Here is a 135,227-nt window from a genome sequence, read left to right on the forward strand (position 1 = left end):
ACATCTGTGGACACCCCCTGGGAGGGGTAGAGGGGCGGAGCCAAGGGAGTGACAGGCAGGGTGGGGGGACGGGAGTGTGTCACTAGGGTCAGAGGGGGGAAGGGGCAGGAAGGGGTTTTTGGAATGATGAGGATAATCATGGGAAGGGGGTGACCAGACAGGGCACAGTGCCATGTGGCATCCGCCATTTTCTTGGCTCTCTGGGGACTGGGAGCCATTTTGGGGGTTACTGCTGTCAGAGAAACTGACCTGTGCTTGGGGTTTCTGAGCTGGGAAGGCAGGGGGTGGGGGGGGGGATTCCACGTGGTCTGGCCAGGACGTTGTGGGCAGGGGGTCTCGGACATTTTAAGGGGCTCCGGGAGTCGACTTTCCTGGGCATGATCAGAATTTGCTCTTTTTAAAATGCCGAGTTTTGGTGTGGGTTTGGGACTGGGGTGGGGAGGAACAGGAGGAACAGAGATACATCCAATGCTATTTGGCTTTTCCTTCACTTCTCTTTGTTTAAGTAAAGCTGTCCAAACTTGCAAACGCAAAAGCACAAATTTTCCTGATGGAGTGTCTCCTGATCTCCCCAATTTTATTAATTCGTGTCCAACAGTGTCCCAAAACTAGGTGTTGTGGATTAGCTCCGGAGAAATTTTTGAGAAGTGTAGAAAAAGCCACTGTATGAATTCCTTTCATTTTCTTTTAGAAAACGATACATTTTCATTTACTAAAATCCCTAATATTTGATATAGACTCCCTTTTGTGCTGTGCTTCATTTATGTGAAAAAGGCATATTGTGTGACTCTACGCAGATATTTACTATATGTAAAATGCTAGGTAGAAAAGTTGTATTAACATTTGAATAATATAGTGAATGTAGTTTTGTAATTAACATTAAGCTCTAGTAATTAAAACTGAAGCTATGTGTGTGTGTCGTGGTTGCGGGGGGAGGTCAATTTTTCCAGGGGGATGTGGGCAGGCCAGTCAGTGATCAGCTTTTCTGCTGGCACTTGGATTGGTCACTCGGAAGTTTGGACACGTCTCTGAGGACACAAAGAGTTAAAAGCAGGACTCCAGGGGAGTTCGGCCTCTTTTTGGATCCAGGCTTCAGCGGGGCAACACCTCCCCTGCCTGGCTTTCAAAGCTGGGTGGGGGAGGGGAACCACGTGGTCGAGCTAGAAGAGAAGCATGCAGCCGAGCTGAAGTGAGCTGGAGCCCCAGGGGAAAGAGAGTGAACAAGCTTTGAGCTGAGCTGGCCCCATCCAGGATGGAGGGGTGGAAAACTGTGGAAGTGCTTTCCATGTGTGCTCACCCTCCCCCCCCCCCCCCCCGGAGAAGATGCCCAGCCACGTGGGAGTTCCCTAGCCTGGGAGTGCCTGAGCCTGCAGCCCTGCCAAGAGCTAGAAACTCTTAACCCTTTTCTTGGCAGAAAGAAACTTTTCTTAGACATTGATTCTCATGACTAGTAGTTTCAGAAGAGAAAGAGAAACAGCCTGAGACCGAGATGATAAAGGAAGATGAAAAAACCCAGATGGGCAGAGATTGAAGAGGAGTGGCTTTTGAGCTGGACTTTTCTTGCATAATGTTAGCCATAGACTGAACTTAAGTCTCTTTTGAACATAAACTGCATTTGGGTGGGTGCAGCTGCCTTTGCTTTTGCTACAGTGACTAGCACTTGAAGAGTGGAGCGAGCAGAGAAGAGAGGGAGAGGGTGTGGTGGCTCCCTCTGCCCTCAAGAGAGACCTGCTCTTGCAACCCTCGACCCCAAGGGGAAAAATGGGGAGAGCTCGGCATGCAAGCATCCTTAAAAGAGCCCTATATGCAGCTTCAGCCTATGGACAGCAGTGAGAGTGCTAGACATAGGAAAAAGAGAGTGTCACCCTGGCAGACTTCTCTGGGTGGTGCCACAGGTGACGTGGAAACACATAAGGGGTAGACCCTTGTTTTCTGAAGAACAGTCTGTGGTGCAGGAGAGACTTCTCTCTCCCTTGCTGAATTGAAGATTGGGGTTTTTTTGAGTAGTGATTGTTTGATTTAAAACCCAAAGGTGTGGTCTATGGAGAGTAATGTGTGGGGGGTGGAAACTGGGAGAAGAGAAGAAATGTTCTGAGAAGTTTTTATTTCTGTCTCTGTGTGTGTTTAAGAGTTTTCTGTCTCTGTTCTTATGTAATGTAATAAAGTTTTGGTTTTTTTGTTTCAAGATTTAAGCCTGCTCTGCTCTGTTCCTGATCACATCCCACAGTAGTTGTTAAGAAAAAAACATATATTCATAGGTGCATTAACATCTGGCCAGTGTTAACCCATGACAGTGTGTGATATTCTTTTTAACTCAAGAAAGAGAGCAAATAATCAAGGACTCTGCACAGAGATAACAGTTGCAGAGACTTTAAATTTTCTAGTGAAGAAGAATTTATGGCTTTCTTATCAACAAAAAGGGAAACTTTCGAGGACCCACAGACTTACTGGCATCTAGAGACTTTCGTGACATGAACCAGCTGAAATTAACTGTTTTAAATAAAAAATGCATAGTCATGAGAAAGATCCTCAAAAGAGAGGGATTTTTCCCTAGTTTTTTGCCTTCTCCTGACTAGCCTTTGTCTGGGACGGGGAGGGCTGCAGCCTGGGCTGCTTCTCTTTGTTTATTGTCTCATAAATTGTCCTACTCTAAATTGTTTAACTTTTGTTATTGTTGGTGTATTACTAATTTTTTTATATAACCATTTTTATTTTTATGAAATTTCCAAAAATCACAAAACGAGTGATTGGCATTTATTACAGTTTAGCCCCCATATTAGATGTAAAAAACACGGCACAATCTCACTCCAACCAAAGGCAAACTAACTCTGCAACTGAATTTTAAAAACCGTGGGTGGAAAACTACACAGCCGACTATCAGCTTTGCACAATGCACTGCCGCCTTTAAAACTTGCACTGCTGCTGAGCCGCCACGGCAGGGGGGAAGGGGGAACTCACCCCACTGTGCATTGGTTTAAACAAAGTACACCACGTCACGCGCTGTGGTCGCGTGGCGTGAAAACCGCGCTGGGCAGCCTCCACTCCACGCTCAGCTGCACTGCCTGAAAGCCACTAGCAGTGCCCCACTGTTGCTCTGCGGACCTGCTGCGTGCTGCTGAAAGCCGCGCTGGGGCGGGAGGGGCAAACAAAGCCTGCCGCACCTCCACCACCACTGCACCGCTCCCCCGCGCCCCTCCTTCCCCTTCTGTGCCTCTACCACGCACGGCGCTGCCGCTGCTGGCCGTGCGTATTTTAAAACGGACAGACCCACACTACACAGCTATGCCAGTCGCTCCTTCGCTACCGATCCCATGGGGCCGCGCAGCCTCTCCGTGCTCTAAGAAGAGTGAATTTGAGTATTCCCACCCCTCCTAATGGAGCGTGAATGCTCACCCTTGTCAGTGTGTTCAGGTGTCTTGGTTAGTGGAGTTTCTCTTCGCTGGGGCAGGACCTCTTCCGGGAGACGAAGAAGCTACCCTACCCTTCCTCCTGTAGAACACAGTTGCCCAAGGGGGTCTGCTGTCTCAGAAGGTGCAGGACTTCTGCGAAACTTGTGATTAGAAATCCAAAAGTGGTTGCAACAGGTATCCAATCGTTTCTGCTGAGCGAGCAGATGTAGCAGTGCTCTCCTCAGTGGAAGCCAAGCTGTCGCAGTGTCTCTACAGTCGTTGCAGTCCAATGGGGTCTGGTGCCTTCAGGGTTGTGTTTGCCCCACACCTGGGTGCCAGAAAAGCTGAGTTGCTGGTGCGCAATATGGAACGCGATTCCTACAGGCTGCTGAGTCTCCAGCTGATACCACAGAGAGACAGCTGCTACACTTGCTTTGCAGAGATACCTCTCTTGACTCAGTGGCTGAGAGCAGCTACACCTGGCCCACGTGTTGGTTCAAGTCCCGACTTGTCCAGACTGAGAACGGTGGCTGTAGAGGCAGACCCTCAGGGAGCCGGGAAAAGGAGACCGCTTTCTCCTGATGCTTACTTGCCAAGAAACTGGACAAGAGGAAGGAGAAGAAGCCAGACTCGGGGGGGGGGGGGGGTTTAGTCCAGAGTTTATTTGAGCCCCAGCATGGGCTTTGAATCAGTCAAACAGCCCCCACAGACCTCGACCACGAGGTCTGCGGTCCCTTTTATTCAGGGGAAGAATGGGAGCAAGGGGTAAGGAACTCACCAATTTAGGCAGAGGGACGTTCAGGTGGGCCAGTGTTCTTCTGGGGGGAGGGAGTTTCCTTCGTTTTTCTCCTGTCTCTGGATGCCTTTCTCTGGAATTCCCCTGAGGGGGTAAAACCCCTTTCATTGATGGACATGTCTCTGGTGAGGAGATGTAGAAGGTTCTGGGGGTCTGGGGAAAAGGAAGGACTGACCCAAACCTGGGAGGGGGGGGAGGCAGGGAAAAACCATTAACAGGATTGAACTCTCACATCATAAAACACACCGCAACACCAAACCATGCTTGACCACTGGCTGACACAGTTCAGAAAGAACTGGCCACTGGAAGGGGATGTACTTGTTGGGAGTTCTGCTGCCTCTTATTTCTGGATAAAAGGCAACTGTCCAGTTGTAGTGATTTCACATTCACAAATTTGTTTCCCAAAATTTGTGTAGTGGTTTAAGTGCCTACTAGAATAATTTACTCTTTTTCTGCTGTGAGAGGATTAGGAGAAAAGCAAAGCAGGCTCAAAAGGTATAAAGGCAGGTTTATTCAAAAAACTATAAGAAAGAAGAAATTAATAAGCATCAGAATAAAACCTTCAAAACATTTTTCCTCTCCTCTAACAGCTTATTTTCTTTCTCACAGATGATGTATAAGGACAAAACTTGTAACTCTAGGTCAGTACTACTCATAAAATAGTCTTTCATCAGTCCATTTAGAGAGAGGTGTCTTTTAGAAATCCCATGGAGACATCTCCACAAGAAACAGTTCTCTGTTGGTTCCTGTGTCACAAATCTGTAGCTGCCCAGAAACTCTGCAAATGGTGAAATCCTGCCCATATAATGCAGCCTTTCCCGTGGCTGCATATGGGCCATGCAGTTCATTGGGGTATCATTTTAAAGATGAACAGTTTCAAAAGCAAAGGGTTTTCTTCACTATCTCTAAATTCATCTCCATCTCAGGAAACAGAGGTCTTCTTTTCCCTGAGGGCAGAGGGCTTCATATAACTTTCTCTCTATCTTCGTCTGTTCAAAATTCTCCATTAGATCACAGCTATTTCAATATTTACTTAGTCCATCACAGATACCTTTGCTCAAATCTACAATCTGAATACTCTCATCATCTCCCCAATGCATATTTTTCCACAGTTTAAAGAGATATTTTAGCATATTACAGTCTTACCATGACTCACAAAATACTCTCAGCCCCAAAACCAAGGCATCTTCTCCATCGCCTCATCCAAGATGCCACTCTTCCTTAACTGACCCCTGAAATAAATCCTCCTTTTAACCCCTCTGAGGTTCCAATGCTAGCTCAGGCCTTAGAAGGCTTTGGAGGAATATTTCATGGACAGGATAAAGGACCCAAAAGAGACTCTGACCCCCAGCTGCAGTTAAGACATTTATTCCAGGTTGTGTCCAGAGGGAAAGAGGGCGTGCACAGAGGGACAGGGTCTTTTCTTAGCTCTTGCCAGGGAGGAGAAGTTTGGGACACAGCCAATAGGGTCAGAAAGGGAAGGAAGGGTCAAACTACATGGTTGCAGGCTCTAGGGGTCCCCGAGGGGGGAGAAACCATTCCCACAGGGGAATGTAACATCTCCTCCTTTTTTTGTTTAACAAGGTTACAAGAAAAAACATCAAGTTCATTTTGACACGGAGTGTGGGTTTTCCCACCACTTATGATTGGTATGGAAATCAGACCGCTTTAGGTTTGCCAACTCTATGTGGTTGACTTCTGAGGTAGAAGGTATGAGGCTGTTGATAGCCTTGAAAATCAAACAGCGTAGCATCCCGAATGCTATTGTTACAAGGAAAAGAATCACAAAAAGTAACAAAATTGTTTTAACTATACAAGTCCACCACCCTGTGAATCCCCAGCCCTTGAACAGTTCTTTGACCCAATCCTCAGATTCTTGCTTCACTTGTCTGTTCAAGTTGTTTATGCTTCGGAGGGCAGCATGGATGTTGGGAGCTTTTGAGGTCAGGTTCATGCAGCAGAGTCCTTCAAATTCCTGGCATTCATGTCCATGCAGTAATAAAAGAAAATCTATTGCAGAATGGTTTTGAAGTGTTGCCTGTCTGGCAATTTCCCCATCTTCTAGGAGAGAGCTGATGGCAATGGACATCAAGTTTGCCTGTTTGACCACCCAGCACTCTAGATGGCCCAATTCACCTAGAGGTTTGGCTGCTGCGACCCACGGAAAGAACAGGGACACAGCAACCCTTTTTGACTTGGCCCAATGAAAAATTTCTGAATTACAATTTGGGTCCAAATTGTCAGCACTCCTCTTTTGAATTTTGTTTGCCGATTTGTTTTTGTGAGTTTATTCACCAATTAAAGTTTGGTTGGGTGTCAATACGGACAATCGCCCTATGGTACATGGTCCTCCTAAAAGCCGGGATGGAATTCCTGCCCATGCCTGATCCCCACAAACCAAGAACAATCCCTTAGGGAGGCTTCTGGGGCTAGAGTGAGATGGGTTGTCTGCTGCAATGTGGCTTATATTAGGGCACCACCTTTTTGCAGTAAACTCTCCACAATATTGTCTTATGAGGTGGTACTCGTTAGTGCTAGAAGGTTTTGGGAGGATGGGAAAATGTATGCAGTATGTCGCAAGGGAAGAACCCAATAACTAACTCTTGGAGTTCCTGAGCTATCTTGGGCAAACTTTGCAATCAGTCCTCTAAGGGGTTCAAGATCACCACAGCTTGCTTCTGATGATCCTTGTGTGGTCGGGGGGTGTGCGACTCTGGAATTTCGTTGGACCTATATTTGTTCAAACCTGCTGGAAATTCTCCAGCCTGCAAAGGAATTCCTACCAGACAGGTGGACATAGGGTTCTTTGTTGCTGCAGTGGACAAACATATGTTTTCCTGCTGCAGTGTCTGTGCCAGGGTCACCCAGACGTTCTGACGTGGCTGAGGGATGATCCATGCAGCTGCCAGACTGGTCAGCATTAACAAGATGACAGCTTGGATGGGGTTCATCATAGGGTTGAGTGGGAGGTAGGTTTTCTTTAAAAGGGAAAAACAAACATTTTTAAAACGTGTTAAAAGTTTCTGTTTCTGCTGGAAGGAATCCACACCTAGGAAAATTCTTTTTCTTCCATCAGGCGGCATCTTCTCTTTGAAGCATCAGTCACTTGCTTCTCATCCCCTTCTGCTGGAGCTGGATTTTTGGGGACAAAAGGTTCCACCCACTTCTGGGGAATCGACCGAGGGCCTGAGGGAGTAGCCACACATGCATAGCCACGACCCCAGGTCATGAGCTCATAGGGACCTTTGGTTTCCCAAGTTTCTGGATCCCTAAATGTTCTGGGGTGACAGGACCTTTTCATGCTTTGTATCCCAATCATGTGTTTCTGTTCCCGTGCTCTCGGTTTGTTTTGTCTATTAGCCGTGCCCCTCCCCCCAGCTGCTGGCTTTCGCTTGCTGCTGGCTTTGCTCTCTTGCTTTTTTTTTTTCTTTTTTTTTTTTTTTTTTTTGCTTGCTTTTTGCCATTTTTCCGCTTTTGTTTTTCCCCTTCTTTCCTTCCTCCCCTTTCCTCAAGACATCGGAACCGGCTCGGGACCTTGATCTGGGAACGTCAAGGAACTCCCCCCGGAGTCTGCATCTGTGAGAGAAGCTTGGCACCATCCCCAGCAGAGACTGTCCAAGTTGTTCATCCTCTCTCGGACTGGTGAAAACATTTGTTGTCATCTCGGGCTGTTCTCTTTCTTCTGTTGGGGAGTGGTTTTTTTGTTGTTTTCTTAATAAACAAGTTTTTTCCACTTTTCCTCCGAGGAAATTCTTCCCAAACCTGGTGGTGGGGGGGGGAGGAGTTGTGGGGGTTTGCTTTTTATAGGACTCCTTTTGGAGATTTTTCCCCTAATTTGTCCTAAATCAGGACAGTAATCAAGACCGGTGGATGCTGAGACAATTTGAACTGATTGCCACTGCTAAATGATGTACCACTGGTGGACTCATGTTTTCAAATGAACAGTTCAGAAAACTGATGGTAAACATGGCTTTGCAGAGCTTCTGCTGCGGGGACATCCACACAGTTGAACTGCTCTGTCTAGCCAAAACCTGCTTGAGGGTCTGGTGTGCACGCTCAACCACAGCTTGACCTGTGGGGGAATGGGGGATGCCAGCTTTACGTTCCACTCCCCACTGCTGGACAAATTCTAAGAACTCCTTGGACACATACGCTGGGCCGTTATCAGTTTTGATTATTTTTGGGATCCCCAACACTGAAAAAGCTTGCACCAGGTGCAACTTGGCATGTAAAGACTTCTCCTGCATGGGCAGAGGCATACACTGCACCCGAATATGTGTCAATGCTCACATGAACATATTTGAGGTGACCAAAACTAGGAATGTGTGTGATGTCTGTCTGCCATACCTCACAGCTGCCAAGGCCCTGATGGTGGAGGGTTAAAAAATAATTTCTGTATAAGTTAACCACGGGGGTTAAGTTGAGGGAGGGGGGAAGGTAGAAGACATACAACTAGAATTTGATGCAGCTTGGCTTGGAACAAGCGTCAGCTTCTGCAACCATTGTAATAACTGAGTCAAGTGTGACTCCAGCCCACCAGATAATTGAGAAGCATTGTTTTAAACAAATCAAGTGTAGCTCAGGGTAAAGCGTAGGTATGATTTAAGATAGTAACTAAGAAATAGGATAACCAGTATCTAGGGGTGGAGGTTAGTTAACATATGTATAATTTGAAACTATAAAAATCACAAATTGACTCTGTATTCTTGGGCACAAGATTTGGGCATTGCATGCCCCTGTGCTCCCGCACGCTCAAATAAAGAACCGCATATGATCGCCTTCGTTTGGTTATATGTTTTCCTACGCTAACAGCCCCAGGGGTTAACCCCCATGCTCATCAAAGCATGGCCTGGAGCTGGCAGTTGGGACAGGTACCCATGGTGGCTCGAACCTGACTCCGTGTTAGCTGGAATTGTCGGATCAGACCTGGCACATTTTGATGGTAATGTAGGTGACTCAGCTTTGCCTGCTGGAAGATGTCAGGGAGATGTGCTTTTTCAACTGGTGCAGCAAGGGAGTCTGCCTGACGATTCCCTTCTGCAATTTCACCTGACAAATCAGTGTGTGACCTCACATGCATCATGTAGAACTGATGCTCTCGATGAGAAACTAAATAAATCAGCCTTGAAAGCAATCTGAAGAGATGTTCATTCTCTATTTCTTTGAGCACAGCCTGCTCCACTCTGGACACTACTCCCGCCACATAGGCAGAGTCTGTTACCAAATTAATTGGTTCTGAGAACCTCTCAAAAGCTCTTACCACTGCGGCCAGTTCAGCCATTTGGGGGGTTCCCTCCACAAACTCAACATCAGCTTCCAAATGCTGAGTATATGGGTTCCTCCAAGTCATCACCGACTTGTTGGAAGCCCCGGATGCGTCCGTGAAAACTGTGAGAGCTTTGAGTGGTCTCCGACTCCTCACGAGGAATGAGGTGGAATTCCTCATTGAACAACTTGTGGGACTGGGCATGGACTGATTTTTGTCCCCTGTAGCTGTCCAGAGATAATTGGAGACTGGCATTGCTCTGGAGTAAATGCTCAAACATCTCTTTGGTCAGTCTCTCAGGAGAGTTCTTTCCCTCCTCAGAAAGTCTGACTGGGAGACGAATACATGCAAAGTCATAACCAGCCAATTCATAAAATCTTACCCTGGCCTTCTGAATCAGCTGAGCCATCAACTCCTGTGGCTCTGTGATGGTCTTGGATCTTTGGTGAGAGAGGAAGACCCACTCTATGATCAAGAGTGAATCTCTCTGCTCCTTGATCCATTCGAAAATCAAACCATGCAAATGTGGAAGCTTTCCTAGAACAATGAAATGGAAAGGCACATTTGGCTCACATCCATGAGCCTGCCTCTCTGACAAGGCCGCCTTTACTTTTTCGATTGCCATCTTTGCCTCTGGGGTCAGTTCCCTGGGAGAAGCCAGCTCCCTCTCCCCCTTCAATAAATTGAAGAGGGGGTCCAGATCCTCATTTGTGAGGCCTAACCAGGGTCTTACCCAATTCAAAGACCCACACAAGGAGTGGATATCTGCTAGGGTTTTGGGATTGCAATCATTTTCTAAGTTCTGCAAAACAACAGTCCTTGCAGTGATTTGCAAACCCAGGTACTTCCAAGGTGGCATCCTTCAAACTTTGTCTTCCTGCAATTGAAATCCAGCAGAGGTTAAAACTTTAACCACTAGGTCAAGCGTGTGTTGGAGTATAGAGTCATTGGGGGCACACACAAGCACATCATCCATGTAGTGAAGGATGATGGCTTCCTTTCTCTTGGCGCGTATTGGAGACAACAATGAGGCTACGTATTGTTGGCATATGAAAGGACTCGATTTGAGACCCTGAGGCAAAACTCTCCAGTGATAACGCTTCATTGGGGCTTCTTGATTAACAGTGGGAACCGAGAATGCAAACTGTGGAGCATCTTCAGGGTGCAATGGAATTTGGAAGAAACGGTCCTTGATGTCTAGAGCAGCCAATTGCCAATCTTGAGGGAGCATTGTTGGAGTGGGCATTCCTGGTTGGAGTGGTCCCATGTCCTCTACAATTTTGTTTATTTCCCGGAGATCATGGAGCAACCTCCACTTGTCCTTCCTTGGTTTCTTTATTACAAAGACTGGGGAATTCCAAGGGCTTGTTGTCTCTACTATGTGTCCTTGAGCCAATTGCTCTTCCAAGAGCTCCTCAAGCACCTTGAGCTTCTCTTTACCCTAAGGCCACTGTGCTACCCACCTTGGGGTATTCTCCAACCACTTTAACTTTTGGGTAGGGCGCTCCACAGTGGCTATTTTCAAAAATCCTGGGGTGTCTTAGGAAGGACCAATTGGACTCCCCACTGGGACATGGTGTCTCTCCCCCACAGGGGGGCCTTATATTCTGCAACGAATGGACGGACATTTCCCACTTTTCCGTCAGGTCCCTCAATTTGCACGATGTTTTTTGAAATCTTTGCCAATGTGAGTCCTCCTATGCCCTGAGGTTTGCCAGCCACAGGTTGCAATTCCCAATGTGATGGCCACATGGTCTTAGGTATAATCGTGACGTGTGCGCCCATGTCCAGAATGCCTTCCACATGGAGGCGCTCTGACCCGCAGGCTAGGTTGCATGCCATAGAGGGTTTATCCTCTCCCACCACCTCTGCCCAGTAGACTTCTGGTGATTTTCCTTCTGCTGTGATCTCTGCTGGAACAGGAATGGCCTGGGCAAGAACTTGCCCCTCTACGAGATAAAAGGGTGGGTACATGCAGCGTGCCAACAACATGAGGCCTGTTATCTTTTCCTTAATGGTCATGGGAGCTACCTCAGTCTCCAAGGGTGTGTGCTGTGTCCCTAATAACAAAATACTCACTGTCTAGTCCCATGTGGCAAACTATCAGGTCCTGTGAGATGTTTGAGAGGTTCACTGTAATGACTTTCCAATCAGTAGATCTGAAATGAAAACCTTTGGTAGTCACGAGCCTAAATCGGCCTCATGGCTGCCAAACCTTGTTAGGTGAACATTTGACATTTTTATTTTTCTGCACCCCCACACCGTGTGACCCGTCCTCCCCCTTTTTTGTTAAGAGAGAGGCATTCACCAGTGTGGGTCCCCCTATATTTATATCTTTGCGTGTAGTTGTATTAACAGCGGGTACGCGCTGTAAATTCAGTTTTTTTGTTTGTTGAACTTCTGTTTCTGGTTTTGGGGGCAAGTTCTGTTGAAGTGTCCTGGTTTCTTGCAACAGAGGCAGATGATGTGCTGCAGCTGGTCTGGTGACATTGGTTGCCTCCTTGGATTTGGTACCGCAGCTACCCTAGGCTGGGGGTGTGCCAGTCCTGGATTCCTTTCAGGTGCATTGAAAAGTTCTGCTTTTTTTGTACAGGCTTCTATCATCTGTGAAAGACTAGGGGATGGTTTGAGGGGAAGGCTGAGAATAATTCTATGACAGGTCTCATTAGCATTCCTCTGAGCCATCTCCTTGATCAATTCTGCCTGCACCACGGGATCTTGTACTTGTCTTTCCACTTGTGTTCTCAGACGGTCCACAAACTGCAAGAAATTCTCTGAAGGAAACTGTTTAATGTTAACATAACTGTCCTTAACTTCAGTTGTTGGTAGCTGATAAAACATTTTCTCTGCAACAATACAGATCTTATCTAAAATTGGCTTGGATAACACTTGGGTTTGTTTTTCTGGACAATGCCAGACACCTTCACCACACAGGAGATCATGTGTGATATGTCCATCATTGTTTTTTGCTTCACCAGGAGTTTGTTGAATCTCATGTAATACTGTTTTCAAAGCTCTTTTCCACATGCATTCCCACAGATCATACTCTGAGGGAGATAACAGACATCTAAATAAGTCTTTGATGTCACTGGGTACCATCTCATTTGAATTAGAGGTTGCCCTCATCATTCCTTTGAAAATCTCACTGGATCTCCCAAATTCTCGCTGTATTTTACAGATCTTTTTATCTTGATAGGATAACGGCTGATAAGCCTTTGTGCAGTTTCTCCTACCAAGATAAACGACAGGTGCTACAGAGGGAATGCTTTCATCAACATTTTTCTGAGTTCCTAAAAATTCTGCTGCTCTCCCAGTGCCCAAGGAAGCAGGGGGTATACCCTCCCCCACCCCTTGGGGTCTGGAAAGAGGCAGCTCTCTCCCTCTCTCCCAGGGTCCTGGGAGAGGCTGCTCATGTCCCCTTGCCATAAGGAAATTTCCCCCCGCCCCCCCCCCCCCCCCACTGGGGCTTTGGGCTGAGGGTTGCCCACCCTCATCGCCACTGGGGCTAGAGGCTGCAAGGGCCCCGCCCCCTTCCCCACCCCCGCAGCAGCTCGGAGGGAGGCACTGGGAGGAAGGATGGGGCGGGACTGCCGAAGGCACAAAGGGATTGGGCAAGGGATATGGAGTAGGGGCAGGGATTAGGGAGAAGGAAGGATTATGGGAAGAAGGAGCAAGCACACGGCATTCACCATTGCCCTCCAGCACGTGTTTTGCAGTTCCCAGGGAGCCTGCCACGTTGCCAGGGCCCTGGGAAGAGAGCATTTCACCTTTGGAGCAGTCAGAACTGTGTTCTTGAGAAAAACCAGGTGTGGTAAAAGGGTACAGGGGGGATGTTCCGATATCAGAAGCAGGATACTGTGGGGGAGCAGGAGAATCAGAAAAAGGATTATTTGGAGAAGTTATCTGCGGCTGTCTGCTTTTTTCCACTTCTAACAGCTGCTTGCAAGCTTGTAAAAATATTGGAACAGAGAAGCTTTTTTATCACCATTTTCGACTTTTGAAGTCAGTAACTGTCCAATTTTATCCCAAAATGAAACAGAATCCATATTTTGAAAAGCAGACTCTGGAAGCTCAGCTGACAGCCAGTAGACAAAATGTGTTAGTAACCTTTTAGGGATTCTAACATTAATTAAAATATTTTTAAGCTGTTTTAATACACTCTTTTGGTGAACAGATAGCCATACACCCATTTTTCTGATGTTTTAAAAGCTTTTTGTCCAATATCTACCTCCAGACACAAAAGAAACACTGCATGACTGTTCCTGATCCCCGCTGTAACACAGAAAGCAGGGATGGGTGGGGGGAGCCACGGTGCCGGGCAGCGCAGTTCTTGCTGTTTTTCCCGGCTCCGGGAGCACTGGGGGGGGGTCCCCCGCCACCTTTCCCTGGCTTCTGGGACCCGTCCCCTGCCATGTTCACCCCAGAACGCGGACTCTGTCAGCCGGGGCGGCTCCGTCAGCACGGAGCTCCAGCCAGCAGAAGGAAAGAAAAAAAACCAAACCATGTTTAACACAAACCCGTGTCCACTGGGTCCTAGCGCACCCGCAGCTGCAGTTTCTATGATTCCAATGGTAAAACTCCCCTCCCAGCTAGGGGTTATTTCCCAGGGTAACCGCAACACGAGGGGGCTTACCACTGTCCTTTAGGACCATGGGTGTCATGCCAGCAGCGTCAGGAGTCCTTGCCCTTGGTTGACTTGCATCAGGCGCCAAACAAGCTACCAGCACTTTCCCAACACTTATAGCCACACAAAGGCAGCTGGTAAGCAACAGGGTAGTTGGACTTCCCAAAGGGCTTTTCAGACCCCCAAATAGGGGCTCCAGCTTCTGCGTGGGCTTTTAATATTTCATAAAAACCTACAATTGGGCACCAACTGAAATTTTTCCCCCTGCAGCCCCCCGGAGTTCCTAGGCTAGCTCAGATCCTAAGAGGGCTTTGGAGGAATATTTCAGGGACAAGGCAAAAGATTCCAAAAGAGGCTCTAACCCCCAGATGGAGTCCAAGATGTTTATTCTTGAAGGTTTCCAGGGGGGAAAGAGGACGAATGAGGAAGGACAGGGCCTCATCTAGACTCCTGCTAAGGAAGAGGTAGTTTGACCTCAGCCAATAGGGTCAAGAAAAGGAGGAAGGGTTAAACTACATGGTTACAGACTCCAGGGGTCTCAGGGGGTGGGGGGGGGAAACCATTCCCCAGAGAAATACAACAGGGCAGGGAGATGCTGCCAGCCTGGATGTGCCTTATGACCCCTAGTTCCCAGGTGGCAGCACTTCCCAGCAGTGCCTTCCATGCCCAGAGCACCCAGGGTTGTTGTCTGCTCCTATGCCAGATCCCATCAGGATCCAGACAAGGATGGAGCAAGTTGAGGGTCAGAGTGCCAGTGTTCTGCCCTGGCTGTGCCAGTTGGTGCCCAAATCTTGGACACGTGGTAGCACCTTGAGCCTCATTGTAACACAGGAGAGAGCCACAGTGCTGAAAAGACTTGGTTCCTGCTGGGTTCATTTCCACAGGTCAGGGACAAGGTTTGTGCCTGTATTTACAGCATGCTATTTTAATGTACTGGAAACATGTCTGTTCATCTTGTTTTCTTCCTATATTTTTTTTCAGAAATAAAGACGTTTCTCACCACCTCTTGTTGGTGTCTAGTTGTCTTGGTTTAAGAAGACAGGTATCTGTCAGGGAAAAACTGGAGTTTCCCTTGCAATGGAGAATGTAAAACCCCCTCCCTCCAAATTATTACAATTTTGCGATTAGGAGCTTTCTGGCAAAAATATGGGAATAGGAGTAACAGTTGTTTACTAGGAATATTAAAAAATACAAATGCAGTAGTACAAAAAACAAACAAGCAAACAAACAAACTCCTAGAAATCCCTGACAGAGTCAGAGATACGACCTGACACCCTGTTGTCAGGGTGTTGGAAGCAGTCCAAATAAGTCTTCCTGGAGTAACATGTTGTTCTGTGAAGTAGAGATGATCCTGTAGAAAAAAGGGTCCAGTGCTTGCGAGATGAGCCTAGTCTTCCTCCAAGTATTCAGTAGAAAACCAGCTATCTTGGTGTTTGGGATTGCAGGTTTTATCCTGGTGGAAAGGCTTTGGCTCCTCCCACTGGGTGGAGCATCTCACAATGGAACGAAGTAACGTTATCAGACATGTGAGAAGCCTTAAATGGCCCATTCACAGGTGATGTCCCTCGGAGGAGGATGGGTGGAGGAAGAGAGAAGAAGGCATTGCCTTATCTGGTGTTATCAGTTGTCCCATTGTTGGAGATTCCATTTGCCTCTTTTTCACTTACAGAATTTTTTCCCATAAGTTGCTAAGAAACTTTAAGGACAGTACTTAACCAGCACAAAGGGAGTACTCAAAGGAGATGGCAGCACAAGGCTACACCTATTGTTTTGAATGTCCAGGAGTTTCCCTCAGAGGGGAGAGATAACGTGAGCTTTGGGAAAGGTAAAAGACAGATGAAGGGGGCAGTTGCTCTCTCTTTCTCTCGGCATCGAGGACAGTCAAGCTGCCACTTGCTGCGGGAAGAGTTCACGACCATCACTCCGGCTCGTCCTGGGAAATCTACTGTCATCTGCTTGTGCACCCAGGAATCCTGAGCTCACTTTCTCCGGCCCTCACCCTACCGCCACTGCTTCTTTGGAGCTTTGAGGCTCTCCTGCTACTCTGTAGCCCTGCACTGCCCAGCTCTGCCAGGACATCCCTGCCACTCCAGCTACCAGCGCAGTGCATCTGATCTCATCCACCAGCCTGGGACTTTCCACCCTTCCAGCTTGTCCTCTTGGAGTCCTGCAGAGGCACCGAGATCAAACTGCCTCCGGCTTTTGTGAAAGAAAGCCCTCAAGTTTCCTGGTTCTGTTTATTATTAATGCTGTAGTTGTTGTTTGTTGTTTTGTCATATATACTAGTAAAGAACTGTGTTTCCTATCCCCATACCTCTGCCTGAAAGCCCTTTTAATTTTCTAAATTAGAAGAATTTGGAGGAAGGGGATTCGAATTCTCCATCTCTAGGGAGGTCCTGCCCCCTTCCTAGCAGATACCTGTCTTTCAAACCAAGACACCCATTAACAGAAGGCATCCGCCCTCTTTCCCCCCTAGAGTTACAAGAGATAAAGAACAGTATTTCCCAACCGGTTTCAACAGATGAAAATAAAATACACATTTTTGGTTACATTTTTCAACCCACGACACTAGTTAAAACGTGAGCACTGGTGCAAGCGTGGGGGTCTGGCCTGTGAAATTTGAGTCCTAGGGTGGTATGTGAAAGGGCTCAGGGCTCAAAGCCTCTATGGCATTGTCTACTTGCAAGCCCAAAGCCCTCTACATATTTATTGTGCACTCTCGATGGAGTGAACCTCTGGCCCATGAGTAAGCTACCGCTGGCCCTTTGATGTCTCTGTGTTTTTTTCCACTGTGTCAGTGTCCCATTGCTTCCCACAGGGCTGGGAGCCTCTGGCTCTCTCATCCCTGGGGTGTGGCCGAATGTGTGGGCAGAGCCGCGTCGTCTCATTTGCCTTGGGGCTGCACCCAGGTGGCCTCCCCCGGTGTCTTCCTGGCGAGAAACCACCTCCCCATGGGTGGAGCCCCACGCCTCGTCTGGCTGTGTGTGCTCAGGGTTCCCCTGGTGCCTGTGCTGTGGGGGCAGTGACGAGGCGCCCTGCGGGGAACCATCTCTGCTACAAAGGACAAGGGCAGCTGCTGGAGCCTTGCGGCGGGAGGACACCACAGCTGCGCCCCTGGGACTCCTCCTTGGGGATCCCGGGGGGGGGTCCACCACAGTTCGGGTGCACTCTGTGTTCTTCGGGAGAGGCTGCCTATCCAGTCAGGGCCGTGGGGCACCGGCCCGCGGGGGTGGAGCCGCAGCTCTCCCGGAGGTGATCGGGCGGGGAAAGGGGCTGGAGGGAGCGGGCACTGCCTCCAGCACAGGCCGCCTCGTCAGGGCCGCAGGTGCGGCTGGCACGGGTCCTTTGAGGTACCAGCACTGCCCTCCCCTCCCAGCTCCCCCCTCCCACTGCTGGGAGGGGCCGGCCGGAGCTGCTGCAGGTACCGGCAGGATTGTGGGATCGGGCTGCGCTCCGCTGGTGGGGGGAGGACGGGGATCCCACAGCTGGTGAGGAGTCGGGGGGAGCCAGGGGTCCCTCTGTGGTCCAAGGGTCAAGCCGCAGTGTCCCAGGGCAGGGGCAGTTTCCAGCCCCGGTGGCTGCACTGAGAGCGCGGTGCAGGAAGCACCTGCAGGTGCAAAGGGGGTCCCTGCTCAGGGCTTGCACTGAGGGCTGAGCCTGCCCTCCTCTTGCGACCATGCTCAGGTCCTCCTGGAGGGGGTACTCCCACCTCTTCCTCGGGGCTGTGAGCTCTGGGAAGCTTTGGTGACACTGCATTCAGACTTGCAGGGGGTCTCCTCATTGCATGAGCCCCTCTGGTGCAGCAGAAAGGGACTCTTCATGAACTCAGCTGCAACCTCATGCTTTGCCATTCCTAGAGGCATTCCTCTTCCCTGTCCCCTTAAATAGCCACCTGGCTCTGCAGGACAGCCCCACCTCCCCTACCTGAGCTCCTCAATGATGCCAAGGGACAGCTGGTGCTCCTGGATGCGTCCCATCTCATGTGGGGGCTGCCCCACCAGCTCCACGGTGGTGACGTGGCGCAGGTCCAACCCGCAGGCAGCTTGCTGTGGAGGAGGGGGACAGTGAGGGGGTGCTGGATGTGGAGGTGGGGAGGGGGGCAGCAGGAAGGTCTCCTCACCTGCAGCATGGAGATCTGCATCTTGTAGTAGTGATTAGAGGGGTTGGGGGCTGAGATGACAAAGAGGTGGCATTTCTCATGGAACTGATCCAGCGGGCTGGCGGCTGAGTTCACATCTGTGCTGATCTGCATGGCTGGGGCAAGACACAAGTGTGTGGGGAGGTGCCATTGTGTCCCCCATCACCCCACTGACCCATCAGGCAGCATCCCCTAAAGCTCTGGGCATCGCCACAGGCAAATCCTGCCCTGCCCACATCACATATGTGCACACAGGGGCTGGGAGCCTGTCCACTGCTGGGTGGACTGGCAAACCCACAGGGAGGTGCCCTGGCGCTCATAGCCCCATCGCACAGGTACTCGCAGGTGGCACCGTAGTTGTTGCCGTTGGAGGTGCAGGAGATGTACCCGTTCTGCGGAGGCTTCAGGAAAGGGCAACGCTTCACTGCAGAGAGGGAAGCTGGGTGAGGGCTGGGTGTGATGGAGCACAGTCTCGGCAGTGGGTGTGGAGGTTGAAGCTGGGGGGAGCAGCGAGCAGCCCCCCAGGGTCACTCTCACCTTGGACGCAGATGCTGAACTTGCAGCTGGTTCGGTTGTAGGCCTGGTCGTGGGTGGTGTAGCAGATCACATGCTCTCCAGGGAATTTGGAGCCAGGCTCCGGGCCCTGCAGCATCACCCTGACCCAACAGACGGGTTTTTCCATTAGCACCCTGGGCAGGGGCACCTGGCGCGGCCTCCAGTCCTAGCTGGCAGTGCCTGCAGCACCTCTGCCCTCACCTCTTGATGACACCATCAGCAGAGTCCCTCACGCAGGGAGGGTCCCAGTAGACGGTGGCAGTCAGCTTGCCTGGCTCTGCTAGGCACACTCAGGAGTCTGGACAGCAGATCTTGGGAGGCTCCAGATCTGCCCAGAGGGAGGAGAGGGATTCATGGAACCTCTGGATGTCTTGGCTGAGCTATGAGAGCAAGGCACCAGCCCCAGTGTTGAACCACCCCAGGGACCTCGGAGCCACCCGGATCTGCTGTACAGCCAGCGCTGAGTGCCCCAGTCCTGGGCTGGTGCCTCTGTTTCAGGGCTAATGGCACTGCGGGGTGCAGCAGGGACAGGGGTCCCAAGGGAGGGTGGTGTAGGAAATGCCCAGGTTGGATGTGGGGTGACACCTGCAGACACCCCAGGCATGGGTGATGAGCCCCTGTGTGCCCCAGCAGCGTGGGGTGAGAATTTACCTACACAGATTGGTTCACTCCCGCTCCAGTGCCCATCCGCCATGCAGATGTGACTCTGGTCACCCTCCAGCTGGTAGCCAGGCAGGCAGGTGTAGTCACAGCGGGAATCCATCTGCACCCCTGCTGAGCATACATAGGAGCCCCGCAGTACTGCTGGCAGCACATGGCACTGGATTTCTGGGATGGAGAGAGCACACGGGAGTGAAGTGGCTGCCAGCCATTATGAGTGGCCAGAGCACCCAGGACTGGCCACTGTGGGTGCCCTGTGGGGATGCTGTCAAGGCAAGGGCCGGGGCCACTCACGCCGGCAGTACGCTATCCTGGTCAAGTGGTGGTTGGGCAGGCACTGGACAGCACTGGGACCCACCAGCCAGTACCCATGGGTGCAGCTCGGCTTACATCATGTCCCCAGGCTGCTGTGGTAGGACCTGCCCCAGGGTAAGTAGCAAGTGTCCTCTCCACAGTGGATGTTGAGCGTGGCACACCACTGGGGCACTGCAGGAGAGCAGGGAGGTGATGGAGGAATCTGCCATGCCTAGGTTTCCCCGTGAGGACCCAAAGGATGGATTGGGTGCTGTTACCTGGACAGTAATCCAGGGCAGGCTCGGGGGGGGGGGTTCTTCTGCATACACCTCTTTGGTGTGACTCTCCAGGCAGTAGCCAGACCCTGGGGAAGAAGGAAGAGATGAGCAGGCTGTGAAATGAACAGGGCTAATGCCTTTATTAATATTCAGCTTTTTATTAGAGAGATCAGCTGGGTGGGGGAGACTGATGGAGTTTTCCCACGCTGCTGTAGTGTGGAAAATAGGGTTATTTAATTCATGTTCTATAAATAATTATAGACTGGAAACTGTAATATATTGTATAAAGGTATGTGTGTCTGCTCAACCCGCACGTTTCACGGACTTCTGTAAAGCACCTCTCCTGATCTCCCTGGTCCAAAAATAGAAGGTGAGAACACGAGGCACTGATGAGACAATGAGTACCGATCAACCTACCCTTGCATACGTGCAGCGAAAATTACCTCAACAGCCAGGACTTACACCGGTCGAATGCTACGTGCAGAAGGGTCATCACACACTTCTACGGCTCAAAGCAGGGACTTACACTGATCGGGTGCTACGTGCAGAGGAATCATCACACACTTCTATGACGGTTAAATTACTCAAAGCAAGGACTAACTCTGGACATTAGCATTTGAATGGACCAGGGGGCTCTTTCAGGATTTAGTATAAACAAACTTAATGGCCGGTGCTTAGTGGAAACAATGGGAGAAGTGCTGCCGAGGGTGAAAGTAAGGGTATTTAAGTTAAGCCTCTAGGCGGGCGAAGGTGTGAACCCAGCTAGAGACTCAGACTGCCAGGGTCCATGTCTCTGGGTCACCCTTGGCTTATTTTTTCCCGGGAGAAATTCTGTCAAGTAAGTGTCGCTGTTTGTGGGGTTTTGTTTTTTTTATTGCTTAAAATTCTGTAATTTGATTCCAAATTTTGTGATTTGAATTTTTAATAAACCAAATTATTGAATTTGGTAATAAATTGTCCTGGCATTTATAACAATTTTGACGCCCAACAGAGGGGCCAGTTTTTGAATATTCTACGGACCCCTGCTTCTGACTGGGAGGTGCCCCACTGTAAAAAGCAGCCTGGCAGAGTGGGTAAGTCCGGAAGAACGAACTGGCTTTACGAACCCAGAAACCACAACAGCGAAGGTATTAGGCGTTAGGACAAGCTAGCTTGGGGAAGGCTTGGGAACTCAACAGGGGTTTTCCCCTGGAACCGCGGTATTTTTTTTCACTCGTAAAAGTCTAAGTGCAGGAAGAATCCACGCAGGAAAAGGACCGTAAGTACAGCGTGGTTGAGTGGGGTGACCAAGTGCTTGAGGTGTATGTGCGTGTGAGTGCGTGTGAACAAGACGTGATTTATCACGAAGCGAGAGCCACGAGGGACACGGCCGACTGTCCTAGTTTAGGACAAATTTAGGGGAAAATTCCTACAACTCCCTCCCCCACCACCGGGTTCGAGAGGAATTTCCTCAGAGGAAAAGTGGAAAAAACTTGTTTATTGAGAAACAATGAAAAAACACTCCCCAACACAAGAAAAACAGTCCGAGATGACAACAAATGTTTTCACCAGTCCAAGAGAGGGTGAGCAGTCTCTGCTGGGGAGGGTGCCAAAGCTTCTTTTAGGTGCAGACTCCGGGGGGTTTTCCCTTGATGTTCCCGAATCAGGGCCCGAAGCAGGTCCGATGTCTTACGGGAAGGGAGGGAGGAAAGAAGGGGAAACACAAAAAGCAGAAAAATGGCAAAAAAAAAAGCAAGCAAAAAGCAGAAAGCAAGAGAGCAAAGTCAGCAAAGCAGCCTAAAGCTAGCAGTAAGCAAGCCAAAAGCAAGCAGCAGGGGGAGGGGCTCAGCTATAGACAAAACAAACTGGGAACATGGGAACAGGAAAAAAAAAAACCCCCACGATTTGGGATACAAAGCATGAAAATGTCCTGTCACCCCAGGACAGAGGAATACCCATATAAAATTCTGAGTGAGGGCAAGTCTTCCCTTTCTTCCTGATCACTCAAACAGGTAACATGGAGCCGAGCTGTTCCCTTAGAACGGCCTAGGCCAGCTCGGCCTGGCCCTGCTGCTCCCTTCCTCTTGGGGGAGAGTTGGCTCTGGCCTGGCCGGGCCTCTGGGCCCTGGCCAGCTGCCGGGGAGGCGGCTGGAGGCCTGGAGCCAGATGAGCCAGGAGGGAGCAGCAGGAGCTGGGCCTCTGATAACACCTTTGGGCCCAGCTGGGCCGAGCCCACCCTGATTGCCACCGTGGGATGGGCAAGGACTTCCCCCCCCCCTTCCCCCTCCTCCGGTGACTCCCGGACTGAGAGGGAAAGGGGGGAAAGAAGAAAAGCCCAGCCTCTTCAGAGCAGCTGATCACATTGACCATGGCAGACCTGGGCAGATTTAACCCTTTCTTGGCAAGACGAAGCTTTCAGAACTCCAACTCTTTCCCTGAGAGAGAGAAAGGAAGGCCAGACTGATTTAACATGTAGAGAGACAGCATGATATGACATCAGCGAAAGAACTGATAAAGATTATTGGAAGAAGGGATTGAGGAAGTGGACATTTCTTACTGGACTTCTCTAGATGTAAACCATGGAAACTGGACTAACATATCCCTTCAAATCATGGGAAGATATGCATTTAGGGAGATGTTGCGCAAATGTGTGTGTAGATTTTGAACAAAGGTGTGTGTGATAGACTAAGTGATATTGATCTTATGAGATGCTGGAACAGAGATAGAGATAAGTCCATTGTGCTGGTGAAGAAGAGGGAAGATATCTCTGTTCCCTGAGAAGAAGAATCCTTTGTTCCTTTGAGTTGCGCATCTTTAAAAAGTGACACCCTAATATGCAAAAGTCTAGACCCATGAGCAGCCTGGGAAACTGCTAATGGGAGGGGTCACAGATGCAGGGTTTTTACTGGGCGGCTGTTTTTTTGAGGCAGTTAAAACCCACAAGAAAACAGTGAGGAAATTCTATGGGACATCAAGAGAGACTCCTCTCCCAAAGTAGTGGAAGATTATGTTTAAAAGGTAAAACTGACTGAAGATCATAGTTTTGTCTCTCTGTGTTGGTTATGAGAAAGTAAACAGCTTGTGGGGAAGGGAGAAGGGTTTTGAAAGGTTCAAATTTTCTTATTTTTTAATTTCCATTTTTTTTCTTTTTTTTTTAATTTCAATTTTTTTTCTTTTTTTTTAATTTCAATTTTTTTTTCTTTTTTTAGTGTGTGTTAATAAAACTATCTTTGTAACTTTTAAGTTGGGCCTGTTTTGCCTTTTTCCTCCCAAAAGTCTATTTCACATAAAAAAAGAGCAAGCACAAAAACCATCACAATAAGCAATCCCAGCCCTGGGCAGACTCTGTGCTTGGGGCTGTTGTCAAGGGTTAAACTGGGCAGACCTCAAGCCCAGTCCCCAGTGATATGGTGTGCACTGGCACCAGCTGAAGACTAAACAGTGGCAGAAGCCATGGCTGTGGCAGGAAACGTGTGCTGGAATGGAGTGGGCTGGCACCAACCCCCAACTTTGTGCTGCTGGGAAGTCCTTCCACCCTCTCCCATGGCACCCTCACTGCCACGGGGCATCCCAAGGGAAGGAAGAATGCTGCCCTTTCCTGCCCTTTCCTGCCCATCTCCTCACCAAGGCAAGGGATGATGAGCATGCTGTCTGGCTGGGGGCTGGTGGGGTGCAGCCCCTTGCCCGTGCTCCAGAGAAGTCTTCCAGGAGTAACAGGACTTATTTGGACTGCTTCCAGCACCCTGACAACAGGGTGTCAGGTCATATCTCTGACTCTGTCAGGGTTTTTCTAGGACTTTTGTTTGTTTGCTTTTTTGGTTTTTTTGTACTACTGCATTTGTAATTTTTTTTAAATATTCCTAGTAAACAACTGTCACTCCTATTCCCATATTTTTGCCTGAAAGCTCCTAATTGCAAAATTGTAATAATTTGGAAGGAAGGGGGTTTTACATTCTCCATTCCAAGAGAAACTCCAGTTTTCCCCAGTCAGATATCTGTCTTTCCAAACCTAGACACCTTCCCACCACGAGCCCTCAACAGGAGCAGAGCTGCACAGGCTGCCATCCCCAGGATGTGCCTGCACTCCCTGGCACTCACCTTCCTGCCACATGGATGACACCAGCCTGGCAATGACAACCAGCAGGACGGGGGCTGCCTCCTGTGCCATCCTGGGGAGCTGGGGGGCTGCAGTGGGCAGCCCACCTGCCATGCTGGGTCCAGGAGCAGCCATGAGCCCTGGCGAGGATGGAGAGGAGCTGGAGGTGGGATGATGGCCCTCTCTGTCGCCTTGTTGCTGCACAGATGTCTGTCCCTCCTTCCTGGCTGCTCTGCTTGTGCTGAGCAAACTTACTTTCCCCCTTGGCTGCCCATCCCAAACATTCAAAAACTGTGAGTCAGGCCCAACATGATGAGATTGTAAAAACAAAAAAATCCCAGGATAGCCCATTTTCCAGTGTAAAAAAAGGGACTCTGGGGTTGGAGACGGAGCAAAAACGCAGGTTAAATGTGGTTAAAACATACGTTCACCCCTTTATTCCCGAAATGGCTGGTTTTATACAGTTCAGAATAGTTTACAGTTGCAGGTGCATTTCTATTGGCATTCAGCGTGAACAAGTATGTAAACTATCTCAGTTTAAGGCAGCTACCGTATCTTCACCCTAATTGTTCTATACAGTCTATGCACACACCTTAACCTAATTTCTAACTGCGCCACAAAACTTATCTACTTCTACACAGGCCAAAATCTGAGGCCTAGCAGGCCCAAATCTGAGGCCCAGTTTGGGATAGCTCAAATCTCATTCCACAGCACATTATGCCCACGATCTCTAAGAAATTCGGTTACACCAGTGCACCTCCTGCTTCTCTGGGGCTTTAAAAGGTTGTAAGAGGTTTTCTTCTTCAAGCAGAAGAGCCAGGAGCCTGTTTAGACACAGGAGAGAGCCAAACAGAGCCTGTGCCAGACCTGAGGGGCTATGGGAACAGGGGGCCAGCAAGGATGAGTACAAAACCGCAGGAGCCAAATCCCCTTTCCCACCTCTTGCCAGGAGGGAGGGAGAGACTCTGCTGCAGACAGAAGGCTCTGAAGCCACTCCTGAGGCAAGCGCTTCCAGCTGGGGTCTGTTCCCTGCTGAAGTTCGGCCCCTGTGAGGCAGAGGTACCACAGTGCCTTTGTTAGGACCCGCTGCCCCACAGCCCATGGTGTTGGGGTCAGGCGGGAGGCAGAACAGGAGCTGGAGCCACCTGGGATTTGGGCTCTGGAGCACGGGGCTGCATGGGCAAGGAGAAGCGAGGGGTGAGCCTGGTACGGACAGGTAGGGGCATTTGTGTGGGGTGTGTGGAGGGGAGGACGTGCTGCTGTCTCAATAGGCTAATTACGTGGAGGCCAGGCTGGTGAGCATGCTAATTAATAACATGCTGTCCTGGGCAGGAGAGGGCGGTCAGGAGGCCCCGTGTGGGGCTGCTGCTGCCAATTGTGGGGAGCCCACAGCCCCCCACATCCTGGGGACATCCCCGGGAAGGTTCACCCCATGGAGGGCAGGAAGCCCGGCACTTGTTGGCATGGTGGTAGTGCCATGTGCTGGGGCGCAGGGTGGCTTCTGGACACCTGGACAGGGGGTGGGGCACACCAGGGCTGGAGCAGGAGAGCATGGACTGGTTGGCACTGGGAAGGAGGTGGCATGGGACAGGTATGGGGTGGCACCGGGGAGGCAGAGAATGATGCCATGGGTTGGGCAAGGGGTGGCACAGGGTGGCATGGGGCAGGCGGGAGGTAGCAGCAGGTGGAACCAAGCAGGTAGGAGATGGCATGGGACAAGCAGGGGGTGACACTGGCAGGCGATGGCACAGGAGGGGCAGTGGGTGCCACTGGAGAGATGGTGACACAGGCTAAGCAAGGAGTGGCACTGGACAGGGGGTAGTAGGGATAGATGTACAGGGTGGCACGGGCTAGGCAGCAGATGACACTGGACAGGTCGGGACAGGGGACAGGCAGGAGGCAACACCGGACAAGGGAGTGGCCCCAGACAGGGAGTGTCACAGGACAGGGGTTGGCACCGGACAGGGGGTGACAGCAGACAGAGGGTTCCACAGGACAGGGGTGTCCCGTGCACCCTCTGCGGGAGGAGAGAGGAAGAGCACCGTGCCTGCTGGCACACTCAGCCATTTCCATGAGCCCTTGGGGATCTCCGGCGGGGGCTGGGACTGGCCCCACTGGGGGCGTGTCCAGGCATGTCCCCGAGGCCTCGCCCGGCCTGGCCCCATCCTGGTCCCATCCCAGTCCTGCAGTTGCCCCATGTCGGCCATGGCGTCCCCATTGCGGGGGCTGCAGACGAAGCCGGTGACCACCTGCCTCAAGACCGTCCTACTCACCTATTCCTTCGTCTTCTGGGTGAGCGCCCGCCCTTTCCCCCACGACAAGTCGCAGCTGCACTGCCCTATTGCAATAGTCGTGAGCCACTGCGGCTTTCCCCTCTCCCCACCAGGTGTCGGCCATTGTGCTGCTGGCCGTGGGCATCTGGGGTAGGGTGAGCTTGGCCATCTACTTCTCCCTGTTGGACGAGAAAGCCACAAATGTCTCCTGGTGGGTGCGGGCACCATTGTTGTCCTCCTGGGCACCTTTGGCTGCTTCACCACTTGCCGTGGCAGCACCTGGATGCTCAAGCTGGCAGGTGGCCTGGGACAGGGTGGGATGGAGCCCCATACTCTCCTGATCCATCCCTAAACATCCCATCTTATTTCTGTCTGATCCCATCCCTACCCTATCCCGTCCCATCCCATCCTACCCCATCCTCTCCTCCTACACTATCCCCTCCTGTCCCAGCCCATCCTGTCCTACCCCATCCCATCTACCCCCTCCCATCCCATCCTTTCTGCCTGCAGTATGCCATGCTCCTGTCCCTCATCTTCCTCATCCTCCTGGTGGCCGCCATCGTGGGGTTCGTCTTCAGGCATGAGGTGAGTGTGGGTGGCCACTGCCATCTCCCAGTGCTGCAGAGTGAGTTTGATGCTGCTTTTACCCCAGTGCAGTTGCAGATGTCACTGGAGGGACAGAAGTACTGCTTGGGAGCGGTGCTTAGTTTAGCAAAAATAGGGTTAAACCAGCACAAAGAGCAGCTGGGTCCCTGTAAGGACCCAGACAGACAAGCCTGGGTGCAGGGTCAGTCCAGCATGGTATGTTGTCCCTCCATCAGAACAGGCAGAGTAGCCCTGGACTGTAATTTCTGGCTTTGGTCTATCTTCTGCAATAATTTCAGTAATTAAAGCTCCTCAGAGGGTTCCTGTGCCTGCTTGGGAGGGAGCTGGCACAGCACACATCCTTGTTATTACAGAGAGCATCCCTGCTGCCACAGTGCATCAAGCCGGCCCTTTAACAGAGCCTCTAATTGCCTGGTGGCTGGGAAATATCTGCTGGCTGTTTCTGGGAACAGTTAAAGATCGGGGACTAAAGAATGGGGTCTGACCCAATGTGGGTATATCACACATTCTTCACTTTATTCCTTGAGATGGCGGGTTAAATACAGACAGAATGGTTTACAAGAACAGGTGCATTCTGATAGGCAGTGAGAATAGAGAAGTATGCAAACAATCTAGAGTTAAGGCAGCTACGGGTTTCAGTGTAATTACTTCTATTCTGTAAATGTCCATACCTTAACACATTCCTAGTACCAGATAAGTTTATCTGGTACTACGTATGTTGGACGTTTGAGGCCTACTAGGCTCAGGCCTAAGGCCTAGTTCGGCCCAGTTTGGAATAGCTCAAATCCCATCCCCCAGCATATCATGCCCACGACTTCTGAGAAACTCGGTTACAGTTCCCTCTTTTTCTTTTTGAGCTATCCAAACTGATGCTAAGGCACGGCTGGCTAATTTTTGCATGCATGGTATCAAGCAAGGCAATATAATTAAGATAACTATGATAACAATAAGTACTATTATGCTAAAGCGAATCAAATCTTTAATCCACCCAGTGAAACCCCATGATCCAAGCCATTTGTCAAACAGTGTGTCTACAACTACAAGATTTTTCATGTTGTCTCTCAACTGCGATAACTGCTGATAAATCGATCGCGAATGATCTGACAAATTCATGCAGCACATGCCTTCAAATTCTTCACATCCATGCCCTTGAGATAAAAGAAGGAAGTCAATCGCGGCTCTGTTTTGGAGCACCGCATGACGAATGTCATTAACATCTTTGGCAAGGTCACTCAGCAAATTGGATGTTATATTAATTTGTTTTCCCATCCAGAAGGCTAAATGTTTTAATTGTGTGAGAGCTTGCGATGAAGCAACTCCTGGGGCAAAAACGGATGCTGAGATTACAGCTGCAGTCTGCCATAGGGTAACTTGATCTTTACAATCAGGACTTAGTTGAGACATACTTCATTTGACTCGTCGGGTTGGTTGAGACAATCCTAAAACCTGATGAATGCTAGGAGCAAATAATGTCAATTTACTGAAATAACATGGTCCTCCTATACCCTTTTGGGGCATTGCAGACCAGGCTCTATCTCCACAAATGAGAAAGATCCCTGGTGGCAGTTTCTTAGCAACACCTGTTAATGGTGTCACAGACTTCGTCCAATTGCTGCAATATTCAGTGTAATTGTAGTACAATGGGGAATGGGGAGATAACCAAGTGCTGTCATCTTTTAGCTGTTGTTTGTTTATGATTAACAAACTGGAATTCATCATAAAATGTCCAAAAATTAAACAGTAAGTTCCTGGCACAGAGCCCAGAAGATCAAGTTCCTGAGGCTCTGCACTAGTAACTTTACGATTTTGTGCAATGACAGCAGCTTGTGCTCCTAAAACACTTTTTGGATTAATTTGAATTCAGGACCAGGTTCTGAACTCTGTCATGGAGCTCACTGGGACCCCAATCAAGCAAGTTAGAAAAGGATTAGATGGTGTGGCTAAAGACAAACAAAAGGAATCTTGCTTGTTTTGGTTGGCCCAAGTAACCCACATATTCTGCCTTGGGTCAACGTCAAGCATTCCTGATCCCGTTTCCATTAAAATACCAATCAAAACAGACATTCTGACACCTAACATTCTGCTCATTGTTTTAGTTGCCTCTTATAAAACTAGGTAAATAACACTCGTCTATTGCTTAAAATTAAATCTTAACAATAGCCTATCACAACTCTAATCATAAAACTGTAATAGTACAACTATTTATTTTTGCTATAGCGATTAATTTTCAACAGTCTCTGAGTCTTCTTGAGGTGCTTCAGGCAATTCACTGCTGTCACCGTGGTTACCACTGTTACTTGGTATCTCTGATTGCGGACACGCACGGGTAAATTGGCTCGGCACCCAAACAGGTCCTGCTTCTCCTGCGGAAACACACATATAGCCGCGACCATTAAATAACACAGGACTTGGTCCCTGCCATTCACCCGTTTGCATATTTTTATGACATACATAAAGCCCTGGAATTGCTTGGGGTCTTGCTTCTTTCACTGCATGGTCGTGGATAACAACTGCAGGCTCTTCTCTTCCTTCTGCCAAACACAAATAGTTTAGTATAAACAACACTTTTGATAGTCGGCTAGTTATGTCTGTTTCGTCATTCTGCTTCTGCCTTGCTGAATATTCTTTCAGCGTCCGATTAGCCCTTTCTACAATGGCTTGACCAGTAGGAGAGTGAGAAATTCCGGTGGTATGCTTGACTCCCCACTTCTGCAGAAATCTAGCAACTCGCTGACCAGCATAGGCTGGACCATTGTCGGTCTTAATTTCTGCAGGCACTCCCATTACTGCAAAACAAACAGTTAAGTGTCTTTCAACATGCAAAGCTCTTTCTCCCGGTTGCGCTGTGGCCCAGATAAATTTAGAATAGGTATCAACGGTGACATGGACATATTTCAGCCTTCCAAATTCTGGAACGTGAGTTACATCCATTTGCCACAATTCTAAAGCTTTCATTCCCCTTGGGTTCGCACCTAGACCAAAGCCAGGCCCATGATGACTACATTGAGGGCAGGCATGCACGATCCCCTGTGCATCATTCATAGATATTTGAAACTGACGACGCAAGGCCCTAGCATTCTCATGAAAATTGTCATGGCTCTCACGAGCTCGCACAAAACTATTTTCAGGAGGGACATGAGCAATGCAACTGACTGCAGCATCTGCTTGTGCGTTGCCTTCTCCCAAGCCACTTTTGCACTGATGACTACGAATGTGCATAACACAAAAGGCATGCTGACGCTGTCTCAGTATACTTCTCAGCTGCAGAAACAATTCTCCAAGGTGCTGGTTTTGAGTGGTTCTGATGAGCGCATCCTCGATTCTTTGTACAACTCCAACCACATATAACGAGTCTGAAACAACATTGAGAGGTTCTTTGTTCCAGGTTTGTAAAGCCCAACACACTGCTCTCAGTTCAAGGGTTTGCAGGCTGTCTCCTGCTTCGCTCTGAAGTAAATGTTGCATCCACTCTCCTTGTTGTTGCCATACACACACAGCTCTTTTTACTTTTCGGCCAGCATCTGTAAAAACTGTTCTGCCTTTTACTGGTGTCAAGGAACACAAAGGTCTTTCCAGCCATTGGTAACGTGTAATTAGAGTCCACATTGGGCCTTTTGGCTGCTGGTTGTGAACCACACCTGTAAAACCTAGCAACGCTTCTTGCAAAGCAACAGAATGTCTCAGCTTCCACTCTAAATCTTCACTTCTAACAGGAACACTGATATCTGCTGGTTCTTTCCCGTCCATTTCTATAGTTCTGTCTCTGCCCTTTTTTATCAGTGCAGCAAGAGCGTCTGTTCTGGTCAGGACACGACTCTTTGGCTGCATGGGTAGAAACACCCATTCTATTACACTTGCTGTTGACTTAAACTTGGACAGGCGTTCCCTCTTTTTCTTTTGCCATTGAAAAACAATGGCAAATGGACAAGCATCAGCGTTGGAAAGGAAAAGTGACAGTGGAAGGTGCTCTATTCGACGATGTCCTGGGGTGACAGGACATTTTCATGCTTTGTATCCCAAATCGTGGTTGGTTTTCTTTTTTTTTGTTTTTGTTTTTTTTATTTTTTTTTTTTTTCCCCTGTTCCCGTGTGCCCAGTTTGTTTTGTCTGTGGCTGAGCCCCTCCCCCGGCTGCTTGCTTCTGACTTGCTGCTAGCTTTAGGCTACTTTTGCTGGCTTTGCTCTTTGCTTTCTGCTTTTTGCTTGTTTTTTTTGCCATCTTTTTCTGCTTTTGTGTTTCCCCTTCTTTCCTTCCTCCCTTCCCTGAAGACATCGGACCTGCTTCGGGCCCTGATTCGGGAACGTCAAGGGAACACCCCCCGGAGTCTGCACGTGAAAGAAGCTTTGGCACCCTCCTCAACAGAGACTGCTCACCCTCTCTTGGACTGGTGAAAACATTTCTTGTCATCTCGGACTGTTTTCCTTGTGTTGGGGAGTGTTTGTTTTCATTGTTTCTCAATAAACAAGTTTTTTCCACCTTCTCCTCTGAGGAAATTCCTCCCAAACCCGGTGGTGGGGGAGGGAGTTGTGGAATTTTGTCCTAAACTAGGACAAACAAATTTGGTGGCCCGTACGGGGAATCGAGTGATCATATAAGGTGGAAAAAACTTCATTCTAATAATATTTTGGTTTCTGTTGTTTTGTGGGCATATTGGTATGTCTCTTTTTGAAGGTATAATGTCATTTGGAGTGAAAGCCTGCCTTTATTTCTGGTCATTAGGGTTCTTTGAAGTTTTAATACCTTTTTGGTCATTAGGTTTATTCTCTTATCCAGCAATAGCCCCGATATTGTCCTTGATGCATAGCTTTTGTAACCGTGGGGCACTAACCAGAATATTTATCGGGCTGGGCTTGGTTGTGTTGATTTGTAAGAGGTTCATAAAAATGTTGCTATCGTTTCCAGGAATGGATGGTTCATGGTTATGGTTGTGTGCTCAGTTTGTTAGGGGAGAAGCAGGGGAGGAGACTTTTCAGCCTTTGCTCTCCTTCTTCTCCTCCGAATTGTTTACATCTCTATTAGAAAATGTTTGGTTATCCCTGACTGCCAAGGACACCATCTTTCTGGCATTCAATTTAGTAAGCTTTCTTTATACTGTCTGCAGTTTATATAAGATGAAGGCTGAGATTTCTAGAGGGGCTGGTGAGACTCCTGATTTAGGAGTGAAACCAAGGGTGAAGAATTCTGAGTGGCGTGGGAAATGGGAGGATATGGGCCAAATTTTAAAGGAGTTTTCTGATCCTGTAGTCTGGGACTTCCCATCTGAACAAATTCAGAACCCAGCTGAGGTGGTAAAGTATCTGAAAGAGAGGTGCCATGGTAACACTAAGGAGGAAAGGATCATTGCAGTGAGCTGGGCCCTGGCACATGCTTATCGCACCCTGCTAGATACTGTAGGGCAGCAGATAGAGGAAAGGGAACAGGGAGATAAATTAGTTAGTGTCCCAGTCACTCAGGCTGCAGCAAACATCCCAGGCTCCAGGCCAGTAGTTAAACCAGACAGTAAGCCCCAACCAATGGCTGTTGCTGCAAATACAAAAGGTGGAAAGTGTAAAGGCAAGACTGACCGAAGGGTGGAGGATGATGATGATCCAAGAGAAGGACCATCACCAAAATCAGAGACCACAGCAAGTGGCATAGATTCCGGAGCCAATATTGATTCCTTCTCCCTGAAGGACCTTCGAGGCCTAAGGAAGGATTATAGGCGACAGCCCGATGAGTCTATAATTAGTTGGCTAGTCCGCCTTTGGGGTGCGGCAGGGGAGGCTACCATTCTGGATGGCACTGAAGCGAGGCATTTAGGATCCCTGTCACATGATCCTGTCATCGACCAAGGCATGATGAGGAGGGCTAGCCCTCACAGCCTCTGGGAACGGGTCCTGGACAGCGTAGCACAAAGATACCTGTGTGCAGATGACCTTTATATTCAGCAGACACGGTGGAAGACCATAGAACAGGGGATCCAACGCCTGAGGGAGATGGCAGTGGTAGAGATCATTTTTTCAGATGATATAACAACTAGGAATCCGGACTTAGTACCGTGCACACCTGTAATGTGGAGGAAACTTGTGCGCCTTGGGCCACCTGAATACGCTTCTGCTCTAGCAATAATGAAGCGGGATGAGGTATATGAGACTGTGCTCGATATGGCAAAGAAGCTTCGGGCATATGCAGATGCTGTACATGGCCCAACTCATGCCAGAATTGCAGCTGTGGAAACACGACTGCAGAAATTAGAAGATAAAATAGAGGAAAGTCGTAAGAAACTCAGGGAAGAGATTAAGGAGGACCTCCTCCAAATCTCAGCTGTACAAATTAGAGGCCCTAGTATCCAACGTAGACGTTCCTCTGTTGGGGAGAGAAGGTACACCCCACGAGCTGAGTTGTGGTTCTTCCTACGTGAGTCTGGAGAAAACATGAGGAGATGGGATGGGAAGCCTACTGCTGCTCTGGCACAACGGGTGCGTGAATTGAAGGAAGGTAGGAAAAGGGAAGCAGCTCCAGTTGCCCGTACTCGAACTGTCAGGCATAATGATGATGATGACTTGTCCGATCCCCTTGAAGGAACTTCCAAGACATATGTCTCAGGAGAGAAGGATAACCAGGCTTAGAGGGGCCCTGCCTCTAGCCAGGAAGAGGCACGGGAAAACCGAGTCTTTTGGACTGTGTGGGTTCTATGGCCTGGCACATCAGAGCCACAGAAATATAAATCTTTGGTTGACACCGGTTCTCAGTGTACCCTAATGCCATCAGAACATGAGGGAACAGAACCTATTTCTATTGCCGGGGTGACAGGGGGATCACAAGAACTGACCCTGTTGGAAGCCAAGGTGAGCCTGACTGGGAAGGAGTGGCAGGAACATCCAGTTGTGACTGGCCCAAAGGCTCCGTGTATTCTGGGCATAGACTATCTCAGGAATGGCTATTACAAAGACCCTAAGGGGTTCAGATGGGCTTTTGGAATAGCTGCTGTGGAGGCAGAGGGCATTAAGAAATTGAACACCTTGCCTGGACTGTCAGAGAACCCATCTGCAGTAGGACTCCTGAAGGTAGAAGAGCAACGAGTACCTGTTGCCACCTCGACAGTGCATCGCCGGCAGTATCGAACAAATCGAGATGCTGTGATCCCCATCCACAAGATGATCCGAGAGCTGGAGAGCCAAGGGGTGGTCAGCAAAACCCACTCACCCTTCAACAGTCCCATCTGGCCTGTGCGTAAATCTGAAGGAGAATGGAGATTGACCGTTATCACCGTGGAGGCCCAACCAGGAACACAGACTGGGGACACAGATCTGGGTGCAACAACAGCAGCAGGGCAGAAGCCCCTGCCCTTAGTTTATTTTTCCATTATATACCTGTGGCAAGGTGACCATGGATTGGAGAAGGGTATCGCCACCTCTCCTGTCACATTGGTCCAGGAGGCTGTCATTCAACCTCCCCTTGTCTTGGAGAAAGTACTCATAACATTGCCAATATTTACAAAACATGGTCCTGTGTTTACAATTCACCAGCGTGAGAAACTGCACGTTTCTCCTTTAATATGAACGCTTAGCAAACCAGGAAAATTCATGGCAACATCTCACCCTTTTAAGTATATTAAAAAGAAAACAGAAAAAGAAAAATGAACAATTCTATGACAGGAAAAAAGAAAGAAAAAAAAACCTGTATAAAGTTCACCGACCTTCATTTAGGTGACGGTGTGAGGGCTACATGTTGGTCTGATTCTGCCTTTGCTACCCAGGGTTTCACCCTGAACCCCTTGCAATAACTTGCTCAAAATATCTCGAGCATAGTCTAACATAATTCAACCAACACCCTCATATTTTTAAATTTTTATAAGATACAAGGGAATATACGGTGCAAAAGGCAGGAGCATTCCAAGAAAAATCAATCACTCAATTCAAAATTCTGAACCCCAAAAGTTCTGTCCCAAAAGCACAACCCCCAAACAACGTGCACTTTCCCCACAGAGATCACAATGGCTACCATACATAAAACTGAGCCATAGCAAACAATTCCTCTAAGTCCATGATTAACAGTCCGCTGGCTCTCAGCATCACACTGCTTCAGTCAGTCCTTGTCCAGCAGCTCCACAGGATCCAAAGTCTCTATGGAGGCCATATAGGAAAAGAGAAGATGCCAGTCCATGTCCATGTTAATCAGATCTCGAAGAGGCTTCTGTGATGGGTGGCACTAGGGTGGCACAGGATGCACAAGGTTTCAGGATCAAACAGGATCAGTCCAATGCACCTGAGGCAGCTCAGCAGACTTTCAGCGGCCACCTCCATGGCAAAGATCCCAGAACCTGAGGATAGAGAACTTAGAAAACACAAATTGAGCAATTGACTTTTTTTTCAAAGAATGCATGCAACATAGGATGTGGACGTAGAAACCCACTGCAAGGTCCAAGGAAAACTGACCATAGCTATGTGGCAACATCAACACTTCCTACACTTGAGATGATGGCTGTACACCAGCCAGAGAATTTTGCTCTTGTTCTAGAGCTTGGGAAACTGTTTCGTCCCCCTGACGTCTTCGTCTTTTTCTTCGCCTCCGAATTTTCGGGCTTGGCGTGGGCTCAGCATGACCCACTGCCTCGCATGTTTCTGCAGTATGGTCTGGACCCACACCTTGTGCACAGAAAAACAAGGGAGTCACTTTCTGTGCCTCCTTTTCCTGTTCTCCACTAGGCTGAATATCTGCCTGTGTCTCATGTCCATCATTCTGCCTCTGTTCTGCCGGCTGTGAAGCAGCCGTTGGGGTCATCACCATAGAATCACAGGTGTTTAGAACTGCACAGGTCTGGACCATCTCCAGGACATTAGAAGTCTCTGGAATGGTTTCCAGGAGCCTCTGGCAAGCAGAATTAGCATGGCTTCTTGCTAATTGCTCCAGCAATATCATTTTCAAAGTTATATCCTTGACTCTCGTCTTTAAAAAATGCATCAGACGCGATATAAATTCATTAAAAGCTTCCTCTGGCTTCTGTGCTATGTCTAAGAAGTCTTCCTTTGGGGAGAAGGATAACTTGGTTTTTATCAATGCAGATATCCCTATGTATCTGCACGAATCTAAAACCCTGAAAGAAAGGCCAGCTTGCACATCAGGGCAAGCATATTGACTCCTCCCCATAAGTAGGTCAGCTCCGACCCCAAACAAGGGATCGTCTCGAGGCAGGTGGCTATTTTCGACAGCCATTTGTCCAGCTAGGAATTTCCAATTTCTTTCAAAGGTAAAAACCTGTTGAGGTTCAAGCATCATTGTTGCAAGACCTCTTATTACATAAGGAAAGATCAGATTCTCAAATTCTGCACTGATCCATTGAATTGCCTCAGTGAAGCTTATATTATCTTCTGCCACGTCCCTTGATAAGGGAAGCGGGACTGCCCATGATGGGTCATCATGGCTATGATGCTGCGGACCCAAGTCCACAGCTCCCTGAACTGGCTTGGACAAAGCTGCATCTTCAGGCAGCAGCTCTCTTAGGTCAGCAGCCTGGTTCACCTGCGGACTAAAAGCTTCATCCGATTTGATGACAGGGAAAGCGTGCACATCAGACAACGCTTTTGCCCCGTTATCATCTCCCACAGCCGACCCGGCCCCGTAGGGGGGGCGGGCGGGGGACAGTGACTCGCTCAGACTCCTCTCTGAGCGGGGGGGCGATTGTCGCGCTGGGCAGGGAGGCGTGGCCGACGGGCCACAGCCTTCAGCTCCTGCCCGGCCAGCCGATGGGTCGGTGGCCAGGTCGGCGGCAGCAGCGGCAGCCGAGAGCCCCTCCCGCTCGGTGCGGGGGGGCATTCCCCGAGCGGCAGGGAGGGGACGCGCGGCGGTGCCGCGCGGCGGTGCGGGGGGGCTGTCCATCGCGGGTGGCCCCGCAGCAGCGGGCAGCGTTGCGCCCAGCCCTCCCCCCGCGGCGCCGGACCGGCACCGGACGCGTGGGGCGGGGCGCGGCGCGGTGGGCGGCGGCGGCGGCTCCGCTGCGGGCACCGCACGGACCGCCGGCGGCGGCGACCCCGCGCACAGCATTTGGCGCGGCGGGGGGACGGGGCAGGGAGGGGCCGTCCCCGCCGCTCTCGCCTGCCGAATCCTGCGCGGAGCAGGTCGCGGCGGGGCGGGGCGGGCCGGGGAGGCGGCGGCAGGGGGCGGCGCCGGCAGCGCCGGGTGTGGCGCGCACGGCGGCCCCCCCGGCTCCCCGCAGGGGGCCCGAGGCGGCACGGCTCCGCGCGGCAGCTGCACGGCGGACCCCGCAGCGGTGGCGGGCAGCGGGGGGGTCGCCGCGGCACGGCGGCCCGGGGCGGCGCGGGCGATCCCCCGCGCTCGGCGTGGGACCCGAGGCCGAGCGCTCCGCCCCCTCGGCACCCCAGCTCCCCGCCCGGCAAACCGCGCGGGGAGCGGACCGAAAAAAGCTTCCCCGCCCTTCCAAAAACCCCGCTGGGCGCGCCCAACCCCCGACATGGGGGTGGGGGTCTCCTGCATCGGCTCTAACCCTGCAGAGCAATCCTCGTCAGAAGCGACGGAGCTCACAGGGGAGCCAGTCCTGCTTCCTGTCGAAAGCCCAGAATCAACTTCAAAGTCCTCCCCAGCCTCTTTTAAAAGTGGGAAGACTGTTGTCCATGCCCGTAAAAGAGTGCCTGCCTTAGAGTTTCCGTCAAGGACGGCAGAGAAAAGGCTTTTTCCCAGGGTTCTCCATGGGCCAATATAAAGTGCCTTTTCAGCAGTATAAAAAATTCCAAGTTTCTTTCCCCAGCTAAATAGTTCTCTCACGTGTTTCCTGGTTAAGTCAGCGTCACAGGACAACAAAAAGGAGTGGAGCAGTTCCATCATCAATCGTTCTTCTGAGAACATCGTGGGTTTCTTCTTTTTGCAGCTGTAGAAGGCAGATTTTTTTTTTTTTTTTTTCTTCTTTTTTCTTTCCTCACTAGCTTGCAACTTGACCACGTATAGGCGCCAGTTATCACCGTGGAGGCCCAACCAGGAACACAGACTGGGGACACAGATCTGGGTGCAACAACAGCAGCAGGGCAGAAGCCCCTGCCCTTAGTTTATTTTTCCATTATATACCTGTGGCAAGGTGACCATGGATTGGAGAAGGGTATCGCCACCTCTCCTGTCACATTGGTCCAGGAGGCTGTCATTCAACCTCCCCTTGTCTTGGAGAAAGTACTCATAACATTGCCAATATTTACAAAACATGGTCCTGTGTTTACAATTCACCAGCGTGAGAAACTGCACGTTTCTCCTTTAATATGAACGCTTAGCAAACCAGGAAAATTCATGGCAACAGACCGTGGATTACCGTGCTTTGAATGAAGTGACTCCACCGCTGAGCGCCGCTGTGCCGGACATGCTGGAACTCCAGTACGAGCTGGAGTCCAAGGCAGCAAAGTGGTACGCCACAATCGACATTGCTAATGTGTTTTTCTCCATCCCTCTGGCTGCAGAATGCAGGCCTCAGTTTGCATTCACCTGGAGGGGCGTGCAGTACACCTGGAACCGATTGCCCCAGGGGTGGAAGCACAGTCCCACCATCTGCCATGGACTGATCCAGGCTGCACTGGAAAAGGGTGAAGCTCCAGAACACCTACAGTACATTGATGATATCATTGTGTGGGGGAACACAGCAGCAGAAGTGTTTGAGAAAGGAGAGAAAATCATCCAAATTCTCCTGGAAGCTGGCTTTGCCATTAAGAAAAGTAAAGTTAAGGGACCTGCTCGGGAGATCCAGTTCCTGGGAGTGAAGTGGCAAGATGGACGGTGCCAGATTCCTACTGATGTCATCAATAAAATCACAGCTATGTCCCCACCAACCAACAAGAAGGAAACACAAGCTTTCTTAGGTGCTATAGGTTTCTGGAGGATGCACATTCCTGAATATAGTCAGATTGTGAGCCCTCTTTACTTTGTTACCCGTAAGAAGAATGATTTCTATTGGGGCCCTGAACAGCAGCAAGCCTTTGCCCAGATCAAGCAGGAGATCGCTCATGCAGTGGCCCTTGGCCCCGTCAGGACAGGACCAGAGGTAAAGAACGTGCTCTACTCTGCAGCTGGGAACCATGGCCTGTCCTGGAGCCTTTGGCAGAAGGTGCCTGGTGAGACCCGAGGCCGACCATTGGGATTCTGGAGTCGGAGCTACAGAGGGTCTGAAGCCAACTACACCCCAACAGAGAGAGAAATCTTGGCTGCGTATGAAGGAGTCCAAGCTGCTTCAGAAGTGATTGGTACCGAGACACAACTCTTCCTGACACCTCGACTACCCGTGCTGGGGTGGATGTTTAGAGGAAAGGTTCCCTCTACCCACCATGCTACCAATGCTACCTGGAGCAAGTGGATTGCCCTCATTACACAGCGCGCCCAAATTGGGAAACTAAATCGTCCTGGGATTCTGGAGGTAATTACAAATTGGCCTGAGGGTGAAAGCTTCAGTCTTACTGGTGAAGAGGGAGAAGAGCAAGTGACACGTGCCGAAGAAGCTCCACCGTATAATCAGCTGCCAGCAGAAGAAACGTGCTACGCTCTTTTCACTGACGGTTCCTGTCGCCTTGTGGGGATGAACCGCAAGTGGAAAGCAGCCGTATGGAGCCCCGCACGACAAGTCGCACAAGCTATGGAAGGAGAAGGTGGATCGAGTCAACTTGCGGAGCTCAAAGCCGTTCAGTTGGCCCTGGACATTGCTGAAGCGGAGAAGTGGCCAAAACTTTACCTTTATACTGATTCCTGGATGGTAGCCAATGCTCTGTGGGGATGGCTGAAGAGATGGAAGGAGGCGAACTGGCAGCGCAGAGGAAAACCAATTTGGGCTGCTGAAGAATGGAAAGACATCGCTACCCGGTTAGAGAAACTACCTGTGAAGGTTCGCCATGTAGATGCCCATGTCCCTAGAAGCAGAGCCAATGAGGAGCAGCAGAACAATCAGCAGGTAGATCAGGCTGCAAAGATAGGGGAGTTGAAGATAGATCTTGACTGGGAGCACAAAGGAGAGCTGTTCCTAGCACGATGGGCCCATGATGCCTCAGGCCACCAGGGTAGAGATGCCACCTATAAGTGGGCACGAGACCGAGGGGTGGATTTAACCATGGATAGCATTTCTCAGGTTATTCATGACTGTGAGACGTGTGCTGCCATTAAACAGGCTAAGCGGGTGAAGCCCCTCTGGTATGGGGGGCGGTGGTCCAAGTACAAGTATGGGGAGGCTTGGCAGATTGATTACATCACGCTGCCTCAAACCCGCCAAGGCAAGCGCCATGTGCTAACCATGGTAGAAGCCACTACGGGATGGTTGGAAACCTACCCCGTGTCTCATGCTACAGCCCGCAACACCATCCTGGGCCTTGAAAAGCAGGTCCTTTGGAGGCATGGTACTCCTGAGAGGACTGAGTCAGACAATGGGACTCATTTTAAAAATAATCTTATTAACAACTGGGCTAGGGAACATGGCATCGAGTGGGTGTACCACATCCCCTACCATGCACCAGCTGCAGGTAAAGTGGAGAGGTACAATGGATTGTTAAAAACCACTTTGAAAGCACTGGGTGGGGGGTCTTTCAAGAACTGGGAGCAGCATTTAGCAAGAGCCACCTGGTTAGTTAACACTCGAGGTTCCACCAACCGAGCAGGTCCTGCCCAGTCTGAGCCCCTTAATATAGTAGATGGAGATAAAGTCCCAGTGGCCCATGTCAGAGGTTTGTTGGGGAAGACAGTATGGATTAATCCTGCCTTGAGTACAGGCAAACCCATTCGTGGGATTGTTTTTGCTCAAGGACCAGGTTATACCTGGTGGATAATGCAGAAAGATGGGACAAGCCGTTGTGTACCTCAGGGAGATCTGATTGTGGGATGATATCATTGTTCGCTGAGCATTACCACCATTGTTTGTACGTTAGGTCATACAGATATGAGACAGAAGGAAACATGAAAGTGTCAAAGGTCTGAGCAAGTAAGATGGAAGGAAATGTGTTAAGTGTGGAAGGTTTGAGCAAGTGAGAAGAAAGTTTTTTTTTCATTGTGTTCAGTAACATGTTCACGATATGGGATAAGGGGTGGAATGTCCTGGGGTGACAGGACATTTTCATGCTTTGTATCCCAAATCGTGGTTGGTTTTCTTTTTTTTTGTTTTTGTTTTTTTTATTTTTTTTTTTTTTTCCCCTGTTCCCGTGTGCCCAGTTTGTTTTGTCTGTGGCTGAGCCCCTCCCCCGGCTGCTTGCTTCTGACTTGCTGCTAGCTTTAGGCTGCTTTTGCTGGCTTTGCTCTTTGCTTTCTGCTTTTTGCTTGTTTTTTTTGCCATCTTTTTCTGCTTTTGTGTTTCCCCTTCTTTCCTTCCTCCCTTCCCTGAAGACATCGGACCTGCTTCGGGCCCTGATTCGGGAACGTCAAGGGAACACCCCCCGGAGTCTGCACGTGAAAGAAGCTTTGGCACCCTCCTCAACAGAGACTGCTCACCCTCTCTTGGACTGGTGAAAACATTTCTTGTCATCTCGGACTGTTTTCCTTGTGTTGGGGAGTGTTTGTTTTCATTGTTTCTCAATAAACAAGTTTTTTCCACCTTCTCCTCTGAGGAAATTCCTCCCAAACCCGGTGGTGGGGGAGGGAGTTGTGGAATTTTGTCCTAAACTAGGACAGACGAGTACTCCAACGACATTGCAACTTTTTGGACACTTGGTCCAAAGCCTGTTGTTGTTCAGGGGTGCACGTTCGAGGACTGCTGGCATCACTACCATGAAGCCAAGGTAGGAATGGCTGCAAATCATCATTTGTGATTCCTACAATGGTACGAACCCACTGTAAGTCCCCAAAGAGTCTCTGAGCGTCATGTAAAGTGGAAATGTCAGCATGTAATTTTTTGTGGGCGAATCTGTGAACTTGTGATCACCCACCCTAAATATTTCCAAGGAGCTCATCGCTGTATTTTCTCTGGGGCTACAGTCAGTCCACGATGTTTCAATTGTGCTATCAACCAGTTTAACTCTGTCTCTGTCAATGGCACTTTGGTGGCAACGAGAATGTCATCAACATAATGGTAAATGATTGAGCTAGAAAAGTGCTGACGAATAGGTTGCAAGGCCCAACTAACAAACAACTGACACATGGTATGTGAGTTGCGACCCCCCTGGGGGAGGGTAACCCATTCATATCATTGTGCTGGGGCTGCTCTGTTGATAGGTGGCACAGTGAAGGCAAAGCGCTGAGTGTCTTGTGGATGGAGTGGAATGGTGAAAAAGCAGTCTTTTAAATCGATGATCACCATGTTCCACCCTTGAGGGATCATAGTTGGTGCTGGCAAGCCTGTCTGCAAGGCACCCATTGCTTGCATTTGCTCATTGACCTTGCGAAGATCATGCAGCAATCTCCATTTCCCTGATTTTTTGGGGATTACAAAAACTGGCGTGTTCCGTGGACTCACTGAGGGCTGAATGTGACCTGCTTCTAGTTGTTCTTGCACCAGCTGTTTAGTAATTTGCAGCTTCTTTTCTGTCATTGGCCACTGCTCGACCCATACAGGAGTTTCAGTCAACCAGGTGATTCTTAAAATGGGTGGCTGCTTTGCAGTGGCCATTAAGGAAAATGCTTATCAGTGGTCAGGACCATCCCCATCTGGGAAAGCACATCTCTGCCCAAAAGTCCTGGAATTTTCTCTGGCATTGGCATGATGTAAGGATGAGCTACAATGACTTGATTATCATTAAAGATAATACGAATAGGGTCTGCACTCATTGAAGGGACGCTCGTGCCGCCTACCCCCACTATGTGGGTGTAGGGTGACTGCAATGGCCAATTAGTTGGCCAATGTAGCTGATTTATTATAGAAATATCTGCACCGGTGTCGAGAAGTGGCGATCGCTCAATGATCTCATCACCTCGCTGGAGTTTTACTGTAATCCGTGGGCGCTCCTTCAGGCTCACTGTAAGGAAAACATTGTGGCCAGTTGATCCAAAGTTTTTATTTCCTCTTTCTGGCTCAGTTGGCTGTCTCGGGAATCAACAATTTGCCAGAATGTTTTCAAACGGAATTATTTGAGCAATTCTGCTCCCTTTTGGAATAGTCACAGGTGGCTGTAAAGCATAAGCCATTATTTTCACTTGTCCTGTATAGTCTGCATCAATGACTCCTGGAATTACAATGATACCCTGTTTACTTGTGGAGGATCTTCCCAACAGCAAACCTCCAACTAAAGAAATTGTACTGTACATTGGTCCATAAACATCTGTGGGAATCAGGGTGACTTCCTTGTCTTGCAGGGTGACTTCTTCTGCGGTTGTTATATCTACGCCGAGACTCCCCCATGTAGCAGGTCTGTTCTTATTTAAGAAGCCATTTTTGGAATCTTGTGGGTCAAGGCATTGATTTGTGTCTTGGCGCGCTGCCTTAGCGCGCTGGCTTTGAAGTTTCCCTGTTTTTTGCAAATTTCAGTGGCATGGGTGTCTACATTACATTTATGACACCACACAGTCTTTTGGCAGGTTCGCCTAAAATGACCTGTCTCACCATAGCGGAAGCAAAGGGTGTCTGCTGGGGCTTTCTTGCTGCTGTTGGAATGGCTGAAGCTTTTCCCTGTCAATGCAGCTGCGATATGTCCCTGTTGCTGCATTGCATCCTGCATCGCTGCTGTAAAAGCTGCTGTTTGATTATTTTGTTCTGCTCTGGCTGCTCTCACTAGCATTTCATCAACTCTGCAACCCTGAGGGAGGGAGGCTAATATGGTTTTGGTACGTGCATTGGCATTTTCAAATGCGAGAGAACGAAACAGATGATCTTGCACATCTGTAGGTAAGTCTGGAGCATCTTTTAAAGCTGTGGAAAGAGACGATCGATGAATTGGCCATATGATTCTGTGGCTCCCTGCTTGATGTTAGCATATGATGGAGGCTTTTTCTTATCTGGCACTAACAGCAAAGCCCTGTGGGCCAGTGCCTGGGATAGCTGATGAATTTCAATTGGAAAGGTTAACTGTACATTTGTCGTGGCGTAGGCCCCTTAGCCCGTCAGCATGTCCGGCTGAATTCCATAAAATGGATCTCCCACTGTTTGGTGCTTGTTGGGACGAACAAAGGGGGGCTGCATTCCCCTTAACAGGATGCATGGAATTGATTCCAAAGAATCTCGCTACCTTGGATACTTTTTTTTGTTCTTTTTCTTCGGGAGGAACGACTCCTGGGTCTGAAGGACAACTGCGAAAATCGCGGCTTGGGCAGCTCTGCGTTCTGCAGCAAAAGTTTGCAAGGTATTTATGATTTTCTTCCAAATTGCACCTAATTCTGAGCAGATTTTTGCTTCTTTCCCTTGCGAAACCACAGAGTCCCATAGCAAATCACCGATCTCCTTCCACTCCGTCTCACTAAACAAAAGTAAGGGCTGATGTAATTTCCCTTTCTTCTGAGCCCATTGGGTCAGCAGATTTATATCAGAATCCTTAATTTTTTCACCCCGTTTCGAGACAATGGAGGCTAGCAGCTGCACAGCAGCCTGAAAGTCACGCTCCATTTTTCTTACAGTCCTTTGTTTCCTTCCGCGATCGCTGCTTACCTCCTTTCTGTCACCAGTGAGAGACACCACAGACCTTTCAAGCAAATCCAGTCAGCAATCGCTCCCCGATCTGCCTTGCCAGCTCAGAACAGGTGTATGCAAGCACACGAATCACTTTCCAAGCACAAGGACTTTTCTGCATCTAAGCAAAAATTCTGCCTTCAAGCGACAAAAAACCTCATTTAAGAGGAAAAACACCTCATTTAAGAGAAAACAAAAACCTCATTTAAGAGAAAAAAAACCACCTCATTTAAGAGAAAAAACTGTCCCAGGTTCAGGCACCACTATGTTGCTGGGAACAGTTAAAGATCGGGGACTAAAGAATGGGGTCTGACCCAATGTGGGTATATCACACGTTCTTCGCTTTATTCCTTGAGATGGCGGGTTAAATACAGACAGAATGGTTTACAAGAACAGGTGCATTCTGATAGGCAGTGAGAATAGAGAAGTATGCAAACAATCTAGAGTTAAGGCAGCTACGGGTTTCAGTGTAGTTACTTCTATTCTGTAAATGTCCATACCTTAACACATTCCTAGTACCAGATAAGTTTATCTGGTACTACGTATGTTGGATGTTTGAGGCCTACTAGGCTCAGGCCTGAGGCCTAGTTCGGCCCAGTTTGGAAAAGCTCAAATCCCATCCCCCAGCATATCATGCCCACGACTTCTGAGAAACTCGGTTACAGCTGGCCATGTCCAGAGCCATTCTTGCCATCACCGAGTGGTGACTAACATGGGGATGGGGTCCTGCAGGGCAGGTGGGGACGGCACTGCTGCTGAGATCTCTCTTACAGATAAAGACAAACTTTGAGAGTAACCCCAATCTAGCCTTGAAGGACTACAATGTGATGGCGGATTGGCACAGCGAGGCTGTCAACACCATCCAGAGAACAGTGAGAGCCCCAGGCTGGGAGAGTCTAGTTGCCAACAGGTGGGAATGCTCCCCTCGGCCCAGGGTGTCCCCTCAGACCCCTGTGGCATCGGCATCCCCGTCTTTGGAATTTGACAGATGCTGGGTGAGATGGGCGAGGGTGGGGGAGCCATGGCAGTGATGGTGGGACTAGGGGTCAGTTCCCTGGTGTGACCAGGCTCCCCAAATGTGCTTTCCACTCCAGCTGCACTGCTGTGGGGTGCAGAATTATTCTGACTGGGAGAGGACTGAATACTTCAGCAAGAGGTGTTGGAGTCTAGAATATCCCTCTGGCCACCCTGGAGGGTTTGGAGACCGCACGGGGGGTCTGGGATCTGTACAAGGGGGTCAACCAGCCTCACACAGAGCCCAGGAGGACATTGCCTCTGATCCCTGGCCATGGGAGTGAATGCCCACATTGTATGAAGAATCACAAGCTGAGAGAATTCAAAATAAGTAGTAGTTAGTTTATCACAGAGTGTAAATGTAGAATCTAGGATTTTTAGTATATGGGGTTGAAGAGACAAGATGGAGGAATTGGGGAGTGGTCCTGTCCTCCTTGTTCTTGCTCTTTTCCCTTATTCTCTGCTGAGTTGTATTACAAGGATTGGTTTAGAATAGAAACGACATGTTAGCATAGGTAGTAGGCATTGGTAAAATTTTGTAAATAAAAAGTATGTTTTGGACTGTGGTTGGGTCAAGGGGACTGTACATAAGGTGCGGGACTCTCTGATCCGCCCAGTCCGCCGCATGTCCTGCTCTGCTGGAGATGCCTTGCAGAGCAGAGAAAGAACTAAGATAAGGTACCCTGCCGGGGAGGCCTGGCAGAGCTGAGAAAGAACTGAGATAATGAAGAATAAACAACCTTGGAAACATGCACTGGAGGACTCAAATTGTCGTCTCTGGCTCTGGCGTGAAACACTTAGGGCAAAGAGAAGATGAAAAACCTTATTACCTCGGGGAACAGCAACCCCGAGGAGAATCTCAGGGAACAGCTACCCTGAGAAGAGGGGCACCCCCTGGAGCTGTTGCAAAAACCAGAACGACTGCTCAGAGGAAGATCTGAAAGACCCAAACAAGGTCAAGCTGAAAGTGTTTGTGGATTTAAGTTAAGCTCAGAAAAATCCACCTGTTAGTCCTGGAGGTGTGTGGAGGAGGGCTAGTCTGCCTCTGGTAAGCTTGAAAGGAGAACTGCCCTATTGATGCAGATGTTCAGTAGCCCAGGGACTCCCCTGGGGTGGATGTAGGGCAAGGGTATGGAATCTTCCCTTCTATCTGAGGTTCCCTCACTCCTTCCTTCAAGATCAGGGACCAGCCAGACCTAAGCACTGGCCTTTGACGAGGTGTGTAAGGAAGAATTTTCACAGTAAAGTTTGTTTCAGCAGTGCTGACATCTCCATTTGGTGCAAAGTCCTGACCCGCTGGTGAGGGTGTGTGACCTCATCCACAGGTGTTGCAGGTGCCTTTCAGAACGCGGTCCCGCCCTGCCCAGGCTAGCTCAGGCACTGCGGCAAGCAGCAGGTACGGTTGGCGAGCAGCGCAAGCCAAGCTGATCCAGTGGGTCTTGGTTCCAACGAAACATCGAAGGCACAGGTGGAAAGGGGCAGAGGACGGTGGAGAATAAAGGGAGGAGCCGGCCAAGTAAGTCCAAGGGGGTTTATTTGAGGGGTCAGGCAGGGCCTCCCCACCTGCCAAGAACTTGCCCTAACCAAGCCACTTTTGCCTTTTTGGGACCCCCTTTTTTTCGGGGTCAGTACAGAGGGTGGTGAGGAGGGTACAACCAATTGGGTTCAATACAGAAGAGGCTAGGAAGGTGACTGATACAAACAAGGACCACACATAAGGGAGGGGAGAGATTTTTCCCCGAACCTAGCCTATCACTCAAGGCCCCTGATAGAATTTTCTAGCTCTGAGGCAGGGCTCTGAGATGACAGGCAGGTTCCAGGGAGGAGGGGGGAAAGGATTGACACATAACAGTTACTGGGGGAGTTCCAGGGGCAACTAACAGGAAGGCAAAACCGGGAGGTACAAGGAACAAACCATCTTACAAAGAACTTAGAAAAACTTATAAAATATAAAAAACTCATTAACACACCACTACATCTCCCCCTTTTCTTTTTAAATTTCTGAGAATTAGAAGGGTGGTGGAGGATATTCGAATTGTGGATCTGATTCAGCAACCCATTCCTCATAAGGAGGGTAAGGAGGGAGAAGCTGTTCTACTGCATCCTCTATCTCATGCATTTCATACTCTTCCGGAGCACTTGGAATGGTAACTAGATTAACGGAAGGGGGAGACGTAGCACCCAAAATTACCTTACCGATCATCTTAATAATTCCAAAGGCAATTGGAACAATGACAAGGATAAACACAACCAACAAACAAGTTTTTAGAATAGAACTTGCCCAACCCGAGAGCCTCTAACCCTTGAAAAGTCCACTGAACCAATCGTTGATTTCCTGCTTAATTTCATGTACCAGGTTCAGCATCTGATTAATAGTTTTACAGATGTCTTCTGCTTTCGAGGTTAGATTAAAACAACAGCGTCCTTCAAACTCCTCGCAGTGATGGCCATGGAGGAGGAGGAGATAATCAATTGCAGCTCTGTTTTGAAGTGTCGCCTTCCTTGTAATCTCCTCGTCTGCCAGGAGGTCAGCCAGGGCACTGGAAGTAAAGTTTGCCTGCTTAGCCACCCAGCACTCTAGATGGCCCAATTCTCCGAGTGCTTTTGCCACCGAGACCCACGGCAAAAAGACTGTGATGGCGACACCTTTAGGTCTAGACCAATGAAAAATTTCCGAGTCACAGTCTGGGTCCAAATCAGCTATATCTCTTTTTTGGATCTTTTTGTAGGCCAAAATAACAGTAGAATTTTTCTTTTTCTAATTCATAATTTGGGTTTTATTTGGGGTAGACAGGCTCAAATGGCCAAGGGTGCATGGACCTCCTGTCAGGCGAGGGGGGATGCCTGCCCATGCTTGGTCACCACAGATAAGGAAAGTACCTTTGGGGAGGGCCAGGGGCTTATAACTTAGAGTAGAGGCCATCATTACATGGGTGATCCTGTCGCACCATGTTTTGGCTTAATATACTTCCTTTATCTGTAGAACTGGGCGGAACAGCTTCTCCTGGCCTTTGGGTGGATCAAACATAAACTGAACACACCGTGTGGAGCTGGAGGAACCAAGGATCTCAAACTCAACAGGGACTTCGGACAACCGAGGCACGGTGGCAACATAATCTCTCCACAAAACTAAGGGGTTATGGATGGGTACAGCTACTTTGTGGGAAATGGAGGACTGAGCGACTCTATGGGGTGGTTTCAGTCTGTTAACGTCAGGCATAATTTTCAACAGAAGAGGGGGGAATTCCTCAGGCTTTAAAGGGATCCCCACAAGACAGGTCGACAATGGATCGGCTGCTGATGCCGAGGACAAACAAATGTGGTCTTGGCCTATTGCTCTGGCAAGCGTGGCCCACACATTGGCCTTTGGCTGCGCATGATCCATCCTGGCGTTTGCGGGACAAAGCAGGCAACCAGGAACAGTGGTATCCACATGGTGCTCTTTTGGATTGAGGCTCGGGTCTGGGCTTGATGCAGTGTAACTGGAAAAGACGTAAAACAATCAATCATCTGCACAGGGACTAGGGGGAAAGGGGAGTTCTTCCCACGTACTCTCATTGTTATGTTTTCTGCACAATGCTGCCTTTGTGACCTGTGGAATGTTGTCATTTTTCCCTGAGACCTTCGGGGCGTAGGGCCTCACCCACTTGGATGAGATCCATTTCAGGCCAGTGGGGGCGGACACGCAAGCATACCCACGTCCCCATGTAACCAACTCATGAGGCCCTTCTGTCTGTCCGGTCTCAGGGACCTTTACCAGAATTGGTGGCCTCTCCTTGATCTGCAGCTGTCCGTTTGCTCCAAAATGACGTATGATTGGTGGGTTCAAAACCTCAAAGGAGCAGTTAAAAAAAATTGATGGTATATAATGCCCTGGCCAATCGGATCAGGGGTGGTTCCACCTTTAAAACTGGTTGTTGTTGAGCAAGGACCCGCTTGATCTCACGGTGGGTCCCTTCTACTACAGCTTGGCCTGTCGGGGAATGGGGGATGCCTGTTTTGTGCTCCAATCCCCATTGTTGCAGGAAGCTGTGGAGTTCCTCGGAGCAGTACGCAGGGCCGTTGTCGGTTTTCAAGGCCTTCGGGATGCCCATGAACAAGAAAGCCTGTATTAGATGCTTGATAGCATCCGAGGCTTTTTCCCCTGTGTGGACAGAGGCAAAGGTGTCCATAGACACATGAACATATTTTTGTCTACCAAATGTTGGAATGTGGGTAACATCCATTTGCCACAGCTCAACTCTATTCAGTCCTCTGGGGTTTACGCCTGCACGTAAGGTGGGAAGGGCATGTTGTAGACACGAGGGACACGTGGCCATGATGGCCCTGGCTTGTTGATAGGAGATGCGGAATTGTCACACCAAGCCAGGCGCATTTTGATGGAAAAGTTGATGGCTGAGTTTTGCCTGCTCGAAAATATACTGCAGAGGGGCCATTGCTGCAGGGGCAGCAAGAGCATCTGCCCTCCTGTTTCCCTCAGCAATGAACCCTGGCAAATCGGCATGGGACTTCGTATGCATCACATAAAACGGTTGCTCTCAGTAGGAGACCAGCTTGACAAGTTTTGAGAGCAACTCAAAAAGTGTCACGTTACACACCTCTTGCAGGATGGCTTGTTCCGCTCTGGACACAACTCCTGCAACATATGTGGAGTCAGTTACCAAACTGAATGGTTCAGGGAACCTTTTGAAGGCCCTGACGACAGTGGCCAACTCAGCGACCTGAGGTGATCCTTCAACCTCAGCAATATCTGCCTCCCACCTCTGAGTCTGAGGATCCCTCCAAGTCAAAAGTGACTTGTGGGATCTTCTGGACACGTCAGTGAACACTGTCAGGGCTTCTAAGGGTTTCGTGCTCTGAATGCTTGACAGCACCAATGAAAATTTTGTGGGCTGGTCGATGAATTGAAATTTGGCCTGTGAAAGAGTCCAGAGCAAATTGCAACACTTCGTTCTCTTGAAGCAGGTGTTCTAACATGGGCTTTGTAATTTGGCCTTATTGTGAACCAATTGGAATGTGAATGCATTCGAAGTCACATCCAGCCAGTTCTTTGATTCGGATCCTTGCTTTCCGAATCAGCTCAGCCACCAACTCCTGTGGCCTTGTCATTCTTTTGGACCTCTGGTGGCTGAGGAAGACCCATTCTAGGACTAAGAGAGGATCTCCTCCTCCTTGGTCCTTTTTGGATGTTCTTGGCACTTTTCGTGCACTGTCCCATTGAAAAATCACCCCATGGAGGTGTGGCAGTCTACCCGTAATGATGAACTTAAAAGGCAGGTCCGGGTCACACCGGTTGGCCTGCTGGGTAGACATGGTGTCTTGGACCTTTTCCAGGGCCTTCCGTGCCTCTGGGGTAAGTGCGACTAGGAGAACTTAGCTCCTCTCCCCCTTTCAATGAAAAGGGGGGCCGGGTCTTCGGTGGTCAGACCCAGCCAGGGCCGCACCCAGTTCAATGCCCCACACAGTTGATGGACATCCACGAGGGTACTAATTTTGGTCTTTATTGCCAATTTTTGCGGCACGATGGTCCGCTTACCGATCTCCAGCCCTAGGTATCTCCAAGGCGGCATCTGTTGAACCTTGTCCTCCTGCAGCTCGAATCCTGCAACAACCAATGCACTGATTGTGAGGTCAAGCACGTGACTTAGCAGGTCATTGTTGGGGGTGCAAATGAGGACATCATCCGTGTAATGATGGATAATGACCTTCTCCGCGGCTGCGCGGACTAGGGACAGCAAGGAAGCGACATACCATTGGCAAATCACGGGGCTATTCTTCATCCCTTGCAGGAGAACTCGCCAATGGTAGCGCTTTCTTGGGGCGTCTTGGTTGATAGAGGGAACCAAGAACCGTGGGGCATTGTCAGGATGTAGGGGAATTTGGAAAAAGCAATCCTTGATGTCAATGACTGCCAATTTCCAGTCTCAGGGGAGCATGGTCAGGGAAGGAACCCTGGCTGGAGTGACCCCATATCTTCAATTGCGCTGTTAATTTTCCTGAGGTCATGAAGGAGCCGCCATTTGCTTTTGTCAGCCTTATGGATGACAAAAACGGGAGAATTCCACGGTGAAGTGGTCTCCTCGACGTGACCTTTTCTCAGCTGCTCTTCCACGAGCTCATGAAGGGCCTTTAATTTTTCTTTCGAGAGCAGCCACTGCTCTACCCACACTGGTGTGTCTGTTTGCCAATTCAGCTTCTGGGTAGGGCGCTTCTCAGTGACCGCGGCCCAAAAATCCTGTGAGGGGTCTAGGATGTTAATTGTGATCTCGCACTGGGCCATGAGGTCTCATCCAATCAAAGGTACCTTAAAACCTAAATGAAAGGGTGGAGGCCTGCCAATTGCCCTTTCAGCCCCTCAATTTGGACCACATTCTTTGATTGTTTAGCTAATTGGATGCCTCCTACACCCTGTACATGTCTGGCCATGTTTTGCAAGGCCCAATGTGACAGCCAATACCATTCAGGCACAATCGTTACATCTGCTCCGGTATCCAAGAGACACGCAAGGTCCAGGGTCTCCTCTCCCACCCTAAATTTGCATATTATTTTCGGTTTGTCTGTGGTGATCTTCTGGACTGGGCAGGCCGAGGGGATATCTTCTTCTGTGGGGTCCATGGTAGGGATGGCCTTCGCCATGATCTGGCCTCTTGGGAGAAATATTGGTGGGTGGGAGAACGCAGCCAGAGAAGGAGGCCTCTGGGATTAGTTCTGAGTTTTCCCGGGATAACCTCGATCTCCTGCGCAGTGTATTTGTTATCCCCCGTTGGAATGGCATGCAAAACAACACGGATGCAGGAGGTCTGCAGTGAAAGGCTGCTCCCCAAAAAGAGGGCCGAGTCTGTTTATTTCTTCCTTTTTTATACATTTGTGGGTCTGGTTATGGATTGGCTTCTGGGGTTACTACCCCTTCACCCCACTGGCCAGACCAGATGTCAACCAACATTATTTTCAGGCTAGAAATATGTAGACAAAGGACAGTGAACAAATACAAGAAAGGTTGTTTATGCTCCAAAATGTGAGAAAGTGAAAAACTGACCCTTAATATTCCACAGAAACTAAAGAACTGACTCCATCTTATGAACGAGTAAAAGGTTTTAAAAAAACCTCAGAAAAACCAGGGCAACAATCCCTGACGATGAGGAACTCACTTTCGATCTGAGGCCAGTTCTGCAGCTCGCTAGGGTCAGCAGCGAGAAAATGCCAATCATTGTCATTAAGGAGCAAAGGCTCTGTCAACTGCAACCTGTAAGGTTCAGAAGAAGAGGTGGTTGTTAGAATTGATCTGGCTAGATCGCATTCAAAAGGTTTTGTCATGTCCGGTAGATTGTCCATAGAACTGGACTTTGTCATGGTTCCCTCTGCATGAGAAGGCACTGTTGTGTCAACTGACTGTTTCCCCTCCCCATTGTTCCTTGCCCAGTCCACCCTATTTATGTCCTGGCGCGGGGTGGACTCACACTTTCCATCTAGTTTTTTTGAACCCTTGGGTTCAGCCCAGGTTTCCCCTGTCCCCCCTGTTTTTTAAAGTCCTCAAACTCCTTCTTGAGTGGACAATTGGACATCCAGTGTCCAGACTGTCCACATAGCATGCAGGGTTTGTCTGGAAGACACCGAGTCCGGCGAGGCAACGGAACATTGGCAGGCCAAGCAGATGAATCTATGATGATGGCATCAGCAGCTGCAGCCTTCAGGGGTGATTCTGGGGCATGTGTCTCGGATGATGCCTTGGCCGAGGGGCCATGAAAGGAACCTCACTTGGCAGACCTGTAACATAATTCTCGGGGTCCCAGGGGGGTCTAGAGGAAGACTGAGGATTGCGACACAGCAGGCATCATTTGCATTAACAAAGGCAATCTTCTCTAGTATTCCCTCCCTGGCATGTTGTTTTAACTTGGATTTTGATGGCTCATGTGAGCCTCTCTACAAAGTCTACAAAGGATTCCAATGGCCTTTGTCGACTTTGCGTGTAAGGTGGAATGGGACCATGTGGCTGCAGACAGAAAAAAGCCTTGCCTGCTAATTGTTTCAGGATTTCAAGGGCTGGGACAGGAATGGCGGCAGCCTGCTCCGGGGCAGTGGCCCATTGTCCCTCACCACAAAGATGTTCTAGGGTCAGGGCATAGCCCTGTTCATCCACTGCTGTGCCTGGGTTCAAGAGCAAATCGGGGAGGGTGTCCTTGAGCAGCAGCCTCCGTGCCCCTTCCCAGAGTTCATACTCTGTGGATGTCATGAGGCAGGAGAACAACTCTTTGATTTCAGCTGGGACTGCCACCACACCTGCAAGATCAACAGTGAGAAGTCCCCTAAAGTAGGGACTTTCCCTACCATATTCTTTCTGGGCTTTACAGAGGTCCTTCATAATAGATTGGGAGAAGGGGTACCAATTGGGATGAAGGGCTTGCCCTCCCCTGGCTCGTTTAAATGTGACCGGGGCAAGTGTTGGAATTGGGTCTGGATCCTGGGTTTAAGGCTCCTGCCCCTCATCTCCCTGGTTTCTATCATGGGAAAAGGGAGGAGGGGTGTGGGAACGGGTGGGAGGGGCATGGGAACCAGTGAGGGGGGGCGTGGGAATGGGTGGGAGGGGCATAGGAACCTGAGCTCCAAGATGGCCGCCTTCCAGAAGAGGGCGTGGTTTGGGCAGCATTCGATGACACCCTAGGGATGTGTCAATGGGCAGGGTGAGTGGGTGGGGTTTTCTGAGAAGGAGGGGAAAAGACATCGTGGGAAGTGGGAGGAGTTGGGGACAGGAAAGGGTTGGATGAGTGAAAGGGATTATGGAAAGGAGAAGGGAAGGACACAGAGGGGGATTGTACCATGAGGTCTCCTCCATTTTGTGTCTGGAGGGAGTGGGCACCATTTTGAGGTGGCTCAGCCTCTTCAACACTAAAACGAACTCTGGGCTTTCTAACTGGGAAAGGTGGGAGTGGGCAAGGTTCTCGGGTTGCCTGGCCAGGGTAACCCAAGAAGTCCCGAGCAGTTTGGCCAAGACTGCTCAGGCGGGGGGGTTGGGGAACCTGTGGGGAGCCTGAGCTGACAAGCTGGCTGCCTGTCGCTCCCTTTAGAATTCCCTTGCTTCGGGGAGAGGGTTTGGGACTGGGAAGAGGGGAAACTGGGGGAGGTCTCCCACAACTCGGCCACTTCTCCATCCCTTTCCTTTTCAAAGCAGCAGTTTTAAACTGGAGGGTTAGATAAGCAACTTTGGGAAGGGATTTGCCCCCTGCCTTGCCTAATTTCAGGATTTTTGTCTTCCACAGCATGCCAAAACTGGGCACTATGAATGGAAGCAGGAGACGTTTGGAGGAAATGGAGAAATAGCCAGCAGACAAACCTTTTCAAATCACCCTAGGGGACTTAACTTGGGCAGCATGCAAAACATCAATTAAACCATAAAAAACTCCCTTTTGTGCTGTGGAGAGCTTTGCACCCATTGTGGCTCTGATGATAAACTGCAGCACACCCACACGAGACTGAGCACAAATCAGGAAAACCGAACTTAAAACCAAACGCGTGCTCTCTTCAAACCAGGAGGAGCTGCATGTGTCTCCGACTCCCGGGGAACCGCAGGAACTTAGAATGGCTGGTAACAAAGCTGACCGTGAAACCGCCGCGCTACGCCGCACTGCACTGTGCCATCGGGCGTTATCAGCCGCGTGAACTCTGAATGGCTGGCAGCCATGCCACCCTGCCGCGGGCATGGGGGGGTGCCCCCGTGCTGAGTGGACGGCCCGCCTGCTGGGAGCTGTACCCCACTCCCGCCACGCACGCCACCCTACCCTGCCGCATGGGTGCTGCACAGCACGAAAGCAACCGGGCAAATTAAAACCGGGAAAAACCACTAAAAGAACTAAAAGTGCCGGAGAGGGATAAACCGAGGAGGGGGCCAACACCCACAACCCCGGGGTTGCGCAGCCTTCATGGCTCTGGCTTAGAGACCACCGTGCTCCCGGTTCGGGGAAAAATAGAGGTTCCTGTCCCTGGGAGGGAACAGGAAGAGCTCACCGAAGCTCCAGCGTCGAGGGGAAAGCTCAGTCTGGGGAAAATCTCCACCTGAGAGGGACTTCTGGTGCTGAAGAAGCTGGCCCCCTTGGCCGTCGGGAGCGCACCCCCCCATGCGGGAAGCTGCTACAACCAACAGTAGCTTGCCGTCCAGGGATGAAGTGCAGGTCCGGGGCTCCGAGTGCCCCGGTCCGCAGGTCCTCTCCGGGGGGTTCCTCTGATGTCTCGAGGGGCCCCGCAGTGGGAGTCAAGCTGTCGCTGGAGCCTTTCAGAACGCGGTCTCGCCCTGCCCAGGCTAGCTCAGGCACTGCGGCAAGCAGCAGGTACGGCTGGTGAGCAGCACAAGCCAAGCTGATCCAGTGGGTCTTGGTTCCAACGAAACATCAAAGGCACAGGTGGAAAGGGGCAGAGGACGGTGGAGAATAAAGGGAGGAGCCAGCCGAGTAAGTCCAAGGGGGTTTATTTGAGAGGTCAGGCAGAGCTTCCCCACCTGCCAAGAACTTGCTCTAACCAAGCCACTTTTGCCTTTTTCCGACCCCCTTTTATGGGGGGGCGGTACAGAGGGCGGTGAGGAGGGTACAACCAATTGGGTTCAATACAGAAGGGGCTAGGAAGGTGACTGACACAAACAAGGACCACACATAAGAGAGAGGAGGGGTTTTTCCCTGAACCTAGCCTATCACTCAAAGCCCCTGATAGAATTTTCTAGCTCTGAGGCAGGGCTCTGAGATGACAGGCAGGTTCCAGGGAGGAGGGGGGAAAGGATTGACACGTAACAGTTACTGGGGGAGTTCCAGGGGCAACTAACAGGAAGGCAAAACCGGGGGGTACAAGGAACAAACCATCTTACAAAGAACTTAGAAAAACTTAGAAACTATAAAGAACTCATTAACACACCACTACACACAGGGATGGTTGAGTGATGCAAGGAACGTTCCTCTGATGAGTCACCTTGGTCAGGTTGGGAGCAGCCGGAGGACAGTGCTCCCCTTGATAAGACATCTGGGCTGGGAGACTGGCTTGTGCAGTCCTGATAGGGAAATGGCTTTGCTGAGGTCTGGCAGGAGGGGGGCAGCCAAGACTCCCCTGCTGCCAGCACTGGAGAATGTTCCCCTGGAGCTGCTGGTGCTTTGGGAAGAAGCTGGTTTGTACTCCTGAGGGTGGAAAGCATTGGATCCACCTGTTTACTTTGCCTCCTCTTCAGGGTTGTTTTTTCCTGGTAACATCAACAATCGAGTCCAAAATGAGTGTTGTGGCTGGAATCTCCTTTGGCATCGTGTGTTTCCAGGTAAATCTACCTTGTCTGGCTCAGGAGGAGTGAGGAGTGAAGCTAGCACATCTCCAGAGGTATTTAATTTCAGTGCAAAGTCTGCTGTGTACAAAAGGCACAGTTGGTTTCAATCAGGGAGGAACAGCTACTCTGTGTACTCCCCTTGGATTTAATCTGACTGCTGTGCAGGCCCCAGTCTTTTACACCCAAGGCTGAAGCCCCAGCTCTATTTCCTTGAGCCCAGGTTTATTTGGAAAGAGCTCCTCTCCAAAACAACAGTCTCTAAGAAAAAAAACAAATGGAGATGGACAAACTCTGCGCCTGCTGTGGGCAGGGATCAAATTTCCGCCCTTCCTTTTCCTACCCACCCACTACTGTTATCAGGAAGATGTTTGGCATCACTTCTGTGTGGTGGGGTCACTGTGAGTGCCTGTGTGGCACCACTTGTGCTGGTGGCTGACCAACCCACAGGCCACCCTGCCCTGCCATAGTGTCCTCTCCCTCCCGCTCCCCAGTGTCTCCTTCACTTTATGGTGCAGGGCACTTCCTGCAGGAGCTGCGCAGCAGTGTGCTCTCCAGCCCCAGCTCCATCAGCTTCATCCCGACAGGAAATGGGAGGCCCATGACCCCAGCTCGGCTAGCTGGGCGCTGACGCCATGCTGGGGTTTACTGAGGTGCCGAGGGCTTTCCAATGCGCTGTAGCCGGGCTGCAGGATGTGCAGCTGGCCCTCCTTCAGCTGCACTGTGGGAGCTTGCTGGGCTCTTGGTGCTGAGCAGCCAGCCTTGACTTTGGAGGCGCTTAAATTCTGCCTCCCCTTGACGCAGCACCCAGTGGCCGTGACGCGAGCATCAAAGTGCTGCTGGCCGGGACTGTGGGCTGCCCACACCGGACTGGGGAGCAGGAACCTGCCAAGATACTCAGCTGTGATGAGCTTGCCACCATGTGTTTTCCGTAACAGATGGACTGAACTGGGGCAGAGGTGGGTGAAGTATGGGACTCGATCTCGGGGCTGGAGACAGAGCAACGCAGGTCCAATCAATGTGATTAATAACATACATTCTCCAATTTATTCACGAAATGGCTGGTTATAAACAGTGCAGAATAGTTTACAGTTGCAGGTGCATTTCTATTGGCATTCAGAGTGAACAAGTATGTAAACTATCTCAGTTTAAGGCAGTTACCGTATCTTCACTCTATTTGCCCCATACAGTCTGTGCCCACACCTTAACCCAATTTCTAGCTGCGCCACAAGCTTATCTACTTCTACGCAGGCCCAAATCTGAGGCCTAGCAGGCCCAAATATGAGGCCCAGTTTGGGATAGCTCAAATCTCATTCCACAGCACATTATGCCCATGATCTCTAAGAAATTCGGTTACAGTTCCCTCTTTTTCATTTTGAGCTATCTAAACTGATGCAAAGGCACGGCTGGCTAATTTTTGCATGCATCGTATTAAACAAGGCACGATAATTAAGATAACTATGATAACAATAAGTACTCTTATGCTAAAATGAATTAAATCTTTGATCCACCCAGTAAAACCCCATAATCCAAGCCATTTGTCAAACGGTGTGTCTACAACTATAAGATTTTTCATGTTCTCTTTCAACTGCGATAACTGCTTGTAAATCGATCGTGAATGATCTGATAAGTTCATGCAGCACATGCCTTCAAATTCTTCACATCCATGCCCTTGTGATAAAAGGAGGAAGTCTACAGCGGCTCTGTTTTGGAACACTGCATGACGAATGTCATTAATGTCTTTGGCAAGCTCACTCAGCAAATTGGATGTTATATTAATCTCTTTTCCTGTCCAGCAGTCCAAATGTTTTAATTGTGTGAGAGCTTGCCCTGAAGCAACTCCTGGGGCAAAAACGGATGCTGAGATTACAGCTGCAGTCTGCCATAGGGTAACTCGATCTTTACGGTCGGGGCCTAGTTGAGACATACTTTGTTTGACTCGTTGGGTCGTTTGAGACAATCCTAAAACCTGGTGAATGCTAGGAGCAAATAATGTCAATTTACCGAAATAACATGGTCCTCCTATACCCTTTTGGGGCATTGCAGACCAGGCTCTATCTCCACAAATGAGAAAGATCCCTGGTGGCAGTTTCTTAGCAACACCTGTTAATGGTGTCACAGACTTAGTCCACTTGTTGCAATATTCAGTGTAATTGTAGTACAATGAGGAATGGGGAGATAACCAAGTGCTGTCATCTTTTAGCTGTTGTTTGTTTATGATTAACAAACTGGAATTTATCATAAAATGTCCAAAAATTAAACAGTAAGTTCCTGGCACAGAGCCCAGAAGATCAAGTTCCTGAGGCTCTGCACTAGTAACTTTACGATTTTGTGCAATGACAGCAGCTTGTGCTCCTAAAACACTTTTTGGATTAATTTGAATTCAGGACCAGGTTCTGAACTCTGTCATGGAGCTCACTGGGACCCCAATCAAGCAAGTTAGAAAAGGATTAGATGGTGTGGCTAAAGACAAACAAAAGGAATCTTGCTTGTTTTGGTTGGCCCAAGTAACCCACATAGTCTGCCTTGGGTCAACGTCAAGCATTCCTGATCCCGTTTCTATTAAAATACCAATCAAAACAGACATTCTGACACCTAACATTCTGCTCATTGTTTTAGTTGCCTCTTATAAAAACTAAACAAATAACACTTGCCTGTTACTTAAATCTTAACAATAGCTTATCACAAATCTAATCATATAACTGTAACAGTACAACTATTTATTTCTGCTATAACAATTAATTTTCTACAGTCTCTGAGTCTTCTTGAGGTGCTTCAGGTAATTCACCGCTGTCACCGTGGTTATTACCGCTAGTTGGTATCTCTGATTGCGGACACGCACGGGTAAATCGGCTCGGCACCCAAACAGGTCCTGCTTCTCCTGCGGAAACACACATATAGCCACGACCATTAAATAACACAGGACTTGGTCCCTGCCATTCACCCGTTCGCATATTTTTATGACATACATAAAGCCCTGGAATTGCTTGTGGTCTTGCTTCTTTCACTGCCTGATGGTGGATAACAACTGCAGGCTCTTCTCTTCCTTCTGCTAAGCACAAATAGTTTAAAGTGAATAGTACCTTGGATAATCGGCTAGTTATGTCAGTCTCATCATTTTGTTTCTGCTTTGCTAAATATTCTTTCAGCTTCCAATTAGCCCTTTCTACAATGGCTTGACCAGTAGGAGAGTGAGGAATTCCGGTGGTATGCTTGACTCCCCACTTCTGCAGAAATCTAGCAACTCGCTGACCAACATAGGCTGGACCATTGTTGGTCTTAATTTCTGCAGGCACTCGCATCACTGCAAAGCAAACAGTCAGGTGTCTTTCAACATGCAAAGCTCTTTCTCCTGATTGTGCTGTGGCCCAGATAAATTTAGAATAAGTATCAACAGTGACATGGACATATTTCAATCTTCTGAATTCCGGAACATGAGTTACATCCATCTGCCACAATTCTAAAGCTTTCATTCCTCTGGGGTTCGTGCCTAGACCAAGGCCAGGCCCATGATGACTACATTGAGGGCAGGCACGCACGATCCCTTGTGCATCGTTCATAGATATTTGAAATTGACGACGCAAGGCCCTAGCATTCTCATGAAAATTCTCATGGCTATTGAGAGCTCGTACAAATTTGTTTTCAGGAGGAATATGAGCAACACAACTGACTGCAGCATCTGCTCGTGTGTTGCCTTCTCCTAAACCACTGTTGCACTGGTGACTACGAATGTGCATAACACAAAAGGCATGCTGACGCTGTCTCAGTATACTTCTCAGCTGCAGAAACAGTTCTCCAAGTCGCTGATTTTGAGTGGTTCTGATGAGCGCATCTTCAATTCTTTGCACAACTCCAACCACATATAACGAGTCTGAAACAACATTGAGAAGTTCTTTGTTCCAGGTTTGTAAAGCCCAACACACTGCTCTCAGTTCAAGGGTTTGCAGGCTGTCTCCTGCTTCGCTCTGAAGTAAATGTTGCATCCACTCTCCTTGTTGTTGCCATACACACACAGCTCTTTTTACTTTTCGGCCAGCATCTGTAAAAACTGTTCTGCCTTTTACTGGTGTCAAGGAACACAAAGGCCTTTCCAGCCATTGGTAACATGTAATTAGAGTCCACATTGGGCCTTTTGGCTGCTGGTTGTGAACCACACCTGTAAAACCTAGCAACGCTTCTTGCAAAGCAACAGAATGTCTCAGCTTCCACTCTAAATCTTCACTTCTAACAGGAACACTGATATCTGCTGGTTCCTTCCCATCTGTCTCTATAATTCTGTCCCTACCCTTTTTTATGAGCTCAGCAAGAGTGTCTGTTCTGGTCATGACACGACTCTTTGGTTGTATAGGTAAAAACACCCATTCTATTACACTTGCTGTTGACTTAGACAGGCGTTCCCCCTTTTTCTTTTGCCATTGAAAAATGATGGCAAATGGACAGACATCAGCGTTGGAAAGAAAAAGTGACAGTGGAAGGTGCTCTATTCAACGGGCACTCCAACCACACTGTAACTTTTTTGACACTTGATCTAAAGCTTTTTGTTGTTCAGGGGTACACGTTCGAGGACTACTGGCATCACTACCATGAAGCCACGGTAGGAACGGTTGCAAATCATCATTGGTAATTCCTAAAATGGTACAAACCCATTGCAAGTCCCCAAAGAGTTTCTGATCATCATGTAAGGTAGAAATGTTAGCATGTAAAGTAATTTTCTGTGGGTGAATTTGTGCACTTATGATCAGCTAACTTAAGTATCTCCAAGGAGCTGATCGCTGTATTTTCTCTGGGGCTACAGTCAGTCCACGATGTTTCAATTGTGCTATCAACCGGTTTAACTCTGTCAATGGCGCTTTGGTGACAATGAGAATGCCATCAACATAAAGATAAATCATTGCGCTAGAAAAATGCTGACGAATAAGTTGCAAAGCCCAACTAACAAACAACTGACACATTGTTGGTGAGTTCCGATTCCCCTGGGGTAGAGTAATCCATTCATATCTTTGTACTGGGGCTGCTCTGTTGATGGATGGCACAGTGAAGGCAAAGCGCTGAGTGTCTTGTGGATGGAGTGGAATGGTTAAGAAGCAGTCCTTCAAATCGATGATTGCAATGTTCCACCCATGAGGGATCATAGTTGGTGCTGGCAAGCCTGGCTGTAAGGCACCCATTGCTTGCATTTGCTCATTGACCTTGCGAAGATCATGCAGTAATCTCTATTTTCCTGATTTTTTGGGGATCACAAAAATTGGCGTGTTCCATGGACTCACTGAGGGCTAAATATGACCTGCTTCCAGTTGTTCTTGTACTAATTGCCTGGTAATTCGCAGCTTCTTTTCTGTCATTGGCTACTGCTCGACCCATACAGGAGTTTCAGTCAACCAGGTGATTCTTAAAATGGGTGGCTGCTTTGCAGTGGCCATCAAGGAAAATGCTGATCAGTGGTTAGGACCATCCCCATCTGGGAAAGTATATCTCTGCCCAGAAGTCCTGGAATTTTCTCTAGCGTTGGCATAACATAAGGATGAGCTACAATGACTTGATTATCATTAAAGATAATGCGAACAGGGTCTGCACTCATTGAAGGGACGCTCGTGCCGCCTACCCCCACTACGTGGGTGTAGGGTGACTGCAACGGCCAATTAGTTGGCCAATGTAGTTGATTCATTATCGAAACATCTGCGCCTGTGTTGAGAAGTGGCGATCGATCAATAATCTCATCACTTCGTTGTAATTTCACTGTGATTCGTGGGCGCTCCTTCAGGTTCACTGTAAAGAAAACATTGTGGCCAGTTGATCCAAAGTTCCTGTTTCCTCTTTCTGGCTCAGTTGGCTGTCTCGGGAATCGACAATTTGGTAGAATGTTTTCAAACTGAATTATTTGAGCAATTCTGCTCCCTTTCGGAGTCGTCACAGGTGGCTGTAAAGCATAAGCCATTATTTTCACTTGTCCTGTATAGTCTGCATCAATGACTCCTGGAATTATGTTTATACCTTGTTTACCTGTGGAGGATCTTCCCAACAGCAAACCTCCAACTAGAGAAATTGTGCTGTACATTGGTCCATAAACATCTGTGGGAATCAGGGTGACTTCCTTGTCTTGCAGGGTGACTTCTTCTGCTGTTGTTATATCTACGCCGTGACTCCCCCATGTGGCAGGTCTGTTCTTATATAAGAAGCCGTTTTTGGAATCTCGTGGGTCAAGGCATCGATTTGTGTCTTGGTGTTGTGCCTTAGCGCGCTGGCTTTGAAGTTTCCCTGTTTTTTGCAAGCTTCATTGGCGTGGGTGTCTGCATTACATTTGTGACACCACACAGTCTTTTGATAAATTCGCTTAAAATGGCCTGTATCACCACAGCCGAAGCAAATGATGCTCGACAGTGGTTTTTTGTTGCCATTGGAATAGGTGATGCCTTTTCCTGTCAATGCAACTGCGATATGTCCTTGTTGCTGCATTGCATCCTGCATAGCTGCAGTGAAAGCTGCTGTTTGATTATTTTGTTCTGCTCTGGCTGCTCTTACTAGCATTTCATCGACTCCACAACCTTGGGGAAGGGAAGCCAGTATGGTTTTGGTGCGTGCATTGGCATTTTCAAATGCAAGGGAGCGAAATAAATGCTCTTGTACATCTGCAGGCAGATCTGGGGCATCTTTCAAAGCTGTAGATAGACAATTGATGAACTGGCCATATGGTTCTGTAGCTCCCTGCTTAATATTAGCGTATGACACAGGCTTTTTCTTATCTGGCACCAGTAGCAAGGCTTTGTGGGCTAATGCCTGGGATAGCTGGTGAATCTCAATTGGAAAAGTTAATTGTACATTTGTCATGGCATAGGCTCCATGCCCCGTGAGCATGTCAGGCTGTATTCTATAGAATGGGTCTCCTACTGTTTGATGTTTGTTGGCTTCTTCAGTCGCAAGGCGTCTCCATTCCCTTTCAAAAATAAGAAATTGTGAGGGGCTGAGCAGGAAGGTCGCTATGCTCGCACTATCCGCTGGGCATAAGAGATCAGCTGTAAAAATATATTGTATGATATTTTTTGCAGCTTCTGATCTAATTCCATGCTGAGTTACAGTTTGTTTAGCAGATTGTGAAACTTTCCATTCGTGCGGTTGCCATTTCGCAGTGTTCTGCTCAATTAACACCGGGCAGGCTATTAAATTTGTAGCTTCATAGTCCCCGTCCAGAATGGCACTTTTCTTCGCCATGGACCAGCGACTCTGGATCGGGTCTGTTTGGTTGGCACGCAGTGCCATCTGCTGGGCAGCAGGCAGCAGTGCCTGCTTACTGTGTAATGATGAAAGGGTTTGTAAGTTCTGCTTTTTTTGTGGAGAAATCTTAGATGCTTCGATTGTTTGTTACTCTAATTGACTCTGGCGATTAGACAGTTCAGCGAGCTTAGCTATTATTTGCTGTAATTCATCTGATCTCTGCATCTTTTTTGGTGGTCAAGGTGTGCAGTGGTCGTCAGGCTCAAAAGCTTCTCCATCAGAGTCGGATTCTGGCAGGGGGTAGCGGGATGCTTGTGGATGGGTGACAGGTCTTGCTGACGCAGGCTGTGGGGGCGCAGGGGTCTCGGATTGAACTGAATTTGCATTCTCGGGGTCCGGCATGGGCGCAGCCATGTTTGTTTTGGTCACATGTGCTGATGACATCATCTCCTTTTCCGGCAAGAAGCAATCTAACACCGCCCAGCTCTCAGCACCGCCCTGAGGTCCGCCTCTCTGCTGCATCACTTGTGCCCACCCGGCTCCGCCTTTGGCCCAGCCTGCCTCCTCGTCTTTCACTCCGCCCCTTGAGTCTGGTGGCCAAGGCACTTCCTGTCTGCTCTCACTTGCCTTGGGGAGCGACAAAAGCATTTCCTGCCCCCGAGCCGCATGGTCAGCTACATCTACCACGTCGTGGAGGGACAAACAGAGGGGAGCTGCGTTCCCTTTAACGGGATGCGTGGAACTTATTCCGAAGGATCTGGCTACTTTGGATGTTTTCTTTGGTTCTTTTATTTCGGGGAGAGAGGCTCCTAAGTCAGAAGGGCAAGGAGTCGTTCTCTCTAAGGCTAATATTGCCACTTGGGCCGCTCTGCGTTCTGCAGCGAATGCTTGCAAGGTATTTATCACTTTTTTCCAAATTACACCTAATTCTGAGCAAATCTTTGCTTCTTTCCCTTGCAAAACCACAGAGTCCCATAGTAATTCACCTATCTCTTTCCATTCTGCTTCACTAAAAAGAAGCGATGGTTGATTTAACTTCCCTTTTTTCCGAGCCCATAGGGTTAACTGATCTATATCAGTGTCCTTTATTTTTTCACCCCTCTTGGAGGCAATTGTAGCTAAAAGATGCAAAGCAGCATGATAATCTTTTTCCATCCTTTTAGAACCTTTTGTTTCAATCTGTAGTTGTCGCTTACCTTTCTCACAGCACGGCGCTGTCGTCCTTCAAATGAAATGAGGCAGCAAACATTCTCCAGCCTCTAGGCTTTTAAGTTGAGGAATGTCCGTGTATTTAGTCCAGACCGAATCCAGATACACAAAACAAACTCCAAAATGGCAGGGGCTTACTCCGCGTTTAGGCGAAATCCGTGTTTAGATGAAAAACCAGCATTCAAGCTCCACATTTAAGTGTAATAAAACCCAATAAAAAGAAAAACAAGTCCCTGTTCGGGCGCCAGATGAAGTCTGGGACTCAATCTTGGGGCTGGAGACAGAGCAACACAGGTCCAATCAATGTGATTAATAACATACGTTCTCCTCTTTATTCACGAAATGGCCGGTTATATACAGTAAGAACAGTTTACAGTAACAGGTGCATTTCTATTGGCAGTGAGCGTAGACAAATATGTAAACAATCACAGTTTAAGGCAGCTACCGTGTCTTTACAGTAATTGCCCTATTCTATTGATACCCATACCTTAACCCAATTTCTAGCTGTGCCACAAAGCTTATCTACTTCTACACAGGCCAAAAGCTGAGGCCTAGCAGGCCCAAATCTGAGGCCCAGTTTGGGATAGCTCAAATCTCATTCCACAGCACATTATGCCCATGATCTCTAAGAAATTCGGTTACAGGTGGGAGCTTGCAGTGCCTGGCTGCAGCTCATGCTGCCGAGTGCTTCGGGAGAGCCTGAGAGCCGGAGCTGCTCTGCTGTGCCCGCTGCTCGCCCCATTCCTCCCTGGCTATGCTGGTCTGGCTCTGGGCTCACTGAGATGTGGCTGATACACAAATAGTGAACTGTACACACACTCCCAGCTGCAACATTTTCTCAGCTGATGGCAGGCTTGAGTATTGTAACCAGTTCCTACCTTTTATTGCCTCTTCAGCAAGCTTGGCTGGGTCATGCATCTGACAGGGACCCGTTGTGCCAATGTGACTCTAACTTTGCTTGTGGAGGTCAGTGTCATGCAGGATCTGGCCCTGAAGTCTGCACAGGTGCTGGGAGGCTGTGTTGTGTTAACAGCATGTTTTGATAACAGTACCTTCTTGATGTGACAGCAGCTTTGCTTCCCCACTGTCCTTGCAACAGGGAGAGGTGCTGCCATTCTCTGGTGGCTGTGTAATTGGCTGTGACACTCCTGATATCTGTGTAATCTCTGCAATTACCATAAAACAGTAGATGCTTCGTGAAGCAACATGTAATGGGATGGGACCTGGAGCATCTCTTGTGAGGAGCTTGTTTAGTTTGTGCCTGCCAGGATCCTGTGCTTCAGCCACTTTCAGTGATTCTGAAGCAGGGTGCAGCAGCCAGCCCTTGTGGTTTGTAAACCCCGCTGTCCATCTTTGAATTTCATAAAATCCTGTATCACTTTGTCAGGCTTTCTCCTGAAAACACCTCTCCCTGGTTTTGGCTACCTCTGACATGTGGGGTTTGTTTTTTCTCTTTTTCAGTTGATTGGCATCATTCTCTCCTGCTGCCTGTCCTGGTACATCAGAAACAATCAGTATGAGATGGTGTAGCTGGCCCCCACCACTCTGTGCCTGTGGCTGGTTATGTCTGTAAGCTTGGTGGACTGCCTCTGCCCCCCTGGCTGCTGCTGGTCACCCATGGGGTGGGGGTACCACGCGTGGGTGGTTTAGGATTAGAGGGCACCTGCAAGACCGTGTCTGCTGTGTCATTTTACCCTGTGTATAAATCCATCCTGTCTGCTCACACTCTGCTGTGTGCATTGCAGGGAATGGCTGGGGAGGATGCCTCCACCTCCAGTTTTCCTCTGGATGCTGCGTTGTTAAATCTTGCTTTCAACTGACTGATCTTCTCAACTAGCTCATAGAAAGGAGTGCAGCAGCTATCCTGGTGCACTCAAGGGCTTGTCCTGACACTACTCTGCTGTGTCACCGTCTGGGATAATTGGTGTGGCTGTGGTGGCTGCAGCCAGGGTGTTCCTCCTAGTGCTGAACCCCCCAGCTATTGCCCCAAGTGCCACACTGTGCTGATGGCCTCCCAGCTGTCCCAGTGTTCATCTTCAGGGCCTCCACTGGGAAAGAGATGCTTCCCCTTCCCTCTGGCAGCCCCTTGACATCCCCTCATTCTCCAGACAGAGTTGTTCTTGAGATAGGGCTGTTAAAACATAGTCCTGCCTGCCTGAAGCCTTGGCTCAGCAAGGTTGTTTGCCAAGCTGTCTCATACCTCCCCTGGGTTTTATGTACTTTTTTATAGTTGTACTTCTTTAAGTACAGGATGTAGTGGTTCTTTGTAAGCTGTAGTGAGGTTTGGTGGTATAGCTCCTGGTGCCTTTACCTTGGTAGGTGTCCTTGCACCGATTCAGCTGTGACTTGGTTGTCAGTATTATATGCTGCTTCAACTCATTTATGTATTGAGTAGAATTCTTTTTGTCCTGCACACGACACACACCTGTGTGCACACACATCCCTCTGCCATGCCCGTGTCCCCTTGCCATGCCCATGTCCCCCTGCCATGCTGTCTTGGTTTGGAAAGACAGGTATCTGTCAGGGAAAACTGGAGTTTCCCTTGCAAAGGAGAATGTAAAAACCCCCTCCCTCCAAATTATTACAATTTTGCAATTAGGAGCTTTCAGGCAAAAATATGGGAATAGGAATAACAGTTGTTTACTAGGAATATTAAAAAAATACAAATGCAGTAGTACAAAAAGAACACAAACAAGCAAACAAACAAAAGTCCTAAAAAACCCTGTCAGTGTCAGAGATACGACCTGACACCCTGTTGTCAGGGTGCTGGAAGCAGTCCAAATAAGTCTTCCTGGAGTAACAGATGTTGTTCTTTGAAGTAGAGATGATCCTGTAGAGAAAAAAAAAGTGTCCAGTGCTGGCAAGATGGGTCCGGTCTTCCTTTGAGAATTCAGTAGAAAACTGGCTGAATTAGTGTTTGGGATTGCAGGTTTTATGCTGGTGGAAAGACTTTGGCTCCTCCCACTGGGTGGAGCATCTCACAATGGAATGAAGTAAGGTTATCAGTATGTGAGAGGCCTTAAATGGCCCATTCACAGGTGATGTCCCTTGGAGGAGGATGGGTGGAGGAAGAGAGAAGAAGGCACTTCCTTATCTGGTGTTATCAGTTGTCCCATTAACAGAAGGCATCTGCCTTCTTCCCCCCCTCCCTAGAGTTCCAAGAGATAAAGAACAATATCTCCCAACCGGTTTCAACAGATGAAAATAGAATACACATTTTTGGTTACATTTTTCAACCCAAGACAATGGAGACCGGGCACGGACAAGTGAGAAGCAGGAATTGATTTGGATAAACCGATTGTCATCTTAAAGCCTGCTCAGAGGGAAGGACCCCGCCCTAGTCTGTGTCCCAGCCTCTGCAGGCAGATTCCTTCCTGGGGCATCTGGTGGAGGTGGTGCCAGGTGGATGGGGATGGTTCTGGCAGAGGGTGGCACAGGTAGCCTGGAGGCTTCCAAGCAGATGCAGGAAAACCAGCATGGGTTGTGCCACCCTGGGGAACATGGAGGCTTGTGCAGCCTGCTCATCCCCACAGGCAGCAAAAACACTGCAGCCATCAGAGGATCTGAATCTTACCTGGTTAAATAGCACTTATGTAGACAACTCACCTTAATTTGCAGAGATCTTCTGGAGGTACAGGCATGTGCTAAGGGAGATGCCAGGCAGACTTGGGACACCAATGTCTTGGCAAAGGCATTGGGTGCACCTTGGTCACCTATCTGGACACCCATAGAAGGGTCAGAAGCATTGCTGGCTGGCCCTAGGTCTCTGGTTTCTTGCAGCAGCTGTGGCTGCGTGGGTTTCACACATCCCCCTCCTGTGTTTGCACCTCCCCTCTCAGTGGGATAAATGTCTCAAGGGACTTGTCAGAAACGATTGGTGTCGTTATGGTTTTCGGACAGCACAGAAATAACGACATGACTCTCGATATGATGATGAAATGAGAGCAATCTTTATTCTTCTAAATTCTCTATTTATAGAGTACTTCAGCACAATTCATATGACTGGTCTTTAGAGTCTACGCCCTTTTGTAAACACCTTTCAGTAAACATGTTGGAAAAACACCACCTGCTGATGGTTTTTCACTTCCAAGGATTGTTTTGGTTTCCTCCTTAAGATTTTCTCAGGCCAGAATAAGAAAGTTGCTCTCCTGTCTTTTACACAGACCCTGGCAGAGCCTGAAGCCTACATTCAGACCAATTGTCAGCATCCATAGCTTGGTGTCCCCAAGGCTGGTTGGTGTCCCTTGGGATGCCATGTGGGGAGCTCTGCTGTACTGTGTTCCCAGTGTTGTAACCACTTTGTCAGTGCAGCCATGAACAGGGAGGAAGGGATCTGCCCTTTAAACATGCTCACATCCTCATGGGAGCTGCGGGGATGTGAAGGGGGTCTGGCAGCCCTGGGAATGCCACACCTGGCACCTGTGTCTGTTCCTGGCCATGGCAGTGTGCTCCCTTGGTAACACTGAAAGGGTTTTGCCTGGTGACACCTGTGACACCTGCAGGATATCACAGCTCCTTGGCAGCAGCTGGCTCCCTGGGATGAAATCTGGGACCTGGCTTTGTCATGAGCCCTAAGCTCATGGGCAGAAGTCTGCCCAGGGGTGCATGGGAATTTTGGTGTAAGCCTTCAGCCCTGCGGCAGGCAGTGTCCTCAGGGCAGCTGCAGTGTTGAGGACTTGCTTCTTCCCTCCTGCAGTTCAGGTTTCACCCATTTGTTGGTGACAGGGCTGGGGACAGCTGGTGGCACTTGGGATCCTCCACAGGAGTGGACTCCCTCTGACTTTGGCTGCTTGGTTCCTCAGGGAGCTCCTTGTGTCAGCTTCTCCCACTGCCTGTGCTGCACACAACTCCAGAGGGGACAGGTGGCACCCCTGAGCTGTCAGTAACAACTACTGAACGCATCAGGTCATGCTGGAACAGAGGGTCAGGACATGCTGAACAGCCACCAGCACCATCAGGGAGCAAATTAGGGACCTCTGCACGTTCCCAGTGAGACGAATGCTGGCAATGCCTCTACCTGAATTATGGATGCTCCTGACAAGGCAGCCATGCAATTAGATCACTTTGCAGATCCATTAAGCATCAGACTGAGACTAAACAACTTTTCATTTTCTTTGCAATCGCTCCTACAAGATGTTTATTGTTTGCCTCTCAGTGCTCAGCTTGGCGGCGCGGCCTCCCCCAGCCCCGTGGGAGCAGCACAGGGTGCGGGAGTGGAACACCAGGAGGTGCCCCAGCTGGCAGGTGTGCAGGCTCATTGCCCAGTGCCCAGGCGATGCCCCGCTATCGGCTGTGTCAGCATACACCTGGAGGGTGGCAGTGCAGCAGGCATGCATGGCTGGCGCTACACCCTGCCCAGCATCCGTGTGATCCACCAGTTGCAGGGCATGATGATGTGGCAGATGACCCTCCTGCCATGGTAGCAGTAGGGGTAGGGGTAGTAGCCTAGCAGGGGCTCGCAGACGAGCCGGCAGTAGCGGCTGGCACAGCAGCACTGGGCACAGCAGTAGCCTCGCTCATCCCACGGAGGGTGGAACTCCAGCCTGTTCTCCGACTGCCAGGAAGAGACAGAATCAGTGCAGTGAGGGGCTTGTGTGACAGAGGCACCCCAGGAGCATGGACAGGAAAGCCTGGGAAGGCAGTCAGGGCACACCAGAAGGGGAACAGAGCTCCCTGGGAGCAAGGAGACACCCCAAGGGCATGCACAGGGCATCTTAAGGAGCACAGCTGGGACACCCTGGGACCATGGCCAAGGTAGTCTAGGACTGTGGCCAGGGCACCCTAGGATGTGATTTCCTCACTCATGTAGTCATTGACAGGCAGGTCCTCCTCAGTGAGCTGCTGTGCCTGACGCTTGGGCCCCACCTGCCTGTCCTTCTCCATCTTGTGCTCGCTCCCCCCATCCAACCAGCTCTGGCTTTCTATCAGCAGCTCAGGGTCTTCTTCTTCTGCCCCTTCAAGGTTGGCCAGCTCAAGAGCTACAGGAAGAGTCCAAATGTTGCTGTCAATAACCACGGAACAAGGGGACAAATGCAGCAGCAAGAATTAATGTCTACCAGAATTTGGTGCCAAGGTACCCAGAAATCCCACTGGAAAAGCAGTGCTCCATTGCCTCCTGCTCTCACTCAGCCTGGGGCAGGGCCATAGGAGATAATGGCTCATTCCAGCCCCTTGCCCATGGATGAGTGTGGTTGGTACCTCCTGCATGGGGCTGTGGATGTTTAGAAGCACATCCTCAAGGTGAGCTCTGCTGCTGGGAGCTGGATTTGTAGAGCCCCATCAAAGCAACATGATTTGGAGCAGATCATGCCCAGCTACATCTCTCTTAGCTTAAAAAAGAACCACTGCAGCAATAATTTCCTTTGCAAGGGAAGATGCCAGACAGCCTTGGGACACTGCTGTCCTGGCAAAGGCTTTGGATGCACCTTGGTGACACAGCTGGATTCACTGACCCAGGACACTGCTGCAGATGGGGTATAACAGCAGGGACAAGGAAGCAGAAAGGGGACAGCAGTCAAGGACACCAGCCTCCCTCTGCATCAGGGAGCTCTGGTGCCCACCTGCCCTCTGGACCACGAGTGAGCTGGCCAGTACCTGTGGAATCCTCCTGTTTCTAGGAGGCTGAAATCTGATCTTACTCTCCTTGTGTTAACCCCTCCTTTGACCCAAACCCTAAAACTCCGCCCCTACAACACCCTGTAAAACCCCATGACTCAGCCCCTGTCTCCCTCTCCGTTTCCCCCCCCCCCACCTTCCTCCCCCTCCCCAGTCCTGGGGGAAATAAAAATGGATCCTCATGCTTAACAAACAGAGGCCTGTCTCATCTGTTTTCCCTGCCAGTGGCTGCTCCCTCCTGGACTCGATGGTCACTGTTGCCATACAATGCAACAAGTACCTGTGAGTGATGCCATGTGCCTCTGTGGCCGCAGAGCAGAGGGAGTTCTCTCAGCAGGGATTTTTGAACTGGCTCATTCGGCTGGAAGTGGGTTAGAGAGAGTGGGTAATTACACCAGCAGATCTCAGAGGCCACAACCTCTGCGAGAGCTGTGTAGTGAGCAGCTGGAGGTGGCAACCCCGCCATGTGATTTAGATGCAGATGTCTGCTCACACTCTGATGTTCATGTGGTGACGAGAATTTAGGTGTCTCAGTTTCCACCAGTGCTGCTTTCTTTGCAGGTACAAGGGATTATATTTTTTCCTTTGTTATGAGGAGGGTGGCTGTTGCCATGAGGTTCTGTCCCTGGCTAGCCGACGTGCAGTTTCTCCCGCTACCTAATGTAAACATTGGCATGTTTTCCTAACTGTCTCCCATTGTTTACATATTTCTAGTTGGGAGGAGAAAAGGTAATTGACAGCCTCCTGGACCAATGTGGTGTGGAGGTGGGAATTCCTTCCTCCAATCCACAGGCCTCATAGAAAAAGTATAAAAGTAGGTTTTTGTAAATAAACCGGGTCTTCTGCCCGGCATGCTCTGTTGCACCCAGATCTGTGTCCCCAGTCTGTTTTCTGGCTAGGCCTCCACGGTGATAGGTGGCCACTCTGCAAAGTGCAGGGTGGCGGGGAGCCGGCAGAGACAAGTGCTTTGAAGACAAACTTCAGCCCCTGCTATTACATTGGCTATGGTCTCCTGTGGTCATGGGCAACACTGTTCATGTCTGAGATGTACAACGAGGCTGTGAAAGTGGGTTCCCACCATGTCACAGAGGGGGACATGGCAGGGGGGCCACGGTAGGGGGGCCACAAGTGTTTAACAGGACTGTTCCCAGTGAGAGGGCTCATGAACCCCCTGGGGAGGAGATGGCTCCTTGTACCTGCTATTGGCATGGGGTGGATCCAGAAGATGGTCACATTTTTGCAGATATCAAAATTTTTGGAACTCTTCAGGGATTCCTTGTTCTGAATGGACTTTTCCCCAGGCACTCAGACCATAGACTGCTCAAAGTAGGTGGTGGTGATTTCTTATCTCTGGAAGAAGAGCGAGACATTACCCTGGCCTGGTGAGACACCCTGTTCCCACCACTGGCTGCTTCTCCTCCCCTTGGCTTAGAGGCACCTCTTCCCTCCCAGAGAGCAGCTGGACTTCACCTGCCTTGGCTCATGGTGCTCAGGGGATGCACATGCAATACCCCGACAGCCCTCACCACCTTGCTCTCCTCTCTTAGTTCATCATCCAAGACCCTTTTCCTGCGTAGTCCTCACTATCTGGAAGAGCCTTCTGGAGCCACTCTAGTCATTTAAAACACAAGATTAAAACACTTCTGCTCTACTTTGTTCTTAATATTTCCTCTCTCCCTCTGCTACTGATTTTCTTATCTAACACTTTAATTTACTCCTCACAGAAATTCTTTGCACGGCTGTATTCTGTAATTTATACCACGTCTCTGCCATTGCATTAGTCCGCTGTGTGTTTTGGCAGGCACTTAGGGAGGGAGATATATAAAGATTATTGGATGGATCTGCGCTGAGCTCTCTGCCAAGGCAACGTTGCCCGTGTTGGTGGTGGTAGCCCATAGAGCAAGCTGGCAAAAAGCATTTTTCTTTCCAGAAGGCATCTAGAGCTGTATATCTCTTGTATAGAGTTTTTCCTTACAGCTTTGGGAAGTCATAGGAAGTAGCCAACACAACCTGACCCAGTCTGGGTCATTTTTGGAGTCTCTGGTGGAAGCCGTGGGATCAGAGAGGTGCTGCCTGCAGGACCTGGCAGCTTGCAGGCTCCAAAAAGACATGACTAGATCTTAAATCTACATTTATCTCACTGGGTTTTACATTTCAGCTCTCTACCCAGGGCAATGTTCTGCTAAAGCCTGGGAAGTTATATCCCTTTTATGATGGTAGCTGAAAAGATCTATTAGCTTCTTAGGGTATAATCAAAGAATTGGTGTCTGGGAATTTGGGTCATGATTCAGGTAAATGTTTCTGCCCATGCTTCATTTCAAACACATGTCCTGCTGGAGTTTTATCTGCAGCAGCTTCCCTAGGAGGGATTCAATCTGCTAACACCCATCGTCTTACAAATGGGGAGGCAGGAAAGCTGTGCCACCACCAGGGCCTTGGGGATGGGGATGGGGACAGGGACAAAGGACAACTGCTGTCGAGGGACTGAGCTGTCACTCCAGGTCTCACTGTCAGAGAGGAGTTAAATTATGGAGTCCACACTCTTTTCCATGCAGCATGCAAGGTGTGAGGCTTCTTGCAGCAGGATGCAGTGGGCAGTGAAATGGGTGCAGGAAGCAATCAGGCACATCAGTGGGATGAAGGTCCATGCAGGACAAGGAAGTGCCCCAGCCTGGTGCTTCCCACCTCTCAGGTTTGCATGTCAAGAGTTTTCTCAGTTTGCATTTCTTAAATGTGGCTGCTCTTTTAAATCCCTTATTTCTGCTTCATTCTGTTTGAAAACATGAGGCTCAAATCTTGGAGAAAACAATTTGATTGAATTTTTGGTGCCTGCTAATCCTGAGCTGCCTTACAACCTTTTGACTACAACAGGATTATTGTTCTTGATCTCTGGTGTTGTGCTTAGAGGCTTTTGTCTGTCGCTGTCTGTGGGCCTGACATTGGTCTGAATTTAGGCTTCAGGCTCTGCTACTGTCTGTGTGAAAGGCAGGCAAACAACTTTCTCATGTTAGCCTGAGAAATCTTAAAGAGGAATTCAAACAAACCTTGGGAAGTGAGAAACTATCTGCAGGTGGTGTTTTTCCAACATGTTTACTGGAAAGAAATATTTACAAAAGAGTGTAGACGCTGAATAACCAATCATGTTCTTTGTACTGAACTACTCTATAAAAGTAGAATTTAGAAGAATAAAATTTGCTCTCATCTTTACCATCATGGAGAGTCATGTTGTTATTTCTGTGCCGTCCGAAAACCATAGCAACATCTGGTGACCCGACGTTTTCGAAGAAGTTCAGCACAGCCAGGACTGATTCATGCAGCAAAGCTTGAAAATTCTACCTGCCTCCTCAGAGAGGTAAGCGAAGTATCTCCACGTTTTTTCTAAAGAATGCTGGTCCTGCTGACCATGGAAAAAGATAAATCCTGCCAAAAGACAGCAGGTCGGACGGCACCCAGCACAGCTGGACTTTAATTTCTAGAAAAGACAGCCGGGCAGAGGTTCCAGAAAAACCTGGGGAACCCCTCTCCTGAGAGAGGACAGCTTGTGCCTTTCCTGACAAGAGCAGCTGGAATTCTTCGCTGCCGACAGCTTGCCCAGCGCTCCCCCGACCTCTTTCGGTTCTGTCTGGCCGAGATCAAAGCGAGCGTCTGTAAGCCTCTCCCGGCCGGCAGAGACGGCGCTTCCTTGGCTTTTCCTTCTCCTTTCTTCATACCACGGATGGCTGGCAGTGGTTCCTGCGCTATCATCCACTGCGACTAGTCTGTACCGTGACTTTAAAAGATGCTAGCCCGTCCAAGATACAGCTGGTCAGATTCCGACCCGGAGTGTGACACAACGATCCTTTCCTCGTCGGCGTGGCCCAGCATCTGGCCTGCGGACGGGACCGGGATCGAAAACCTTTGATCCCTCTGTATCCTTCTGTGTGTTCAGGGCGAAAAGTTCACTTTATGAGTGTTTTATGCTTTTAACGTTACCTGTGCTTGTTTTTATGATTGCCTGTGTGAGTTTAGGGCTTGTCTTTGTGTCTCTGTGTTTTAACTTTGTTCTTTCCCTTGTGCGGGGTGGGGGATGCGGTGAGACAGACATGGCAGCACGGATGCGATCTCCCTGCCTTCTCTCTCTCTCGCTCGGTTTTTCTCCCGCCCTGCTCCAGGGCGCTGCAGCGGCTGCAAAATCTCTCTCTCTCTCGTTTTTCCGTACTCGGTTTTCCCCCCTCCCCACAGGCGCGCGGGTCGGGCGGGCGCGCAGATCCCTTCCCCGCGCGGTGCCGCTGAGACGGGCGGCTTGGAGCAGCTTTGCCTCTTCGTCCCCCCCCCCCTTCCCCCCAGGGCGGTGAGGGGGGCCACCGGCTCTCCGCTTGAGACAGGCGGCGGGCTGAGCTCCGCCGAGCACCGCTCCGTTGTCCCCTCCCCGTTTCCCCCCCGGCGGAGGTTTTCTCCCGCCGTGTGCAGTAGCGATGAGAGCAGGGGCCAGCGGCCACTGCCCCGCCGGCACACACTTCATCGCTGTTTTCATTTCCTTCCCACGTGAATTTGCACAGCAAGTCGTCATAGGAACCGAGGAGCGGTCTCCTCGCTCCTTTTTCCCCCTTCCCCCCGCCATGAGCGGCGGGGTTCGCTCCCCCACTCCTTCCCTGCGGGCCGAGCGGCTGACTGCGAATAGGGCACGAGGAACTTGCCGTTCCTCTAGACAGCGGATAATGCTGTAGGAGTTGCTTCGCTTGAATTTTTTTTTTTTACATAGAAATGGGGGCCACGTTTGTTTGGATTTCCCCCAGCTCCGCGGGGTGGCCCTGGGGCTCTTGAGCCCCCAAAGCCCCACTCAGGGAGGGCCAAATAGCTTCGCCGCTTTTGAGGTGAGCAGAAGCTTTTCCTTTTAGAGGGACAGTTGATTTTTGTTTGGGTTTTTTCCCTCCCCCCCTCCCTCAAAACATTTCTTTTCAAGGTGTCTCTGTGAACAGAATTGGAGCCTTAAATGCCTGTTCATAATAGAAGAAAAATAACAAGAAATACAAAAAACAAATAAGCAACCTTTGTTACCTTTCGCAGATAACAAGTATTATTAATAATTCTACAGTATAACCATCAGTTATGAGTTTTAAGTGTTATCTCAGTTTTTAAGATATTTGATGTGAATTCACTGATATGATAAAGTTATCGCAGTTCTACAGCCGGCTGCTACTGCTGCTGCTTCTGCTTCTTCTTCTCATGTACTTTGCTATTTGTCTATAATTGCCTGTAAGACACGTGTCACCCAAGAATTTTTCCTTGTTTTCTAGCTGTCCATGCTAGTTTTGCATTCATGATTTTCTAAATATTTTCAGATTTCCAGACAAGGTTATCTGAGTTTGTAAGAATGCCTCCTCTGTCCTGACTGTTTGGGATGCAGTTCCAATCCTGGTCACAGAACATCTCAGGAGCCTGCTGAGCTCAGAGCATCTCTACCCTGACAAATTTAGGAGGTGTCAATTATTATATTAGTTTCTTATTATAAGATTTTTAAGAAGTTTGTTTTTAAAATTGGTATAAGGGATTCCTCTGCCGTTAGAGCTGGGCACTGGCCATGCCTTGGCTCTCTCTGGATGGGAATTGCCTGTTTGCCCAGATGTTTTAGCAAAAAATTACATATGAGTTATTTGACTCAACAATTTGACCTTTAAATATAATAGCTGAATTGATCTTTGAGGTGAACCTGGAATTCCTGCCCGGGAAGGATGAACAGGTTGTCACTGGAAAAGAAGCACTTCAGCTTTTGCAGTTTCTGGGCTGATCTAAATTATTATTAAAAAGATAACATGCAACAATATAACATTTATGTTATGAACCTGAAGAAAAAGTAATTATGAAACCTGGATGTTGAATTTAGACAATGGAGCCTGACAAGTCTGTTAACTTAAGGAGAAGATGTGCCTGTGTTTTATCATTAGCAGATTCAGCAGTCGTGTTACCCATCACCTTTGAGGAGTGAAAAGGGACATTGCATAGCCTTAGTGGCTGTCATATAGACTGCAAAGATGACCATGTGGTTGGAAGTTATGGAGACAACAGAAGTCCTGTGTCAGCAGCATGGTCCTGTTTTCATCGATCATCCTCGAGTCATTCCCTGCTCCAGGCTTCAAGAAGACATCCAGTGATGCTAAGGATCAACATCTTGTCTCAATGGACTTTTTCTTTTCATGTGTTTTAATTTTATAGTAGATGTTGTTTCATTTAAGTTTCCTACATAGATGTAGTTGTATTTTAGGTAATATTTCACGTGCCTTCGGTGTATGTTTTGTAGTTATTAAGGGCTGTTATTTCACTTTGTGGTTTTTGCCTTTCTGGTCTTTGGGATCATGTAGATTTTTTTTGGAGTCAGATATCTTTTTATTGATATTTTTATTAATTTTATTATTTTTTTTTTTTCTTTCTAGGTGACATCCTACAGATATCATGGGCCAATTGAGTGAACGATGGTCCAATACTGCACATCCTGCAATGGGTCTCTGCCCTTTCAAACATCGCATGCATTTTTGCATTAAAAAAAAAAAAAAAAAAAAAAAGGTCAACTCAGGTTGTCCAAATAGTTGGAAAATTAAATCAGTTTGCGGTTGCAGGTGTAATGCAAGGACCACTGTCCTTTGCTAAAAGGCAGAAAAAGCCCTTGTTATCTGAAAGGATGATTCCTAGAGTGATGGATCTTGACAAATTAGACTGCCATTTTTGAGCAGGCTAATGATGTTTTGTTCTTTTCTGTATTAGAATTAGTAAATAGCTAAGCTTGACGCTGGTGCATGGACATGGTTATGAAGGGTCAACACCAAATGCCACAGAACTTCCCTGACCATTTAAGTTGGTGCCCAATGAAAGTTCTGTTTAGTAATTGGTTGATTACTAATGGGACTTCTGGTGTCATGTTTGTCTTTTTTTCTCTTGCAAGGGCCCTGCAGGAGAGGACACAGACACAGACGCCGCCCTCAGCAAAAACTAAAAGGGGGAGATGTGGGCCTGACATTGGTCTGAATTTAGGCTTCAGGCTCTGCTACTGTCTGTGTGAAAGGCAGGCGAACAACTTTCTCATGTTAGCCTGAGAAATCTTAAAGAGGAATTCAAACAAACCTTGGGAAGTGAGAAACTATCTGCAGGTGGTGTTTTTCCAACATGTTTACTGGAAAGAAATATTTACAAAAGAGTGTAGACGCTGAATAACCAATCATGTTCTTTGTACCGAACTACTCTATAAAAGTAGAATTTAGAAGAATAAAATTTGCTCTCATCTTTACCATCATGGAGAGTCATGTTGTTATTTCTGTGCCGTCCGAAAACCATAGCAACAGCTTTCTAATCCCGTCTCTTTTCACTTTTTTTTTATAAGCAATCCTCTGAAATAAGATCATTTTATGAAGTGATCACAACTCATTATTTCTTTATTGCAGCATCTCTGGGAAGGCTGGAGCAGATGGGAGGGCGGCAAGAATGGCAGCCCCTATGCCAGGGGGAGGAGTGGATTTCACAGGACAGAGGGAAGCCCTGTTTTATTCACCTACCTCAAGCTCAGGGATCTTGGCCTCTGTCATCTCAGGTAGGACTTTAGTCTGAGTTTTGATGAAACCTTTTTGAAGTCCCACAAAGAAGATGCTGGTTATTCCCTACAGGATCAAAGAAAACACCCAAAAATCAATCAGGGCAAAAAAGTATGATGAATAACCCATTGGAGGCAGCGTATAGCTGGAGGAGGAGGGTTTAGTAAAATTTTTCCTGTTGCTATTTTTGTGCCAGTTCTGTTCAGCAGTGGTGCTATGTGGGTACTGACAGTGGTCAGATTTTAGGCTTCAGGCACTGGCTGAAAGACAAGCAAGGAACTCTCATTCTGGCCTGGGAAAATCCGAAGGAGGAATCCAAACAATCCTTGGGAGGTGAAAAACAGTTAGCAGGTGGTGTTTTTCTAACTTGTTTACTGGCAAAGATGTTTACAAAGAGGTGTAGGCTCTGAATGACCAATCATATTCATTGTACCGAAGTACTGTATAAAAAGAGGGTTTTGAAGAATAAAGATCGCTCTCCTCTTGCTGTAAGCCTGAGAGTCCATGTCATTATTATCATGCCATCCTTAAAACAATGACAGTGCTAAGATGTACTAACAGTTTCTCATAAGGGATATTGCATTTTATGGTTTGGGAGAACCGGGCTTTTTACAAATATTTTAAGGCAGGTAGTCATAAAATTTTACTCTGCTCCTCTTCTCCTTGTAACTATCATGAGCTCTCATTATCATAAAAATATGCAGAAGAGCATCTGCCTGTTATGGTTATATGAACATTCAACCTCCAGTTCCTGCTAGGCTATTAGTTCAAAATTTTGCCATATGTCACTGTACAGGGTATTTCCCTAAAAATTTTAATTAGGTTTCATAGAGAGCTTTCTACAGTGTCATGAGGTTTTAATGCTCTCCAGACAGACAAATGCGCTGGGCTGAGATAGACAGATGATCATTGTGTTCCTTTGCAAGGGTAAATCCAATAACTAGGTCTCTCTTCTAAGATGTATTTCACTGAAACTGAACCACGCCACTATTAAATACAGGTGGAAGCTTATGTAGATAACACATCTCATTTCCTTTGAGAGCATCCTCAGCATATCTGGGTCTTGCTCTCCTTGATGCAGGAATAAATAGTCCTGGGACTTGCTCCAATGACTTCCCCGTGTCCTTCAGGATCCCATCAGTCCTGCTGCAGGACTGCAGGGTCTCAGGGACAAGCTGCCACACTCACGTTTTTGAAGTCATGGATCTCCAGGATTTCCTCACTGCTATTCCCGCTGCTGAAGGTCTCTATCCTGGCCAGTGGGTCAATTTCCATCACAATCTTCTTCTTCTCGCCATTGCTGAAGAATATATGTTCCATGTCATAAACCTGGGAGGCCAAAGCCACACAGGGGTCAGCTCAGCACCCCTCCAGTTTCACAGGCTGTCCAATGGGCGGACAGGCTGGTGCTGGGTGTGTGGCCATCACTGCTGGGGATCCTGCCGTGAGGCTGGCTGCTTCCTCACAGCCCAGCTCCGAGCCGGAGCAATCACCAGGAGAGCATGAGGAGAGGCAGCTCCCAGGAAGGAGTCTGGGCTGGGTGAAAGGGCAGGCTGCAGCCAGGATGAGGGGTAATGTGTGTCAAGCCTGGGATGTGTGTCAAGCCTGGGAGAAAGTGCTCCTCCCACACCTGCTCCGGGAGCTTTGCCACAGCTCAGCCTTTGCTGGTGCTTTCTGTGGCATGAGCCTGGTTACATCCCAGGCTGGGCTGAATTTCCAAATCCACAGGTACTTCATTCTCCCTTCTCCCTAGCTTGCTTGTTCCACACTGCATCCCTGTCTTGTTTGCTTCATCATAGTGTCTCTAGCTCACCTGCTCAACCGTGTCCTCCCCAGCTTACTCGCTCCATCTCTGTGCCTTCTGTTTTCTCTGAAAGGTGGAGGTAAGAGCCTCTCTCTGCCTCGAGGAGATCAAGGATTGCCTGTGGATCAAAGATCTCCTCGAGGACTGCTGCAGAGCTTCAAGGTGTAGCAGCTGGCTTTCCGGCGGCACTCATCCCCACGGGGAGTGGCGCCAGGAGGAGCAGCCCTCTCCCGCTCGCAGGTGCTCACCACACTCTGCTAGCCCTCGGTCTCTGCAGATGCCTGACCCTTATGGGATGAGTACTGGCAGATGCTATTTGAAGCACAAAAATGATTCTGCTGACGCGGAGAGAGCTGGCGAGCCCTGGGGAGCCTCGTTTCCCAAATCAAACAGTGCTGTGTGGAAGTAAAGGGCTTGTGCAAATCCCCTCAAGTGCTGCTCAGAGAGCTATGAGATGTTTTATAGTGCTAAAAATGACACTTGCTGGTGAATGGTTGAAATATGTCCCTCTGCAAGGCTGTGATGAAACCCTCGTTAGATGAATCATCAGCTTTGCTGGCCAGTGCGGAGGCTGCTGTGCATAGGGCAGAGCCATGTCCAAGGCCACCCCTCAGAGGAACAACTCTTCTTTCAAGTTTTTTTCACTGTCCAGTGACATGAAGGAAGCTTGAAGGGTTTCATGTTCTTTAAGAGTTTCATTCCCCTTGGCTGATATTTTTGAGCATTACAAACTTCCAGCCGCCCCCCAACCTGCTTTGTCCTGAGGACTCCCAGGCCAGCTGGAGAAGCCTCATAGCCACAGGAACAGGGCTGTGCAGTCTCTGGGAGTGTCTGTGTGCAGCTCCACTGCAGGAACAGCTCTGTTTTCTCGTGGCCTCACACCCTACTTGCCTGCCCATCAGGTGTTGGGGAGTGCTGGATGGACTTCATCCTCCACCAGTGCCACCAGTGAGGACACCAAGGGCCTGAGTTCTGGATGTCCTTTCTGAGGCTGTGGCATTGTCTCTGTGCTGTCTGCTTGGAGAAAACCGCCCCTCCAGGGGTTAACAGCCTCTTCCCCTCATGGCTGGCATGACCTCTGTTTTTCTAGGAACAGTAGAGACTTTATAATTTCTTGGCAGGATTCTGGAGGAACATATGGCTTTTATTGTTTTTTCTTTTATTTCAGGGGGTATTTATTTCTATTTGCTGATAAGAAGATAAAATTTCCAGCAAGCAGGGTGCTTCCTCTGCCTGGCAGGAGGGCAGCCTGGCCAGGCTGGAGTAGCTCCAGGATAGAGCAGAGAGGAGATTGGAGATGCCAGCGTGGGAAAGAGGCTGCCTTGGCTGTGCACAGGAATTTTGGAGATGTTCTTAAGAGCCAGCAAAACCTACTGATGATGGGGTGCAAAGCAGGGCCTCCTGGATGAGCATGGAAATGCAAAGGAAAGAAGGATGACAGGGGCACCAGGCAGGCTGTTGGTTTCAAGGTTAAAGGATTTACTTGGGGTGTGGGATAATAAAGGGTTTTGGCAGCACTGCCAGGATGCTGGGCAGCAGCGGGCAGAGACAGCTGGAGATGCAGAGTCCTGCTGCAGCCCTGACATGCTCAGCACTTACAGCAGTGTCCATCTGCAGCTGGGAACAAACGAGCCCAATCCAGTTATCAGGAGCTCCACCAGAAGCTAATCTGTCTCACTGTCCCTCACATTGCAGACATATTAAAGTAAGAAATATAATCCATGACAATCAATTACCACTGCGTCCTGGCTTTCTCTCCTCTTTATGTGGTGGCATAATGACTTTTCCACTGGTTTCTGGCAAGATAATTGAAATGAAATGGAAAATATTTTCTTACTTGTCATAAAATTTGCTGCCAGTGAAATAAGAGTAACTTAACTTTTCATGGCGTAGCTCCCATCCCCTGTAATTGTCAACTGGGGAAAGAATGCAGTGTCAGGAAAAAACCCCCAGCCTGTATAAAGTAAAAGCTAGTTATGAATAATACAAAGATTTTTAAAAGTCCCGTGAATACCTGTGGTCTGAGAAAATGCATTTTGTGACGTTGACTGAGTTTTGGAGAGCTGTTAAAAGTTTCAGCGAGTCAAGGGGAGAGGGACAGGTCTGTCTGGGGAAGCAACGCTATGAAATATTGGATCAAAGAGTTTTTACTTACTTTTCTAAGTGCTGGGTTCCAGAGGTATTCGACACCAAAAAACATCAGAAAAAGAGAAAAGAGCAGCATTCTGAAGAGCAGTCCACAGAGCTGATACCCGGAGCAGATCTGCGGCTTGGCTGCCTCTGCCTATTTAATGACAAACCAGTGATAACCAGAGTGTGCTGAGGGCTCCTAGAGGGAGAAGGACAGGCAGATATCAGATATTTCTGGCACTGTAGGGATGCAGGGTGACAATGCAAGCCCTGAACTTAGATTCAGAAAGTGGCAGTCCTCCGGGCTGTGCCGAGCCGTCCCTACCATGGTCCCTGTGTGCAAGGAGCCAGCCCGCTCCGAGGTGGAGTTAGAGAGGCTTTGGCTGCACATGCGGTGGGAAGGCTGGGCCACAGCCACCCCCACGGAGGGGCAGCCAGCTTTCCTGCAGCACCTCTGGCCGCAGGGCCCTGACCATTCCCACGCCGCTGGAAACACACCTGCGTGGAGCCCCACAGTGCAGTGGCTGTCAGACATATCCAGGGCCATGCTTCTTGTTTGATCTCTGCTTCTGCCTGAATCTTTTGCCCATGTGCCAATGGCTGGAGGTGCCCAGACTGCCGGTCCCATATGAGTTTGGGGACAGGGACACTGCTGCACAGTTCATGCATGTGTGGGAACAGCCCAGGAGCTGCCAGTGGGGTCCCTGCATGGCAGGGAGACACGGGCGTGGCAAGGAGACATAGGTATGTGTCTTGGGTTATGTAACCAAAAAAAATGTATATTCTATTTCATCTGTAGAAAGCCATTGGGAGATGGTTTCTTTTTATCTCTTGTAACTCCAGGGGGGGGAGGGGGAATGCCTTCTGACAATTGGCCAGCTGTTAAAACCAGGTGGGACAGTGTTTCTTATCTCTTTCATCAACCTCGTCCACCCTCTGGGGGATATCTTCTGTTAATGGGCCATTAAGGCTCACCAGTGACATAACACATGACATCATCCCATTGTGAGATTCTCCACCCAGTGGAGAGGAGCCAACCATTCCCTACCCAGATAAAAATGGGGACACAGGGACCCCAGACATCCTCTTTTTCCACTGGATTCTCAGAGGAAGACCAGACTCATCTCATCACCACTGAATCCTGTCTACAGGATCATCTCTACTCCAACAGAAACACATCTGTCATTCCAGGAAGACTTATTTGGACTGCTTCCAGCACCCTGACAACAGGGTGTCAGGTCGTATCTCTGACACTGACAGGGTTTTTTAGGACTTTTGTTTGTTTGCTTGTTTGTGTTCTTTTTGTACTACTGCATTTGTATTTTTTAATATTCCTAGTAAACAACTGTTATTCCTATTCCCATATTTTTGCCTGAAAGCTCCTAATTGCAAAATTGTAATAATTTGGAGGGAGGGGGTTTTTACATTCTCCTTTGCAAGGGAAACTCCAGTTTTCCCTGACAGATACCTGTCTTTCCAAACCAAGACAGCATGGCAGGGGGACATGGGCATGGCAGGGGGACATGTGTGTGCACACAGGTGAGTGTAATGGGTGCAGATGTGAGCAGGGTGTGCCTGGTTGTGCATGGGCATGCAAGGTGCGCACATGTGCAGCGCCTGTGTGGGGTGAGGCCTGAGCTCTCCACCTTGTGCACAGCCTTACCCCAAAGTCGGCGTGGCCAGGAATTTCCTCACTAATTTTTTTTTCTTTTTCTATGTTAAAAAATTTCCATTTGTTGAAATCGTAGCATTTCTCCATGGAAATGAACCCATCTTAAGAAAGGCTTTCAGAAATCTGGCATGAGATTTCTGGTCTGAACAGGATGAGGCTCCCTGGTGTAGAAGAGCTGGCATGGACTTTTTTCCAAGCTGCTTACTCTAATAAAAACCCAAAGTGCATCATGTACTAATTAAAAATGCACTGAAAAAAGAAAATCCACATTGAGTTTTGCTCAGGATGAGAAATGGTAAAAGACATTGCTTTTAGCAGGTCTGTGTCTTGGTTTGAAAGACAGGTATCTGCTAGGAAGGGGACAGGACCTCCCTAGAGATGGAGAATTCAAATCCCCTCCCTCCAAATTATTCTAATGTAGAAAATTAGAGGCTTTCAGACAGAGGTATGGGGATAGGAATAACAGTTCTTTACTAGTATATATGAGAAAACAAACAAACAAACAACTACAGCATTAATAATAAACAGAACCAAGAACCTTGAGGGCTTTCTTTCACAAAAGGCCTGGGGCAGTTCGATCTCAGTGCCCCTGTGGGACTCCAAGAGGCCAAGCTGGAAGGGTGGAAAGTCCTGGGCTAGTGGATGAGATGAGGAGCTCTGCACTGGTAGCTGGAGCGGCAGGGGTGTCCCGGCAGGGCAGGGCAGTGCAGGGCTACAGAGTAGCAGGAAAGCCTCAAAGCTCCAAAGAAGCAGCGGCGGTGGGGGGGAAGGCTAGAGAAAACGAGCTCAGGATTCCTGGGTACACAAGCAGATGACGGTAGATTTCCCAGGATGAGGCAGAGGCAGAGTGATGGCCGCGAACTCTTCCTGCAGCGAGTGGCAGCTTGACTGTCTTCCTCAATGCTGAGAGCAAGAGTGAGTTCCCCTCCTCCAGCTCTGTCTTTTTACCTTTCCCAAAGCTCGTCATCTCTCCCCTCTGAGGGAAACTACCAGACACTCAAAACAATAGGTGTAGCCTTGTGCTGCCATCTCCTTTGACTACTCCCTTTGTTTCTGGTTAAGTAATGTCATTAAGGTTTCTTAGAAACTTATGGGAAAATATTCTGTAAGTGGAAAAGAGGCAAATCTAACCCCCAACAGTCTGGCACTGGCTTTGTGAGCACTGGGATGTTGCTGCTTGCAACCTGGGGTAAATACTGGAGGGACAGAAGTGGAGGTGCTGAATAGCTTGGAGAAAGCACTGTGCACATGTGTGCTGGGAGTGTGCCCTGTTGTGTATATGCTCCCTGCAAAGGGGTTTGGGCTCCCTGGCCTGAGAGCAGCAGGAGCTCCTCACCCCACAGCCCCTCAGCAGTGCCAGGGGTGTAAAACACACCGGATGGGTTTAATATCTGAGATGTACATAACAGAAGAGAATCATACTGATGAGGTTATTTGGAGGAGAAAAAAAAACTTTTTTAATGGAAAGCAATCACAGGCAGCCTTTGGAAATATCTGAGAGGTTTTGGAAAACTAAATGCAGCAAATGTGTGCAGACACCAGGTTTGTCTATCTCCACTTCCAATCAGAAAGTTCCATCTCAGAAGCTTTTGTTTTTCACTGGAAACTCAAGTATTTGAAAACATTTTCTTTTCCTGTCAAAATTAGAGTTTCAGAGGAAAACTTTGGAGCAACTCTACTGAAAGATGGTTCTGATTACAGGAGAGAATTACAGCAGTGCTGCTAAGCAGACAATTGATCAGCAGATCTTCACCATATCCCCCACTCAAGGCACAGGAAATACTGCAAATACCACTCATAAACAAAATAAGGCATTATCATTTTATTACTGTGGTAAGGTAAATGTCAAGCTTTTTAATGGAAATCGCTGTAACTCCATCAGGAGTCAGGTGTCTGAATTAGCTTCAAGAGGTGAGAACCTCCCAGGGCTGGGAGCTAATAAAATTTAATAAATATCACAGGTCCCTTCCAGCACTGGAAGTGCTGGGCATAGAGAGGCCAGGATGGGTGGTGGGAGTGTGGGGGATCCTGTGGCTGGGCTGGAGCCCTTGGCCTGCTGATCCTGCACAATTGGGCACTGCTGCCCAGGAGGGCTGGGAGGCAACGGGGGTGAGCACAGGCACTGCACTCCCACTCGCAGGCATGCGTGCACAGCAGCCCCAGGGCCAGCTCAGCCCAGAGTGTCCTGGCCCCACAGAGGGCAGGGAGAAGGATGAGAGCCTTCCATGAGCTGCTCTCCACGGAGAGTGTTATGAATAGCCAGCCTTGGATCTGGGGTTTGACAGCAGCAAACCCCTGTGCAACCCCAGGTGTCTCCCCTCAGCACCTGTGGCTGTGTCACAGTCACTGGATCTTGACAAGGAGACAGATAGTTGGGATGCAGAGAGGGACAGAAACTGCAGGATGATACTCAAGAAAAATGTTGGGTTCCCCCCCCCTCCATTCCCCAATGCTCTGGCTCAGACTTCGGGGTTTTGGAGGGAAAAAAAAAATTTTTATGAAAAGACAAAAATTTGGGGGGAAAACTTCTTAGTGTCCTTAAGATGACAACCAGGTTCTCTATATAAAAAGCAGTTCTGACTAAAATCTCCCATTAATGCAAATGGAGAGGGAACAGTAACTAATTTTCCATGAAGCTAATGAGAGTGAGTGTATATGACGGGAAAATTTAATCTGATGTGAACTGAGGAAGAGAAGCAATACAGATATTAATGTGTGACTAATTGATACCCAGAAGAAGATTTGAAATTATTAAAAGGCATTTGTCTTTTATACAGGACAATAGGAGGCTCATTGGCTGTGACTGGTGCATCCTTTCAGTTTTCTACTCCTTGTTCCGATTTGCCCAGAAAAATCTATCATGTCTGCAGCGTAGCTTGACTGCTGCATAAAATCTCTGTGCCTGGAAATGTTATACTAAGAAATTCCTTCTGGACAGCACAAAGGATTGTACATGGTGTGAGTGGAGGTGAGCAGCCTGGCAGAAATAAAATTGGTCCCCAAACCACTAAAAAGCAGCTCCTCAAAGCAGTGGGGTTTGGGCAGCAACCTCTAGCTGAAAGCCTCTTGTGATTAATATCATGCTCTTTGTTATAATGAAAAACCCATTAAGGTCAGTGGCAGCATCTCTGAGCAGCACTAAATTGGAACGATGGAGACAATGAAGTTAAAAATGAGCCATAATATTAATGTGGATAGTGAATTAATTGGGCTTTTCCATAGGTAATAAGTAAATCATATCATTTACTGTGGCATGTGGTGCCATGCAGCTCTCACTGCTGGCAGTGGTGACACCTGCTCCTGGATGGAGTCAGAGGAGCAACACAGAGCCCGAGGGACCCCGCTGTGGCCCTTGTCCTTGTCTGCCACTGGGAGATCTCTCAGTAGGGAAAATGCCTCTTGCTTTGCTCTTTTTGGTGCTTCAGCTCCAAGCATGTCCAGAATGCTGAGTGACAGCATGGCTGAAGTGCTGCATCCCTGCCCTGAGGTGCTTTTCCCTCCATCCTCAGCTGTGCTGTCTGTATCCCTTTGCAGCTGCACCCACAAAGTTTTACCAGACTGCTGGTAGACTTACGGAATGGCTGTTCCTCTGATTTGGGTGGATCTCTCGGGAAAGGCTTCCTTAGCCCAGAAGATGTGCAGGACCACCAGTCAGCCCTTGACTGTCTCCTGCTGCTTTTGTGCCTTGTGCTGGGATGCACTGTAGGGGCTAAGGGCAGGGATTTGTACCATGGTGAAGCATTTGCAGCATGTGGCTTAGGCTGATGGCTCCCTCTCTGTCTTGGTCTGGTCCGGTGGTGAAGGTGCTGCGACCCTCCTTGCTAGAAGCGTCTTTAAAAAGACACCTAGATCAACGGAGGCACAGGCACTCTCAGGGAGAAAGTGATTTAGTTCTTGGTGCACTCTCAGGTGGAGAGTGATTAGCTCTTTGTATGGCTGCCTGAGCAGCAGAGCCACATTTGCCACCCCAGGCAACACGGGAGTAAAAGCAGTGAGATGGGATCGTTCTGATCTCCAGGAGAGCTTCTTTATTCCATGAGGTCCGGAGGGGGAAAGAGCCAAATGTTCCCAGGGGAGAGGGATTATATAGGGTAGCCAGGGGTGGGGTTTCACAACTTGGCCAATGGGGAAAGGAATTGGGAAAGGGATCAATCAGGGGAAGGATCCAAAAAGAACCAATCAGGAGGGGTAAAAACCAGGAACAAGGGGAATAACCAATAAGGTATGAAACATTAACAGAGAACTGCAAAGGCTCGTGGGTCAAAGTACTTTTGCTCACCTTGAGCTACAAGGAAATCTTTCAAAGGGACTTCCCAAAGGATAGTCCCTGTGAACTGAGGCAGCCTAGGGGCTGCTCATGGGTTGAAGCACTTTTGCTCACCCTGAGCTACAAGGAGGTCTCCCAAGGGGACTTCCCAAAGGGAAGTAGCTGTGAAGTGAGGCAGCCTAGGGACTGTACACTCTCCAAGGGAATGAATTGTCCTCTATGCATGGTCCAGGGACCACCACACCTCTCCACCACCCCACCTCTCCACTTCCAGCATTATGGACAGCAAACAGAGGAAGGGATAAAATCACATATAAGGGAAAGGTGCTCATTAGCCAGTGCCTGATTACCCAGAACTGTCTTTGCTTCAAACCATCCAATTTTTGGTAACATTTGCCAGATGAGAGGATGTGTGTCTCCTCTTATCAACCAGCCACATGTAGCCTCAGCCGAAGGTTTCAGTAAGGGAGATTTCAGTAATTGGCCTATTCATCAGTCGCTGTTTATCTTAAGTTCACATCATTGTAGTGAACTCTAGAGACATCCTCGATTCCACTTAAGAAACTTAATCATTATGATAAAAGTGCTCAGGGAGTTGGAGTTCATGTTGGAGACGCACATGGCCATGTGGCACTCCAGCAGCTGCTACTCACAGTAAATTACTCAAAATTGTCAAAGCTTTGGGACAGAACAGAAAAAGATAAATTTGTGGTGGCTGCTCTGATGGAGGTGCCCAGAAAGTTATTACGGCAAACACGCGCTTCCCCTGCTCACAGTCCATGAAAAATCCCACTCCTCTGAGCTCTGGGGACAGCTGCCTCAGTGCTGCTCTCCCAACTCCCTCATCAACAGAAGTTATTGTTGGGGGTTAGATTTGCCTCTTTTTTTTTTCACTTACAGAATTTTTTCCCATAAGTTTCTAAGAAATCCTAATGGCAGTACTTAGCCAGAACAAAGAGAGTAGTTGAAGGACATGGCAGCACAAGGCTACACCTATTGTTTTTAAGTCTCTGGGAGTGTCCCTCAGAGGGGAGAGATAACGCAAGCTTTGGGAGAGGTAAAAGACAGAGCTGGGGGAGGGGGGCGCACTCTTGCTCTCAGCATTGAGGAAGACAGTCAAGCTGCCACTCGCTGCAGGAAGAGTTCACGGCCATCACTCTGCCTCTGCCTCGTCCTGGGAAATCTACCGTCATCTGCTTGTGTACCCAGGAATCCTGAGCTCGTTTTCTCCAGCCTTCCCCCCCACCGCCGCTGCTTCTTTGGAGCTTTGAGGCTTTCCTGCTACTCTGTAGCCCTGCACTGCCCTGCCCTGCCGGGACACCCCTGCCGCTCCAGCTACCAGTGCAGAGCTCCTCATCTCATCCACCAGCCCGGGACTTTCCACCCTTCCAGCTTGGCCTCTTGGAGTCCCACAGGGGCACTGAGATCGAACTGCCCCAGGCCTTTTGTGAAAGAAAGCCCTCAAGGTTCTTGGTTCTGTTTATTATTAATGCTGTAGTTGTTTGTTTGTTTGTTTTCTCATATATACTAGTAAAGAACTGTTATTCCTATCCCCATACCTCTGTCTGAAAGCCCCTTTAATTTTCTACATTAGAATAATTTGGAGGGAGGGGATTTGAATTCTCCATCTCTAGGGAGGTCCTGCCCCCTTCCTAGCAGATACCTGTCTTTCAAACCAAGACAGTTATAAACAGCACCAGAGAATTTTATCCAAATGCCAGTTTCATCTTGATAAATAACAATTTCATGTCTCTGTTCTACCAGATGACTACACAGTTTTACTTCAAACTCAACTTCTTCCGAAATACTTCCCCATGCACGAGGCTTAGCTCAGCTATGGAATGTTTGCTGAGCAGTTTTTATTTTCACTGAGCTTTGAATACCTGTAATGCAAAGACCAAACCCATAATGCTGCACTATCGTAAGTCACTTTTCCCAATAAAGAGCTGCTTCCTACTGGGACAACTAAAATATAATTGAAAGCTCCATGTATTGGTGCCACACCGAAAAGCCTTTTATTAAAAATAGTTTGAGGGTTGTTAAGGAATAGTCTGCACCCTCCTCTGGAATGTGCAAGGAAGGAGAGCAAGAAGAGGATAACCTGGGGGCGATGGGTTGGTGTCTTGGTTTGAAAGACAGGTATCTGCTAGGAAGGGGGCAGGACCTCACTAGAGATGGAGAATTCAAATCCTCTCCCTCCAAATTATTCTAATGTAGAAAATTAAAGGGGCTTTCAGGCAGAGGTATGGGGATAGGAATAACAGTTCTTTATTGGTATGTATGACAAAGCAAACAAACAACAACAACTACAGCATTAATAATAAACAGAACCAGGAACCTCAAGGGCTTTCTTTTACAAAGCCTGGGGCAGTCTGATCTCGGTGCCCCTGTGGGATTCCGTGAGACCAAGCTGGAACGGTGGAAAATCCTGGGCTGGTGGATGAGCTCAGAAGCTCCGTGCTGGTAGATGGAGTGGCAGGGATGTCCCGGCAGGTCAGGGACAGTGCGGGGCCACAGAGTAGCAGAAAGCCTCAAAGCAGTGCCAAAGAAGCCGCGATGGTGGGACAGGGCCCACCCAGCAGGGCAGGAGTTGACGAGCTCAGAGTTCCTGGGCACACGTTCCTGGGCACACGAGCAGATGATGGTAGATTTCCCAGGACAGGACAGAGTGATGACCGTGAACTCTTCCCGCAGCAAAAGCAGCAGCCCGACGGTCTTCTCTGATGCCGAGAGCAAGAGTGAAACTGCCCCAAAACTTGTGTTATCTCCCACTTCCGAGGGAAAACTCCCAGTGACCCAAAAACAAAAGGTGTAGCCCACTGCTACAATCTCCTTTGGCCACTTCTTTTGGTCAAGCACTCACAAGTACCCAGTAGTTAGTCTCCTAGCAACTTATGGGGAAAAATTCTATAAGTAAAAAAAACAAAACAAATCTAACCCCCAACAGCTGGTGTCTCCCCTTGCCCTGCAGCGATCTCTCCATCACCTGTCACCCAAAAGCACCACAGGGTGTTATTGTGTTCCCTGTTCATGGCAGCAGACAGATGCTTGGAGTGATGCCAATGTTCTGCTGGCAGCAGTTAATTGCCATCCGGCTTCATTAGCAGCAGGCAATTTTGTGATGACTGTGTCTGAGGGGAAGGAGATGGATGAGGCTGGCCTGGTTGCTCAGAGAGGTGCACGTGTGGGGCTGCAGGTGTGGGGGTGCAGTGCAGGATGCAGGGATGCTCTGGGTACCAGCAATAAACTCATCAGCACGTGGAGAGGCACCAGGGCCCTATCTGAGGAACTGCCAGGTCAGTATCTTACCTCAGCTGAGAACTTGGCAGGGGGAAACCTACAGGGAGAAGAAAAAATTTGGTAAAAGGGACTTCATTGCTCTGGGATTGTGTGAAGAGAATAACCAGCATTTTATCACTGCTTAGCAAACCTAAAGTGTTTAATGTTAACATATTGAACATTTCCTACTGAATCAGTGCAGTACCACGTCTCCTGCCTTATTTTACTGTCACCTGATACATGCATTAATGTTGTTTACTCTAAAGCATGTAAAGAGAGTTGTGATTACTCCCACATGCTACTAATCAATAAAGGATCCATTAAACTGAAGAATTTCAACACAGTTAATTTTTCTTTGATTGTCATTAAATCTCCCATTGATGGCTTTTACCATTAATTGCCCAGTGATGATGCAAACAACATTTTTCCTCATCCTTTGAGACCACAGACAGCTGCAGCCCAGTGATGGGAGGATGAATTCCCCAGGTCTCCTGGGTGCACTGAGGTTCCTGGGGAGATTCAGAGGTTCAGGAGATGGGGCTTTGCCTGGTTCTTTCTCAGTGAAGTCTCCTATCACCGCAAGCCTAGCTAGATAAGGACACTCAGGAGACAGAGGTCTGGGTTCAAACAGAGCAGCAGGCAGGAGAGCCAGAGCCCGAGTTTATTTACAAAACTCAGTTTTATACATTTCCTATGGGGCCTGTGGATTGGAGGATGGAATTTCACCTCTCAAACCACATTGGTCAAGCCAACTGTCAATCAACTTTCTCCTCCCACCTAGAAATATGTAAACAATGAAAGACAGTTAGCAAAACATGGCCAGTGTTTATAGTAAGGAGCGTGAGAAGCTGCAAACTTCTGCTTTAGTATGAACGCTCAGCAAACTAGGGAAATTCATGGCAACAGTCTCCATGCAGCCTCACCTGTTTCCCTGCGCCTCCAGCTCTGCTGCTGCCACTTTCCCAGCTCTCACACGTACAGTCAAGCTGTTCACAGCCCCAGGGCCCTTTTGGAAAAAAACCAGCTATTTTAAAAATCAATAAAATAAATAAAACAAACCAAAGTCAGCATGATTGCCCACATCTGCCTCAAATAGAAAGAAGTGATGGAAGGCTCCATAACCCCAGGAGTTTTGGGGATCATCAGCTGATGCTGGCTGCCCTCTGGATGTTTCCTGGCAGCTGGGGGGCCCTGGGGGGTGCCCAGATGGGGGGGGCACTCTTGACATCCACGCTTCTTCCTGGGGCATCAGGTGTTCCTCATTGTAGTGGTGTGTTAATGAGTTCTTTATATTTTATAAGTTTTTCTAAGTTCTTTGTAAGATGGTTTGTTCCTTGTACCCCCCGGTTTTGCCTTCCTGTTAGTTGCCCCTGGAACTCCCCCAGTAACTGTTACGTGTCAATCCTTTCCCCCCTCCTCCCTGGAGCCTGCCTGTCATCTCAGAGCCCTGCCTCAGAGCTAGAAAATTCTATCAGGGGCCTCAAGTGATAGGCTAGGTTCAGGGAAAAACCCCTCCTCTCCCTTATGTGTGGTCCTCGTTTATGTCAGTCACCTTCCTAGCCTCTTCTGTGTTGAACCCAATTGGTTGTACCCTCCTCACTGCCCTCTGTACCGCCCCCCCATAAAAGGGGGTCGGAAAAAGGCAAAAGTGGCTCGGTTAGAGCAAGTTCTTGGCAGGTGGGGAGGCTCCACCTGACCCCTCAAATAAACCCCCTTGGACTTACTTGGCCGGCTCCTCCCTTTATTCTCCGCCGTCCTTTGCCCCTTTCCACCTGTGCCTTCAACGTTTCATCGGAACCAAGACCCACTGGATCGGCTTGGCTTGCGCTGCTCGCCAGCCGTACCTGCTGCTTGCTGCGGTGCCTGAGCTAGCCTGGGCAGGGCAGGACCGCGTTCTGAAAGGCACCTGCGACACCTCATGAGCAAAGGTGGTTGGAGCCAATGCTGCTGAGCTGCCTGGGAGGGTATATAGGGGATGGGGTGGCTCTAGGGAAATTTGGGGCATGCCCTTGTCTGGCAGAGGGGGGCTGCAGGGCTCCCAGTAGCAATGTGTGCTGAGAGCTGAGGATCAGCAAGAGGAAACATAGACAAAAGAGGTAGGAAAGAGATGTGGGAAGAGGTTCTGGTGCACGCAGGTGAGGTGGGAGCTGTGGGTCAGGGCAGTGAGGTGGGCACTGACCAGCCCTGCAGCTGTGGGCAGTGGCACCTGTGCCTGGCTGGGCTGTGAGCCCACGGGGCAGTGATGGCAGGGGATAGTCTCCTCCTCCTCCTGCCCCACTTTCTCTCCACCTCAGCCATGTGTGATGGCAGATGAGCTGCCAAGGGGTGCAGAGGGGACACGATGAGCATATTGGTGCTGCTGTACCGTGGCACATGCTGCCAGGGTGGGCTGGCTGCTGGGGCCGTGGGCACGGTGCTGATGCTGGGCTGTCCATGTCCAGCTTTGGGGCCACCCACCTCCAGATGCTACTGCAGGAGACTGGTGTCACACCAGAGGGTTCCCAGTGCTTGTGGCTGTGGGACAGGGACATGTTGAGGGTTGTTCCAGGAGCTGGTGTCCTGCTGTGACTGGGGGTGTTGTTGGAATCTGGGTGACTCAGCTATTGCCCTCTGGGGAGGTTCCAGAGTCCCAGGGCACTGGTCCTGGGTGAGGGTCTCCTAGCACCCATGCTGGGGTCTGTAGGAGGGCTGCCTTGCCCCCCTATGGTGCTGGGCTGTGGCCGAGTTTCTCAGGTATCGTGGGCATGATATGCTCACAGATACCATTTGAGCTATTCCAAACTAGGCCAAACTAGGCCTCAGGCCTGGGCCTAGTAGGCCGCGGAACGTTCCGAGTACGTAGTAGCAGATAACCTTATCTCCTACTAGGTATGTGTTAAGGTATGGCCACTCGCAGCATGGAGGTAATGGCACTAGATCTCCGTAGCCACCTTAATCCTAGATTGCTTACATACTTCTGTATGCTCACTGCCTATCACAATGCACCTGCTACTGTAAACTATCTGCTCTGTACTTAACCGGCCATCTCGCGGAATAAAGCGGAGTTCGTGCTGGAAACCATACTGGTTTGGTCTCACGTTACTCTAGTCCCCAGTCTTTCCAGGGTTCGACAACAGTGGCGCCCGAAACTTAGAGACAGAGCCCTGGATTTTAATGAAATATAGAGCTTCGATGCTGTGTATTAATTAGCTTCAATGCTGTGGATTATTTAGCTTCAATGCTGTTAATTAATTAGCTTAAATGCTGGAAGTCCTCGCTTGATTTTGGACGTGTGTGTGTCGCTTGCGATCTACGGTCCGGAATTCCGAGGCAGGCTGGGGAGCGTCGGCTGATTGGTTTGATTAGAAGGCGACAGTGCCACCCACTGTCAGTGGAAAGAAGGTAAGAGCAGCGGCGCGGATGGATTCACTCACGGAACGCGACTATATAGCTGCCACGCAGCTATTAGCGTCCATTGTCTCGAAACGGGGCGAAAAGATCAGGGATTCTGATATAAATCAGCTGGCCCAATGGGCTAAAAAGAAAGGAAAGTTACAGCAGCCCTCGCTTTTGTTCAGCGAGACAGAATGGAAGGAGATCGGAGATTTACTGTGGGACTCGGTAGTTTCACAGGGAAAGGACGCAAAACTCTGTTCAGAGTTAGGCGTCACGTGGAAGAAAATTATAAATACGCTACAAACCTTTGCCGCGGAGCGCAGAGCTGCCCAAGCCGCGATTTCCGCATTGGAGAGAACGGCCCCTTGCTCTCCTGAACCGGAGACCGTTCCTTCCCAAGCGGAAGAGCGGAAAAAAGTATCCAGAGTTGCGAGATTTTTCGGAATTAATTCCACGCATCCGGTGAAAGGGAATGCGGCCCCCCTCTGTTCCTCCCTCCGTGATGTGGTAGACGTAGCCAGCCATGCGGTTGAGAGACCGAGCGAGAGGCCGGAAGTGTCCTTGCCGCGGTTCGGCGAGAAAGGCGTGGGGGAGGAGACGAGCCAGCCGCCAGACCCGAGGGGCGTGGCGAAAGAGGAGGCAGGCGGGACCGGCAGCGGCGCAGGGCGGACACAAGTGACGCAGCAAGGAGGCGGACTCAGAGGCGGTGCCACCGGCGGAGCGGAGCCAAACCCCTCCCCACCGGAACAGGAGCTGACGTCAGCTGCCCACATGACGAAAACAAAAACAGAGAACATGGCGGCGCCCATGGCCGGATCGGACAACGCGAGTTCGATTCAACCTGAGATCCCTGCGCCCCCACAGCCTGCATCAGTGGGACCCGCCACCCATCCACGAGCATCTCACTGTCCTCTGCCAGAATCTGACTCGGACGAGGAAGTTTTGGAATCGGATAACAGCTGTGCAACGCAAGCGCCGGAAAAGCCGCAGAGGTCAACGGAGCTGCAGCAAATTATAGCAGAGCTTGCTAAGCTCTCTAACCGGCAAAGTCAACTGGAACAAAGGACATTTGAATTATCCAAAACATTCCCACAGAAACCATGTACCGTACAACCTCTGTCATCATTACAGAGCCAGCAGGCGTTGCCATCCAATGCCCAGCAGATGGCGCTGCCTGCCAACCAAACTGATCCGCTTCTGAACCGCTGGGCCGAAGTTAAAAAACATGCCATCCTCGATAAGGACTTTGACGCAGCCAATGTTATAGCGTGCCCTGTGGTGATTGAGCAGAACGTTGCCAGATGGCAACCGCATGAATGGAAAGTACTGCAATCTGCAAAGCAGACAGTTAGTCAGTATGGAATTCGTGCGGAAGCTTCCAAAAGTATTATACAATACATCTTCACTGCTGACCTCTTGTGCCCTGCTGACAGTTCTAACATTGCAGCACTTCTGCTCACGCCATCTCAATTTCTCATTTTTGAAAGGGAGTGGAGACGCCTGGCAACCGAGGAAGCCAACAGGCATCAAATAGTGGGAGATCCATTTTATGGGATTCAGCCGGACATGCTGACGGGCCAAGGAGCCTATGCCACGACGAATGTACAGCTGACTTTTCCCATCGAAATCCATCAACTCTCCCAGTCACTAGCCTACAGAGCTTTGCTGTTGGTGCCAGACAAAAAGAAGCCTCCATCCTATGCCAACGTCAAACAGGGAGCCACCGAATCGTTTGCTCAATTTATTGATCGTCTTTCTACGGCATTGAGAGATGCCCCAGATCTGCCTGACGAGGTGCGAGACCACCTGTTTCGTTCTCTGGCATTTGAGAACGCCAACGCACGCATGAAAACCATCCTGGCCTCCCTCCCTCAAGGCTGTGGCGTGGACGAAATGTTGGTGAGAGCAGCGAGAGCAGAACAGTCCAACCAAACAGCAGCTTTCACAGCGGCAATGCAAAACGCAATGCAGCAACAGGGACATGTTATCGCAGCTGCATTGACAGGAAAGCCCTTCAACCGTTTTACTAACAAAAAATCAGCGGCAAAGTCCCAGTGCATCCGCTGTGGTGAAATGGGTCATTTCAGGCGGACCTGCCAAAAGCCTGTTTGGTGTCAACACTGCAATGTGGACACTCATGCCACAGAGGTCTGCAGGAAACAGGGAAACTTCACGGCCAGCGCGCCGAGGCAGCGCGCCAAGACACAAATCAATGCCTCAGCCCACCAGACCCCAAAAAAAGACTCATTGAGACAGACCAGACCTGCTGCGTGGAGAAGTGTTGGTGTGGACATAACAGCAGCAGAAGAAGTCACCTTGCAAGATAAAGAAGTCACTCTAATCCCAACTGATGTCTCTGAACCCATCTATAATACAGTTTCCTCAGCTGGAGGTTTGATATTAGGAGGAGCCTCCACGAGCAAACAGGGTATTATGGTGGTGCCAGGAGTCATCAATGCTAATTACACTGGACAGTTAAAAGTAATGGTTTATGCCCTGCAGCCTCCTGTGACGATCCCAAAGGGGAGCAAGATTGCTCAGATCATCCCCTTTGAGAACATCCTGCCACGTCGTCAGTCCCAAAAGCAGCCTGCGGAAGCCGAAGGCGGAGCTGAGAGCTTTGGCTCTATGGGACACAGTGTTTTCCTTACAGTGGATTTACACGAGCGGCCACGGATTGCAGTGAAACTGCAACGAGGCGATGAAGTTATTGGCATCGAACCACTTCCAGACACCGGCGCAGACATATCTTTAATTAACAAATTACATTGGCCTTCTCATTGGCCTTTGACATTCCCCCTATACCCGCGTTGTGGGTGTAGGAGGCCTGACTGTTCCCTCAATAAGTGCAGATCCTATTCGGATCATCTTTGAAGATGGACAAGTGGTTGTGGCTCATCTATATGTTGTGCCAATGCATCAAGAGATTCTAGGACTCCTAGGTAGAGATGTGCTTTCCCAAATAGGGATGGTTTTGACTACTGACCGGCATTTTCCTTAGTGGCCACTGCAGAGCAGCCACCCATTTTAAAAATCACCTGGTTGACGGATACCCCTGTGTGGGTTGAGCAGTGGCCAATGACAGAGAAGAGGCTGCGAATTGCCAAGCAATTGGTGCAGGAACAATTAGAAGCAGGTCACATTCGACCCTCAGTGAGTCCATGGAACACACCGATTTTTGTCATCCCTAAAAAATCAGGGAAATGGAGACTGCTACATGACCTTCGTAAGGTTAATGAGCAGATGCAAGCGATGGGTGCTTTGCAACCAGGCTTGCCAGCACCGACCATGATTCCTCAAGGTTGGGACATTGTCATCATCGATTTGAAGGACTGTTTTTTCACGATCCCACTCCATCCTCAAGATACTCAGCGCTTTGCCTTCACTGTGCCATCTATTAACAGAGCAGCGCCAGCACAACGGTATGAATGGGTAACTCTTCCTCAGGGAAGTCGTACCTCGCCTACCATGTGCCAGATATTCGTCAATTGGGCTTTGCAGCCGATTCGTCAGCGTTTTTCCAATGCAATAATTTATCACTACGTCGATGACATCCTTGTTGCTACTAAGGAGCCTCTGCCCACAGAGGACTTGGACTGGCTGATCACGCAATTAAAACATCGTGGTCTGACTGTGGCCCCGGAAAAAATACAGCGATCAGCCCCGTGGAAGTACTTAGGGTGGCTGATCACGAGTGCACAAGTCCGGCCACAGAAAATTACTTTACATACAAACATTTCAACGTTATATGATGCTCAGAGACTTTTTGGAGACCTGCAATGGGTTCGTCCCATTGTAGGAATCACCAATGAGGACTTGCAACCGTTTCTACCATGGCTACACGGTAATGATGCCAGTAGCCTTCGACAATGTACCCCTGAACAGCAACGAGCCTTAGTCAAGGTGTCAGAGAAGCTGCAACGGGGTTGGAGCATTCGCCGCATAGAACACCTGCCACTGTCACTGTTCCTCTCCAACGCAGATGCCTGTCCGTTTGCCATCATCTTTCAATGGCAAAAGAAAAAGGGGGAACACCAGTCTGGGTTAAAATCGACAGCTGGGGTGATTGAATGGGTGTTCTTGCCGGTGCAGCCGAAGAGTCGTGTTATGACAAGAACAGAAGCCCTTGCCGCGCTCATCAGGAAAGGGAGAGATAGGATCTTAGAGATCGATGGGGAAGAACCGGCAGATATCAGTGTTCCGATCAGAAATGAAGATCTGGACTGGAAGCTGAGACATTCTGTGGAGCTGCAAGAAGCATTGTTGGGTTTTACAGGTGTGGTTCACAACCGACAGCCAAAGGGTCCCATGTGGACTCTGATTGCACGCCATCAGTGGCTGGAGAAGCCTTTGTGTTCCATGACACCTGTGGACGGCAGAACAGTTTATACAGATGCTGGCCGAAAGACACAAAGAGCTGTGTGTGTGTGGAAACAGCAAGGAGAATGGAAGCAGCATTTAATCCACAGTGAAGCCGGAGACAGCTTGCAGACCATGGAGCTGGGAGCAGTGTGTTGGGCTTTGCAAACCTGGAATAAGGAACCTCTTAATGTGGTGTCAGATTCTTTGTATGTGGTTGGAGTGGTACAAAGAATCGAAGATGCACTCATTAAGACCACTCAGAATCAGCGCCTCGGAGAACTATTTCTGCGACTGAGGAGTATACTCAGACAGCGTCAGCATGCCTTTTGCGTGATGCACATTCGTAGTCATCAGTGCAACAATGGTTTGGGAGAAGGCAATGCACGGGCAGATGCTGCAGTCAGTTGCGTTGCCCATGTCCCTCCTGAAAGCAAATTTGTCAGAGCTCGCAACAGCCACGAGAACTTCCATCAGAATGCTAGAGCTTTGCGTCGTCAATTTCAAATATCTATGAACGATGCACAGGGGATTGTGCGTGCCTGCCCTCAATGCAGTCATCACGGGCCAGGTCTTGGCCTAGGCACGAATCCTCGAGGAATGAAAGCCCTGGAACTGTGGCAAATGGATGTAACACACATCCCAGAGTTTGGAAGGTTGAAATATGTTCATGTCACTATTGACACCTACTCCAAATTCATTTGGGCCACAGCACAAACTGGGGAAAGAGCTCTGCACGTTGAGAGACATTTGACTGTTTGCTTTTCAGTGATGGGAGTGCCTGCAGAAATCAAAACTGACAATGGTCCAGCTTATGTGGGACAACGAGTTGCTAGGTTTCTGCAAAAGTGGGGAGTCAAACATACTACCGGGATTCCTCACTCTCCTACTGGCCAAGCCATTGTGGAACGGGCTCATCGGACGCTGAAAGAGTATCTCGCAAAACAGAAGCAAAGCAATGATCTAGATGTGACCAATCGTTTATCTAAAGTACTGTTCACTTTAAATTACTTATGCCTAGCAGAAGGGCGAGAAGAGCCTGCAGTTGTCATCCACCACCAGGCTGTGAAAGAAGGGAGACCACAAGCAATTCCAGGACTTTACGTATATCATAGGGACATGCGAACGGGTGAATGGCAGGGACCCAGTCCAGTCTTGTTTAATGGTCGCGGTTATATGTGTGTTTCTGCAGGAGAAGCAGGACCTGTCTGGGTGCCGAGTCGCTTTACCCGTGCGTGTCCACAGGAGAAGATACCAACCGGCGGAGACACTCACAAAGACAGCGACGACTTACCTGAAGCACCTCAAGAAGACGCGGAGAGTGCTGAAAATTGACTGTTTTAATACTATATCATTGCACTGTTGTTGTGTGACACTTAGAGGCACGATAAGTTATTGGTTAGGGTTTTAGGTTGATAGCCTGTGTGCTACACTGTGTGCTTTTCACAATGGGTGAAATGTTAAGCATGAGGGTGTTGGTTTTAATCAGTGTGGTAGTAAAAATAAGAGCAGGGATGTTTGACATTGACACAAGGGAGAACATGTGGGTTACTTGGGCCAAACAAACTAAACAGGATTCCTTTTGTTTATCTCTAGCGACGCCATCCAATCCTTTTAGAACCTGCTTGATTGGAGTTCCACTGACCTCCATGGCAGAGTTCAAGTCTTTAACCCCTGTCAGGATTGACCCAAAAGGTGATTTAGGGCCACAAGCTGCTGCCATAGCGCGAAACCTTCGAGCGGCTGGTCCAGAACCTCAGGAGCTTGATCTCTTAGGTTCTGTGCCAGGAAACTATTGTCTTGTCTTTGGGCGCTTTGCAGTGAATTCTAGTCTATTAATCATAGATGAGCAGCAATTGAAAGGCCACGCTACGTGGCTGTCCCCTCATTCACCATTGTATTACAATTACTCTGAGTATTGTAATAGTTGGGTCAGATCTGTCACACAATTGACAACAGCTGCTAAGAGATTGCCACCAGGAATCTTTTTAGTTTGCGGAGATAGAGCATGGTCCACAGTACCTCCAAACAGTGTCGGAGGACCGTGTTATTTTGGCAAACTAACTCTGTTCGCACCTAGTATTCACCAGGTTCTAGGCTTGCCAAGGAAGGCTCAACGAGTCAAGCGCAGTATGTCTCAACTAGGTCCCAACTGCAAAGATCAAGTTACCCTATGGCAGCCTCCAGCCGTGATCTCAGCATCCATTTTTGCCCCAGGAGTTGCTTCGGCACAAGCCCTCACACAACTGAAACATTTAGCCTGCTGGACAGGGAAACAGATTAACATAACGACGAAGTTGTTGAGTGAGCTTGCTGAAGATGTTAGTGGCATTCGCCATTCAGTGCTCCAGAACCGAGCCGCGATTGACTTCCTTCTTTTGGCTCAGGGGCATGGATGCGAAGAGTTTGAAGGCATGTGCTGCATGAATTTATCAGACCACTCACGGTCGATACATCAGCAGTTAGCGCAGTTGAGGGACAACATGAAACATCTTGTAGTTGAGAACACCCCGTTTGACAGTTGGCTGAAGTCTTGGAATCTCACTGGGTGGATTGTAGATTTAGTTCGTTTTGGTATAATGATCTTTATCGCTGTCATAGTAGTTTTGACAATAGTGCCTTGCTTGATACAATGCATGCGCAAATTAGCTGACCGTGCCTTAACGTCAGTTTGGATAGCCCAAAAAGAAAAAGGGGGAACTGTGGCCGAGTTTCTCAGGTATCGTGGGCATGATATGCTCACAGATACCATTTGAGCTATTCCAAACTAGGCCAAACTAGGCCTCAGGCCTGGGCCTAGTAGGCCGCGGAACGTTCCGAGTACGTAGTAGCAGATAACCTTATCTCCTACTAGGTATGTGTTAAGGTATGGCCACTCGCAGCATGGAGGTAATGGCACTAGATCTCCGTAGCCACCTTAATCCTAGATTGCTTACATACTTCTGTATGCTCACTGCCTATCACAATGCACCTGCTACTGTAAACTATCTGCTCTGTACTTAACCGGCCATCTCGCGGAATAAAGCGGAGTTCGTGCTGGAAACCATACTGGTTTGGTCTCACGTTACTCTAGTCCCCAGTCTTTCCAGGGTTCGACAACACTGGGCCCCATTCTGTGTCCCATGAGCTCCTTCCCCAGCAGCCAGGGTGGCTGCAGCTCTGCCCTTTCCTTGACTCAATAAGTCTTTGCCTTTGGGCTCACACACCCACTTCTGCTGTGTGTGTTGTGTCTACCCTTGCCTTTCACCCCACACATCCCCAAGGGTCAGCTCACTGTCCCAGCCTGGCTGTGCCCATAAAGCCCACTGAGACAGCCCCTGTGCCTTTGGAGCAGTCTGGGAATGCAGAGAGCATCTGCAGTGCCCTCTCTTAGATAACACCTCCCTCTCTCCTCTCTCATTTTTTCCTTGACGTTAAGGCTTGAAGCTTCATCTCACACTCTTTCTCTTCTACTGCTCTGTTCTCCCCTTGTTATACCTGTCAGGTTTGTTGGGAAGGATGAAGTAGAAAGACCTTGCAAATATGGTGGTTTAGATTCTGGGAGTCTGAGTTCAACAAGCGAGATAGAAATGAAAGCATGCTTTGAGATTTAGGGTGTAGAGTACAGAGCCATCAGCTTGTGAACAATGATGTGCTAAGCTGAGGGCCAGCTCCCTTGATTAAACAATACCCTTCTGCTTGCCTTAGGTAATGGGACATTTCTATTGGCTGTATGTAAATGTTATCTTGTATTAGATTGGTTGGTCCAACTCATACTATTCAACTTGGAAAGATATTTATTGTGCAGTATTCAGAACCTCCCTCTCTTATCCCCTCTTCTCTTTTTCCCTGCTCTTATCCCCTCTTCCCTTTCCCCTGCTCTTTTCCCTTCTCTCTTCCCTCTTCTCTTTCTCTCTCTCTTCCCTCTCAGTTCCTGCTCTCCTGGCCTGCTTTAGCTGTGCCTAGCAGCTACAAGCAAGGCCCTCACAATAAACCACGTGCTACCCCTGCTATTTTGCTTATAGAGATACTTTGTCGCCGACTCTACCGTCTCAGAGATACTCCTTCACAGGTTCTTTTTTTTTCTTCCCTCCCTGCCAAGGTGCTTCCCTTCTCTTGGATTTTTCTCTCTGCCGTTTCTTTGTTCCCACTCTCCCTCCTGGTTCCTGCTGCCTCCTCATTGCTCTTTCCCTCTCTGTGCCACCTGCTGTGATCTCTTCCTGTTGCACCTCCAGCATCTCCCCTGCTCCCTGGTTCTGCAGCCCTTGTGAAGGGACCCTGGCAGTGGGGTCTGCACCCTGGGTCTGTCCCTAGTGATGTCTTAGCTGGGATGTGGAAATTCCCAGGAGAATCTGCTTTACTTTGCTGTCACCTACAGTGATTGGTTTCTACCTTTCTACAATTTTTTTGATCCTGTGAGAAACTGCTTGCTAAAGAAAGCACATTTTTCTTGCTCACTGGGAGTTCCTGTTTGTCGTTTTTATAAATCAGTGTTTATTGGCCTAATTATTGTAAATGCAGAACCCAATAAAGGTGACTGTTATTGCAATATCTGATATTGAATTTTATAGCGAACCTGCTGAGCCTGAAAGCTGCCAGCAGGAAAGACATTATGTCAGGTTAATGACAGAGAGGAGAAATCCTCCTTGCTAAGCTGTTTTCCAAAGCATTAAGGATCTCTGCTGGAGGGTGCTGAGGGTCCTGCTGGGCTGGAGCACCTCAGGCTGGTGGGGTCTGACCCTCCAATGCTGCATCCTGAAGCTTTTGGGGGTCCTTTACTGATCCCCTGACAGGGAGATGCTTTAGGCATGCAGGATGGAGGGCTCTGAGGAGGTTCAGACCCTGCTCTGGGTGTGCAGGTTTCAGGCATCCAGAGGTGCTTGTACCTCTGCTCCTGCTCCTCCATCTGATTTAAACCCACCATGCAAATGCTGAACATGAGGCACAGGGAAAGCAGCATAGTGTTAGCATAGGAAAACATATAACCACACGAAGGCGATCATATGCAGTTCTTTATTCAAGCGTGCGGGGACACAGGGGCATACAGTGCCCAAATCTTGTGCCCAAGAATACAGAGTTGATTTGTGATTTTTATAGTTTCAAATTATACATATGTTAACTAACCTCCACCCCTAGTTACTGGCTATCCTATTTCTTAGTTACTACCTTAGATCATACCTACGCTCTACCCTGTGTTATACTTGATTTGGTTAAAACAATGCTTCTCAATTATCTCCTGGGCTGGAGTGATACTTAAACAATAGTATGCAGCTAGTTGCAGAAGCTGACGTTTGTTCCAAGCTATCTATAAAGTTCAGATTGTGCATCTTCTACCTTCCCCCAACTACCCGCAGTTAGCTTAAACAGAAATTATTTTAACCCTCCACCATCAATAGCACCTAAAGCTATCTCAACTCCAACTCTGTAAATAGATTAATTCAAAAAGATCAATTTTGCCCCGCAGAGATGGGTTATCCAGAGATGCTGGTGCCTGCTCTAACTTCATGCCCTTATGGGTGCCCTCAGGGGGTCAGAATCCCCTCCCTGCCAAGTAGGGGTGATAGTGGGGAGTTAATAATTTCTGTATAAGCTAACTGCAGGTGGTGTGGGGAAGGTAGAAGACGCACGGCCTGAAACCTGATGCAGCCTGGCCTTGGTACAAACGTCAGCTTTCTGCAACCAGCCTCATACTATTGTTTTAATTGAATCAAGTGTGACTCCAGCCCAGGAGATAATTGAGAAGCATTGTTTTAACCAAATCAAGTATAACTCAGGGTAAAGCGTAGGTATGATTTAAGACAGTAACTAAGAAATAGGATAACCAGTATCTAGGGGTGGAGGTTAGTTAACATATGTATAACTTGAAGCTATAAAATCACAAAGCAACTCTATCCTTGGGCACAAGATTTGGGCGTCCCATCGCCCCTGTGTCCCACGCACTCAAATAAAGAACCCCATATGATCGTCTTTGTGTGGTTATGTTTTCCTACGCTAACAGGGGAAGCAGCTCCCCTACCTTTACTTGGCTGTGCAGGAGCTGCCCCTCTGTCACCCAGCCTTTTCCTGCCCATGGTGGCTGCAGAGGGTGTGTAGGTGAAACTTTCTGGGAAATGTGCTGCTGCTCCTGCAAGGCCCTGGGTGGTGAAGGTGTGGTGGATTTGTGGGCTCCCTGTGGGGTGTCTACACAGTCTGGTGTGGTGGCACTGCAGGTGCTCCAGCCCCAGCTCAAGTGAGGAGCTGGGGCTGTGCTGGTGTGTGGTGCCTGCCTTGGCCCCAACACCGCCTGCCATGGGGACCCCAGGCTTGTGCTTTGTCTTGTGATGGTCCCAGGCAGTCAGTGACAGCTGCCCATGTGTCTGCTCCCAGGGCATGGCTCTTTCCCAGGGTTTGGACCTGGATCTGCCGTTCAAAGCTACAGGTGCTGGGCTCTAGGCTTTCAGTCCATGCACAGCAGCTGTTGGGTCTGCCAAGCTGTCCTGGTTTAGGGCAAATTTGGGATGAAACCTCCAAATGGGGTCCCTTGGGAAAAGCAAACCGAAACAGCCCCTTCTCCAACTGGTCTGGGAAAAAAATCTCCTTAGAGAAAAGTGGAAAAAGCTATTTATTCAACAAAGTGCCTCCAAGCATAAAAAATGATTAATATGAAACAATAAAAGCTCTCACTGCTCCGAAGAGAGATGGCAAAATTGTGAAAGTCCTTGCTGTGGGTGTAGCTCAGCTTGCTCAGTCTCTTATCAGTCCCTCTGGCACTGGAAAATGCCCTCCTGGGCCCCAGTGGACCACAGGTGTGAGCTCTCAGTGCTCTTCTGAGTTTTCAGTCCAGAGCAGGGTAAAACAGTCCAGGGAGCTTCTCTGCCTCAGCTAGCTAAACACTAACTGAAAGCAAAGGAGATCTCTGTCCCGCTGTCTGTCTGGGCTGCAGACGAACACAGTTCAGGAACAGAACGTGGAGGAGTGCAATTTCTGCAAACAAACTGCATGCTTCTTCTCCCCCCCCCCCCTTTGCTGTCAGAACCAGTCTTAAAGGTGTAGAACTCAACATACAGCATAAACAGAGCAGACAATTGGGGATACAAGCATCAAAAAGTCACCCCAGGACACGAGCCCAGGTCTGCACAGCTCGTCTGCACAGTCTGTCTGGTCCCAGAGCTGGCTCTGGCCTGCTGCAGGAACAGGGACGGCTTTTTAGACCTACATTAGACCCAGAGTGTGATCAGAGAGGCTTCATGAAACCTGAGTTGGAGCATTTGATTTAATTCACTTGCCTGCAGCAGGAATTGAGTACAAAAGGGAAAGAATAAAGACTAGAAAAGAACATGTTTTCTCTTAAATAATGCAGAGAAACATGGTGGAGGACGGTGTAAAAATGTGATTTAGTCCTTTGCCCCTGTGTTATTTGCTGCTGGTCACTGCTGCACCCCAGCTGTGTCTTGGGGGCCAAGGGAATCGTTTGCCCTCTCAATGGGTGATACCCACACAGAGCCTCCTCTCCCAAACCATGAGCAAGGGGCTGGAGCTGCTTTTTTTTTATGTTAAATATTTGGTTGGCAGCCACTGTGTTCGATGCGACTCAATGCAAGAGCAAATTGGATTAACTGAAACATATTTACTGGGACAAGCAGGGGGAAAAAAACCTGCACAGGGGTTGTTTGCAGAAACTGGTGTCTGCAGATGTGGCTGAACCCCCCAGGGACACCCAGCACATGACAAAGCAAGAGCCTGGTGTGGAAAAGGAAAATAGGGTGTCATAGTTTGGAAAGACAGGTACCTGTCAGGGAAAACTGGAGTTTCCCTTGCAAAGGAGAATGTAAAACCCCCTCGCTCCAAATTATTACAATTTTGCAATTAGGAGCTTTCAGGCAAAAATATGGGAATAGGAATAACAGTTGTTTACTAGGAATATTAAAAAATACAAAGGCAGTAATACAAAAAAAAACAAACAAGCAAACAAACAAAAGTCCTAGAAAACCCTGATGGAGTCAGGAATATGACCTGACACCCTGTCAGCCAGGGTGTTGGAAGCAGTCCAAATAAGTCCTCCTGGAGTGACAGATGTGTTTCTGTTGGAGTAGAGATGATCCTGTAGACAGGTTCAGTGGTGGTGAGATGAGTACAGTCTTCCTCTGAAAATCCAGTGGAAAAAGGATGTCTGGGGTCCCTGTGTCCCCATTTGTATCTGGGTAGGGAATGGTTGGCTCCTCCCCACTGGGTGGTGCATCTCACAATGGGATGATGTCATGTGTTATGTCATTGGTGAGTCTTAATGGCCCATTAACAGAAGATACCTCCCAGAGAGTGGACAAAGTTGATGAAAGAGATAAGAAACACTGCCCTACCTGGTTTTAACAGATGGTCTATGTTACCATGAGATTTCCTAGCTTGCTGAGCATTCATATTAAGTAGAAGGTTTCTCACCTTCTCACGCTTGTTTCAGGAAAACAGCAGTTATGTTTTGTAAACATTATCATTGTTTTTACATTCTTATCCTTGGAGAGGAATGACTGTGTGACAGTCCCTTTGACCAATGTGGTTGAGAGGTGGGAATACCACTCTCCAATCCATGGTCACCTTGCTAAAAGTATATAATAGGAAGTAATAAACAAGGCAGAGAGATTCTCCCCTGCTGCTTCTGCTCTCCCAAATTCTTGGCTCTGTGTGTCTTTTCGAGTGAGGCTCACAGCAATAGTCTGTTATTAGAAGGCATCCACCCTCCTCCCCCCTGAAGTTACAAGAGATAAAGAAAAAAGAAACCATCTCCCAACTGCTTTCTACAGATGAAATAGAATATACATTTTTTTGGTTACATAACCCAAGACATAGGGGCAGAGGCAAGTTGAGAGGGTCACAAACCAGGTGGCCCATCAGGGTCTTCCTGGCAGCAGTGTGACCCAGTGATTTATTGGTGTCATCTGCAACACTTACAAAAATGATTGTCTTTAGCTGGTAATGCTTTCAATAGCACAGTCAGTAAGAGGACAGGGACACCTTAGGAGGTGTATGCTTGCGTAGAAAAAAAATCAAGCACTGGACTCTGTTGTTGTTTAAATTTATGGGGGGGTCCCCAGGGAGTGCCCCCCGGAGACCCCCGGGGTCTTTAAGGTCGTGGTGTTCCCATGCTGGCAGGCAAAGAGACTCAGATGCCGGTGGGGTGCTGATGAGGTGAGGGTTTATTCACTGAGGGAGAGGGGAAGGGAAGGGGGGGGGGGGGAAGGGAGGAGAGGGAAAGGGAGCATCAGGAGGCCTCCAGGGGGAGAGGGGCAAGAGGGGCAGAGCCTTCTGCCTTAGCATTCTTATCACAGAGGTTCAAAGGGGCGCGGTAACATTCTCCAGCCAATGAGGTTACAGATACAGGATACTGCAGGGAGGATACAGACTTGGGATAAACCATACATTTTCCAGGGGTGAGCTAGAACAAACCATTTCCATAAAATGCAATCCCACAGGACTCATCACACTGAACAAAGCAAGCTGGGTTCAGTGCTCCTGATGAGAGTAACTTGTCTCTGCACCTGGAAATGACAGTCCCTTGCACAGGAGGGGACAAGGCAGAGGAAAGAGGCAGACAGAAGAAGTTTTTGCTGCTGGAGACAAAAGGTTGGGGCAGAAGGCTTGTGCCTGTAGTTTCCCTGCCTGGTGCCCAGCTTGCTGCCAGGAGCATTGCCAGGGCAATATCCTGCCCTACTCCCTGTTCAGCCCACAGAGAACGATTATTTCATTAATCTCGTGTCATCTCCTCTTCGGTTGATCTAGCTGCAATATTGTAGATATAACTTCCCACTGCTCCCTGAGGAGAAGCAGACTTCAGAGGTCAGGAGAGCTCTTCCCTCTCCTCCCTGCTTGCTATGGGCCCCAGAGCTGCCAGAAAGTTTGAAAGTCTTTGATTCCTTCTAGCTCCTACAGTCAGGGATGCATAAAATGCAGCTGACGCAAAAAAACCCCAAACAAACAAAAAAATCCAAACCACCAAACCCGAAAAAACAACCAGTTATTGTTACATTCCCCTGTGGGAATGGTTTTTCTCCCCTCAGGGACCCCTGGAGCTCGTGTCATGTAGTCTGACCCTTCTTTCCCTTTTTGACCTCATTGTCTGTGTGCCAGCTTGCCTCACCCTCAGAAGTCCTGAGAAAAGACCCTGTCCCCCTAGGGACGTCCTCTCTTTCCCTGGACACCATCTAGAAATAAACACCTTACTGCAGCTAAGGGTGAGAGCCTCTTTTGAATCCTTTTTCCTGTCTCTTGATATATTCCTCCAAGGCCTGAGAAGGACTGAGCTAGCTTAGACCCTTAAGGGAATTAAAGGAGGATTTATTTATCAAGTTATAATCATCAAACCCTTCAAAATCCCAGGGAACTTAGCAAGGTCTCGATGAAGTCACCTCCCTTTCCCAGGCACCAAAATATCACCTGGCATTGGCTGGTGCCAGCAGATGCTGTCAAGCAGTGATGTGGATCATTCCCCATTCTCTTTGTGTTCCTGGCTGCCTTCTCCCCAGCCTTCCCTCCCAGGCTTCATGCTGCTGCTCTGCCTGTGCCATCCTGCTGACATGGTTCCTCTGGCTCTAGCCTGCGTGGGAGCACTCCTGGGCTGCTGGGTAGTGGAGACTTGTTAGCTGCAGATAAATGAGGAGCCAGGTGAATCCTTACTCCAACTCTTATAATACTGTTTTAATGCAAAATATATGCCCCAGAGTCAATCTCTGTTTCTATTTAAATGTGGGGATGAGTGCACTGCTGAATTTTAAGTACGTTATCACAGAACACAGTGGCAGTGCTGAGTGAGTGACACTCTAATGAACACAGCAAGGGAAGCAGGTCTGGCATTGCCACCCCCTCGTGCCAGGGCAGCCTCTGTCATCTGCATGGGGGACTGTTTGTCCCAAGCATAGTAGTGATAAAGTAGTGATAAATTATATGATCAATATGTAGGCTGATTGTGGTCAAATCTTGCTTAGCCCCAGTAAGCCTGGGATTGATCCAGATCTAATCTTGCTTATCCTGGACAAACCCAGGAACAGATCCAGATCCTAAGGTAATGCATCCTATTGTTATAAATATCCAGCCAATTTTAATTAATAAAATAATTTTTATTAATTAAAGAAATTACAGAACAAAATTTAGGCAAACCAGCAATCGAAAGTGCAGTGCCGATAATCCGGGATTGACACTGGATGAACAGTAGCCACAGCCTCGCACTGTGACACAAATTCACAAATTCAGCCCGTTCAGGGTCCTCTTAAATACAGTTTATTTTGCCCGTGGCCCCCAAAGTTCTTTGTTCTATTCAGCCACCCGTCTTCTCAATAGGCTTTCCGGAGAAAGATGAATAATAATTTTAGGTCCCCTCTGCTGAATAGACTTTTTCAGGGTGTCTGAGTAGGGAGTTGAAATGATGAAATAGAGGTGTGTCTTCTCCGATATTTCTGCTGAGATCAATATCTTGCTGGGCATTTTACAGTCTCCTTGCCCAGAAAGAATCGGTCCACTCTCTTGTTGTTAATGGTGGTGCTTCTCGCTCTTCAGCTCCACCTGGCCACAACCTTTGTTCCTCCTGAAAGGCAATCACTACAAAGCCCTGACTCGCCAGTTTTATTGCCACAAACCCGGGCTTGCTTGTTACATTTATTTTTTTATATACATATAACTTTATAACACGAATTATCCCATGTCATTTATTACACTATGCAAATACAGAATGGCTGTATTGATTTTCTGGCATGGTCACTCTGTTTTGGCCTCACTGCAGAGGGGTTTATCAGCATTATCTGCCCCTTGATGTGCAATGCAATCAAAGCAGTTGATGAATCTTGATTAACTGTTGGCAGTGAGTGTCAGCAGCTCTGGCTGCAGGACTGTGGTGCCTGCTCCAGCTGTGAGGCCACAGTACTTCCTACGTAACTGCAGTACAATAGAGGGAGGAGGTGAAGTGCTGGCTGGGAACCAAGGCACCCCATGTTCCCATTTCACCTGAGGTGAGGGAGATTTTCTTTGCTGTGAGAGGTGGCCATGGATGCCTGCAAAAGATGCAGTCTGTTTCAGTGAGGCTCCTGCTACCACCCAGAGTGCTCCTTGTCCTCCTCTTTGGCCCTGAAGGTTTCCATCTGCAAATTTAGTGAGTAGAAGGGTTGTGACATCTGATGGTCCCCTTACTTTGCTGCATTGCCCTGCAAAGGCTGGTACCAGCAGCCCATGCAGCGAGCTCCAGTACACACGGGGCTGCTGCTCCTGTGATCCAAGGTGCTTCTGTTGAAAGGCCTTCCTGCAACTCTACTAACTTCAGGAAGGAAAAGAAAAAGAAAAGAAAGTAATTACCTTCTGAGGTGGAAATTCTCCAGCCTTTACTCAGCCCACCAGGGAATTTGTCAGGAACGTGGACTGTGGTTTTGTTTCGGCGGCGGCATGGTGGGGGCCGGGCAGACCGCTGGTGGCGGCGGCGGCGGCGGCGACCCCGCGCGCGGCATCCGGCGCGGCGCAGGGACAAGGCGAGGAGGGGCCATCCCTGCTGGGCTCTTCCGCTGAAGCCCACGCGGAGCAGGGCGGGGCGGGGCCACCGTGGCGGGGGCCGGGCAAACAGGCGGCTCGGAGACGGGCTGCACTGGGAAGGGCCGGGCGGAGAGGAGGGGCTTAGCCGCTGCGGCGGCCGCACGAACCAGTGGCGGCCACTCCGCGGCGGGCGGTGGCGGCGGCCCCGCGGTTCCGCAGCGCGGCGCGGGCCGGGCCCGCAAGGGGTGGGGCGCAGGGCCGGGCAGACTGGCGGCGCGGGGACAGCGGCCAAGAGCCCCCCCGCTCGGTGCGGCGGAGGCCGACTCGGCATGCCCTGCCTCTGCGGCCCACCGGCGCCCCCTGCGCACAGTGACCCAGCAAAAAGACCCAAAAAAGCCTCGCATCCCTTCCAAAGCTCACGCTGGCCACGCTCAATCCCCGATATGGGGGTGGGGATCTCCTGCGATGGCTCGATCCCTGCTTCAAAGCATTCATCGTCGAAAGCGGGAGAGCCCACTCTGCTTCCTGTCATAAACCCAGAATCTGCTTCGGAACCTTCCTCAGTCTCTTTTAGAAGCAAAAAGACTGTCGCCCAAGTCCTTAAGAGAATGCCTGCATTAGAATCTCTGTCAAGGACGGATGAAAAAAGGCTTTTCCCTAGGGTTTTCCATGGGGTGATTGAAAGTGCTTTCTCAGCACTATAAAAAATTCTGTGTCCTTCCCCAAGTGTACAGTTCTCTTACGTGTTTCCTGGTTAGCTCGGCGTCATGGGACATCAGGAATGATTGGAGGAGTTCCAGTAGGAGTCTGTCTTCTGAGAACATCGTGGGTTTCTTATGCAGCCGTGGAAGACAGGGTTTTTTCTTCTTTTTTTCTTGTCTCACAAGCTTGCAACTTGACCACGTGGGGGCGCCAGATATCACCGTGAGCCTAGCCAGAAGGACACTCGGAGACAGAGATCTGGGTTCATCAGAGCAAGCAGGGCAGAAGACCACCCTTTGTTTATTCTTCCTATTATATACTTCTAACAAGGTGACCATGGATTGGACTGTTAACAGTCCCACCTCTCGACCCACTGGTCAAGGGGACTGTCACACAGTCTTGTTTGTCCCAGCATGGAATGTGAAAACAATGGCTATGTTTATAGAACATAGCTGGTGTTTACATGAAAAGAGAGTGAGAAGGTACGAACTTCTACTTTATATGAAACGCTCAGCTAGCTAGGAGAATCTCATGGCAACAAATTGCGACAGCTAAATGTTTCCAATGAGCTGTTTGCTGCAAATTTGCTGAATACCTAAACCAGCTCTGTCCATTCCAGCTCAGGTTCTGCAGAGCCCAAAGGCAAGAAAATCTCAGTGCTGGAATGACAGGAGCAGCCAGAACCCACTGGGCAGAGCTGCTGGTGGTGGCTGGGATTTCTGGAGATAGGGGTCTTATTCAAAATCCCAGGGAGACTGTTCCACTTCCAGGTGTGGGCAGGAACATCCCCTTGGGGAGGACAGCAGGGGACAGCCGCCTGTGCTGCTGGCCTCGGCAGCAGCTGTAAAAGGGAAGATACGGTCCTGGGCTTGGGAGAAAACAGAGCTTAAAGGAAGCTCCCTGAGGGGTGGGCAACCAGCTCACATCAAAGAGGATGGTCCTCATGGCATTTGTGTGCGCTGCAAAGACCTAATTAGTATTTAGTTGCTTCAATTTGTTGTTTACAGGAGGCTGAGCAGTGGTGTCATTGGCTGTGTGCGGTCCATCCCAGTGCCCACCTGTGCGGGCAGAGCTGGGACACCCAGCCTGGAGAAGCAGCCGGCTTTGTTTGCAAAGGCTGATAGAATCTCGAGCTGTGTTTTCATTCTTCAGGGCTGGAAATCTGATCTTGGTCACGGGCTGGCTGCTCAGGCCTTCCCTGATGGACAGATGGATGGGGAAGGACAGCTGAGCACCCCACCTGCACCCTCTGAGCTTAACCAGCTTAGGGGTGCCCTGTGAGGGGCTGCGTGGGTCTCCAGCTGGTGGCTGCCTCCACTGGGACCCTCAGCTGTCACCCAGTGCCATCCCTGGCTCCACAGCGCTGACAGCTTATTATCCCAATAATTAAAGTAAATATTGATGACAGGGGTATGCATTAGCCCTACCATGAAGGGCGTGTTTTCACATAGTGTTTCACGTAACTCTGACACAGAGTCTCGGCTGTAATTGCTGTTTTTCCCTTTGAATGTGGTACCTGCCTTAACTTTAATGGTTATTTGTTCCCTGGCTGCAGGAGAGGTCAGTGCACTGGGTAACAGTCACAGCTTGGCTGCAGGAGGGTCCTGGACGTTGTGTGGAGAACCAGGAAATTGCAGAAAGGCCTGGGTTGGAAAGGACCTTAAAGCTCATGTCATTCCAAGCCCCTGCCATGGGCAGAGACACCTTCCACTGGACCATGCTGCCCACAGCCACTTCCATCCAGGTCTTGGATACTTCTCTGGGCAGCCTGTGCCAGAGCCTCCCCACCCTCTGAGTAAAGAAATTCTTCCTTACATCTAATCTAAATCTTTCCTCTCAGTTTAAAACCATTTCCCCTTGTCTCATCACTCTCTGCCCAGGGAAGTGTCAGGAGGATGTAGAGGAATAGCTACAGGAAACGGCTTTCTCAGGGATCCTGCAGTGTTCCCCACTGGTGCCAAGCCTGGGTCTCTGGTCTTAGCTCTGCCCAGTGCCTGGGTGTCTGTCCCCAGGCTTCTGCCTGCCACTGCTCCTTCACCAGAGCTGGGGTGATGGTGGTGATGTCTCCTGGCTCCTCCTGGCTGGCTGGCTCCACGTGGCACTCTTGAGTGTCACATATTGGAGCAGGTCTTGCTTTAAAGGCAGCTCCTCCATCAGGTGGGGTGCTGTCCCTCCCCATGCGCCACCCTCACTTTCAGGGGTGACTCATGTCTGCAGAAATACAACAGCAGACCAGTCTCTTGGTCTTGTTTACACCACCTGTAAACAAGATGAATCCAGGGAACAGATGCACCTTTTACTGTTACTAGATCAAAATTATAGATGATCACAGAATAACAGTGTACAGAATGCTTAGCTGATGTAAATTACTCTTCCTTCTATTTCCTTCCATTAGCCACCAACCATTTACCCCAGGAAGAGCTCTGTCTCAGGAAAATAAAAACCAAGCTGGATGTGGAGCAGCAGGCTGGGTAAGTGCTGGGTAAGATAGCACTGCTGATAGACTGAGATAAGTATGAAAATCAGAGGGATTGGGAAATGGAAGATGCTACCTGTCATCTCTATTTCTTACCAAAAAAAAAGGCAGAAAGCTGTTTCTGTCTGATCTGTGGTCTCTTTTCAGGATATTGCTTGCTCCAGGACAGAATTTGGCCTGCAGAGCAGTGAGGAAAGTTTACAGCATTGGCAACAACACTGTGATTCAGGAGCAAGCCCTTAAACAAGATTATTACTCATTTTACCAGGCACAGCTATCCATTATGGTTAATAAAACACTGCATAAGTGATTCTCAGCCTGATCCAAACAATATATCTTGTGCCCCAGCTGGGCTCACTTTTATCCTGAGCCTCACAATCAGGATATGTTGGCATCGGCAGACACTGAGAGATTGGTACCTGATGACATGGACAGCCAAGATCTGCCTCTTCTTTTCAAAGGGATGAGTGATATGAGATGCTGGATGGGTTCTGCTGCCACCTCCCTAGCATGTCCTTCTCTGAAGGACAGGGTCCATGTTGGCTGTGGTGGCACATTGTCCCAGGTTTCTGGGGAGAAGGCAGATCCTCCCCAGGCTGGACACCCTGTACCCCTGCTCCAGGGCAGATGGATGGCCTTTTGAGGGACAGTGCTTTGTGCTTTTGACCTGCTGGAGCAGCTGCTGCTGTTTTGGATGCCCACATGGGGATGTCCCATCATCCCAGAGCAAATGAGTGCTGCCTGCTGGGGAAGGGGAGGAAGATCAGCCTGGGCTGCAGAAGAAAGGCTTGATCATGGCATTCCTGATGGAAATGAGGCTCAGGAACTTGTTGAGGAGGTGCACCTGATGCAGGGATGGTGACAAGGTTGCTTCCACATGCCTGTGTTGCAGGAGGATAGAGCCAGCAGCCCTGCCTGCACTCTGCCCTTTGCATCCAGCATTCCACCTGTTCTGCCAGGCACTGGGAACAGCCTGAGGAGTGCTGGGACAGCAGCAGGATCTGGTTCCTGCCAGGATGCTGTTACCCCACAAATAAGGAGCAAGCCCTTGCTCTGCAGCATACTGGTGGCTGGCTGGGGGGCTCTGCTCCAGGCCATCCATCTGGCATCTTTTTGAGATGCTGTATTCATTTTTTTCACCATGCCAAAACAAATCCTTGCAGGCTGTTAATCACTGGCTTGGAACAGCATCCACCCAAGTTCAGTTGTGATAAGATATGCCAGCCCTTGTCTGACATCATGTAGCCATTTCAAGAGAACATAATTACAGCAATTTTTAGGCATTTTTCTAGCTTTTTCTGCCTTCTTTCACAGGTAATGTTATGTGATGAATCACTTTCCCTGACATCCTCAGCTCAGCTCACACCACTGCTCTCCTGGCTGTGCTGCCATGCAGGAACGTCAGGCTCACTGCAGACAGTGCAACTGGGGAGCCATAACGTGTGAATCTCAGTTTGATGGGTGAAAATGACCCACGTGGTGATGCTGGGGGAGAGCTGGGGCTTTAATGGGTGCATTCTGCAGTTTCCCTACATCTGCAGTTGCAGAAGTGGCAGGGAATGCTGGGGAGGAGGGAAGTGCACTGGGACTTGTGCCTGGGCTACCAATCGCTGGATGTGGGATGTGGGCAGGCAGCATTGAAATGCCAAAGTCAAAACCTGCAAGGAACCAGAGCCAGATTCCCTGATGTGGGCACCTTGGTGGGATGGAGCTGGAGCTTGGTCTCAGCCCCGAGGCTGCTTCCCAGCTGGTGCTGGATCTCCATCGGCAGCTCTGGAGCCAGGACAAATTGCACCAGCTGAGAAATGCTGCCAAAATCCCCCAGCTGATGCTCAGTGCTGCAGCAGGAGGCTGTATATCCCAGAAATGTATCCTGCCTGTTGGCGTGCTGAGAAGGAGGCTTGTGGCTCAGGGGTAAAGGCAGATGAATGTTTGGGAGCTGTCAACATTCTGCCAGTGCCAGGTATCTAGTTTGTGCTGGAAGATGGAAGAATTGCAGTGTCTCTGACCCTTTGCATGGAGTCAGCAGCAGGCTATGCAGCATGCAGGAATAAAGGGGGAGAAAAGTAGAAAGAGAAATGCAGAACAAGTGATTTAGCTCTGTTCATGAGTGCTTTGAAAGATGGGATGAGTGTTGCTGGAGCGACTGTGCAGAGTTGGCTGAGTTCTATGTGTTATCTATGGAGCTGTTCAGACTTGAGACACTGCACTACTCTGTTTCACTAAATCACTTTCCCCAGGTGTCTTTATTCCCTGACTTTCACAATCTGTTTGTCCATGCAGGGACCTGGAGACTGAATTAAGATGTGCTGTTTGTAAGCAGGGTAGAAAGAGCAGAGATTGTCCCATCACGTGGGATAACCTTCACCAGCAGGCAGATCTCCTGCAGAGAGGTTTGGCTGCCTCTTAATTCATCTGTGGCATCGCTGCCTTGCTATGCCTGTGGCCATCTGTTCCTCCCGTGAGCAGGGACAGCAGGCAGGGTCTGTGCTGAGCAGGGTCTGTGCTGAGCAGGGTCTGTAGCGCAGGCAGACAGCCAAGCCCGTGTACAGGGCAGGTCCAGCACCATGAGCTGCTCCCTGGCTCACCTCCTGCACACATCCCAATCTCCTTGTGCTTCATTTTCTACCCTCCCTCCTCTCTCCTCCTCGCTTTTAATCTTTGCTTAACTTGTGCAGACAATTGCAGGGCATTTAGCGCACGGTGATGTGTGTTTGGGGCCTGAGCTGGAAATACGGCTCATTACCTGGAGTGGGGAATATTAAGCACTTTTCTCTGTGTGCCATTTGATCACAAGGTTATCCTGTTTGATGGTTTTATACCCTGGAATTGATTGCATTTGGACCCTGGATTGGGAAACATTTAGCCAGCATGGCTGGAATGTGTGTCTCCCCGCAGGCTGCCAGGTGCAGGTGAGCTACTGCACTGTGGGGAGCCACTCAGGAGGTGATCAGCAGCCCTCTTCAGACCTTCAGGTCATCTTTTCTTGCAAGATATGGGATTAAATCAAGCAAACTGCTCATTTTTTTTGGTGTGATCCTGCAGCAGCCAGCGGGACACAGCCCAGTGAGGTGGGGAAAAAGGCTGTATGACTTGTTGCAGCACCCTGAATCAGGCAGCATGTTTTGCTTCATGTCTCAGGTCCAGAGAGACCTTAGAGCCCCTTGCAGTACCTAAAGGGGCTACAGGAGAGCTGGAGAGGGATTTGAACAAGGGCATGGGATGACAGAGCAAGGGGAAATAGCTTCACACTGACAAAGGATAGATTTAGGTTGGATATTAGAAAGAAATTCTTCCCTGTGAGAGTTGGGAGTCCCTGACACAGGTTGCCCAGAGAAGCCATGGATACCCCATCTCTGTGAGTGTTCAAGGACAGCTTGAACAGGTCTTGGAGCAACCTGAGGTAGTGGAAGGCGTCCCTGGCTGTGGGGAGGTTTGGAACTAGATGATTCTTCAGGTCCCTTGTAAGAGAAGTCCCGGAATGAGTAGTCAGAGAGAGATGCGGGACTCCAGGCGGCTCTGTTCCAAAATGCTGTTTGTTGCAGAGATGGTGTTACAGCAGTCCTGGGTCGTGGGTGATATAGAGCCCAGCCTAAAAGCTGCCAGCTACAGCTTATAGGCATGCCTGAGAGACACTTAAGTTCTGGTTACAATACACTATATCTTTTTCTGTACTGAATATGCTAATTTGCAACATCCAACCAGTAAAAGACACAAATCCTACAGAATGTACATATAGCCTATTAGAAGTACTACATTACCATACTGTGTTACATTTTAAACCCTAAAAGCTACTTTCTAGACCCCTTTTCTCTTCACTGCCACATTGGCAGGGTCCTTCCAGCCTTTGGACCCTTGGCATCCCTTTATTTGCTAAGGGTATTGTTCAGTCAAGAGGGAATTTGCCTTCAGCTGGCCAAACCATTGTTTTTCCAGTTGTTCAGTAACTGACTGACTTGGAATCTTATACATCAAAACTAGCTCTCATTTCTATTTCACTTATAGGTTTCATATTCTCAGATTCTTTTGCCAAGCAATTGTATTTATAAGACTTTTCTGTTTCATCTTTCCCAACAGTCCCTTCCAACCCACACCATTCTGTGATGCTGGCTGCCCTTGCCTTGCTCTTGCCCAGTGCAGGCTGGTGAGAGGCAGCTGCCTCCTAGCTCCTTGCTGTGCCCTGTGCTGCTTTTGTTCACACAGGATGTGCCTGCCTGGCTCCTCAGGTACCTTCAGTAAGCACCATCCGATTATTTCTGCCCTTTCCCCACGTTTTGCTGCCAGGCAGGCTGCGTAAATTTAGAATGGGTCCAGCGGGCTTCCTCTGGACCGACACCAGTGTTGGAGCAGAGAATTAGCCCTGCACCTGTCACTTTTTTAATATAGGCTTTAAATCTGATTATGACTGCCTATCTGGCTCTGCATTATTATCGAGATTTCTCTCAATACCTCTGAGGGTCCAGCCAGCGGAGTAATGGCTTAATAAAATAGCGAGACAGATTCCCAGGATATGCTTTGTAAAATAAAGGTTTTAATAACAGCAAAAATAATAAACATCACAAAATGAAAAGAGATAAGCCGAGCACAGTGTACCGAGCACAGTTACACAGGCTAAGGCACTCCCAAAAAGCCTCGTGCACCCCCTATGCAGGCCCTTTAGTACTCGATGGTCTAGGTGGGATTATTTGGCCCCTTGCCCAAGGAGATGGACACTAGGCTTTTGAGGTGCACTTCCAAAGCCCTATCACTGTGTCTGTGCTAGTACTGAGCCAATTGCAGCGAGCAGGCTATAGAAAATTCTAGTTTAACTTCCTTATATAGAAACACCTGCTCGGGTACAGAAATGCACGACTACACATTATGTGCTTCATGATTTTTCAGCATTCTGTAATCTTTGATAAAAGATGCTGCATCCGTAAAAGTGATTTAAACTATTGAGTTATAGGAGTTTATCAAATTCCTCAGTGATGTTGTCCTCTCTTTGGCACATTAATCTCTTCAGTGGAAGGAGTGTTCCAGATGCTGCCCTTGCTAACAGCCAGGAAACCCTGCTGACTCGGGTGGAATTGCAGAAGTACAAATAAAGTTAGATTTCAGCTTAGAGTTTTGTATAGTCTAAAGGCTCAATATTTTACGCAGCGGTCTCTTATCTGCATTATGTGCAAACTTCTGAGTTATGTGCAAAACAGAGATACACAGATTGTTGCCATGAGGTTTTTTCCTGTGTGTCAAGTGCTCATACTGAAAGAGAATGTGCAGCTTCTCTCACGCTTGTTAATGTAAACACTGGCCATGTTTTGCTAACTGTCTTTCATTGTTTACATATTTCTAGTTCGGAGGAGAAAAGGTGACTGACGGTTAGCTTGACCAGTGGGGATTGGAAGGTGGGGATTCCATCCTCCAATGGATGGACATTATAGGAAATGTATATAAGTGACTTTGTAAATAAACTTCGGGAGTTCCAGCTTCCGGCCCTGACCTGCTCGCAACTCAGAAAATGTCTATGGAGTCCCTCTTTTACTGTCAGGCCCCGCGGTGACAGACCGATGTCTGTCGTTATTGCTTAGGGACGGCATGAGAATAACATGACATTTTACAGTAAATGAGAGCAATCTTTATTCTTTCAAATCCTTTTTTTATACAGTACTTCGGTACAATGAATATGATTGGTCATTTAGAGCCTACACCTCTTTGTAAACATCTTTGCCAGTAAACAAGTTAGAAAAACACCACCTGCTAACTGTTTTTCATCTCCCAAGGATTGTTTGGATTCCTCCTTTGGATTTTCCCAGGCCAGAATGAGCGAGTTGCTCTCTTGTCTTTCACACAGACTCTAGCAGTGCCTGAAGCCTAAAATCTGACCACTGTCAGTACCCACAGATGTCTGCAAGTCCTGAAAATACTCGATAAAGTTTGGCTCTCAGAGGGTTGATGGACAGAGCTGGCCAGGATCTCCTTACTCCAAACCCTTTGAGAACGGGCAATGAATTCCTGTGAGCTGAAAGGAAAAAAGTGTTTAAATAGAAGCTGAATACTTTGTCTTATTTTCCAAATACCCCCCTAAATATAAAAACTATTTTTCTCTATTTAGGGCTTCCCTTTCTCATCACACAGTAGATGTTTCATGGCTGAATGGTCTAGGTATTTTTCTCTGAGTTTTCCTATTTCTTAATTTCCTTTTTCTATGCTACAGGATTTTTCTTTTTCTACTTCACTGTGATATTAGAAGCATTTCTAGGGGAAGAAAAACCACAAACCTAAACTGTAACTCCTGACACCAGATACTTTGAAAAGCTTCCAAGTTGTGCAGAAATGGAAAAGCAAAGAAAGGAAAAATAAACCTACATAATTTATTTTACTTCACCTAGTAGCTAAAGGAAAAATATGCTGGAAAGGGGAAAAACTGTAGTCGTGCATTTCTGTACCCGAGCAGGTGTTTCTATATAAGGAAGTTAAACTAGAATTTTCTATAGCCTGCTCGCTGCAATTGGCTCAGTACTAGCACAGACACAGTGATAGGGCTTTGGAAGTGCACCTCAAAAGCCTAGTGTCCATCTCCTTGGGCAAGGGGCCAAATAATCCCACCTAGACCATCGAGTACTAAAGGGCCTGCATAGGGGGTGCACGAGGCTTTTTGGGAATGCCTTAGCCTGTGTAACTGTTCTTGGTACACTGTGCTCAGCTTATCTCTTTTCATTTTGTGATGTTTATTATTTTTGCTGTTATTAAAACCTTTATTTTACAAAGCATATCCTGGGAATCTGTCTCGCTATTTTATTAAGCCATTACTCCGCTGGCTGGACCCTCAGAGGTATTGAGAGAAATCTCGATACATGGCACTCCGAACTCGGACCTTACATTAAGATACCTAGTCGGAGTTTTGCTGACAGAGCCCTCACCGTCAGCTAGGCTGTTTTGCTCTTGGTTTTCGTTTTTTTAAAAGCGAGCTCGTGGTGGTTTTTTTGGTCTTGAAAATAAAACCACATTTTTGGGTCAAAAAGGCTGAGAGGGAGCCTTTTGACTGAACCCCTATACCAGTGAGAAGGGGTCTTTGCCGGACACCGATTCTGGTACAAGGTGGATTACTCTTCTGAAGAGAGAAGCTGCAGTCTAGCAGAGCTGGAGACAGAACAGCTAATCACCAAGTGACCTCAGAGAGTCGGGAACAAACCAAGAGCTGCTGGGTGATCACAAGAGCCATTCCGGTGAGTGATAATGGGGACCCGGCAATCCGTAGAACAGCGAGACACCTTTTGTTATTTTAATTATAAACTGACTATTCAAGACTATAAGTTTGAGAGGAAAGAGCTTAAAAAACTTGTGAAATGGGTCTATAAAAATCGGACACTAATACAGCTGAAACAATAACAGTAGAATTTTGGGACAAAATAGGATTGAAGTTGTATAATTCAAAGAAAAAATCTGCGTTAAAATTAAGACCCATCTTTAAAACTGTGTTAGACTTTGTAACAGAAGAAGGTGAAAGGCTCAGCAGTGCAAAAACACCTGAAACTGCAGAGAGAGAAACCTGGCAAAACGCTTCTAAAAGTGACCATAAAAAAGGAGCCCAGAAAGTAAAATGCAAAAAGGCTCCTGCTCACCTTAGACGTGAAGATAAAAATCCAAGTTCTGACCCCCCAAGTCCCAGAAAAAACCGGTTTGATTTACTCCCGAGAAGCAGGCACGGGAGGGCTCAGAGCCCCCCCCCCCGCACCCTCCTCAGTCCCCCGGAGTGGGACCCGTGCCAGCTCTGGCCAAGCGGGCTAAGGTTGCATTCAAACCGCCCTCCTCACCCCCTCAGTCTCCTGGTACGAGATACGGGCGATCCCGGTCCGTTAATTTTGAGCGCGCGAGTTTTGAACAAAGCCCTGAAAACGCGGGCTCAGAGAACAAACAAAAACGTGGAACTCTCCATATCTCTGAGGCAGAGGCTGCAGCTCCACGTGGGCAGGCTCCGTACAGCCCGACCCTGCGGCACGCCCAGTCCGATGTGTCACTCAGCTCCTCCCACTCCAGCACGGGAAGCTCCCCCTCCATGGGCAGTCCCAAGCCTCAGGCACCACCCCGGGTTGCCACCCACAGCCGGGGCAGACACGCCCTGGTTGTGAGGAGCGTGAGAACCGGATGTGACATCCCGGAACTCGCCCTCCCCAAGATGGCGGCGTCCATGCCGGAGGAATGTAAACAAACTCTGATGAAAACTCAGAAGGTTTCCCACACGTCCTGCAGCTTCTCCGATGATTTGGAGGATTCATCAGTCAGCATAGATCCCTGGCACAAGATAAGGAAGGAAGCAGCATGAGACAGGGAGTGGGATATCCTTTCAAAACTCAAAGTTTTCCCAGTCCAATATAATAGAGCAGGGTTAAATCCCCAGTGGGAACAAATAAGTTTCTCTGAAATAAAAGAACTTTGCAAAACTGCAAAATTATATGGAAGAGACTACCTTTTTTAGAGGTCTATTGCAAGCCACCTTTGCTGCCAGTGTACTAACACCTCATGATCTAAAACAAATAATGACATCTCTCCTGTCTCCTACTGAATATTCTTTATGGGAATTGGCATGAAAGCGTGCTTTAAATCAGCTTTTAGGAGACTATGCCACAAATCCAGCCACTGCAGCCTTCATAACCACCCTCAGCTCTGGGAGACACGCCCCCAGCTCAAGTAACCGTGGGAACCACAGCCAGCATACAGCAGCAGCTTTTGCAGATACTGCAGTCTCTCTCTTGCCTCAAACAGCAGGAGACACACAGCAAACAGTAAAATCACTACCAGAGAGTCAAAGAGAAAAGTGAGGCAGAGCCGAGCCGCATCAATGGTGCCGCTCCTGCTGCGTAAAGGCTCTCTTCCCCCTCTGCAACCTCCCATGGCCAGTGAGAGAGACAAACACCAGCCCACATGAAGAGCTGTGCCGGCAGCAACAGAACCCAGCAAAAACAGGGATATAATAACCCCAGTCCCAGCGCCGAAGCAACAGCTGAAAATACCTTAAAACCCTGACCTATTCTTTTATTTTGCAGTTTTAACAAGAAACCCAGAACTTTATCAGTTAATTTTTTCATCAAGATCTCAAAAAGACCACCAAGGAATTCCAAAACAAAAAGTTTTTATTTTCTGTTTTGTCAATTAAGCAAGAAGATTGTAATAACTTGCCCAAAAATTTATATTCCTAACTAATTATCAAAGCTAATTCCTAAATAATTTTTCCTTTACAGGAAAAGATTCTGCAAAAATATTTTGCTTGCTCATATCTTTAATTGAAATAGTTAATTCAAAATTAAAAAGTTTTTATAAATTGCCTGTATAAATATTACAAAAAAAATCTCTAATTATTAAATTCATCTCTATAATTAAATTGAAAACCTTTCAAAATTCATACACCTCTAAAAACAATTTGTTTTATAAATAAGTCAAGAAAATCTAAAATCTCATAACCATGTAGTAAAATCCTAACACCAAAAAATAAAAATCAGATTTTAAGAAAGTCTAAAAACCATATCTCAAAACCAAAAAAGAACAACTGTCTACATGTTTTTCAAAGTTCATATTTTATATTTACAAATTTTTTGGTTACAAGTTCAATAGAAAAAAGCAAAGACCTCTCCAGAAAAATTCTAATCAATTGTAAAATTTACATTAAAATACTAATCTTTTTCCTTTTTTCTCAACAGCAACTGTATTGTCACATGTTAAAGCAAACACTAAACTCCTAAGTTTTATAGCAAATAGCAATGTAACAGCAAACTTTTAACCATACATCTGTCATCAAAATACATCAGCTCTTGTAAAAAGTGTCTCATATATCTCAAAGTCAAATTAAGACAATTGTGCAACCATGCCCAAACTACCAAACACTAACTATGCCATCAATAGCAGCAAAAGTTAACCCTCAAAATTAAAAACAAGTATCATGCAATATCAACTATTTAAACAATTCAAACAAATTCACTTGTCTAACCACACACTTTTTAAAGTATGTTCTACCTCAACACATGAAGGAGAAAAGGACCAAAAGACAATTAAAACATCTCTTGTAAACATTTCTCATTCCTAAATGTACAGTTCTTAAAATTACAGAAGTTTTTCAAGATATCAAATTTACCAAATATTATAACTAATTCATTCAAAAGCCAATCTATTGTTAAAGAAAAGCACACAAATAGCTAAGAATGCTCTTTAAAAGATAAAAATGGGAGAGTGTGTAGTGCTTTCTATTATAGAAAGGTTGAACAAAGTTATATATATATGTTTTTTAATCTCTCATATTCATAAAAATTCTGAAAACAAGACAAATTTTAGAGCCTGTCCTTTATGGCAGGGAGAGAGGTTTTGTTTGTCTCCACAGGTACAGACTCTAAGAAAGTTCCTGCAAAAGAAGTTGAGTCACAACTACAAAAGAGGAAAGGAGAGCAGAACACACCTGAAGAAGAGCATGCAAAAGGACACGGAGTGACCACAGACCATGTCTTCAAAAAGACTTCTGCATTTTCACACAGCCCAGCACTATAGACACTGAAATACATTTGAAGCAGAGACTTAAGTTTTATAAAAGTTGCACTGTTAAAATTTTTTGAAGTTATTACTTTCATGTCAAAATTGTTTGTTGTTGTATGTTAAAAGTTATTATCAAATCCTTATGCAGAAGAAAAAGAAAATATAGTTCACTTGAAAAAATAAAAAACAACACTTCAGAACTGAGAAACTAAAAGAAAGGTTCTGAAAATTAAAAAGATAAAGTTCCTCTTTGATGTTTAAAACAAATTTCAATTTTTCAAATTATTTCGTGCATGTTCTCTCCAGTTCTGTAGAGAACTGGGGTGCTGGGGTGTGGCTTTGCTCCCCCCTGGCTCCAGTAGAGGATGAGTGGGGGCTTGGGTCTCACCAGCTGGTGCAGGGACCTGAGGGAGCCTTGGCTCGGGAGGGATGCGGAGCAGACACTGAACCCCACAGCCCACCCTCCTCCAAAGTCCCACAGCCCAGGAGAGGCAAGGATGTGAGCCGAAGCTGGTCAGGCAGCAGGTATCTGTGAGCAAGGGCCAATCCCTTGCTTCTCCTTTTCACTCATCCCTGCCCAAGGAATGTTTAATAAAACCCTGGGCTTGCCAGCCTGATGATACCATAGTTTTAAATATACATGTTTCAGATGCTGAGATTTACTTTTTGACAGGGATGAGAGACAGCTATAAATGCTGGGCTGGAGTGGAGTCATCACACTGCTCAAAGGGCTACAAGCTGCACCACTTGCTTATAATTCAAAGCTTTTCTTATTCTACAGAATGGGCAGATCAGGATCTGTTCCATGCTGCCCAGACCCAGCAATGAGGTGGTGTCTTGGTTTGAGAGACAGGTATCTGCTAGGGAGGGGCAGGGCCTCCCTAGAGATGGAGAATTCAAATTCCCTCCCTCCAAATTATTCTAATGTAGAGAATTAAAGGGGCTTTCAGACAGAGGTATGGGGATAGGAATAACAGTTCTTTACTAGTATGTCTAACAAGGCAAACAAACAATAAAAACTACAGCATTAATAATGAACAGAACCAAGAACCTCAAGGGGCTTTGGTTTCACAAAGCCTAGGGCAGTCTGATCTCTTGGGACTCCGAGAGCACCAAGCTGGAGCGGTGGAAAATCCCGGACTGGTGGATGACATGTATCAGAAGCTCCGTGCTGGTAGCTGGAACGGCAGGGATGTCCCGGCAGGGCAGGGCAGGGCAGTGCAGGGCTACAGAGTAGTAGAAAGCTTCAAAGCAGTGCCAAAGAAGCCGCAACAACAAGGTAGGGCTGGCCCGGCAGGGCAGGAAGAGGCGAGCTCAGAGTTCCGGGGTACCCGAGCAGATGGTGGTCAATTTTCCAAGACCAGACGGGGTGGTAACAGCGAACTCCTCCTGGACCAAGCAGCAGCCTGGCCATTCTCCCTCCAATGTCCAGAGCAAGAGAGCGAAGCTGCCCCCAGCCCTGTCCTTTATCTGCCCCCAAACCTCACCCCCCCACCTAAAGAAACTCCCAAAGATCCAAAGAAGTGTAGCCAGGTGCTATAACTCCTCCCCTCTGGCCCCTTTGTTCTAAGTACCTACAAATACCCAGTAGTTAGTTTCCTAGCAACTTATGGGAAAAATTCTATAAGTAAAAAAAGAAACAAATCTAACCCCCAAAAGGTGGGTGAGTGACAGGTCGTGGTGCCATCCTGCTCCTCAGCCTCCTCTTGTAGCCCCCTGGTCCCCCAGCCTGATGCTCCAAGGGGGATGATGCAGCTCCCCAGCAGCAGCATGAGGTGCTGCTACAAAATGGGCTTGCAGGGACAGGGCAGGGACAGGTCCTGCAGGGGGTTTGTCCAAGGGAAACATGGGGACCACCATGTCACCAGCTCCCTCCCTCCCAGCCAGGCACCAGGAAGTGATGCTAAGGGCATCACCAGGTGCATTGCAACAGGAGTGCTGGGCTTTGGATAAGCTAATTGGGTTGCAAAGAGTGGACAAAGCTTTTAGATTTCAGAGCACCCGTGTGGCATCTTTATTAATGTGCCTACTTGAGTTCCCTGGGATGCAATGTTTTCTCCTTACCCTGGCCATCCATCTGAACTGATAATAGGACTATTAATCCATTTTATTGACAGCACGCACAGACCTCCAGTGAGGCAGGAGATGGGGAAGAGGTGAGGCTGCAATCGATGCTTGTTTTGTTCCAAAGGGATCCCGTCACAGCCTCTGACAAACTGAGCAGTAGCTGGAGGTGAACAGATGGAGAGTTGTAGGAAATATGGTTATTTAATTCATGTTCTATAAATAATTATAGATTGGGAACTGTAATATATATTGTATAAAGGTATGTGTGTCTGCTCAACCCGCACGTTTCACGAACTTCTGTAAAGCACCTCTCCTGATCTTCCAGGTTCCAAAAATAGAAGGTGAGAACACGAGGCGCTGATGACTTACCCCTGCCTACGTGCAGCTGAACTCATCGGGACTTGCAACGGTCGAATGCTACGTGCCAGCAAAGACTTGCAACGATCAAATGTTACATGCCAGCAGGGACTTGCAACGATCATCACACACCTCTAAGACAGTTACTCAAAGCAAAGACTAACTCTGGACATTAGCATTTGAATGTGCCCGGGGACCCTTTCGGGATTTAGTGTAAACAAAGTTAATGGCTGATGATTAGAGAAACAATGGGAGGAAGGTTGCCGAGGGGGAAGTTAAGGGTATTTAAGTTGGGCCTTTAGGTGAGCAAAGGTGTGAACCCGGTTAGATACACCGACCGCCAGGTCCTGTGTCTCTGAGATCACCCTTGGCTCAACTTTTCCCGGGAGAACTTCGGTCAAGTAAGTTTCGCTGTTTGTGGGGTTCGTATTGTTTTGTTTTTATTGTTTGAAATTGTTATAATTTGATTCTAAATTTTGTAATTTGGATGTTAATAAACCAAACTATTGAATTTGGCAATAAATTTGTCCTGGCGTTTATAACAATTTTGGCGCCCAACGTGGGGCCAGTTTTGAATATTCTACGGATCCCTGCTTCTGACCGGGGGGTGCCCCGCCGTAAAAAGCGGCCTGGCAGAGCGGGTAAGTCCGGAAGAACGAACTGGCTTTACGAACCCAGAACCCCCAACAGCGAAGGTATTAGGCATTAGGACAAGCTAGCTTGGGGGGGGCTCGGGAACTCAGCAGGGGTTTTCCCCTGGAACCGCGGTATTGTTTCACTCGTAAAAATCTAAGTGCACGAAGAATCCACGCAAGAAAAGGACCGTAAGTATAGCGTGGTTGAGCGGGGGTGACCAAGTGCTTGAGAACGTGTATGTGCGTGTGAGTGTGTGTGAATGAGACGTGATTTATCACGAAGCGAGAGCGGACCTTAAGGTCGCGTTTCCGCTGCTCCCGCGAGGGACACGGCCGACCGACGGGGAAGCGATTGGAACGCGTGATATTTCGCTTCGTGTGTGAGTGTTACCCGACGGGGTGGGGGGGGGGTCACCAGGGGGTCCTGAAGGAAAGAGGACGTCCCTTTTTGAGTTCGGGGACGAGTAAGCCTTCTTGACCGCGACCAAGTGGGGTCGGTCAATTTTTTCGGTGGCGGTTACAGAGCCCCGCGGTTAACCGAACATCCACGGAACGGTCATCCGTTGGATCATTAAGTTAACGGCACCGAGTTCGGAAACTCGGGATTTAATTTTTTAGTATCTCATAACTTCCGTGCCACGGGGAGTATGGGATCGGATCTCAGCAGAGATCGGGAGGATTTCTTAAGGGAAACCTCAGCGGGGGCTGCTCTTGAAATCCCTCGGAAAAGTCCATTAGGAAAGTTGTTGCAAGGTTGGCAAGAATGCCCAATTAGGAGAGGAGCATCTAAAGATCGGATGATTTATTTGTGTATGAATGTTTGGGGAGGAAAGGAGATAGGACCTAATCTTATATGGCCTGTGTTTGGTACTTTTGACGAATGGGCGTGGGAAGCTCTGTGAGAACATGTAGCGAAGAAGAAAAGGAGAAAATTTGAGGAATTGGCATATGTTCTGTTATGGTATGGGGTACGAGTAAAGCTGTATTCTGAGGAAAGGGAAACATGGAATGAACTGGACTACGGGAAAAACTTCTCTCACGGCTCGGTGGCCCCCGTCCTGCCAGCCCCTACCCCTACCCCTTCCTCCTCCCTGGCCTTCTCAGGGGCAGTGTTAGCACTGCCATCCGAGACCCATGCGGAGCCCCGAGCTCAGCGGCCACTCCAGAAACCTCCCTCCCATTCAAAGAGATTCCCGAGAGGGAATCCTGCCCCCGTTTCTGGTCCTGACCCCGCACCTCGGCCACCGACGCTAAACTATGGAGAAAAAAAAAGAAGAAGGGTAAGAAAACGAAGGGTGGAAGAATAAACCAGACAGGTATACACCAGTTAGAGCCCTGGCTAAAACCAGGACCCCAGAAGGAGATCTTGAAGAGCCCGGGAGGGATTCAGGGTGAGACAGTTGGTGTGAGAGCAAGAACGGCCCAGGAAGAAAAATGGGGAAAAAGAAGCATTCCCGTAAGAAATTTGACAGTAGAGCAAAACAGAAATTACCAAAGGTGAATTAGAATGCATTAGAGAATAACTAGTGGTGTTGGGAAGCGTGCAAATTAGAAACGCGAAAATTCACGTGAGTCTGCAAAAGGAGAAAAAGATAGAAAAGAGATTAAAAGGAATCTTGCTTACCCTTTTCCTTGGTGGTAGTAGATCTTTTACTTCAGGCTGAATACATTTTGGAGACTCCCTAGAGTTGTGTATTTTGCTTTAAGAGGTTTTTTTCTCCTGGACGAGATCGGCGGAGGTTTTTTTTTTTTTTTCTTTTTCTTCTCTTTTCACTAACGTGAGAATAGAACGAAACCCGCCCCCTTCCCGCAAGCGGCAGGGCGAGTCAGTCCATGGTTGCCGGGAGACGAAAGAAAGCAGCAGTTTTAAAGTGACTAGACGAGGCTGCTCAGGGCAGAAAACCGCCCTGTAAGGCGAAATAGGAAGCAAAAATGGATAAAAGTATTGAGAGAAGAGACCAAGAATGAGAGCTATACTTATGCGTAGGAAATACCTAGGTGTTTGTTCTTGAAAAGCTGAAAATATATCTTCCTTTCAGTTGTCTGTCTACTGCATGTGAGGATTTTGTGCAAATCAAAAGGTTGATAGTATGGTGGATGTAGCTCGTCTATGTTTGAAACAATTGCTACATTTTGAATTCAGATTGTTAGCTTGAGCAAGAATATGGCATTTGTGTTGGCGGACAGTGTATTGCAAGGGTTTTGTGTGTTTCAATTTTTCTTTCAAAAAGTTGAAGCATGTAGCCGGTGGAGTCCAAATTAAAGCGGCCATTGAGAGGCAGGAAACTAAATCTTTCTGTCGAGATAGTGTTAGAATGGTAGTTAGAGTCAGGATTCTAGTATTAAGTTAGGAAAGTGATATAATTCTCTGTGTTAGTAGTTATAGGATTTTTCTTTATTCTTTACAGTTCCTATTCTGTATGTATTTTATCTAGTTGGGAACCGAGATTCTTAATTACTGACTCCTTAGAAAGAGATAGTTTGTGTTGTCCCTTTGATATTATGTCTTCTTACTTGCTCCTCAATTTGGAGGATGTGAACCTTGAGGTTGCCCTGGTGCCTGTGTTTTCAGGGGTAGAGAGTAAGTGATGTATGAGAGGCAGCATTTTGTCACCAGTGTTAAGTTTGGTCGGTGTTTGCTTGTGGTCCTTCGAGCCATGTATTTAGGTTTAATAATACGCAAGAATAGATAGCAAATACAGGAGCTTTGCTTTGAGAATTAGGCATAAGTTAACTCGAGTTGCTTGTTAAAAGAGGCTAAGTTTGTGAAGTTTTTTGGACTGAGGTAAAAAGCAGTAGTGTTAATGTTCTGACAATTGCACTAGATAAAGCTGTCTGATTATCAGGGCCTGAAGTTTACAGTGACTCCTAGCTTTGGAAAACTTTTCTGAGTCTTAAGTTCCGAATTTAAGTAATGCATGGTTTATTACAGAGTATTTTGATGCATTTTAACCATAGCTTTTGATGCCTTCCATCTAAAACAGATGAGTTAGTCTTGCTACTTTATTCACTTCTTTTGATAAAAACTGAAGAAAGCTCAGACCCGCAATAAGTTAGAAGTGCCTGAGGCGATGCCATTTTTTATATTGCTGCCAGTATTGTTCTCATAGCATCTGTATATGTCTAGAATATTCTATAAGTAGTAAAAGAATAAGTTCTGCTATTTGTAATATCATTTTCTTCTATTTAGTGTGCCTTGTTTTTTCTATGTCTTGTTAAAATACTCCCCCAGGATTATGGGTGAGGTCTTAAGTTTTTCTTTTAATTTGTATTAGGTACAAATGTTGCTTAAAGGTTATCCTTCATTACGTTGTCCTGCTCACTGATTGTTTGAATAGGCTCCCTGTCGAAGTAGTCACTTCAGCTATTACTGCAGATTGTATCTTGTCGCGCTGGGTAGGAGTCTGAAATATAAATTTGTAGTTCAGTTAATTAGCAGTAGTGCGGACTCATTGCACTGAGACTGCAGAAACTGAGAGATGTGTGTAACCTTAAACTGCTGGTGTCTGAAAACGTTGCAAGATACAGAGTTTTATGAATGTTTGTCTGTATACCAAATCACTCTGAATGTGCTGAGTTTAGTTCTTGAAATAAGCCCAAATTGTTTGTGCTTGTCTATGATATTTTTTAAAACTGAATTTTTCTTTAAAAAGCTAAAACCTGTGTTAATGCTATGAGATTTGGAGTAGTCTTAGTGTTTATTGTTTACTCGCTATATATCCAGTAGACATTGCCAGAAGTATTAGTAGAATGTAAAAAGAATTGTTTGTATGTTTCAGTATAAACCTCGTTTAATAAGAAGTGAAATTCTCTTTCTGTTAATTTTAATTTTTCCTGTAACAGTACAAAAAAAAGAAGATTTTTTTGAATTTTGTATTGAGTTCTTTAAATTCTAGATAAAGAATTAAATCATTTTTGTGTGAAAAGAAGATTTTGAGTCGTATGAAAGATTGTAAATTATTCTGTATAAAGGGGATGAGTGAATTATGAGCTAGAAAACTCATTCAAATATTCAGATTGTCTGAATAATAGTCGTAGCATGTTTTCTTCCTGTAAGGTATTTCCAGAGATTTTTCAAAAAGTACGGTTAAAAATTAAACTTACATTATACCTAGATCTGAATTGATAAATTTGATTTGAAGCCAGCTGTGAAAGAGCTTCAAGAGGTTAATTTATAAAATCAGATAGATTCTGGAAAAAGAGGGTGTTTTTTTTCATGTGACAAAGGTGTAGTCTGTGCTAACCCCTCAGTTTTAGAGGGTTCCCCTGTTTTGTTTTTAACAGGTGTTAAAACATCAGGAAGGGTGAATCCGGAGCTCCAGAAATTTAAAGAGAAAGAACTCCAACCCCAAGATATCAGAAACAAATGGCAGAAGAAATATCCATGCGCTGCTCTGAACCTGGATGCCCCTGCAATCCATATATCCATTTCAAATACAATTATTGTCTTGAAATTTGAGTAGTGCACTGCAAGTGGGGGTAGAAGCCGCTGGAGTTATGCCACAGGTGTTCTGAAGAAGAACAGACTCTGACTATGCGATTCTTAGACTGTGCCACACGTTTGAGATTGATAAAACCAAATTATCCCGGGTGGTATTCAATATACGAAAAAGGGTTAAAAGGAAAATTAGATCTAAAGGCCCAAGTGTTAGCCACTGAGTGCCGTCGAACTAATGTAGTGCCGTGTGTGGCAGAGCAAGTAAAGTAATTTCGGTGGGGAGCTTTTAAAAGGAAGTATGCCGTCTGAACCACCCCGAAAGTCCGAGCAGAGAGCCCCTGCTGTCGCGAAGAGAAAAACTTCCCCGTTGTTCGGTTACAACCCGACAGATGCTGGGCCAGACAGAGAGAAGCTTCTGCAGATCACTCTAAGAGTGTGAACCAGGCTGTGCGCTCAGTGAAAGGCCAGCCCTGTGACATAAAGCTCCTCCAAAAAGTTACCCCTGTTAAGACACAAGTAACTAGCTGGCACTCAAAGGCAGTCAGGGACATGAGAATTGGAAAGATAGAAGAAAAGCAGAAAAGGCAAACATAGTTCAGGAATCGCTGGTCAAGTGTTTCTCCAAGGAACGAGAAACTCAAGAGAAGAAAACAATTAAGTTAAATACAAAACATGAATTAAAATTATTGATAAAAGAAAAGAAATGGGGGAGTTGTAGGAAATATGGTTATTTAATTCATGTTCTATAAATAATTATAGATTGAGAACTGTAATATATATTGTATAAAGGTATGTGTGTCTGCTCAACCCGCACGTTTCACGAACTTCTGTAAAGCACCTCTCCTGATCTTCCAGGTTCCAAAAATAGAAGGTGAGAACACGAGGCGCTGATGACTTACCCCTGCCTACGTGCAGCTGAACTCATCGGGACTTGCAACAGTCGAATGCTACGTGCCAGCAAAGACTTGCAACGATCAAATGTTACATGCCAGCAGGGACTTGCAACGATCATCACACACCTCTAAGACAGTTACTCAAAGCAAAGACTAACTCTGGACATTAGCATTTAAATGTGCCCGGGGACCCTTTCGGGATTTAGTGTAAACAAAGTTAATGGCTGATGATTAGAGAAACAATGAGAAGAAGGTTGCCGAGGGGGAAGTTAAGAGTATTTAAGTTAGGCCTTTAGGTAAGCAAAGGTGTGAACCCGGTTAGATACACCGACCGCCAGGTCCTGTGTCTCTGAGATCACCCTTGGCTCAACTTTTCCCGGGAGAACTTCGGTCAAGTAAGTTTCGCTGTTTGTAGGGTTCGTATTGTTTTGTTTT

The 135,227-nt window shown here is 48.4% G+C and overlaps 2 protein-coding genes and 2 pseudogenes across 3 annotated transcripts; 1 reads left to right on the plus strand and 3 right to left on the minus strand.

Annotated features, from left to right (window-relative positions):
• Positions 1–17,388: 17,388 nt before the first annotated feature.
• Positions 17,389–24,347, minus strand: LOC134564844 (sushi repeat-containing protein SRPX2-like; annotated as a pseudogene).
• Positions 24,348–26,280: 1,933 nt separating this feature from the next.
• LOC134564849 (tetraspanin-6-like) lies at positions 26,281–66,738 on the plus strand. Its single transcript, XM_063424070.1, is given in 9 exon segments — positions 26,281–26,367; positions 26,462–26,552; positions 26,555–26,643; positions 26,859–26,933; positions 45,263–45,361; positions 45,584–45,645; positions 46,389–46,470; positions 56,704–56,787; positions 66,670–66,738. Coding segments are annotated over 9 exon segments (738 nt in total).
• A 3,814-nt stretch (positions 66,739–70,552) lies between these two features.
• LOC134564871 (tenomodulin-like) lies at positions 70,553–83,754 on the minus strand (annotated as a pseudogene).
• A 27,603-nt stretch (positions 83,755–111,357) lies between these two features.
• Positions 111,358–113,106, minus strand: LOC134564877 (serine/arginine repetitive matrix protein 1-like). Of its 2 annotated transcripts, none has more exons than XM_063424154.1 (2): positions 112,557–113,106; positions 111,358–112,258 (listed from the first exon to the last, which is right to left on the minus strand). In XM_063424154.1, exons 1-2 carry the CDS (start codon positions 113,056–113,058, stop codon positions 112,056–112,058), a joined length of 705 nt encoding a protein of 234 aa, XP_063280224.1. In that variant the 5' UTR covers positions 113,059–113,106; the 3' UTR covers positions 111,358–112,055. The 2 variants fall into 2 exon arrangements, with proteins under 2 accessions (XP_063280224.1, XP_063280223.1); XM_063424153.1 differs by having other exon boundaries at positions 111,358–112,345; positions 112,557–113,104.
• Positions 113,107–135,227: the final 22,121 nt, after the last annotated feature.

The sequence above is a fragment of the Prinia subflava genome (genome assembly GCF_021018805.1).
Source record: "Prinia subflava isolate CZ2003 ecotype Zambia chromosome W unlocalized genomic scaffold, Cam_Psub_1.2 scaffold_22_NEW, whole genome shotgun sequence".
In the NCBI taxonomy this organism is placed as follows: Eukaryota; Metazoa; Chordata; class Aves; order Passeriformes; family Cisticolidae; genus Prinia; species Prinia subflava.

Coding starts and splice junctions, on each gene's coding strand:
- LOC134564877 (XM_063424153.1), bottom strand. CDS start 113,058: ATGCCGAGTCGGCCTCCGCCGCACCGAGCGGGGGGGCTCTTGGCCGCT. Junction 112,346..112,556: donor GAGAATTTCCACCTCAGAAG/GTAATTACTTTC, acceptor CTAAATTTGCAG/ATGGAAACCTTCAGGGCCAA.